This window comes from Rhinolophus sinicus, chromosome 15 (assembly GCF_057876585.1).
Source record: "Rhinolophus sinicus isolate RSI-liver-muscle chromosome 15, RSI-T2T, whole genome shotgun sequence".
Lineage (NCBI taxonomy): Eukaryota > Metazoa > Chordata > Mammalia > Chiroptera > Rhinolophidae > Rhinolophus > Rhinolophus sinicus.
In genome coordinates, this window is record NC_142515.1 from 102677974 (window position 1) to 102822152 (window position 144179).

The window sequence follows — 144179 nt, forward strand, 5'->3', positions numbered from 1 at the left end:
TCAGTAAGCCCTCCACTGATAGTGTTTAGTCCTATCTAGATGTGCTTTTTTCGTGACTCCCCCCGTTCGTGGTCGCGCTGGCTGCGGAGCATTTAAAACGCGGGCGGGCCGTTACAGTAGTCGGTTCTTTATTACCAACAGAACACAAAGCAAGAGCTTGGCCGACTCACCTGCCGCACATACCCTGCACCTGCTTCCCACACCACATGCAGCCGCGTGGGAGACGTCACCCGGCCCAGCAGTAACTCCCCTCCATCGTCGAGCTTCACATCCCACGAAACGCTTTCATGTTTCTCTGAGCGATGTCAATCACTACTCTAGAATTTCAGCTACACTCTTCGAAGTGTTTATTTTAGGCCCACCTTGTCCCCCAAAAAGGATTTGAAACTTTCCCACGACTTATATAAAGGTGACGTGGAAATTTGTATCTCACAAGCCCTAGAAAACTACTTGCTACCACAGCCCTTCACCCTAATCCATTTTAACACAGCAACCAGCTATCCTTCCAAATTTGTCAGATCACTGCCTAAAACCCTACAATCTCTCCGGCCAAAGTCCCTACAAGAGTCTACAAGTTCTGCGTGATTAGCCCTGCACCCCCATTACCTCTGTTCTATTTCCCTCCTCTTTCTGACCTTTGGGCATTTTTATCTAGTAGGTGTTCACTCTCCCTCAAGTCTTGGCCGATACCTCACCTCATGTAGGCCACCCTTATCATCCTATGTTATACTGCAGCTTGCCCCATCACCACCACTCATCCTCCATCCTACTCTTTTTTCCCCACAGTATTTATCACATTCTAATATAATAATTTATTTTTGATGTTTAGTGGCTGTTTCCCTTTGCTAGAATGTAAGCTCAATGACAGCAGATCTGTTTTGTTCACTAACTTACCCGCAAGCATCTAGAATTGTACTGGCACATGCTGGATGCACAATGAATACTTACTGAATCGAGCTGCATCTAGGACACCTCCTCTTTGATGTCCCCCAAACTGTGCAAACTTAGCATGTCCATAATTGAAATCTCTCTTTTATTGACCATGCTTCTCCGGTGACTGGCACTAACAGCCTCCCAGTTGCCAATTATAAAAGCCAGGCATCAGCATCTATCAGACAAATCGCTATCTTCTACGTGCCAGAGGCTGTGGCAACAGAAGTGAAATCCACCTCTGCTTCACCTGATCTCCTGCCAGTGCAGTGCCCTGCAGGGCAGAAGAGCAGCTGTGTGCTTACCCCCTCCCCCTGCCCTGCTCCTTTCAAGTGGATCTATCAAGCCACCTCAACAAGCCCAACACAGCCACCTTCATAAAGAGATCAGTTATTTATAGTGTAAGAACCATTATTGCCAAATACATGACAACAGAAAATAACAAAGAGTTTTATTTTCATGTCCTAGCTTCTTCCAGCTGTTGCTAACTGGACACTGTGTCTCTACAGTCTGTGATTCTTGCATTGTTCCATATATCAACGATCACAAATGTCAAATACATCCTTGAGGAGGAAAGAAGTAGCTTTTTTCTAAAGCCCACTGGGCACACCAGGGAGGTGGCCAGCTCCCTGACCCCCTTGTTCCCCCACCCCTTCTCCTGGTGTCTCCATCTCACAGGAAAGGACCCAGGCAGGAGGCTGAGTCCCAGCAAAACCCTCATGCTACGCCATCCTCATCCGTGGATCCCTCCACAGGAATGAAGGAAGACAATTCCGTGCTCCTGTTTCTCAAATGGAGGGCCTTCAAGCCAACCAATGTTTCAAAAACAAAACAAAACCAAACAGAGCAATGTTGGGGCACAGCTGTCTTCCAGAAGCTTTCATTTTCATCACCCCACTGTCGTTCCAGGGGGCTTTTCCCTTAACTGTCCTCGTGACTTTTCCCATCTTTCCCGATGACAGAACTAGATAGGAAGAATTAACCAACCGTTGGGGCAGGGGGGAAACTAACCTTGTGGAAATTATACCTTAGACGTAACTCCAGTGATGAATATCAACAGGACTGACAGCCTTCTGACACACGGTCCCCTCTAATTCCTGTACCCAATTCCAACCCCTGCCCACACCCCCTTTCTCGACACTCAGGCATCACGGTCCCTAAAGGGCAAGATTCTGTGAAGGAGGGGCCTGAACACCTTAGGAGAGCTGGCCCTGCTCTGGCTTGTCGGGCGGCACCTTGGGCTGGCACTGGGGGCACCACCACGTGAGCCTCTGGAACCCACCTGGAGGCCCAAAGGCCTCCTTCATGACCCGATGCCCGGCAGGGCACTGCTCTTTCTGGTAGATCTGCTGGTGCTGCTGTCTGCCCTGGAGCTTGCCCTGAAGCCAGTCAGCACTGAACTCCACCACATGATCCACGAGGACATCAAGCTGCAGGGGACTGAGGAGCGAACCGAGAGAAAGGGGATGGATCCCAGCTCTGTACAAGGCTTCATTCTTAATGATGTTCCCTAAAAGAAAGCAGAAAGATGATGAGGGAAGAATAAAGGACACATCCATAATGAAACTAGTCCACCAAGTGAGTAAGGCAAACTGAAGCTACTGTGATGGCAGCAGGGCAGAGCCTCAGGAAGACCTGGGGCCAGCTCTGCTGTGTACCAGGGGCTCTTGGGCAGGTCACGTAATCCTTGAATCAGTTTCCCTGTCTGTGAAACTGGTTTGGTAATACCTTTAGGTTGTTGTGAATATGAAATAAAACTCATGCATGGCCCTTGTTACAGCAAAGTGGTTACCAAAACAGGCTCTAGGACCTGACTACCTGGATTTAAATCCCGGCTCAACCAGATCCCAGCTATGTAACTCTGGCAAGTTCCTTAGCTTCTTTAGGCTTCAGTTTCCTATCTGTAAGATGGGGATAAGTTACCTGGTTTTTGTAAGCAGTAAGTGAGAATTCAGAGACACACACGCACACAAATGCTGGGCCCAGTGACTGGTACACAGAGTAGTCAGTATTAGCTGTTACTCTTATTTGAAATGTCAAGCATAATGCCTGAAATACAACAGTGTTTAGGAGGTATTATTGCATTATCTTTCTGCTCCTGCCTCATTCTCTGTAAAGCCAGGCTTGATCCCGCCTTCCAGAATCAATAACTCTCCAAAATGTTCCAACAATGTACTTTCCTTTAATCTCTACTAGGCATTTATTACAGTCTAACTCAAGTTACCTATTAAACAATAATCTCCTCATGGAGAGCAGGCTGGGCTTGGCAGAAGGCTAGCATTCAGCACGTGTGGCGTGAACGGCTGAGTAAAATGACCGCTTTCTAAGAGCTTCATAATCACATTCACCGCTACACACAAAATCTCGCTCTAAAATTCACTGCAGACGACCTAGATTCCTATCTCAGCTGTACTCCCCACTAGCAATATATCTTTTGGTTTAGTTTCTTCATCTGAATAAAGGGAAAATAAGTAAGTAACTACCCTACAGAATAGAAGTTAAGGATGAACCCATGTGCCTGGCATGTCAGAGTCCCTTGAAAAACGTTGGCTGTTACTATTGTTAATAATGATACGTTCATAGGGCATTAGCTCTTGCTACACATACCCTAAAGCCCACTTCTGGAAGACCCGTTGGTTCTCAAGTCACAGGGACTCCCTTGGTCCTAACATGAAAATGCAAGGCCACTGCCTGTTGAGCCACTGGTTTTCATCCCCCCTCACAAGGTGAGCTATGCCTGCAGCAGACATCATGCCTTGGATACGGAGGGGACTGTCACATCACCAGCTCACCTGACTGCCTCAGCAGCCAATCACAGGTGCATGTACTGCCCCACTGTGGGAAATAAGAATGGTGTGTTCTTGTAGTCCAGGTAATTTGCTGTCCTAGTTTTCATACTGCTCAGCTTTTCCCCACCTCAAAATGTTCAGTTTCACTGCTCAGCACACCTGGACAGAGAGCAGAAACCTGCTTCTTCACTCATGTCTTGTAAGATCCTCATGTAGACCTAAGACTTCTCTGGTTTCACCAGCAGGCAGCTCCATCCGCCTGTCGGCCCCGTTAGCAAATGCACGGCTCTCCGTTAGCAAATCCCATGGCTTTGGTTCCTACCAGACACCAATCAAGTGCCTCCTGTGTGCCAGGCACTCTGCTATGTACTGGAGGATTCAAGGATGTGAGACATGATCCTTGCCCCTTAGGTCACAAACTAATGCAGCTGTCAGGCAGACTACAATGGGTAACAGAATTAGGGTGTGAATTCTGAAGCCAGGAGGCGTTAGAAATCACATCATCTAACTCCCCAGTTTAAAAATGAGCAAGTGAAGCTAAAGAGATTAAGTGATCACCTCAAGACCAGCAGTGCTCACACTTGGGTGGGTCTCGGTTTTGTGCCACCCAGACGAGTACCTTTTCTATTAAATAACGCTGAGGGGGCCCATCCCTGTCCCATCAGTCGTACCTACGCCTGAGAAGTATCTTTGATCCAACAGTGTATAGCAGACAGGCTGTTCCTGGCCCAGAGCTTCTAAGGCTTGTCCTCGATGGAACTTTTCAGACAAGATGTCAGAGCTGGGTTTCACCACTGAGGAAGAGCTCCAAGACATCTGACAATTATAAAATGCCAGGAAGCCACCACTGTCAAAGTATAGGACCAACCTGGGAAGGAAGAAAAGATCGTAAGTGCAAGAGAAAAGGAATGGCTCTGCCAGAATCATAAGAATTTCAGGGCTAAACAGAATAATTAAAAGAAAACACATATGGGCAGCCGGATGGCTCAGTTGGTTGGAGCTCGAGCTCTGAGCAGCAAGGTTGCCGGTTCATTTCCCGCATGGGATGGTAGGCTGTGCCCCCCACAACTAAGATTGAAAACAGCAACTGGACTTGGAGCTGAGCTGCTCCCTCCACAACTAGATTAAAGGACACCGACTTGACTTGCAGGTGATGGGTCCTGGAAAAATACACTGTTCCCCACCCAATACAAATTTTAAAAAACCCACATATATAGCTCTTCATCTTTCTGATCATAACAATACATGTTCACTGAAGACAACTTGGGACATACAGAAAGGTCTAAAGTTGAGGTGTGGCTACCTGCACAAAAACAGGGCTTATCAGGAAGGAGGACAGAGAGACAGGGCTAAAGAGGCACCACTCCCAGGCCCAGGCAAGATTTACCCAGAAAGACATATCCGCACATACTCCCATGGGCTTTCTGAACTCCAAGGACAGAGGAGAAACCTAATGAACTTTGACAAAGAAATATAGCGTTTCCCCTGTCAGGGAAGATAATCAGGCTGGAACTGGACTCCACATCAGAAGCAGAGCACGCTCCACGTTATCTGACCTAGATGGTATTCTTATGCAAAAGTAAAAGGGTGACTTTAGAGGAACAGAACTCAGGAAAACATCTATGCCTGGTATCCGAGGTAATTACTTACTCAAGGTAAAAATACATATCCAATATAAATCAGCAAAGATCTCAAGATAGGAGGAGATGAAAAGGACAGCGCATAATGAGCAGCACTGGATTTTGTAGTATTTATTGTGAAACCTAAATGGATTGTAATTATGATAACGCAACTGACAACTACAACACAAATGTTAGGAAAGAATTCTTGAAACAAAAGATAACTATTTTAATGTTTTTAATATTAATTAGTTTAATTATACATAATTAATAACATAGTTCATGAACAGTCTGGAACTAAAATTCTAAACTATCTCAGCAAATGCAGATGGGATGGATATAACAGAAAATAAGTAGTGAAGTAGAAATATTTTAAATTTTTGTAAGAGTTTATTTGAGCCAAACTGATGACATATGCTGAAGAGCAAGATCTCAAATGCTCTGAAGTAGAAATATTTGAAAGGTCTCATCTCAGAGGGGTGAAAGAGAGTAAGCAAAAAACCATAATGAGGGAGAAGAATTATTAATTTAATGTTATAAAAATTTGAGGTTTATTAACAAAAAAAATACAGGTATAATTTAAAGATGATTATTACCAACAGAATGAAAATAAATAGCAATACTTCCAAATTAACAAAGGTAAAGAAAAGCAGACAAGAAGCTTGATAAATCCAACAAAAGAAAAGGAACAAGGTGTAATTAAATGGCAAGTGGAAGAAAATCCAAACAACAATTACTCCATTTCAAAACAAAGGGTTTCAGTTTGAGTGTAAAGAGATACAAAAGCCTGCTTCACTGTTTCTAAGAAAAATATCTAAAATAAGTGAAAAAACATACCAACTAAGTGAAAAAAGACCAATGGATAGACCAACCAAACAGAGTGGCCCTATTAACGTCAAATAAAGCAGAATTCAAGACGCACAGCAAAGAGAGGGTCTGTTATTTAATAATGAAGCTGCCAAGAACCTATGCAAGTCAGGGGCCTTAATGCCTGGGACATCAGGGCAGCAAAACACATAAACAAAAACGCTTAGAAAGACCAGGAGAAACTTTGTAAAAGCACAACTACCCCGGGAGACTGTAATACTCCTGTTCCCCAGTTTGGCATATTAAGTAAACAAAAAATACGCAAGAGAGAGAATTGGAGTTGTCAAAGCTATAACCTGTTCTTCATATTTACAGAATGTTTTACTTTTAATGAGCATACTATCTTCAGTTATGTACACAAAATGCACACAAAGATCAATTATGTGTTTGACTACAAATCTTAACGCCGAAAGTAGAAAATTTACAGGCTTTGATCACTGATCAAAAAAATGACAACAAAACAAAACGATGACCCCAAACACTCAGACATCTGGAAAATTAGGAAATCTTCTTCATATAGAGTATATAGAACTAATTATTACTGATTTGAAAGACCAACAAAATAGATAAAACTCTGACAAGCCTAATTAAGAAAAAAAATGGGAGAGACAAAGCAATATATAAAACATGAAAAATGAGACGTAACTTGACAAGAAGAGATTTAAAAAAGAAGAGAATATGTGTTAACTCTGGCAATACATTTGGCACTCTCAGGGTGAGCCCTGCTGGTGGAAGAGTACTTCACCTCCTCTAGCTGGAGGCTAGTTCAGGAATCAGCCCAGGCGCCAGCGTCAGGCAACGAGAGGTTTGCTGGGGGTTTCTGAGGAACTCTCCTTGCTCATCTGAATGTCTAGAATTGACCCTCTCTCTTCCTCTTTTTTCTTTCCTTATGTGGACCTAACGCCTGGAACCGCATGAGGTTCTAAGGACAAAACCAACATGTGGGAAAGTGCCAAGACAGGAGAATCACAAGAACACCAAGCCAACAGCTGGGAACTGAGTCAACGCCAAAGCCCACCCTCCCTCTGAACTTCCAATTACTACGTGAACCAAAAAAAATCTCCTCCCCATTTAAGCCAGCCTGAGTTATTTTTACAGCCCAAAGCATTCTACTGGCCCTACGTCATACTATAAATATAAATAAAGACTATAGTTCCGAGCATAAAAAAAGACATAATTATGAGACTTTAGGAAACAGAAGAGTAGTGACTTTTGGGTAGAAGAGGTCTTCTTTAGCAAGAGGGGAACACTTAAGAGCCATCAAGAAAAATACCAACCACTGACTACACAAAAATTAAAAATCCTGAACGCCAACTGGCAGACACTGCCAAAGGGCACGGACTGGAAACGATACTGGCACCGCACATCACAAAGGCTAACGCAATATCCAAAAGCCCCTACAAATTGATTTACAAAGTACACAAACAACCCAGTGCTATGAGAACTCAGCTAAGCAAGCCCTTCTGCAAAGTCATGAGAACGTTCCTTCTCTTGGACCAGCAATGACTCCTCTGGGAATGTAGTACAGTAAGGAAATAACCCTGCACAGCATAGAGTAAACCCCTGGATAGTTTTACGCACTAAGACATTCTCAGTATGAATAGATTAAAAATTGGGACAATTCCATCCCTAAATTCAGAGTGCACTCGGCAAGCCATGCAGTGTCCTTCAGAGACCTCCCACCCTCCAGGGCCACGTTTGTGGGGACAGTTCTCCCCCTTGTCTAAGCTGCCCCAGCATGTGACCGTCCGTCTCTGGGCACAGACCACAGTCTACGTTTTCTGACAGGTACACAGAGAAATGTCTCCCCTCCCAGGAAGTGGGCTGCTGCAGAGCAAGTTGGACAGCTACCCGAGTGCACCCACAGTGTGCCACACCGGGGCGCCGTGTTGAACACTGCACACCCTGCAGTGATGCAGACACAGCCCTCGGCCCTGTCCACCACATTACCTTGGAATGGGGTCCCTCCAGTCACCCTTCTTGTTTGCTTTCTTCGTTCTGGAGAACTCGTTCACCCAAACGCTGCCAAACAAACCAAATCTGACCTCCAGCCACCTCTCAGCATCTCCTGCAGGGCTGTCTCCCCCCAAACACTCCAAACCATCATCTCCACTGGGGACAGCAAGCTCTGGGGACCGGGAAGATGGGTCTGAGATTTTCTGGCTGTCAGACCCCACGGCTTGCTTTTGGTCCCCGGCCTCTTCCATCCTCTCTCCTTCGAGAGGCTCTGGCAGTGCGTTGTTACCATGGGACCTGGTTTCTTCATCTGGATCAAATCTCAGGAATAATTTCTTTCCATGGACCTAGAAAAAAATGAATGTGACCTAAACCTTTGCTTATAAACTTGTTTGTGTCCCCTCAAACTTCGTATGTTGAAACATAACCCATAACGTGATGGTATCTGGAGGGGGGGCCTCTGGGAGGTGATTAGATCACAAGGGTGGAGTCCTCATGAATGAGATCAGTGTCCTTATAAAAGAAACCCCAGAGAGCTCCCGTCCCTTCCACCACGTGAGAACACAGGGAGAAGATGGCCATCTATCTGCCAGGAAGCTCAATCTGCCAGCAACTGATCTTGACTTCCAGCCTCCAGAACTGAGATACATTTCTGTTATTTATAAGCCACCCAGGCTGTGGTGTTCTATGATAGCAGCCCAAACAGACTAAGAGAGACTGACAGACCCAGAAAGAGGAACACGAGAAGAGGTGTATGAGACATTTATCCTAATGCAAATTTCTCCCTTCTTGCCTCATATATGAAGCTTTCCCAAAGGTGAGTATTTTGGACTTGCCTTTTGCTCTTTGTTCCAGAGGTGTGGGCAGTTAGCACGTTTTCAAAGTGATTGGAATCAAGTGGAAGAATCAGATAAGCAGTAAAATAAATCCATGCCAGGCCAGATAGACAGCAGAGCCACGTTAGAAAACCTAAGGGGAAATGCTCCCAATTTTTTTTATGGGTTAGCTAAGAAATAAATACCAATTGTCATTCCTATGTTCAATTTACAATGTTTTTCCTTTGTTAGAAATAATCAGCATATACACACACTCTCCACACGTAGATTGACAGCAACTAAAGACAACACATTGTGAAATTCAGTACCCCTCACTTCCCCCTGAAATTGGATTTGACATAATTAATGGCCACAAGAGAACTCACAACTATAATCAATAAAAATTGACTATTGACACAAAAATTAATCAATGGATCAAACCATCGCTATAAAATGTATAAAAAAGAAAAAACAATTCACCTCATCCCAATGAAAACAATTTCAGTAAAAGAAAATGACAATAGGAAATGGGTGCAAAAGAATGTTCCAGCTGCATGTACTCTATTTTCATACTGCTAGCCCTAGTATGTAATGTATATAGGGCTAGATTCCAGGATGAGCCTGTTCTGCATGACCTGATATTTGGGCAATCTTTCAAAGAGTTAAAATCAAAACATCTGGCATTAATGGAAACAGGCGTTACTGCTTTGACTACCAAAGGTGCATACTTACAGATCACAGTTCTGATATGATCTCCAATTTGTCAATTATAAAAATTACGTTTGCAGCTGTCTTGTGAAAGCCTTTCGTCAAGGAGGGCTTTAGCTTTCTAAATAATTCCCAAATAACTTATTTGCAAATCTGAGCACGGCTGTTTGCTCCCACACATGAGAAATGTCTCAACTGAGCTACATTAGAAAAAAACGAGAAGTCTCTCCCATGGCCCAGAGCAGGCAGGGCAAGCTTCTCAGATGTGATGGCAAGAGCTAAATCCAGAAGAAAGACTAGGAATTACCATGGTAACAAGAGGGGACAGGAATGGGGGCAGAGTTGGGAGAAAAAGAATTCCTCAAGCAGGGAAGCAGCATGTCAAAACCATGGACGAGGACTATTAGAAGAGCTCTAGATGGTTGACTACGATCAGAAGAGAGATTTGGGACAAGGTAAGAAGCATAGTAGAGAGGGAGGCACGAGTCAGACCACAGGAACTCTGCGAGCCCCTTAAGGGGATTCTCACTTAATGCTCAGGGCAAAGGTAAGCCAGGTTGGAACCTAGATCAAAAGACATACGCTCTTTCCTTATGTCCTTCCTGGCCCAGTGGGATTAAACATGGTTTCCCAACCAAAGGTGCACATGAGAGTCAGCTAGAGTGAGCAAATCATTCCAGAATTCCCTGACTCAGAATCTCCAGTTCATGTACATTTTTTAGAGTTCTACAGGCCACTGTGACACCTGCTTCTAGCTGAGAAACTTCTGGCCAGACTGAAAGAAGGGGAGCTGCATGGAGTCCTAACATGGTTGTCTTGGGCTCAAGGAAGTGATGGCATGGAAAGTTTTGAGATGAATTCTAGGGGAGGCACAGGATGTGCTGATGGAGACTGCCCGCCTGTGTGAGGTTATGCACAAGCCCACAAGTAGACGATGAACTCACCTGGGTGTTCTGGAGCCACAACGACTGGAAACTGGCAGGGTTTAGCATCTTACTGCTGCCCCCTGTCTTGATCACCTGCTGCCCCACAAAACCGGAGACCAAATGGTGATACTTCCTCACAGATGGTCCTTCTGGCATCTCTGTAGGCAGAAATGGGGAAAAGAGGCCACTGATTTAGCTAGTTTCTCTCCAGCATTTCAGATGGGTGCCAAACTCCATGGTTTCAAGCAGCTATTTTTTACCATCAATTTTAACAGTATATATGGCAAAAAATGGAGTGTGGCTGGAGTGGGGTCAGATCAAAGAGAGGTATCAGGTGCGCCAGCTTCCCAGGAACGGTTTCCCCTTCCAGCCCCTCACCCTTCTTGATGCAGCAAATACTTATGAAGCATCAGCAGTGTGCTAGGTATTACCTCACAGGCAGGAACCCTCCACGGTGATCCTGTGGCAGCTTGAACAGGAGCAGGCCCTTGTTACTTTTTGCCTGGGCTGTGGCCCCTAAACTCATCTCCACACTTTCTCTGTCCTCCCCTCCTGCCCCACCCTCCAACCAATCGTTCCAACCTACTGTTGCTGATTTATTTCCCCTCTTTTAGGGGAGAGATGACCACCATAGACAAGGCTGTAAGGGACACAAAGACACAGATGTGGATCTGGCCCTTCTAGGACCACCCCACTAATAAAGGCGTTGTATATGTGACAACAACAGTGCAGAGCTCAGAATCATGACACCTACAGACACAGGGTCATGTTGGTTCAGAGCAGGGAGAGGCCACATCTGGCTTATCTACAAATACTTATCCCTAGAGGTAGTAACTGAGAAACAGCTGGGGTCCCATTTTAACTCTGATGTAGGGGGTATCACTACATCTCTCTCGGCCCCAAATTGCCCACGTTCACTGAGAGCTTGTGTATGAGGCATTCAAATGTTTGAGTTTGAGTGGTCTGCAGCTGGCTCCTAGACACAGGAGTCCCCCCCCACCCTTACCCAGGGCACCTGCACAAGACTCCATAAGTAATGATGAAACCCCAAAGGACTAAGTACGTCCTACCACTGGCATAGTGGTAGCTGTTGTATTTCAGCAATTCTAAAAAAAGCATTTGAAAGTCTCTGGCATGGTGATTGATGCCTCTTACAATCCATACTTTCTCGTAGGTTACTTAGCAGCACATTCGATAATATGTATTTTTAATCTGATGGTGCTTTAGAGTCTCTAAAATGTAATAATATCCCCCTAATCAAACTTCAAGACACTCGAGAGGCTATACTGACAAAACTGCTGGGCTGCAAGAGCTGCAGCAGACCTTAACCTCAACCAGCTCTCTGTTCCCAGGTCATCTCCAATAGAGGAAGCTTCTGGAAAAGCCTCCCTCTGAAATGCACCTAATCCTTAAAGTATCTCAACATACGCCATGCTTCTTGTAGGTGTATTTATGGAGATGGAAAACTGGGTAGCAAGTTGCCTCTAGCATAACCTTAAAAGATTTGAACCGGAAGGGACACAGATTTGATGGGGAAGCCATACCTGCCCTCAAGCCCCTCTCTCAAAGCTGGTTAATGGCCAGCTTAGCAGACCACACTGAAAGCTCGAGAGGAGAGGGGAGTCACCGCCGTCCTCTTTTTTTTAAGGTAAATCACTCCCGGAGGGAGAGTCTAAAATGGCTGTCTTCCCCAACTCTTTCTCGGGGCGATGGAGAGTGAGAGGTGGGCGCAGAGACATACCTGAAAGGCACTGGGGGTGCCTCCCTGGGGGAAATGCAGGGAGGCACAGTGATAAATACCTCCCTGAAAAAAAAATTCGAGCAGGGGTGCCGTACCATAAGCAACGCTTCTAAAATTTTTGGTAATTGAATTTCCCCGCCGGTAACAAGGTGACGGCAACGCGCGCAGGCGGCGGTAAAGGTTAGGAAGCCCTGCGTTAGGAATGGGGGACTCCGCGCGCCGCCGAGGAGGGAGCCTCGCCACCCTCTCTCGGCCGCGCGGGCCACGCGGAAGGGCGTGCGGCTGCACTCACCCGCTCCCGGCCCGCGGCCTCTCGGCGAGGCCCACACGGCCCCTCCGGCGCGGGGCAAGGAGGACTGGGCGTCGGGCGTCTGCGGGGTGCTCTGCCCTCAGGGTGGGCGCGGAACGTTGGCCTGGCAGCCGGAAACCCAACTCCGGCCCAAAGTGGTAAAGGGGGGTGGGGGGGTGGCGCCAGGCTCCACCCTCGCGGGTGGTCCCCCCGCAGCGTTCGGCGGGACGGTGCAGAGCGGGACTCCGCCCCCCGCGTGAGCTCAGGAGGAGGGGCTCGCCCGGGTTGGGTGGGTACAGGGCTCTGTCTGGGACTGGCCCGGGGCGCAGGGACTCCCCCTTAGCAGGGGAGGATGCGGGGCTCCCACCCAAAGTGGGTCCGGGAGGGCGGGCAGTGGCGGAGGATTGGAGGGTAAAGGACCGCAGTGGCAGTAGGGCGAAGAGAGACCGAAACTGAGCAGACCGTGGAGAACAAGCAAAGCACCCGTGGAACGTTTCTCTTAAGACAGATGCAGATGGTTACAGAGAAAAGTGGATAAATTGCTAATAGGAAAACTTTGCGTGGTTCGGGCAAAGGCAAGCCTTTAAATTGATTTTGCTGGGCTTCCTAAACCTAGTGAGGTTATTGTGAAAAGGAAACAGGCTGTCAAGAAATTCTCATGAAATTTTAAAAGGGTGGGATCTTTTACTTTATATAATTTAAATATTATTATTTGAATTTTTACCATAAGCAATTTTGCCTTGCATGTAGTATTATTCTATATTAAAGTTTCATTTCAAAGAATAAAAAACATAAAATAGTAGAGTATTTAAAAATAGGTATGTTCCATTGTTGTTAATTCTCCAAAGAGGATTGGGGAGCTGGCATGAGAGAGGAGGCACCTTAGACCCTAGCTGAGAGGTCTCTGGGGAGGACTAAAACCCAGGCTGTGTGGGGTTTCCAGCTTTGACGTGTCCACACTTTAGGAGAGGCAGGGGTGGAGTCAAATAGGCGTGGTTTGAATCCTGATTCGGCACCTACTAGTTCTGTGACCTTCAGCAAGTTACTTAAAAATCTATGGGCCGGTATCTTCTTTGTGTGCAAAACATGGTGATGATACATAAATATTTTATGTGTATATATAAAACTACTAGCATCATCTGATGTGCAGTAGTGCTCAATAAGCAGTATTGAGCAGAATTTCTGGGTTGATCTCAGATCGCTTGAAAATCAGGCTCTTAGGTTCTGAAGGGCACAGGGAAAGTAGGAGACAGCAGGCGCCCCCACGTGGTCCGTGCATTAACTGCAAGGAGAGTACCTTTATTCCAATCTCAGATCCCCCCTAATGAGGTTAGGTGTGAGAACTTGGCCTTGGACAAGTTCCCTCATAATGGTGAGACAAGAGGGCTTGGGCCAGATGGTATCTGAGACCCCTCATGATCTGTAAATCTGTCAGGCAAGGCCTCCCAATCCAAGCATCCTTTTTCCTAGCGGGGCTGTTTTGTTGCCATTCCATTGGACTCTCCCAAGCCAGTTATTGGACTCCTTAGCAATGCTAACGTCCCCCAAATCCTTAGCAGCTTGTATTCTGTAACCCCATTGTATTCCCATCAACCCCAGACCCTTACCCTCCTGTAAGGAAGGGGCTACCAGAAATTCTTCAGCCCTGTCCTTGTGTGAACAGCTACATTTTAGGCTGCAAGACCTCCCAGGAGCCTAGAGAAGCCCCAGGGGCCTTGACAGCTGCCTTGGGACTGTTCCATTGCCTGACTTCATAGCTAAACGGAAAGGTTTACTCTGGGCCAAACTTGCCCACCAAGTGCCAGGATGCCCTAGATGTTGCTGACCTGGTCAGTTTGACCAACAAAGCCCTGTAGCACTGGACTAAATCTGAGCCTGAGAGCAGGAAGGAGTTCTTAACCGGGGGTATATGGAGAAGTTTCCAGAGTTTCATTGGTGTGCAAAATCTGTTATGTGTACCTTCCTGGGAAAGTCAGCATGACTTTTGTTACATTTTCAGAGAGCTCTGTGGCCCCAGAAGTTAAAAAAACCACTGCCCCAAATTGCAGAAGTGACTTACTTCAAGCATTCTCTATACAGGATCCTGTAGGAAGCCTTGAAAGTGTGTTCCAGTTCCATAACCTGCAGTCCCTCTCAAACCTCAACACATCTGGGCAGTGAGGGAAGACACCAAGGTCGTTCGATGGATTTAGGAAAACACACCAGAACTAAAGCATAACATGCTGGGTGGCAGCCACAGAAGACCTAAAAATGTTTTGCATCACTTCTGCTTCCATCACTGGTATTAGCTATCAGAGCCTAGAGACCATTCTTCACTGATGGCAAATTTCCATATTTTAAAGGAGCATTTAGAATTAAGATTGGTGACAACAAATTAGTCAAGTGATATAATGCTGCTTGGGGCCCCAAACTAAATGTGGCTAAGAAGCAATAAGCCTGGTTCTCTTTGACTCATCTGAGCAGGTTCTGGTAGCATCTGCAGAGACTTCCAATTTTGGGCAATGGCTGCAACATTGGGATGAATAATTTCCTAGATGGCTACTTTAAGAGACAGTGCTCATTTGGAGGTACAGCTTCTGAGACATTTTTAAACGTCATTACTCGGGTCACAACAAAGCTACTGTTTTCTACTTGGAGAACATCCATCTGGAGTCTCCAAAAGGAGCATTTTCCAAATTTGTAAGACCCAGAGAGATGGGAACCACTTCCCTCCAACTCGTGATTTCAGAGCTGCTGGTCCCAAGCCCGGGATGCTAGATCTAATTCAGTGTGACTCTAATCAGAAGAGGAATGATCAATCTAATTATTTTACACCTCTAAAATTAATTTCATTTGAGCAAAACTATTTTGGAAAAGAGGCAGCCCAAGAGACCGTGGTCATTGTAAGAGAAGTCTACTAGCATTGTCTCCTAGTATTGAGCTTCTGGATTACCTCCTTGCAATCAGATTCACTGGTTAGGAATTTGGAACTGTCCATTAGTTAAAAAACCTCTTATAAACCCAGTGGGGGATCACATATTTGTTTTTCAGGTGAAGCAGTGGCCACCACAGCTGTAGGGCAGAGAGCAGAGAGCGGATGGAGTGTGTGGCCGGGAGGGAGGTCTGGAGGTCCTATTTATCACCCTTCCCTCGGGAGGAGAACCTCTTCATGTTAGGGCTGCAAGCACTTCTACAGCCTGGGCCCACGAGTGCCAGTTGACTCACAGACTTTTTCTGACTCCTCTGTTCTTGTTAACCCAGAGCACAGCTATGTGGTTACCTTTCTGCATATAACTAAACCCACAATCTCCCAGAGCGTGAGATAGCAATGGACAGACCAAAAGAAAACTGGACTTTGAAACACAAGATGTTATAATGTCATTTTTGCTTGGATTGTTTAGTTCTCCTCGTTATTGAATAGTTTTTTTGCAAATACCCTGCCACAGCTCCTAGAAGGGATATAAAAGTCACACCGGAGCCTGAGTGGCTAGAACTGCAGCACGCCCAGGAGGCTACCGGTCAGAGGCCTCAGTAAGTGAAACGAAAGCAAGTGTCCAGGGGCAGAGACCTTAGCGGGACGGATTCCTGGAGGTCCCACTTCCCAGGCTAAGCCTTGAAGATTTGAGGTCCTTTGTCAGGGGACAATGGCATTTTTGTGTTATGGCTTGAAACAGGGCAAGGATGCAAAATGAAGAGTAGTGTCCAATGTTAGAAAATGATTTCAAAACAAAAACTAACCACCTCCACTCCAAAAGTAGATCTCCAGATTTCTCATGCACTCAGTATCCTTGTCAGTATGGCAGCTTCTGGGGGCTTGGGGGTGGAGTGGCGTTCATCCAAATAACCCTCACCCCAGCTCCATTTGCTGCATGTTCAGTGAATATAAACTTATTTTCACTACTGTCGACCCAAGCCAAACATAATCGCAGCTACTTCTGCTGTTACCCCCTCAGAGGCATTCAAAAATCAAATATTAAGGATTCATGCTCTCCAACTGTTCAAATGATTTGAGCTGTGACTCAAGTTGTTGTCATAGCAAGAGGTGAGGCTGCTAGGGAACGTGAGGGGTTTCTTAATCTGGACAGATGCACACTGGCTGCTGCTCTCACATTAGGACAGACGTTTATTCTGATGACATCATCATTGCCAGCCCCCACCACCATCCCAGCACTTTTCCCCCCAGCCACTTCCCAGCCACCTAAGAATTGCATCCTTTAGAATATCAGAACGACCTCCTCTGAGGAGACATTTGATTTGGGAAAGCAACCAAGTCTGTTGAGCGAGGCAGCTGAACCAAGCTGGATTATACGACCTGGGGTGAAGCACAAGTTTAGCTATATAAGGAAAGAGGTCGGCCTTCTGGTATTGTACATCATTTTGTTCCGGAAGCCATTCCTAAAGAGCAGTGGAAAACTGTCTTCAGCACAGACAGACCTCATCATCAGAAAACATGTACTCCCCAAAGCCAACGTAAATCCTGGTAGGTTTTATTTTTGGTTTTGAAGCTCTTTTGTTACTTAGTTGCTACGTTATCTGCTACTCATCCTTCTGGATGGTCACTACATTGAATGAGTTTGGCTATTTCTTAGCAAATGTAAAAAGATTTTCTGATTTTACATAGAAGCGTGATTATAGTGTTTTCCAGACCTGCTCACACATAACAGGGGGGCTGTGAAAAGTCAAAGGCCACCAGTTGCCCAGTGGGTTTGGCGTAAGTCAGTTGAGAGAGGCAGGAAGCCACCATGAACAGTTCTGAGTCGGGGTGGGTTTGCTTGTCCGGGCCCCTTTCAACTGGTTCCAAGTCAGCGGGTGGCCTTAGGACCATTGCCCACCCCCACCCCACTTTTACTGTGAAGAAATGTAGCAGTTCTGTAGCCTAAGAAGGTTGAAGACAGATGGACAAAGGAGAAGTTTTCATCTCCTCCCCCGCTGGTGTGGATCATTAGCTGCCCCTCCAAGGGCTTGTTTGGATCAAACTGTAAAGGGCAAGTGGAAAATAGAAGGGGAAGAACACCTCAGGGTGACCCAGTGATCAACTCACGTGGGCTGCAGAAATCACTGCCCCGCAGCTCGGCCTCACGCACCTGCCCTGGTGTCCCCGAAGGGAGCTCTAAAAATGACCCCCCTTTGTTGGGCAAACTGTTGGGCATAGGAACTATAGTTAACAGCTGGTCCAACCCTCTCCTAGGAAACCAAAGCCTAGAGGTTACCTGTCAAGGTCGCAAACTAGTCGGTAGCAGGGCCAGAATGAGTGTTCCTGTCACTCGTCACCATCACTTACAGGGGAAGTCCTGGCCAACTGCCAAAGATGAATGGAGAAAATGATTTGGGATGCAGCCTGTGAGTGGATCGGCAAAGGGGCCTCCGTGGCTCAACACTGCCTTGCAAGGGGCAGCAGCGAGCCTCCCAGGAAAAACCTCTGAGGGAGGAGGAGAAGGGAAACAGGAGTACAGATAAATTTATTAGTTAAATACTGATTTTACAGCCATTTCACCTTAAGACAATGTTAACAGGTTTGTGGGTTAGGGAAGGTCCACGAGGGCGGCCTTCACGAAAGAAAACAATGTAAATGATGATTAAAACAGAATCTTGGTTTAGAGAGATTCTCTGCTACAGCCTGGAGGATTTTTCGGTGGGGGGCTGGGTGTTTTGGGGTAGGACACAGGAAGGCCCCAGGAGGACAGGTGGGAGCAGTCTTCGAGCCCCAGTGTCACGGCAGGAACAGCAATGTGGAGAGGAAAAGAAGGCCAGATCCAGAGCAGCGCAGAGCTGGAGAGCCCTCCAGGCCCACCTCAGTGTCTTCTCTCACCAGTCCTTGTCTTTCTTTCCATGAGTTTTCTTGGGTTTGTTTGCTTTGAATTTATGTTGCAAAATCCGTAGTGTTTTGCCTCATGGATAAGAGATTTTTGCTGGAGAACGGACGTGGGGGCAGGAACTCTGGATGGACTCCACCAGCTGTCTGACCAAGAGGCACATCTCCGCAGAACAAGAGTGACGTCAGCAAGATTCGAGTGCAAGCGAGTCAGAATCCACGGAAAACCCAGCCCCCCAACAGTGCCTGCCCCAGCCCCAGACAATGTCCAGCAGATAGCCTCTCCAGAAGGATCTCAAGTCTTAGATGAGTGCTAGTCAGACTTGCTTTAGCAGCAGAACCTCTTTTGTTCTTAGTCAGAACCCTCTGTGCATGATGGGGTGGAGGAAGGATTGGGGGGGCAGGCGTGAGGGGAGCTGCTGTTTGGCTAAACTGTGGAGCTCTCGTTTTGCTGAGGGAGTGACATGTTCAAGCTGAAGGCAGATCTGAATCACTCAGAGCAGTGGAAGGGGTTTTATGTTCAGAGGCCTCAGGGTGAAGAGCAGAAGCGAAGGGATGAGGCTGTGAGCCGGGAAAGGACCGTGGGGGAGGCCAAGTCGCCGAGGTGCGGTTTTGCAGAAGCCGTCCTGTGTGGCGAGTAAAGCAGCCCCTCCTCCATCTCCATCTCCCCACGGAGCACCCAGGCACACTGGAGCTACACCCAGCGTTTCTGGAGTCAAGATTCAGTATTGAGGAAGGCAGGGGTGGTGTCGAGCCAGAAGGGGAGTGTTGGGCAAGGGCAGCAGCTGCCCCAAGGGGCCTGTCACATCCAAATGCATGTCAAACAGAGGCCCTGGCTCAGGCTGGAGCAGGGCTCCCAGTGGCCTGCCCCTGCATCTGCCCCCAGATCCCTGGTGCTGGGAACACCGTGGAAGACCACCACCTTAGGCCACAGTGGTGGGACGGTAGGGGAGGACAGCTCATCTCCTGTCAGGGTGGAGTGGGCAGAAAATGAGAAAGAAGTCTCTAACTCCACAGAAGGGACTGAAGTGAGCCCCTGGAAGGGTAGGGGCTTCCAGATCGGAGTCTGGGCTCTTTCCAGCCTCCCACCTTGAAAAGCCATCTGATTAAAATCCAATACCCACGTCCCCTAACCAAATCGTCAACTTCAAGTTTCTTCCCAGTTGTTCTGGAGTTATTTCCAGACAGAGCAGGCCAGCCGCTGGGAGCCCAGAGCCTCATCTCTGCTGTTCTCCAAGTTGCAAGTCCATGCAGGAATCTGAGGAGGGAGGGAGGTGACATTACGCAGTGATTATGTCCCCGTGACTGTCAGCCAAGGCCAGGCTGTTCCAAGGGTCCTGCTTGGAGCTGGCCTGTGGTGACTGGCTGACAGAAGACGCGTAGCCTTGTGGGGACAGCTTCAGGGCTGAGAGGACAGGGTGGATGGAGGGCCCATGGCCAGACATAGCACTGACTGAGAACGTCTGAAAGCAAAAAAGTGCAAGACGAGGTCAGTGGAATCACTCCTGAGGGCTCAGGAGGGGAGGGCTGGGCTGGAGAAGGGAGTCCCATTAAGCAGATGTCCCCAGGCTGGCTCCCACCCCTAGGAGATGGAGGAGAGGAGAGGGCCAAAGGACAAGGGCAGGACAAGGGACCCCTGCAGCGCTTGTTTTCCCTACCCCTGTGCTATGGGATGCAAAGGGAGTGCATGACTCATCAGCTGCTACTGAACACTGTGACCGGTAGGTTGGTAAATATGCTAGTTTCTTGGAAGGCTCGGATAGTTCTGTGAGACATTTTCTATAACCTCATCACCATCAGACCTCGACTTCCAAACAGTAGCCATCCTTCCCACCCAGAAGGGGCTCCTGACTCTCCTGGCTTTATAGGACCAGCTTCTCTTCGCTCTGACAGGAAGAAGCTGGTTAGGACATGGCCTCCTGTACAGCGTATGGGTGGGGAAGAGATCAGAGTTAATGGAGGCTGTGACCAGGCTTGGGAGAATCATGATCCCAGATGAGGGGAACCACAGAGGGAAGGGGGTGGAGGAGCAGGGATGCCATCATATCCGAAAGAGGGGAATGCGGGGACTGCTGGCCCAGCGTCTGGACACACGGTGGAGCTGGACCTACAGCTGACCCACATTGACATGGCGTCCTGCCTGTGACCTCCTCACCAACCCCATGCCATCCACCCTGCCCTGTGCATTGCCACACCTTTGCCTACGCCAGGATGGCCATCTTCCCCTTCCCCTTCCTGCTGTTAAAATTGACCCATCCTTCAAGGCCAAGGTCAAACCACCCCTCACTTAGGAGACAGACTTGCCTAGAAAGCCCCTTGCTCTGCTTCCTGCAGCCTGCAACACTCGTACCCACCCTCTGCCCCAATGGACACAGTCGAATTCAGGTTGAGGTTTGTGTCATACTGTGGGCCAGCCCCAGACTCCTCTTTCCTTGTCTCTGAAGGTCCTGACACAGAGGAGCTGCCAAACATCTGTCTCACAGTTGTGTGTCCAAATCACGGTAGCTTGACCAGCTGTGTCAGGCAGACAGCCCCTCGCCTTGGGTGGGGCCCTGAGGACACAGGCAGCTCCCTGGGCCACGTGCTGCAAGTCCAAGCTCCCGTGCTGCACCTTGGCACCTACTTCGCCATGGACAGTCCCGTCCCCTCGCCCAGCGGCATACCTGGGACATGGAGCTGCTGTGCCCGTAGTGGGATGCCAGCCCGGGCTCTGTCTTGATGGGGCGCATCTCGTCACCACTGCTCGTGGCCACAGTGCTGGAGGTGCTGGAAGCACTGCTGGCAGGAGGGAGGCTCTCACTGCCCGCGGGACCTGGAACGAGGCAGAGTCAGGACACCGAGACCAGGAGAGGGTCAGACAGAGGGCGGTCCTCTGAGACACCCAGGTCTGTGCTCATGGCTTATGTACATTTGCTGGGGGCAGAGGCGGAGTCTTTCATTGGTGTAGGACGACAGTTCCCAAAATGAGCTTTTCAAGAGAACTTTTTCAAATGTTTCAAAGGGATGAGCTCACCACCCCTTATCTTATCCTAAATCCTTGAAGCCACATGTGTTTCAGGATTCCAACTTTTTGGATTTCAAAAAGGGGAAATACTGTACATTATAAAACAATTCCTCCAGGGAGGTCTGGGACATATTTAAGTCCATTAATAGTTCAATATTTTGTTCTTTAGATTCCATATATAAGTGAAATCATACGATATTTGTCTTTTTCTGTCTGACTTATTTCACTTATTATAATACCCTCTAAGTCCACCCATGTTGTTGCAGATGACCAGATTCCATTCTTTTTTATGGCTGAGTAATACTCCATTGTACATATGTACCTCTTCTCTATCCAGTTGTCTACTGATGGGCACTTAAGTTGCTACCATATCTTGGTTATTGTGAATAGCGCTGCAATGAACATAGGGGTGCATATATCTTTTCAAAGTAGTGTTTTCGTGGATAGTAGATTTATCGGGGGGATCACTCCATAAATTATATAAATGTCTAACCACGATGCTGTACACTTGAAACAAATATAAAATGATATTGAATGTCAACTGTAATTAAAAAATAAATACATACACACAGACATACATAGTTCTATAGCAAAACGTGAACATTGACACGTGGAGAAAATAGAGACTATAAAGAGCCTGTGTTTGTTCAGATTAGATACTGCTGCCAAATCTAGCTCCCTGGATTTTGATTTTCGGATAGGGGTTTGTACACCTGAACCAAATGCCTGCTCTCCCTGTGACTGTGACGCATAGGAGATGAGGTCACCCAGGGGGATGTGTATACTTATAAACCACGTGGCAGCAGGAGAAAGGCGGAAGACGACCAGTGTAAACACTAAAAGGTCTAGTAAGCCAAGACTGCCAGAGGGGTAGCCATTGTTGAATCTGGGAAAGGACAACTTTGGTCATGATCTCGATAGTGGAAAGAAAAAATTTATCTGACTCTGTCAAGCCTTAGAATAGAAGATAAACTTTCCATCAGATTAGCCGATTTACTTTCTCTGCAACTGCAGCATTTCGCAGTGAAATCTTTAATTTGGTAGCAGTACTGAGCAGGAAGTGCTCTTGAGAGGGAACATACATAGTCCTCAGGCTCACTCTAGAAACTGAAAAGGCAGAGTGATATATTAAACACATATGGACCCCGAAGTGTAAAAACTTAGCTGTTCATTCTGGACCTACCCATTCACAGCTGTATGACTCTGGTTAAGTCACTGCCCTCTGTGAGCCTCAGTTTGCTCATCAGTAAAATGGGGATAATTAATGGGTCTTGTGGGGGTCTTTAAGGATCAATGAGAGAATATTTGTGAAGGAGCTTTCTAAAGTACAAAGTACTACAGGATGTTAATTATACATTGGCTTACAAATCAATCTGTTGTGAACATGACGAATGGGACCCTGTCTTCCTAGACTCCAGTTCCCCCAAAGAGAACTGAAAGGAGTGGAGTTCTTGAGTGGCTGCAGCACCAAAGATGAAGGGACCAAGTCATGTTCCTTTTCCCTTCAGGCCCTTGACCCATCCAGCTGCCCACTAGAGTCTGTGCAACTGGCATTGATCAGGCATAACTTGATGTGAACCTGCTCCAAAAGCTCCAAATAGGTCCCACGATGATGTTACTTATTTACTGGGTTATTCATTTCATCCTGAAAAGCTGAGATGGACACTGCTATCATTCCACCTCAGCAGCCTGGGCCGGCCCACCTAAGAATACCTCATTCTCACCCTCCCTGAGGGCTCCAGACATATCATTACACGCAGCTCTTTTCCTCACCTGCTGCTGCCTTAGATTTATTAAGGTTCTTGGGCTTCCGTTTTCTGGTTTGAATCCCCTCTTTCCGCATCGCAAGAGGCCTGGGGACCTAAGAAATTACAAGTCATTATGTATGGTTTTCTACTTGTACAAAACAAGTATTTAAACACAGCTACAGTATTTAAACTCTCTCTCTCTCTCTCTCTCTCTCTCTCTCTCTCTCTCTATGATAAGGCAACATCTAAGCAATTCCTCTATAAACCTTGGGGCCGAGACTAAGTGATTCAGCCCCTGAACTCTTGCTGAGAAAGAAATCAATTCTATTTTTTTTAAAAAGGGTTGAGCATATATTACATGCCTGGTATTATACTAGACCTTGGAGAAACAGAGACTGAAAGACAGATACTTCCTTCTAGAGGTTCATGGTTTAGTGGGAATGACAGACAAGTAGAAAATAACCAGACTCTGAGGTGATGTGGGAGGACAAAGAAGAAACACTAAACTCTGTCCTGGGTTGGGGAGGAGGGGCAGTGGCACATGAGCACATCAAGGAGGGCTTCGCTGAGGAGGTGATGTCTGAGTTGTAGGAGGCTGTGGAGCAGACAGGGACAGGCATTTCAGGCAGCAGAAACAGTATATGCCAAAACATTTAATTTATCAGCCACATCAGGACACTATAAAAGTGAAAAGGGAGTGCTATTAATAATTATGCCAAGAAAATAGGCATGAACTGGGACAGTCCTGGTGAGTCAAAATGTAAAGTCACTCTACTTAGAGTAGCTAGCTTTTCACTACATTGAATCTGACTGGAGCAAAGGGTGGTGTTGCCATGGGTGGTGGGAAGCAGCAAGAGATTATGCTGTAGAGATTGCCCGTGGCCAGGTACTGAGAGATAAACTGTCCATGGACAATACTTGTATCCCATCTGATTCCTCATACACAAGCAGTGACTATCAGGTGTTATGTTCTTGAGCCATTCACAGAGGCCGAAAGAAGTGTCTGGGGAGCAAGCCTGCATCTTTCTAACATTGTTAAATATTGTGCCTTCTCCACATCTGGTTTCTTTGAGGCTTAGCCAACCAAATCTTTTAGCCGCTGGTCTCCCATATGGGACTAATAAATGCCAACCCTGATGATACTGAAAGAAAAACTGTCACTTCAGAGACATCAACATGGAATGGTAAAGAGAGAAGTGCACCAGCATATATGAACTTGAACTTGCCTTCTAGTCAACTGAGAGTCAGATGAGACAGCATTCCCACTTTTGGGAGAAAGTGTATTCAGGCCTTCTTAAAGCCCATCCTGACTTCAGAAGAATCTTGCCTCTTGTTTAGTCCCTACCCATCTCAATACTTTTTCAAAAAAAATTGTGGTAAAATACACGTAACATAAGATTTACCATCTTAACCATGTTAAAGCGCACAGGTCAGTAGTGTTAAGTGCATTCACACTGTTGTGCAACCATCACCTCTATCCATCTCCAGAACTCTTTTCATCTTGCAAATCTAAAACTCTGTACCCATTAAATAACTCCCCATTTCCCCCTCCCCTCAGACTCTGGCAACCAGTATTCTGGTTGCCATGAATTTGCCCCTCTTGGTCCCTAATATAAGTGGAATCATATAATATTTGATCTTTTGTCACTGCCTTCTTTCACTCAGCGTAATGACTTCAAGATTCATCCATGTGGTAGCACGTGTCAGAATGTCCTTCCTTCTAAAAGGCTGAATAATATTCGTTTGTATGTCTATACCACATTTTGCTTATCCATCCATCCATCAATGGTTTGGTTACTCCTACCTTTTAGCTATTGGGAATAATGCTGCTATGAACACGCGTGTACAAATAACTGCTGGAAACCCTGCTTTCAATTATTTTTGGATATACACCCAGAAGTAGGATTGCTGAGTCACAGGTAATTCTACTTTTAATTTTTCAAAGACACAATTTTTTTAATACCCACACGATATTCCTCTATCAGTTTCTTTTACCATTCTCCTATTAAACAACAATAGTTTCTTTAATCATTTTCCTCCTGGAGGTGTTTTCTACATTTGTCACTATTACAGTGATTCAACAAATATCTGCAGAAAGAAGTGTATATTCTTATAAATGTTCTTAACTGTATTTTTAAACTTTTTTTCTCATTATAACAAGAAAACGTGAAAAGAGGCATGAGATTAACTTAATAACAACCCTTCCCACCCCACTACCACCAATCCTGTCCCCATGAGGCAATTGGAGTAATAGCCTATGTTTCTTACATTTTATTAAATTATCAAACATGTATGCACATGTACATATCTATTACATGTATGTGTGTGAATTCATCCATCCATCCAACTGTATCTGTGTGTGTGTGTTTAATGTACCCTCACCCCCACAGTATGGGATTATTCTTATGGATATTACAGTTGACCTTTGAACAACATGGGTTTGAACTGAGCGAATCCACTTACAAGTGGATTTTTTTAAAATATATAGACGGTTGGCCTTCCATATCTCCAAGTTCCACATCTGCAGATTAAACCAACCTCAAGTGGAAAACAGTATTTTTCAATCCGTGGTTGGGAGTCTGCATATGTGGAGAGCCGACTTAAGTTATACACAGATTTTTGACTGTGTAGGATGGCCGACGCCCCTAACCCCTGAGTTGTTCAAGGGCCTACTGTATTTGCAATGTGTTTTATCATTACTCCAGGTCAAGATATATGGCTGTAACTTATTATTTTTTAACTTCTATGCAATATGCCACATTAAAGGATGTGCCATAATTTATTCAACCATTCCTTTATGAGGCTTTAAGATTGTTTCTAGTTTTTGCCAGTACAAACACTGCAGCAATAAACAGTTCAAACATGATTGTGTCCTGACTCTTTTATTGTTTTATATGCTAGTTTCCCAAAAGTAGAGCTGCTAGATCAAAAGGTATATGTGTTTTTAACCTTAAAAAGTACTACTAGGTTAATTTTCTGAAAGAATATTTGCAGTACTTCACATACAAATCAACAATATAGAGTATGAGAGTATCTATTTTCCCAAATCCATACCAGCAGCACATATTATCACACATTTTTCATTTTTGCCAAACATATGGGCAAAACAGGGGATCTCAACGTTGTTTGAATTTACACTTCCCTGATTTTTAGTGAGGTCCAGCCTCTCTGCACGTGTTCAGTGGCTATCTGAGCTGCTTCTGGGAGTTGTCTGTTCATAACTTCTGCCCATTTTGGGAAAGGGGGGGGAAGATTGTCATTTTCTTATTCTTCTATAGGATCTCTTTTTTCGTTTGTTTTGCTTGTGTTGTTGTAGTTTAACATATATTTGAAGTAAGACATGCACATGCACCATGTAAAAGGTACAAAGGGGGTACAAAATGAAAAAAGGATCCCTCCAAACCCCTGTTCCTTTTCCTAGAGGCAACCCATGCTACCAGATTCTTATATATCTTTCCAGAGGTGTTTTATGTATATATAAACAACTACATATAAATTATATTCCCCCTCTTTATAAAAATAATGCCACATTATTATTAATATACTCTTATTATTAATATAAACAACATTCTGCACTGACTTTTTTTAAAGCACTATATAATGGAGATTGTTGCAAATTAGAACATAAAGAGCTTTGTAGAAGCTCCCTGTATTCTGGAAATAGTAATCTTTTTTCCTGATATTTGTGTGTATTGGTTTTTACTTTCCTCAAGTATCTCTTTCCATACACTAACATTAAATGTTATATAATCAAATATATCTAACTCTTATCTTACGGCTTAAGAGTTTTGAAAACTTGTCTAAGAAGTTTTCCCACCCCCAAGGTTATATAAATATTCCCCCTACATTCTATTCTAGTACTTCTATTGTCTCTATTTAAAGATATTTGACATTTCATATCTTTAATTCACCCAACTTTATTTTTGTTTCTGGTAGGAGGTGGAGGTCAAACTATGCTTTTGTTTTCCAGATTATGTCAATACAATTATTCTTAAGCAAACTATCTTTTATCTATTGAATTGTTACCTTTGTCATATCATATTACCACATAAACTATTTCTGAGTTTCCTCATCTGTAAAATGGGAATTAGGCTTATGTAATGTTAAAGATGGAAGTGACCAGAAGTGTTTCTGCCATGGTCTGAATGCTTCTGTCTCCCCCAAATTCCTATGTTGGAAACCTATCTCCCAAGGTGATAGTATCAGTAGGTGGGGCTTTTGGGAGGTGATTAGGTCATGGGGGTGGAGCCCTCAAGAATGGGATTGGTTCCCTTACAAAAGAGGCCCAAGTGAGTGCCCCAGCCCCTCCCACCAGGCGAGGATACAATGAAAAGTCTGTGACCTGGAAGAGGGTCCTCATTCCACCATGTTGGCACCCTCATCTCAGGCTTCCAGGCTCTAGAACCGTGGAAATAAATTTCTGTTGTTTATAAGCCACCGAGTGGAATTTTGTGAAAGCTGTCCAAACTGATGAGTAGTCTCTAAGGTCCCTTCCAAATCCACGTATACTTTGTTAAGGAAACAATGAATTACAGTCCGAAGAGAGATAGACAAGTGAGAACTGAGTGATAGGTATGAAGGATCAAGGATGCTGGTCCAGGGGGCCGTCCCGTGTGGGGTGGGGCTACTTACGCCATGGAGCTTCATGTACAGGCCACAGGCATTGCACACGGGCTCACCCTCTGCGTTGCGGCGCCACAGCGTGGTGGTGGTGGTCTGGCAGTTGGCACAGGAGAGGCCCACTCGGCGGGAGGCGGACTACAAACAACACAGGAGACAAACCCTTCAAGTCTAAGTACAGGCAGGTGCGGCTGCTCCCATTGCACAGGGAGCGCTGCGGGGCTGGCCTCCCTATACAGGTGGCAGGGGCAGGCCATGTTAGCCCCGTGTGAGAATCTCAGACCAACCACAGCACCAGAACCTCCCTTTACCCGGCGGTGGGGCTGTCACCCTCGGCAATGAAAACAAGGACTTCTGCTGTGGGAGAAGAGTGACTCCTAATCGTAACTGCGGCATTAGTAGCAGTGTTAGTCATTCGATGTCAGATGAAAAGCCCCGTGAGCACTGGACACTGGAGGCAGAAAAGCTTCTCCCAAAAGTAGAATTAACGTGGGCTTCCGTGCCAGGTACGGGTGGTGGGTGAGGAATGATTGTATCCAAGGGTTAGCAGAGACTGGATGGGCCGTGGGACATCAAGAAAGGGAAACATCAGGGCTTATCCCCTCTGTTCTTCCTTCCTTAAGATAGTGAAAACCAGTTCGTATTGGTCAAAATCAAATTATGGTGAGAAAAGACCATAGAACCAAGAGCCAAAAACTCAGTTCCAAATTCTTCCACAGCTATAGGGCCCAACATACACTGCTTAATGTCCCGGGGCTTTGGGTTGGTCAACTGAAAAGAGGGTAGGTAAGTAACAACATATAAAGGAAGAGTTGACCTTCCTCATGGGATTGCTGTGAACACATGAGACAAACAAGAAAGCACGGGACCGGGAGCCAGGAAGTCTGGACTCTGGTTCATGTGAGACTGCAGGCAAGACCATTTGCATTTCTGAGCCTCATTTTTCACTTCTGCATAATTAAGCTTTTGGACTAGATGGTCTTGTGAAGATTCATACATAGAAATTTCATTTAAATTGGAGTTGGGAGGGCCTGTAGGGGGAGCTCTCAAGACATACCACTCATCATCCATGACCCCAAACAAGAGGAGGCCTACTTTCCATCTTCAACAGAAAGATGTTTTCCTACTCAACTGCTCCAGCAGGTAGAAATAGGCTCCTCTCCTCCCCCTGCAAGACTGTTACAACTCAGCCAATGAAAAGTCACTACATTTGGAACTCCCAGTTTCCTCCCGTAGACCCTGTGTATAACAGCCCCTCTGAACTCTCCCTTTCCTCTAGAAAAGAATATTCCTCTTCTTTGTCATTTGGACTTGGCATGGTTTACCATTAGACCACATGTCCCGAATTGAAATTCTTTGTTGTTTCAGAATAAACCCATTTTGCTGGAGAAATATCTGGCTACTTTTTTAAGGTCAACAGTCTGAAACATCCTTGTAGCTCATGCTAACTCTAAAGTGTGAGAAATTACTATGCTGCCCCCACACACCCACCCCCTCAAACTGCACCTTCTTTTAAAGGTAACTTGGAGTCCAAAATTCAAAACCAGAGAATCTCCCACCAAGGTGGGAGCCCTAAAGCCAGGTCCTGAGAGGAGACAAGTGTGCCCTGCCTCCCCCCCTCCCCCAAGGCTGTTGGACTTGAGTGGTCCGAGCACTTGCTTACCAGCCGGCGCTGGGGTTTGATGAGGGGCCGATTGATGCCATTCATCTTGTGGTACAGGCCGCAGGCGTTGCACAGGTAATGCCCCGTCCCATCCCGCCTCCACAGTGGGGTGGACATGGCTCCACAGTTGACACACTCTCTGCCTTCTGAGAAGTCATCAAACATATCTACTGGGTGGGAAATAATACAGAGGATTCATTCTTTGTTTATTCCTGTTAATCTTATGTTGGAGAATCTAAAGCTCAAAGAAATAATGTCTTTTCCTTGCAAGGAGTGAAGGGTGGATCACCTTGGAGACCTTGCTCTTCCTCACTCTGACCTCAACCTCAGGGGGATCAGCTCAGAGCACTGTTTTGGGAAGTGGACATTTTTACTCCCGGGCATCCCGGAGTAAAAAGGCTCTCTCCCTGGTCATAAGGAAAAAAAGAGAGTTTGGCAGTGACAATCAGTAGCCTGATTTTAATCCCTTCTCTCTCCTTCAGAGGCTGTAGCCCTGAGGTTCTCACCCAACACTGAGTTCCACTTATACCTTCTTTCTGGTTTGTTTGTGTTTTTTTGTTTGTTTGTTTTTTTGCCCCCTTTCAAAATTGAGACTCTTTTTCCCTTTGAATAAAAATATAATAAATATTTACTTTGGGAAAGTTAGAAAACACAGAAATGTGTAAAGAAAATCTAAATCATACATAATCCTATAACTGAAAGGTCACCAGTGTTATTAGCATTTTGTTGTAGTATAGCCTTTCCAATTCTTTATATACGTATAGACATAAATTTTTGCCCAGTTGAGGTCAAGCTATATAATTTTGATCCTATTTTTTCACTTAATGCCAAAGCATTTTCCCACCATTAGAAATTCTTCATAAACTAATTTTAGCGCAGTAAAATAAATATCCCATCATACAAATGTGCCATCCTTTAACTGTTACCATTGATCTTTTACTGAATCATTGCCCAGTTTCTGAGTTTTGTTTTGTAAACACTGCTCATTTTGTACACAAATCTTAGCATTTCTGGTTATTTCTGAGGATATTCCCCCCAACGTAGAATTAATGAGCCAAAAAGGACTACACTATTTCCAAAGTTTTTCAAATTTTCAAACTGTCCTGCAAAAAAAGGCTGTAATTCATTTTTCTCATTTCAATATATCTGTAATGATATGCTGTATCACAGTCTGGCATATTTTCTTGCTTATTGGTACATAAAATAAAGGTACATATTATAACAATGGTAGAGTTGATTACACGTCCATGGAAAAGTTGCCATTATTTGTCACTCTCGTGGACTCACTCACACACCCTGCCTTCCCGATCATCTTTATCTTCCATGCCTATAGAATTTTATAATTGATAAATTCCACTCCTCTCCTTTCAGTTGCCCTGGTGAAATCAGCTGGGCCGGTTTTCTTATCCCCATGAGCTATTAGATTGGTACAAAAATAATTGCGGTTTTTGTAATTATTTTTAACCTTTTAAACCGCAATTACTTTTGCACCAACCTTATACATAAAGGCTGGCTCAAAACTTCCATAAGTCTCTCTGACTCCATGTACACTGTTTCTTATTTTGAAAAATGTTTATATCCTCTCCAAATTTTCTGACCGTCAATACAGCTACCCTGGTGTCCAGATTGTTCTTGTCGTACTACGTGAGGCACAAGTAGATTCTTCTCTAGTAAAGGAGGGAGGCATTTCAAGGGGGAGGTTTTTAAGAGCTCTTCCTCCGTCAGGACCCAGCCCTGGGTTTTTAAGGTCACACATTCTGCTAGTTATGTGACCCAGCTACCTGCTCTAAGGGAACGTAAGCTAAAGAAGAGGATGGTGGGGCCACCCCCCCCCCCTCAACTTTCGGTACACAAACAGTCATTTGCACCTGCAAACAAGTAGCTGTGTGTCCACACACCGAGTCAACAATGTGCAGGTGTGAGCGGCTGTTTGCTCAGGCCAGGAGCTGAGCACACACCGGTCACAAGAGAGGCTATTTTTGCACCTGGGTCACAGTGAGAACCCTCCAGCAAGGTCACCCGCTTGCACAGTGGCACATGAAGTGGCTACTCCCATGCACAGCTTGCTGCCCCAAGCCTGGAGGAGGCGTGGAACGAGCAACACCCTGCACGCCACCCTCAAAATGATCACAGCCCCCTCCACCTCCAGGCCGGCATGTGCTTTCCTCGCTCAGAGCGGTCAGCCCTGCTCCCTTGGCCCAGGCCTGTCCACAAGCGAACTGGAAAGGCCAGGGGAGTTCACAGAAGTATCTGAGACCAACGTGGGGTGCGTGCAGTGTCATCATTATGTTGGGTGTTTGTAGACAACACTAGATGGCACTACAGTCTCAAAATTGAACCGAGACACTGCGTTCTAGTCTAAATCACACTTGAGGACCGAGGACATTTTTAGATCATCTGTCCTGTTCAAACTTAGCACAACCCTCTTCTTCCATATTTTTATTACTATGGAAACATTTAAACATTCAAAAGTGGATAGAATATACAAATGAACTCTTCTTCTATCCTCAGCGGCCAACAATTTGTGTCCAGTCTTGTCTTATGTATACCTACGTCCACCCACTTTCCCCTGTCCTATATAACTGAAGAAAATCCCAGACATTCTATCATTTCATTCACAAATATTTCAGTATGTGGTTCTTACAGGTAAAGAGTCACACTCTTCTTTTAGAGATAAGCAAACCAGCTTCTTTCTTGTGTTCTGGTTTATCTATAAATGGTTCCGAAGACAAAAAAAAAAAAAAACGACTCAAAATCTGTTCCTCTTTTTTGGAGGGGAGGTTGCTTTTTCTCTTCACACTTATTGTTTCATATGCAGGGACAGAATCTCATTGAAGGAGACACCCTAGCAATCTTAGGTCTCTGCTGGTGACTGGCCTTACACTGCCTTGAGAACCCAACACAAAGATTTGCCTTAGAAATGCCACACTTACCACACAGAGTGGGTTACAAAGTCAAGTAACTATTTTAATGGCCAAGGGAAGAAAGACACTGGAGGTTGGCAAATATGTAAGTATTTGTCAATAGTAAATATTTATTGAGCATCTGCTATTTAAACACTCTGACAGATGTCACAGGAGCCAAGAGGGAGTCTTACTCCCAGAACGCTAATGACCTAGTTGGGCAAATTGGGCCAGAATATCAATCATGAGTAACAACGTTACTCAATGAGTAACAACGTTACTCAATTCATTTTCAGAAGACATGTTGATGAAGTTGGGGATTTGGGTGGCAGAGACTTCTTGTCTAGGGTAGGAAGTGCAGAAGTCTGATCCGGATTGAAGGGTCAGGTATTACAACAGCAGCCAAAGGGAGGAACTGGCTGGGAGATCAAGGCCATCCTAAAGGCATCCGGTCAGATACCACCTCTCCCCACAACCCACTCCACCTCCAAATCTGCACACGTTTCCATATTTTCTACCAGAAAATCTTGCCATCCAACCTACTCAATGAACCATTACATAATTTTAAACAATGATTACAAAAGACGACATAATAGCAGAAAATGCTGACCCCATGTTAAAGAAAAAAATGCAGCACACAAAATGCCATATACACTGTGATGGTAGCTAAGACCACCAAGAGGGAATTCTGTTAGGCTAGTTAGGTTGTGTGGACTTTAAAACACACACACACACACACACACACACACACACACACACACATTTTTGATCACCTCAAGCAACTCCCAGTCCAGCATGGAGGAAGAGATTAGTTTACTCTCTTACATTTGATACATATTTTTCCTCCCTTGGACTGAAGGAAGGAGAAAAAGAAATTCAAACCTTGCTGCTTAGCACCCACTCTGGGGGAAGAGGAGGCCACAGAGCCCCAAACCAGCACTAACATCTGGCAGCGTGAGCCTTGGTGACAACCACCTCTTACTCCTTGTTAGAAATGCACAGAGTGCAACTTCCTGAGGGCAACTGGGCAGCAGCCTGAAGCCAGCTGCTAAGCTTTATTTCTAATTTGGACGGGCACAGCTATGGCCTTGACTTAAGAAAGCCCCACCCACATGGTACTGGGCATCACGGGAATTGGACCAACCACTTAGTAGAAGACAGTGGGAAGCCAGGTCTCTAGGAAGTGGGTCAGCATTACCCCACCTTCAGAGGAAAGACTCTGTAATAATAGTTGTAAAGTACTTTGCAAATAAGAGGAAAAACTCACAACAATGGCTGTAAAGTGCTTTGCAAACACCAAATGAGATAACCATGATGGATTATTGTTAGGGTTGGAGGGGTTGGAAGGGAGTGGGGAAGACCAGCGACAAACCTCGCTGCTGGGTTATGGGGGGCAGGAGGGGATAGATAAAAGAGCTAGGAGATTTGGGAATCTGACCTTTCCTCAAACCACTGGGGCCGTGCTCAGAATTGTACATTGTCTACCACTCACAGACAGGAACAAGTTTGAGACCTGTGGCTGGGAATGAACAACTGGCACAGCAGTTCACAGTACATACTCATGAGGTCACAAAGCTGCTGCTCATAGGAAATATTTGTTAATGCTTCTTTTAGCAATCAAAAGCACAAAAAGAATTGTGCCCTAATCCCAAGAATCTGGGTCTAATTCCTCACTGCCATCCATGCCCCACTAAAAAAAAAAAAAAAAAAAAAAAAAAAAAAAAAAAAAAAAATTGTTTCGCAGAGGGAAACAAACTCGGTCTGCTTTCTTAAGCATCCAATTCAGAATGGATATGCCTAGGGATTAAGGCAGACTACTCCCACTCAAGTGCCTGAAAGAAAAATGTGGGTCTGGAGGTTGAAGGGTCCCACCCCTGACTTCCCCACAGAGAACTGACGCAGTCAAAGGCAAGGACTCCGACCTCTCTCCCGACCTGCTCCATCCATCTTGGGGAACCACCCACAGGCAGAGGGGTAAGCCAGTCTGGGCTGGGAGAAGGAAAGGCGGGAGAGGAAGCGGGGGAAAGCAGGAGGAAGAAGGGAGAGGAATCAGAAGTCAGGGTCACGGTTGGCAACACCCGCTGGGCACTGCCCAAAGGCTGGATTTGTCTCCTGATGCTGGAAAGCTCAGGCTGATGGATACTGCCATGCATGTGCCAGCCCGCTGAGTTGGTGCCACAGAGCCTCTGCTGCAGAGGTGCCCTTCAGGCCTTCCCTCTTTGGAGGGTCTTCCTCTTGCGGGGGAAAGCTGGGCCTGGGGCCAGAGCCTACAGTGGAGTGACCCTCCTGTCCTTCACCCGCAGGTGCTGAGTATGTCCAGTATCAGGCCCTCTGCTGGCTCTGTGGGGGCACTGGAGCCCACACATTGGCCGTGTGTCTGCTCTACTTGCCCCAGTACAAAAGCTGGACATACAGATATATTAGACACAACTGGGGCAAAATCCCTGCCGAGTTTTTTTGGTCTGGCGGGGGATACACAACTCAAAACAAATAATTCTACTAAATACAAGAAATGGCGACGGCCCCTGGGCTGTATCACTAGCCCTCACCCTGCCGTCCCCAGCCAGACGTCTTCAGCAGGCCTGGATCACTCTGCAATCGATTTGGGAAGGCAAGACACATAAACACAATGGACAGTACCCATGCCCAGGGCAACTGTTCAATGCTACAAAATAGAGGCCAGAGGGGATCCAAGGCGTGGCAATGACAGGGGAGGGGCCTGCCCAGGGACCTCCCCCAGAGCCGAAGGGGCTTCAGGAACAAAGTCTCTAGCTCCACCCATATGTCCCTTGCTGAACCCCAGCCCCAGTCCCATCCAAAGTTCACCAGAGATTGTGCGTGGATTTCCTGACAGGCCCAGATCTGTCCCCGGGCTGGCGCCTGGCTCTGGGGCACGAGGAGCAAACAAATCTTGAGGTTTTTCTGGCAGCTTCTGAGCCTTTGGTCTTCTGGGCTTTGTCAGGCTTGGCCTGTGACAGGAGGCTGCCGAGGGGAGGGCAGAAACAGCTCAAGCAGCGTCCAGGCTGGTGGGGATTAGAGCACCTATTTTGGAAGCTCCTGTAGCCGCTGAACAGAAGCAGTTCCTGCCAGGCTGGGCCAAAGTTGCCCTGAGGAGTCTGGGGTCTCCGCCTCTGACTGCAAAAGAACAAAACGCTGGCACTTCATATATAGACTTTCCATTACATTCTGACTGTGGTTTCATGAGATACGTAACATTTTTGGAATTTTACGAACAAGAGAACTGAGAATAATCTATATGAAATACTTAGCACATTACGTTTCTGAATAGCCACTGAATAATATGACAGATCACACAGACACACACACACACACACACCCCACTGGCATTCATCTAAGAGCCTGGCTTCAGGCTTCAGGTGAGAGTTAAAGAACAGGACTCAGGATTAAAAAAAATAATAATTCAAAGAAACAAGGATATTCTGAATGAAAAAAACAAAAAGCACCAAAAACAAGAAGGGAGAGAGAGAAAAAGAAAGAAGGAGTTAAGGAACAAGTGATAGACTGGAAGAAAATATTTCTAGCACATTGCCAAGAGTTGAAACCTCCTAACATGCTAATAAAAATGAAGAGCACGATGAGATGAAGACTCCACTAGGCACCAGTCGTACCCTGTTTTTGAAGGATCTTGGCCAGAGTCAAGCATCTGTCTTTCTTTTCTGCGGACCAACTGGGAGATTTACAAGCTCCCAAATACCTACCTCCATTCCTCCCTGGTCTGTGTTCACAGCAGGGGCAGACTGAGAGGTGGGCCCAGGAGAGCAGGCGGTAGAGGAAAGTTAACATGGTTCAGGAAAGTTAGGTCTTGCTCCGTAAATAGCAGAGCTGGGATTTCAACCCGGACTGACTGACCAGTCTGTTAACTGGGGGCCTAGAGTCCCACCCGCTCCTGCCTGCAAGTAGATGAGCTGACTGTCCTGTTGGGGACCCAGTACTTTCCCTCAGCAGCAGACAGTGTCAACACAAACAGTTCAAAACTCAGTACCTGCAAGGTAGGTGAATGACTCATCTCAGCTTCTAGAACATGCTGTGACTTGGTCCTTGCCCTCGCAGCACCATGCTGCTCTCAGGCTGGATCATTTCATCCGCAGTGCTCAGCACACAACAGAAACCCCATGAACACTGACCAATCAGACTTCAATAAAATCCAGCGCCCTAAAGCGTGGAATGAGGTATCAGTAATGCCAGTAGAATGGTATAAACCCGAAGGCTCTACCCTTGGCCCACTTGACTGCCTAGCCACTGAGATGCCATGTGCCCGGACACACATGCTAACTGAGCTGAGAGAATTATCTACGCAGGGCCAGCCGTTGTCATATATACAAAATATGGGTATATATATACATATATGTAACGGATGGATGGGTGGATATAGAAAAGTGCTCCACGATGCACTAAAAACCAGCCCACTCTTGCTAATGATCAAACTGCTCTAATAATTTCTTGGATTACCTCAAAAGGACCCTATCTCCCCTCCCCCAAAAAAGAAAGAGAGAAATGTTTATTGTTAAGATGCTCATGGCAAAATACTGGAAACCACCCAAATATCCACCGATAGGGGAATAAGTAAGAAAACCAAGTTTTGGTTAAAAAAAAATAAAAATGAAAATTTGACTTGATTTTTAAAATGACAACTACATGGACTATGTTAAGATTTTCTCTTCCTGTAACATGATTTAAATTCATTAAGTAAGCAGCTGAATTAATTAAACAAGCATCTCTATCTAGGGAAGAGCGCTGGAGACAGAAGGAACGGCAGTTTAAAGGCTCTGAACTTGGGAGAAATGGACAGTTAAAAATAACAACACGCAACATGAAAGAAGCCAGTCACAAAAGACCACCGAGTGTCTTTTGTCCAGAAGGGGCAAATCCATAGAGACAGAAATTCGATTTATGGTGATCAGAGGCTGGGAGAGAGGGAAATGGGAATGATTGTTAACAGGTATCAGTTTCTTCTTGGAGTGATAAAAAATGTTCTCAAATTGATTGCGAGATGGACACACAACTCTGTGGATACACTAAAATTCACTGAATTATACACTTTAATAAAATGATTAAACTCTACAGAATGTAAATTACATAGTCAGAAGGCTGTTACAAAATAACACAAATTAAATTTTAAAAAGCATCTCTGCCCAGGAGTCGGAGAATTGGAGATGTCTACTGGGATCCTCTCCTTCCAAAAACTAACACAGTGCCTTCTCCACTTTGGGCCCAGCTGCCTCCCCTCCCATAGGAGCAGACTTTTCTGGACTCAAGTACCTGAGATGGCACTGATGATTCTTCCCATCCCACGAAGGAAAGAGAAAGGCCCTCTCCACCGGGTGCAGGTGGGGATGTATATGATGAGCTAATCAAAGCTGCCTTCCAGTCATGCTGTGGACAAAGTCCAGGGCCGGACCGGGCTCCTACTAGTCACTGGGGTGAGTCAACGTTCCTTCCTAGGCAGCCTGCCAGCCTGCCAGCCTCAGTCATCTAAATGTCCCCGAGTGGTGATGTAGGAAAACAAGTAGTCTTGGCATTGGAGAGTGTGACATGGTACAGGCCCAAGGGAGGGAAATTTGCAATATCTTAGCAAAAGTAATAATATAAATGCATGCGCTATATGATCTAGAAATTGCACTTCTGAGAATTTGTCCCACAATGCACTGGCACTTGTGTAAAAAGGTTCATATTCATTGTGGCTTTTTTTTTTCCCCAATAGCTGAGGATTGGAAAACTGCTTACACGGTTTATCAATATGGAACTGGTTAACTCCATTAGAATACACTATGTAGCCATAAAGAATGAATATCTTTTTATATACTGACATGGAATTCTTTCTAAAATATGTTGTGAAATATTAGGAGCAAGGTACAAAAGGAAAAGGAGAAGAGTCTATACACAGATTTGTTTGTATAGTCAATAAATATTTCTAAGAGGATAGACAAGAAACTGATAATATTGATTGCTTCCAGGGAGACACCCTGGTGGTTCAGGGGTGCTTTTTACTGTAAGCTCTTGTGCACCTTTTGAATACTCAACTATGTTCATTTATTTTCTAGTTGCAAGAAATAATCTTTTATATGTTAAACAAAGTAAATAAATATGCACCAGCTATCATCCCCACTGTTTCATATAGTAGTATTTTTAATTTAGAGCAGGCTCCACTAGGGACAGCTTCCATTTTCTGATTTCTCATAAGAGGATTTTATCTGCCACCATTTTCTAAGTGGGTTCTCAGTTTCCCCCACCCACTGTCACCTTTCACAGTACCCTAGTTCCTGTCCCAAGGGACCCCTAGCCCAGCCTCCAAGGCAGGCTCAGGCCCCAGCCCAGGTGGATCTGGCTTGGATTTTTTTGTTCTTTTTTTTTTTTTTTTTTTTTAAGGAGGGCGCAGCTCACAGTGGCCCATGTGGAGATCAAACTGGCAACCTTGGTGCTTGGTGTTATTAGCACCACGCTCTAACCAGCTGAGCTAACTGGCCACCCCCTGGCTTGGCTTTTAATGCTCAGTTATACACATGCACACTGCCCGTGTAGACCTTGTTCCTTTCATTAAATAGGAAGACTGAAAGGGAGCTCTGGCCACACCCTCTATCAGGGCCCGTCAAGGAGACTTAAACCAGGCCAGTCTGGGCCCATTTGACTCTGCACCCCCTCTCCAGCTGGTTACAAGCTGGCAGGATGGAAAGGAAATTCTGAACAAATTGCCAGACCAGCTCCCTCAGGGACCAAGACAATGGGTCTGGAGGGAAAAGGCCTTTCCTTCCAGTCCAGCAGCCATCGAGAGAAAACAACTTCCCTTTCACCTCCTGGAATGGCAGCAGCCAGCCAGCCAGCAGGGGAGATTTATGGAGATATAATGTGACCTCTTTATTGCCCTGAATGCTAAGGAGGCATTTCAGGGGAGATTTACGCCTTTCAGAAGGGGAGGGGAGCAAGGGTGTAGAAACATATGCAAGAGACTATTTTCCTCTCTGGGGGTTTTTGGGGATTACTTAATCAAACCAAGGTTAAGCCCCATCGCCAGCCCTTTACGTCTTCTTCTCCTGCTAATCCACCTAGTTACCCTGAAATATTTTTGCATAAACTGTGGTCCAAGGAGAGTTGGGAGGGCTCTGCTTAGCTCCCCGTTCAGTTAACACAAAACAAAACAAAAAATAAGGACGAGGACCACATGCGGCAGGGCCAGGAGACTGTGCCCCTCTTAGCGATGGATCTGCACAGTACACGTTTTACCTGCCAATGCCTAGGATCTTCTTGGCAAAATGGGCTGTTAGACCCGATGATCTAGATCTTTCCTTCTTTGAAAATGACCCACATTAATATCAGACCAAATGTATAAATTACTCTGCACCAGTGATGTTTCTATTACTTGTTTCTTTAAGCTGCAGAATCATTTCTTCAAAGAAAATCTTATTTGAGGGAGCCCGACGTAAAAAGACAGAGAAGTGCAGCTGATTGGGCAAAAGGATGTCCCAGACTCTGTTCAAATCCACCTGACATGGACCAGCACACAAGTGGGGGTCTTGAGTAAGGTCCTCCAACCGCTAGAGGGCGCAGAGGCATCGCTGCAGGAGTGTTACTTAGGACTCTCTACCAATGATGTGAATGGGGTCTTTCCACTGCTTCAATATCACAAACTACATTTATCAGACTTAAAGGCTGAGGTTAATAGGAACCAATTCCAGAAGAATCAGAGGTGGAAATGTTCACTAACAGTAATTTTACCTCTCTTGCTCTGGTCTCCACAAAACAAAACTGAAGCATTTGGAAACATGATTTTGGAAACCTCCAACTTGGCACTACATTCTGCCTCTTCTCGTATACATATTTTTTAATTTTCCCCTAATTTATGTTTAAATTGTATAATTCATAATTGCTATAAATATTCAAACAGTACAGAAGGATGTAACATAAAAAATAAGTCTCCACCATTACCATTATCTCATGCCCTGGAGGCAACAGTGGCTAACAATTTTTCTATTTTTTCCAGACATTTTCTATTTTATTAACTATAATTTTTATTTTAGAAATTTAGAAATTAGAGAAAAAAAAGTACCAAGAATAATATAACAATCTTTGTTATTGTCACCATCTCTGATCCAAACACTATTTTGAATTTAGTGTATATCCTTCCAATTCACTTTTATACTTTTATACACATATATATATAGACCTCTGAACATCATAAGTATGATTTTTGTGCTTTTTAAATTTACAGTATGCCTTCACACTGCACATCACATTTACAAATTTACTTGTAAAATATGAAATATTTCTGTAATTGAAATTAAAATGTAAAAACATTCCTGAACCCACCACCTAGCTTTGTCAAATCTCAACATTTTACCACTATTTGCTGCAGATATTTTTAAAGAAATAAAAAATTGCAGATACAGTTGATTCCCCTGTGTATTCCGTCATCCCAGTCTCCTCCTTTCCGCAGTGGAAATAACTTCTATCTTGAAGGTAATGTTTGATTCATATAAATGTTTTTACTCTTGCAATATGTGCATGTTTTTTCAAAAACAATGCATAATACTTTTGCATGTTTTAAACTTCGTAGAAATATTATGCTATATGTATCCCTCTGCAAGTTTTATTTTTTTTTGCCTATTATTTTTCTGAGTTTTAATTATGTTGATACACGTGGAGCTACGTTGAGTTACTTCATAGTCTTCTAATATATTATCATATTGTTTTCAATTTTTGCTGTAATAAATGCTGTAACAGGCATCTTTGTACATACCTGTTTATACATGAGAAAAGTTTCTTTAAGATATATTAGACATGTTCAAAACTATATCCATAAGGGGAGTTATCACTTTGTGAGGGTGTAAATGTGTAACGATTCCATTGTTTTGTACACCTGAAACTAAGAAAAAAACATTTATATATTCATTAAACATGTATGTTTGGTTTTGGTGCTGCTTAATAAAGTATCAGTCAGCTTTTGCTAGGTGATGCTATAACAAGCAATCCCCACATTTCAGTGGTTTGTTATATTAAAGATTTATTTTCTGCTGTTCATTTTACATGGTAGTTGCAAGGTGGCTTAAGTTCTGCTATATGTGTGTGCTTCACTCCAGAATTCAGGCTGAAGGTGCAACTATCTGAGTCATACCAGCCTCGTGTCAGGGGGCAAAAAGTGATGTCAGGACCACATAATGGCTCTTAAAGCCTGGACTGGGAAGTTGCACAAGTGACTTCTACTCACATGTCATTGATCACAAGTCTCATAGGCAAGACTATGCTAACAGGGTGGGGGGTATAATCCTCCCCCAGGAAAAGGCAACTGGAAAGAATAGTGCCTCTGCCCTGAACACAAATGGGACCAGACCACCCAAACTCTTCACAGCTTAGTTTCCTCGTGGAAGCACATTTATTTGGACATTTTCCAATATCAGTACAGATCTACCTCAGTCTTTTAAGAGGATTTAGTAGTTTTACATTGTAAAGGCACATAACATTTACATTTTATTCCATGATACCCACAATTGTTTAGCTGTATTTTGATATTTGAAAGGATCCAATGATTAAGTCTATTTTCTAAAGATTATCTTGGCTATTCTTGTACAGTAACTCTACCATATAAATGTTATAATCAGCTTGACAAGTTGCATTGTAAGAAATCCTGTTGGGATGTTTGCTGGGACTGCACTAAATTTATGGATTTGTTTGGGGGCATTTGGAAGAAAGACTACTACTAAACATTCCAATCCAAGAGCATAGATAGTATCTTTCCCCATTTATTCATGCCTTCTTTTATATGCTTCGGTAAAGTTTTATAGCTTTCTCCAAATAGAAAGCCTACATATTTACCAAAGTTGACCATTCTTTCATCTGCAAATAATGAAACATTGCCTTCTTTTCCAATCTCATTTATTTTATAACTAAGGAAATTTATACCTGGCTGGAGATCTGACAGGTATAGCTCAGTTTTCCCCTCAATGTGCTCTGAATTTCCATTATATTTAACAGCATTTCTGTAGTTGGGGGTATGAGTCGTTTCCCAATTTCACTAGAGATGAAATTTTTACTTTATTTGGGGAGGAGGGTTCTTTTCATCTGATGCATTGGTATTCAGGGAGGAAGGGGAGATAGCATACCTTTACTATCTTTCACAGGAAGTATCCAGCCCTTCTCAACAACAGATACATCCTTCTCAAATCCTATCAGTTGTTCTTCCTATCACTAGCTTGCCCAGCTAACCCAATGTTTCCATGGGTTTATTTGACAATAAATCACATCAATCGTGAATTACATATTTTATCGTTGTCCTCCAGTATCATTTAGATCGTTTGGTATTATTTCATCCTTTTCTCCCTAACTATGTTTTGTTCCTAAACCAAATTATATGAACATACAGATCAGGGTCTATTTCATACTTTGTTTATTGGGTTAGTTTTCTTTCTCCTTTTTTCATTCTAGGCTCAGAACTCTGTGCCAAGCAGGCATTTACAGAATATATATAAAGAAGTGGAACTTCTGTACCCTGGGGGTAGCACGGAGCCCAGCTCTCAGTCTCTTCCTCCCACCCGAAGCATCGCAGTGGAATCCCAGGACCTCTGGAGCATATTTGATGGCAAAGGTCTACTAGTTCAATCCATCCTTTTACAGCTTTCCCGTGCTTGGGAGATATTTTAGGAAAAAATGTGAAGCTGCCACAGAAAAACAATCTGATAGAACAAATTCAGGAGGGGACTAGTACTATCGACTCTTATATTAATACTGCTTGCACCTTTGGGGAGGGAAATAGAATGCAGTGTCAGGTGGGAGGATTTTTCCAGTTTACTCTCTGCTAAGCTTTTGCATTCTCTCTCTCTCTTTTAGTTTTACTTTCTATTTTTAACTGTGGTAAAATACACATAACATGAAATTACCATTTATCCATTTGTAAGTGTACAGTTTAGTAGTGTTAAGTAGATTCATATTGTTGTGCAATCCATCTCTAGAACTCTTTTTATCTTGCTAAATTGAAACTGTACCCATGAAACAACAACTTCCTTCTCCCCGAAACCCCTGGGAACCACAATTCTACTTCCTGTCTCTGAATTTGACGACTCTGGATACCTCGTTTAGGAGGAATACAGTATTTGTCCTTTTGTGACTGGCTTCTTTCACTTAGCATAATGTCCACAGGGGTCATCCATGCTGTACATATGTCATATTTTTGCCTCCTTTTAAAATGTATTTATCTATTTATATTCTATTGTTTAAAGGTCTACAATGTGATGATTTAATATACATATACATTTGTGAAATGACGGCCACAATCATCCATCACCTCACAGTTACCTTTTTTTTTTTTTTTTTTTTGGTGAGAACACTTAAGATCTCCTCTCTTAGCAACTTTTAAATATATGATACAATATTAACTATAATCACCATTATATCTCCAGGACTTATTTGCCATATAACTGAAGTCTGTGCCCTTTGACCAACATCTCCCCATTTACCCCAACCCTTGGCCCCTGGTAACCACAGATTTCCATGCTTTTTAAGGCTGAATAAATATTCTACTGTATATATTTTACCACATTCTGTTTATCTGTTCATCTGTCTGTGGACACTTGGGTTGCTTATGTAAATGTCCCCCTCTATGTAGAGGGAATTACAGACATTAAGTTGGATGTGAGGTCTATGTCCCTAAATAGAAATTAATACTGAGAAAGAAGGGAAATTCTAACCAACACAAAACCCTTTTGGCTATTGTGGCTCTCTCTGTTTAATCAATAATGTATTTATTCATCTTGACAAAAAAATAAGAGATCTGGAACAAATGTAGAGCTGTACATTGAACAGCAAAATAAATCAATCAGACCCTGACCACTATGACACCCATTTGCTAACCTAGCTGGGGACATTCCTTCCTCATGGCAGGGTCTTCTAGAAAGCAGCTCAGAGGTAGCAGGAGCTGCAGAAAAGCCAGGATGAGAGGGAAATCCCATGTCAGCAAGAGCCCCAGGGAAGGAAGACGCCCCAGCAGCCCAGCCCTGACGAGCGGTTCAGGTGCACGTATGGCAGCCTCAGCCTGCACAGTTCCCTGAAATGGGCGTATGCACCATCAGTGCGGCTGACACTCAGGAACAGGTAGGGCACTGGCTCAGGAAGTCAGGCTGACCTGAGTCCCGCCAGACTCAGCTCTTTTGTGGCCTTGGGCACCCTGTAACCTCAGTTTCTTCATCTGCCAATGGACATTGCAACTCCTGCCCGCAGGACAGTTGTTGGGAATAAAACAATGTCAGAGGAGAACAGCAAACATGGTAAGCTCTCAGAGTGTTTGCTGGGTCTCAATGCCACCATGGAATGTCACAACTTTCCTCGAAACTGCTCATCAGCTGGGAAGGCTGGACAGCCATGGATGGGGACCCAGCCTTTACCCTCCCCTTTGCTGCCTGTACCTCTGCCCAGTTGCTGCCCTCAGATCCTAAGGGAGGGCCAGACAAAGACCCCTGCTCCTGAGGGTAATAGCACCAATACGTAGCACCAATGGCACTCATCCTTCACTTGTTCCTGTTTTTCAGATGGTCAGAGCTGGACGGGCCAGTAGATACCAGAGGCATCTGGTGCCAATTCATTCATTTTTACAAAGGAATCAGAAGCCTGGGAAAGCCCATGTGGACCATGCAGTTTCCATCAATAGTCCTTAAAAGATGGCCTGCTCACTTCCTCTAAGATGGATACCGAGTCCATATCACTCCTGCAGTAGAGACGGAGGCACAAGAAAAACCTGGATCTTCATTGCATCCCATAAAATCAGTCAGAGGTAGGAATGACCAGGAAGGTGCATATATTGGGTTATTTCAAAACAAACAAACAAACAAACAAACAAAAAACCCACAAGTAAGCAATTCCTCCTTTCCCTCATCTCCTTTTCCAAACCCAAGGATCTAGGAGCTACCAAGGTTAGGTGTTCTTCCAGGCAGCAATCCACAGCACAGTTGACTTGCCCCTGCTTTTCAGCAAACACAATTTAGCCCCATGATAATACTCGCCACAGGATGTGTGGTTCGGACCCCAGGAAAGACTCTCCAGGAGCAATTCAAAGGCGGAGGGGACCTCACTCACTCATTCTCAGAGAGCCCCAGAGGCAGACTCTTTCAGGGCTTCCTCCACAGTTCCTTCATTTCTGAATGCAACCCAAGTGGCTTCTTTGGTTTTTCATTTGTTTGTTTTTCCTTTTGTTCAGCTCTTGCTGGAGGCAGACAACTGGTTCCAACACCCTTAGAAGTATTTTAAAATATCCTAAAGCTATTACAAAAGTCACTCTTCAGATATCTACACCCCAATCATCCTCTGTTTATGTAAACGTGCCCCCCTATGTAGAGGAATTATAAACATTAAGTTGGATATGGGGTCTATATCCCTAAATATAGATTAATACTGAGAAAGAAGGTGAATTCTAACACAAAAGTTTCCTTTAATCCAACTTCGCAGCCTCCTGTGCAACCTAACCCTTTATTAGTGGAACTGAAAAAATCTTATTTGAAATAATATCTCCTTTAATGATAACAGCAAACATTTATTAATGGGTGACTAATGGCTAACACATTTAACACACTTACTGCATATCAAGTGCTACGCTTTACGAGCATTATTTCCTATTACAATACTCTGTTTAGTAGCTTCTATTCAATTCTATGGACGTGAAAACTGGGAAACATCCTAAGGGGTATTTAAAATCAGCTGTCTGACTCCAGACCTGCTCTCTTAACCACAAGACTCATCTGCCACTCCTTTATCAGTTGCCAAATAGTAAAAAGTTGGAGGTCCCAACAAAGAGTATAAGCAAAAGTTCTGAAAATGATGGGGAAAAGTCTGGTTAATGGTCTCTGCCGTCACCATGCACAGCTATCTAGACGGTCCATTTGGCCAGCGCTCCCCTCCCCAGCATCTGTCCTCTTCATCCTTCTCCGCCCACTGCCCCCTGCTTTGTCCTGGGAAAAGCGTCCCCTTTATTAATCCCATTCCTAGAGATGTGTTTACACAGGGCAGGAAACTTAATATCAACATTCCCCGCAGGAGAGTGTCCTGTCACTTCTGTAAAGCACTTCAAGCCGGCAGAGACCAGCCTCCCAAATCAACAGGCACTTACGCCCTTTAAACAGTCTGATGGGAGAGTTTGTTTCTACAGAGAATCTTTGAGTTCCTGAGCCCGTTTGTTATGATGAGTTGAGAGGTGGTTACCCACATACACAAAACTCGCCCTGGTGCCTCAAGAGGCTCTCTAAGAAGGATCTCAGGGAATCTATTCAAAGTGGGGAGGAGGGAAAACAGTGCATTTAGGCACTCAAACTTGGGAAAGGACACATTTGATGAGTGAAATTCTGCAAGTCTCTATAAACTGGCAAGGAAAGATTGTACTGGATCTGCTCTGGGACCAGAGCAGTGATAGGATGTAAAGACTTGGGCGGGGGAGAGGTGGAGTGCACTTAGGAAGCCCAAGGGGTACCATCAGGCCCCGAGGCAACATCACAGGATCAAGGAATAAGCCCAGGTAAATTTTACAAGGTGAAACATGAGGGCACCCAATCATCTATTTCTTAGCTTCCTTGCTCGGCTCCTCTTGCCCAGCACCTCAGAGGCAGCTCTGCCAAGCTTGTCTGGCCCTGGCCCTCTCCCCACTACCATGGGGGCGCTCTCCTGTTCACGAGGCTTCAGAGTGATGACCCCAGACTCCAGCCCCTGCCACCAGCCTCCTGGGCCTCTCACTTGCATGCCCCTCCCCCATGCCTCAGACCCGCCACATCCAAAATGTTAGTCCCACCCCTATGTGCCCTGTTTCCTTGTTGTTACCTTTGAAAATACTACTGGAGTTTTCGAGTCTCTTCTCTCTCCCTCCTGGCCTTTTAGGTTTGGGCTGACTTTGCATGATTCTTACAGCCCCTCAATCTCCTCATGACCCCACACCCCACTCCTGTCCCACAAGGTCCCTCTCCCTGTAAAACTGATCATGGGTGGGGACATGCTCATCTTTGGACTTCTGCCCCTCGGGTCCCCGTTAGAAGGATGGAGACTCTCCTTCCAGTCAGTGTTTCAGTGGGCTCATACTGCAGGTATGAACATGGAGCCAAAGGGGCCCGCGTACTGCATGGTGAATTCCACACTACACGTTTTCAGACAATGAACATTTATTTAGTATTTACCATGTAATTGTATCACAGGCCCCAATGAATGCGGTATAATTCTTCCAGTCTAATGGAACCATGATCCAAATAAAAGGATAGCACCATAAGATGCAGTGCGAACACTAGCCATGTCTGATTCTCAGGAATTCTGCCTGGAGGAGCCTTGACCGCAGCTGCCAGCAGAGACAAGCCCACACTGAGATTCCAATGAGAGCTCTCATCCCAGCTTTCATGTATCTCTGACAAGATCCAACTTCTGCTCCTGCTCTGCCACCAAGAGGCAGTGAGACCTGTTTTCTTTAATGGTCCCTTGTTTGTTTCTAGTTCTTCCAAAGTCAGGTAAGTGAGAACAAGAGACAAACGTTGTCTGTATAAAAGGCATTATGAAATTATTAGGGTAGAGCGAAACAGTGAGACCATCAGATACCAGATGGATTGCCAAGGTCATAACGGCTAACCTCATGCAGCACTTGTGAGCCTGGGTTCCAGCGCCCTCGCCCGTCACCACCATGACAGACAGCAGCAAGTCTCTCCCTCTGGTCAACAACTGGACTCAGAAGCTCCACTTATCCTGGCCTTCCCAGCAAACACCAAGACTCACTGAGCCGAAGTGGTAAAACCCAAGGGATTCTCCAGAAATACAGTCGAATCTGCTCTTCTCTCCAAAGGAAAGCCGTCACATAAGAGCCTCCCAGTTCCTGCACGGTGCCCTCCCTGGAAGTGCCATTTATTTTCCAGGCTGCCCCAGCAATCAGAGACTGCCCGACAGAAGGGGGAAGTAATTTATCAGATTTTCCAGCCCTCAGGCAATGGAGGGGGCTGAAGAGGAAATATGGGGTGAGAAATTCTACTCAACAGATGACTCAACTCTCTATTCAAAAGTTCCTCCAGACTTTTTCAATCCAGCAAGTAAAGGTACTGGGGGGAAAGGGAGTATGAATTCCTGATGGGGAGGTAGAATCCCATGGAAGTGAAGGCCGTCGGCCTGGTCCACATGGCCGGCCTTTGATGTCAGGCCTCAAGTCCAGGACTGCTGCCTTTATCCAGTGACCCATCTGCTACCCCGTGTCCCCGCTGCCTCACCCCCATTCCCACCAGGAGATTACCAGCTAAGCAAAAGGACCACACTGTCTAAAGAGTGATTCTCCTTGACAACGTGGAAGAACAGCTTAGAATCCAAAAGAAAGGCAGCAAACTTCAATGCCATCACTGGACGGGCAACTTTGGGAGGACCCACTCCCCAGCCCATGTAAACTGGGAGGATGAGAGGTAGATCAAGTTGCCTTACACATACCACCCACAGCTCTTTCTCCTCAAATTATGGCTGAGGGGCTCAAGGGAATGATAATGACCCCTGCCTTCAGCCATGCCCTTCTTCGCCCGTTTGGCCTGCTGACTTCCCCTGGCCTTTTCTTTCGTGTCCTCTGCCATTACTTACTCCTCTCGGCTAAAGAATGCTGCTGCCAGTCTCACACGGAGTCACCTGCCTTCTGCCTCCGCGCCAGCCATCGCTCTCTCTCTCTCACTCTCACTCTTGGCCTTACTCCTTCACAGTCATGTTGGTCCTCTCTGCAGAAAGCCCCACACCCCTCTGCCTGATTTGCAAGTACCTCCACATCTGGCCCCAACTGCCTCAAGCTTGCCAGTCCCTAATGGGGGACCACGTCCGCGATACGGGTGACGAGTCCCAGGTGATCCAGTGACCATCTGGAGTGGAGCACTGCATGGGGGGGCTAGGAGCAGAGGGAGGCCACCATGAGCTGGAATGTAGGTCAGGTAGTTGAAGAGGAGTCCAAAGCCAACAACTAAGAATACTGGGTGTAAATCCAGTCACAGGCAAGGAATGACCAAACGGACAAAACTGGTTCCAGTAATCAACTGTTAGTGAAAGTGTTGGTACTGTTTTTATGAGCCTCCACGGATGCTATGGCACAAAGCAAATGAGGAATTATGTTGGGGTTGCTGAGAATGGGATTTTTGGTGGGGGTGACAAGATTTATAGAAGTAAAGATGCATGAAAGATGTAAAACAGTGAAGCTGTCATGGAAAAGAATATGATGCTTCTTCAAAACCACGCAGAATTACCATGCAATCCAGCAATTCTACTTCTGGGTATAAACCCAAAAGACCTCAAAGCAGGGATTCGAACAGACATTTGTACACTGTCAAACAGCAACATGTGGGTGGAAGAAGGGATTCTATGGAAAGTAACCTCACAGGGGGATTGACCCTAAATTCCCAACTGGACAAGTCAAGCCTCAGGCGTATAACTTCTTTAGTAAAAGGTCATCTTGGCCTTAAGCAAGCCCTGTCCCTTGTTTCTGTGCATCAAGGTTAACAAACCTTTGAAATAAGTGTGGCCAGCCTCAAGAAAAGCACATACAATCTTAAGTATCCTGCAATCCAAACCCCACCTTGCTTTCTCCCACATGCATGCTCTCTTCCTTGCGTTCCCTCCCTAATTCAAAATGCATAGAAGCTGATGCAAACTGTCATTCTGGGAAGCATTTTTCTCAGACTGTTGAGATCTTAATTCCAGGCATATCCTCTGTTTGACTCAAATACATTTTTATAAAAATTCTCTACAGGTTTGAATGTTATTACCTCAACAAGCATTACTCATCATAGCCAAAAGGCAGAAGCAACCCAAGTGTCCATGAAAAGATGAATGGATAAACAAAATGGGGTAGATACATAAATTGAGTATTATTCAGCCTTTAAAAGGAAGAAAATTCTGACACAGGGTACAACATGGACGAATCTGGAGAACATTAGACTAAGTGAAATAATGCAGACGCAAAAGAATAAATACTGTATGAGTCCACTTATATGAGGCATCTACAGTAGTTAAATTCATAGAGACAGAAAAGAGAATGGTGGTTTTCAGGGGCTGGGGAGAGTGGGGAATGGATACAGAATTTCACTTTGGGAAGATAAAAGGTTCTGGAGCTAGATGGTGGTGATGGTTACACAACAATATGGAAGCACTTAATGCCACTGAACCATATACTTAAAAATGGTTAACATGACCGATTTTATGTTGTGTATATTTTGCCACAGTTTAAAAAAGATGCATAATGGGAAGTAAAAGCCTTTTAGACCTAAATTTGAATTGAAAGTATTGATATCAACACGATATATTTTATCTTATCTTTGGGTGGGGTGGGGAATTTCCTAACTCTCTGTATCGAATGACTAACCCAATACCCAAAAGCTCAGCTAGGAGAGCCAGCTCTAAGAGTGCTGTCCATAAACCATTCCTCACAAAAAGAGCCAAGGCTTCTTGGAGAAATGACCAAATCCAGGTCTGGGTGGAGGAAATGCATAAGAAGAGTTGGGAACATTTTGTAGCATGGAAAGCAGGAAAAGTTCAAACTAAGATTTTATCAAAAAACAAAACAAAACAAGAAGACAACTCAGGAACCAATTTGAACAAGCTCCCACTGGCAAAGGTGGGACACAATCTGAGCATCAATTAGGACAACTACACATATCAAAATATATCACGCATATTTAAATCCACAAGTTCCTAATGATACCAAAAAAAATTTCATTTCATTGGTAATTTTTGAAGGATGCAAAGAGAACTAATTCATTATTTGAATACTGAAAAGTAAAGTGAAAACAATAAGCATTTATCCTGCCTTTCATATACAAGCTGTAGCTCAGAGTCACCAAATATTTGATAAACTGAATTTTTTTATTGTTATAGATGTATTCCCGCTAATAAATGAAGGAGTGAAAGCATTAGAATGTCAACATTCACAACCTCTAATGAAACAATGGCTCTAGGCAATGGCCATTAATGGCTACTAAATATGATCAAGCCTATTTTTTCCAATCACAGATTTACATGAAAAATGGGACAGAGGAGCATGTTAAATGTCATGAAGGGAACACAATTCACAAAATCCAGGCTGTGGGAAATTCTACAAGAAAAGCCCAGTATCTTTAGCAAATAAATATATTGAAAGAAAAAGAAGAAAGGGTGAAAGGGAACCTATAGATGAAAAGAAACTTGAGACTTATCAATAGAGGCAACATATGGACTTTATTTAGATTTTGATTTGAACAATCTGTTAAGGAAAATTAGACAAATGGGAAATTTGAACACTGATTGTACATTTAATGATATTAGGAGTGATAGTTAATTCGTATCAGAGTGATACTCGCACTGGGGCCATATTGTTTTTAAATGCCCTTCTATCTTTTAGAGATACACACAGAAGTATTTATAGATGAAATGATAAACTGTCTGGAATGTCCTTCCAAATAACGTAGTATGGGGGAAGGGAGGGTATAGATGAAATACAGCTGGTAATGAGTTGATATTTGTTGAAGCTGGGGGATGAATAGTTACTCTCTACTTCTGCATATGTTTGAAATTGAACATACTTAAACATTGTTTAAAATGCAAGAATTGAATTTAATGTCTTCATCTTCACCTTGAAGCCTCCTGGTGCTCTGGCTAATCCAACCTACAGGGTCTAGTGACGCATACCTGCATGAAAGTGCTTTCCTCTGTAATTATCTACATTCCTAGTCAAGGCCACTCCAGGCACCAACCTTATCTTTAGAGACAGTGCACACGGAAGGTGGGATTACAAGAGGGTGGGCCTCAGCCTCTGGGGGCAGATTAGCCACACCCCTCTTCCTTCTCAAGGCAGGGAAGGGAGGACCTGGTTTGGGAATGAGAATCGGCCTGGATTTTTGCCCTTTCTTTCCACTTCAGCCTGGACACAAACCAAACTGCCATGCGGCGTCCTACTGCTAACGCACATATACATTAACTCCTCCAAAATATCCTTGTACCATGTGGCTCCCTTTCCATCAGAGCTCCTTCTCTAAGTGGGGACAGGTACAGAAATACAGAGGAAAGGCAGGCACTACATTGCACGAGTGAGGCCGAAACAAAACAAAACTGAGAGCCCCCATTTGTAGCCTTTCTAAAGTGATTCATCCAAAATGCGACTTGAATCCCGCCACGCCACTGCTCTACTTTCAAGTTTTCTCTCATCAGGTCCAAGTCCAAAGCCTTTAGATGCCTCTGCCTGCTTTCCAGCGTCATGTCCTCCCACCCTACACTGCAGAATAGCCAGATTCAAGAGACATTCTCACCTTGGAATGTCCTTTCCCCAAGGCAGCAAACCAGCAAACTCCTAATCACCGTTTAGAACTCAACACAGGAGTCCCCTCCTTCAGGAAACCTGGTCTGCACTTCTGGTGACAAAGCCAGTTTAAGAATCCTAAGGGCTCCTGTGGAACGACCCCACTATTGCTCCCCATACACTGTCTAAGGCTATACCTTTACTTTTTATCTCCCCAATCACACTGCTAGAAATACAGAGACCAGCTTGTTCATTTTTGATCTCCAAAGCCGCACAAGTGCCTAGCTCACAGGAGGCAGGCAAAAATATGTGTTGGCTGGCTGACTGATGACGCAAATGATGTGTCTGGGACTGGTGTTTGTCACAGAGCTCCATCCTCCATGGGTCTCCATGGCCGCCTGGAACCTCAGACACTGGGTTTGGTACGGAAAACCAAAACCAAAGAAACAATAAACTCAGACCAACTCTGAGGTCACTTAACCCATGGTTTCCCAAAGTTTTTACATTTCAATAGCTAAGTATTTTATCGTGTATAAGAAAAAATTAAGTTGGGCCATCAAACCCAACTTTTCACAGATACTGTTGCTTAAAATGAGGCAGGCAGCAATGGAAACCTCCTCTCCTCAGACTGCATGAATTCAAGTTTGATGCCCCGCAAAGCTCATGAAGGTTATGTGTTACTATGGTAGCTTTGGTATGAGGAAAGATAAAGCCAACATCACCTACTATCATGGCGCAAGACTCTGGATTTTAAATTTCCCTAAAGGGCCCTGGAGCCGCCCTTCTCACCGTGCCTGCTCCTGGCCTGATTCCGTAACTTTATAAATTCAGATACTCAAGCTAAGAGAGGCATAGTAAGTGGTCTAAAGTCATCCGGCACAAAAATGAGAGCACAGGACTAAATCCCAGAGACCTTCAGTGCCAGACTGACGCATTTGCACCTCACTAATCTCACCTACAAAGTGGGTTGGAAGCTACTGCTCACATTTCCCAGCAAATCAGAGCCTCACAAATGAACACACCCTGCAACTGGTCACCTCACTTCAAGGGGCAACCATTTAAAACTTATAACTCTGCTCTAACTTTAAACTGGCTCTACATAGTATACTATAAGATTGAAGAACTATGTTTTTACCCACAACTCTCCCATTTGATTGACTATTTATTATTGGCAGTTCTTTCAGTCAATTTCCCATTTTTTGCTCTATTTGAGGGATTGTCTTCAGGAGCCAGTCTGAGTCACTAATCTTATAAAAACTGTCTTCAGTGATGAAATAACTAAACAGTAACTTTTATGATTGTTTAAATGTGTAGATACACACATACCTGTATATATACGGTAACTAAAAAGTCAAAGATTAATGCCTAACAGTGGTTATCTTTGGATGGTATGATTACCAAATATTTGTGCATTGGTTTATGAGTTTTTCATTTTTCCATAATAAACATACATGGAGTTTCATAAAAGAATAATTTTTTCTAATACTGTTTGGAAAAAAAAAAAAAGTTCGTTTTTCTGAAGCCATCTTTGACCTGGAAAACATTTTCTTTTTTCAAATAAGCAGTATTTTCCTATTAAGTATACTCCGTGAGAACCACATTCTTTCTTTAGGGTCAAGTTAAGTTCTCTCCTTATGCTAGGGAAAGGTTTTATTTGTTGTTTGTTTTCCCCGCCTACTCAATTTTGAGGGGTAACCTGTATTATTGCCTCTCTTTACCTGGTTTGATTTATGGTCTTGGAAGTCAGGTCATTCTTTGCTAGGTCGAAGAAAAAAGAGAAAAAAAGTTTCCCCACCTAATACCTGATAAAATATCTGAAAAGGTCATTGCAGACCTTGACAGAAACACATACAATTTCAACCCAATCTGATAAAACAGCAACTAGAAAACTTTTATCAGAAGCAAATGTAACTTGCCATTTCCCAGCTCAATTGACTGAACTTTATTTTTATCTGAAATGACAGACATCATAAGATAGGAAAAGCTGCAGATAAGAAACCAAATTGAGTTGTCTTGAATCAGATCCGATTGTCTGCCCCCAGTTCAAACTCCCACACCTGCTCTGTACAGGTCAATGAGCCTCTTGGCATGGTCCCTGAGGGGTTTGGAAACATTGCAAAAGTGCTGAACTTTGAGACTTCAGCGTTTATTCTGTGATTATAATTAACCTGCTCACCAGTTGCTATCGATCAATTCTGAATGAAGGTGATAAAGTTTGACTGGATTTCTAGAAGTAGAAACGGAGATTTAAACCGGGAAGAAAAAAGGAAGATTAAAAAAATAATTTAATGACCTAAGTCAATTTTAAGAAGCAAAACTGGATCTGTGATTGGCTTAATAATCCTCAAAACTGCCCACCAAATTGTGGTGGTAACCCCTCACTTTCTTATCCTCCAAAATAAGTATATCTGTGACTATTCAACACGGAGTGAAAGAGCCCCACATTGCACACTTGCAGAGGTTTCTCAATGACTTTAAACATATGGAATGGTTTACCTGCCTGAATTATATTCCTCCTTTGGGGAAAAAAAATTTAAAGATATGAAGTCAATTTGGGGGTTTCTGCAAAAGGCTGAAGGCCAGAAATCCAAATTCCCTTCATTCAGATAAGAGGCTTGAATATCCGGGCTCAATTCTGATTACAGAGCAGTAATAGATAAAACCTTAGGCCCCCTGCCAGAAACGAGAAAGCTTCCACTGGTGGCTTCTGTGTTCAGCTCAGACCGATGGAGCACTTCCGGCCTGGAGTTTCAGTCACTGTCTTGATCCATGACTCTAGTTCAGTCTTTATCAAAAACATAATTACTGTGCTTTTCTCCCCTCCTTTCTCGGCTCCTCTCACAAACACATTTGAATCTTCAGAGAAAGGGGAATATAGAGATGGTTTTGTTTTCGTTTAGGAAAGGGATTTGAGAGAGCAGCATGGTTTTGCTCTTCTGTAGCCAATAGTCTCCCCAGAGTGAGAATCCTCCAGTTTGGAGGGTCTGAATTCTGGGAAATCTCTCTTTAAATTCCCTGCACACGAGGCTGAAAAGGAAGTTTGTGCAAGGCAAGGATTCCTACTAACATTGCAAGTTCCGCAGTATTGGAATGAGATGGAAGGTTACTTGGGAAGACATTGCACCTGTAAAGACATTGGGGGGAAGCAGGAAAACACAGGAGAGAAACGACACAGGGGAGAGGGAGCAGATGGAGAGACAAGTAACAGAAAATCCTAAAGTTTAATTGAGTCCTTCCACCGCCACGTACTCTGGTTCTGAAGGGATAAGTGCACATGCAAAGTATGGTAAATAGGGGGAAACCTCAGTCCTGGAAGGGGGTCTCACCTGGGTTCTAAGCCAGAGCTGCTGTTTCCTACCAGTGGGAATTGGGGCAGATTACTTACTCTTTCTGAGCATCAATTTCCTCTCCTGCAAAATGGAGATCACAGTATCTACCTCTCAAGGACTTAAAAGTCTCTGTCACCTGACAACTTCTTCATTGAGCCTTGATAAAGGATCCAACTTACTATATATAAATCGCACATACATAATGCAAGATACAAGTATATATATATATATATATATATATATATATATATATATATATATATATATATATATATATATATATATATAGTGCAAGATACAGGCTACTAGCCCTAAAAAGTTGTTAGCTAGTTTCCAAACATTAATGTACCCAAACTTGCACTTATTTTGTATAAATTAACACAGATCCGAGGTTATTCCTATTATAACCCCACTCGTATTATCTTCCCTACCTTCTTTAGAAGGAGACAAAGGACTATTTCTATAGATAGCCAACAAAATGTTTAAATAATCCTTCATGGAATGTGTTATGTGAAACCATGGTGCGGACCACAGAAGGTCAATATAACAGAGAGATACCCATCCCCAAACCATGAGAGCTTTATTCCCTGCATCTTATTCGGGGTGTGCAAGCCAAAGAAGACACCTGCGGACAAATACCTGTATGTTTAGATGTCAAAAGGCCCCCTTAACTTCTTAAAAGCAGCAGCTTCCCAGGGCCTACAAGAATTGCCCTCTTCTAGAGCAAGGCAGTGATAAAACCAGCAGTCCTGTCTCTTTCTTATGCAAACAAAAAAGCAGCAACATTTGCAACTGGCTGCATCTCTAAATTCCATACAACTCAATTGTCTTAAAAGGACAGGCTGAAAAGAATTGGTTAAAAGACTTACCTCGCCCTGGAGGAAGGTAATTTGTTTTTCTAACACAATCCCATCACTCTGGGAGGTTAGTGGTGTGTGGGATCCAGCCCCAGTATAACGTGAGGGAGAGCTGCTCATACCAGGAAAAGTCACCAGTGTAAGTGCCCGTGAGGCAAGCATCTTACGAAGCCAGGTCAGTGTGGGAGTGGGGGCATCTGACAAGGGCTGACTGAGATCTGCTACCTGTAGACATTACTGTGAGTAGGATAAGGGTGTTTTGTTTGTTTGTTTGTTTGTTTTGTCCTCTCAGTAAAGCAATCTGTTGGATAAGCAGAAATCAAAAGCCATATTCAATAAACAAAAACTTGTCTTAAAGTACTTTTCCTGTGCATTCATAAACTAAGAGGGAGAGAGACTTTCAGGAAGTTAATTCATGAACACTGTCTCTTTAAAAACTTAATTGGTTTGATATTTTTTAAATTGGTAATATATCCACATGGTTCAAAATTCAAAAGGTTCCATTTGCACCCCCACGTTTCACAGCAGCATTATTCACAAGTCAAGAAGTGGAGACAAATCAAGTGTCCATGACGGATGGATGGATGGATGGATACAAAAAATGTGGTATATACACAAAATGGACTATTATTCAGCCTTAAAAAGAAAGGAAATTGACACATGCTACAATATAGATGAATCTTGAGGACATTATGCTCAATGAAATAGCCAGTCACTAAAAGACAAATACTGTATGATTCCACTTACAGGAGATATCTAAAGTAATCAAATTCACAGAGACAGAAAGTAGAGTGGTGATAACCAGGACCTAGGGAGAAGGAGAAATGGGGAGCTGTTTAATGGGTATTCAGTTTGTTTTGCAAGAGGAGAAAGATCTGAAAACCTGTTTCACAACAATGTGAATACACAGAGGGTGCCAAAAACATGTATACACATTTTAAGAAAGGAAAACTGTATTAAAATTGTACTACTCAATATATACTGATAACAAAAGAGAAATACAAGTCATGTTTGACTTCTGCAATTACAAGAGGTGTTCAAAGTGGTTACCATCAGCATCCAGACACTTCTGATTACGGCGAACTACTGCTTGAGCAACGTTGACCAAAGTGTCTACTTGTATCCATTTTTTTGGCACCCCCGGTACTTAATAGTATTGAACTATACACTTTAAAATGCTTAAGATGATAAAATAAAACAACTTTAATCCCCTATATTTTAAATGTATCTTCTTGGTATTTAATGGACTAATAAGTAAGCACAGAAATGACTATTAGAAAATGATTAAGATGTGTAAAAAAATTCAAAAGGTTCCAAGGCATATACGGTGAAAATCCTTTCCCACCTTTAACCCTCACCAATGCCCTTATCCTCCCCGTGGGCAATCAGGGTTACAAATTCCTTGTGAATACTACTTCCAAAGATAAGTTAAATATTTCCAAATGCATATAATCTTTTCTTCTCTTTTTACACAAATATTGTGACATTTACACATCCTGTACTTACAAATGTCTTGGTGAGGACTCCATACTATTACATAGTAAACTTCCTAATTCTTCTGCCTCCATGATATCCTATTGTTTGCACGTACCACATGTATACAAACAGTCCCCTACTAGTGCACATTTAGGTTATTTCCAATTTTTGTTATTATGAACTGTGCTACAACTAACATGTGCCAGTATATTTGTAGAATAAATTCCTAGAAGTTAAATTTCTGGGTCAAGGGTATCTACTTTGTAATTTGTGGGCTACCAGCAAGGGCTTTCCATAAAGGTTGTACCAATTTACACTCCCACCCACAGGTATCCGAGTTCCTGCTTCCCCACACCTCAGAGTATGTTTGTTTTCCTAGCTAATTTAACTAAAAAAAAAACCGGGGGTTGGGTGGAGGATACAGAAGAAAGTGTTATCTAAAACTGTCTCCTGTGCATGCATCATTTCAACCTGAGTGCTTAGAAAGTGCCTAGCAAATGTGGCCTGACCTTTTGATGAGACACACAATTGGGCAGGTGACAGGTCTCACTAGAAGCAGTGACACACCCCTGGCCACCCCCACACACCTTTCCCATCTCATTGGTTCTCAACGGAGCACCACAGACCAGCCCCAGCTCTGACTGACCTGCTCAGGGTGGTAACCGGAAAGTTAAACAACTGGTTTTCTTAAAGACTGACAAATCATTCTCTAGCCAAACACGCTACTTCAGACTTGATCTCACAAAGTTCCCTGTATAAATGAACTGGCTTTGAAAACCAACTGGCCTCATTGATAAGCAATCCCCCAAAACATTTAGAGAACACTTCAGAATTTTCCACCGACCTACACCAAAAACAAACTCTTAGAACACGGCGAATGAGGCAAAGCTTTTAAAGAAACCATCTGGGCAACACTGACAGATTTACATATGTTTCACTGTGTTGGTATTTTTTTAGTCAACCCTTAAAATGATTCAAAATTTTTAAGCTCCTTGGAAAATAGCTTGTTTCTCTATTACACAAAAGAATTGTTATTCTATAATAAAATATATTTTCATAGCTCTTCCAGTAATATCTGCCACAATACTATTAATATTTCCTTCAAGGCGTATTTATGTATCATTTCTATTGTCTCCTTTTTAGCCTTAAGAATTTACAAGCATTAATTGGTACAGAAATCAACTTTATTGTGGCATAATATACATGAAATAAAGTACTCCCGTTTTAATAGTTTATTTCCATGAGTTTTGACAAATCGCTATACCTGTGTAACCACTGTGACTGGGTCCTTTAAAAGGAGACAGCTACTATATTATCCTGCTATACCTATTTCTCATGCACACAAACAAGCAATTCCCTGCACCGCTCCACTGGCAGATGGCAATGCAGTCTCTCCTTAAGAACTTTCAGTGCCCAGAGCTTTACTATGAAGACAAGCCATATTCCATATTCCGTTTCAACAACTACAATCACGTGTGAGAAAGTGTTCTTCTCAAACCTGATACCTGCTCACCTGGAACAACATAAAGTTAGAAGGCCACAGACTTTTGCCTTTTAGATATTTGTACACAGTCACTCTCTCCCTCTCTTATCAACCCTGTGACTTCTCCAATCTAAACAGCTCCAGTGGTTTCCCAAAGTTTCCAGAACCCTCTCCTACCCTGCTCACTCTTCCCTGAGGCTCCCCAGTTGGCCTCTTAAGCTGCCATTGTGTGTGGTTTGACCGGGGCAGAGTACTAAGGCAAATGCCTCCTAGATCTCTACTCAAATATTTGCTAAGTGCCCAGCATGTGCCAGGCACTTAAATATGAGTAAGACTCTAGCTGCCCTCAGAAAGGTCACATAATTCCACTAATGTAGCCTTAGTAACAATTTCAGCAGTTGCTGTAGGGCCGAGGCTCATACTGAACTTGAAATGAATTAAAGTTCATAGACATTGTCAAGGTAGAGTAATTCCTTCCAACCCAAGTGCAGGGCTTTACAGAGGCCCCTGTTACCTTTCATTTCTTTGATTTTTGCCTATTTCCAATAACCAACAGAAGAACTCTGGCAAGATATATTACCTATCGTTAATACTAAGGCAGTTAATACTTTGTAGAAAAATGATGGTGTTCTGTTATTTCTCCTCATTGAAATTAAAAACAGTTTCTGAGTGAAAGGTGAGTTAGTCTGTGAGGCTTTACTATGGTGATATATTATTTAAGCAAAAGCCAAGCTGTATTGTATCATTTCATGGTACTATACAGTGAGACGGTAAATGAGGGCATAACTTTTTTTTTTTAATTGCAGGTATTTTTCCTGGCAAACTCCTATTCACCCTGCAAGACCAAATGCAGATGGCACTACTTAGGAGAAGACTTCCAGATTCTTACACAAAGCGAAGAACCACATCTGTCTTCTCTCCTTCTCGCTCCTCTCATTACTGTAGCATGCGCTGGGTCACTCACCATTTTCATATCTGTTTAAGGTAACCAAGCATCCCCATTTGTTGGGAATGGTCCCAGGTTTAGCACTAAAATTCCCAAGTCCTGGGAAACCCCTCAGTCCTGAGCAAATCAGAAAAATTGATCACTCTACATGATGACGTGTGACTGCTTAATAACATAGCCACCATTTAGGAAGAGCCAACGACAAGTATTTCACAAAAATTACTTTATTTTTCCAATTTAAGACAATACTAAAAGTAGTTATGATTAACCCACTTAATAGAAAAAGAGAGGAGACTGAAAGAGGTAAATAACTTACCCAAGATCACAGGGGCCCCTCAAATTGAATCAAGGCTTGCCTGTCATACCACCACATTGTGTTGCCATCTGAGGGCCTGGTGGCAACCCCACACAGCAAGTTGTCAATAAATACCATGGAACCAGTAATCCCTTATCATCATCATTCTAGCATCTTTCTATCACTCAGCATCTGCTAATATGCCAGGGTTGATCCTTGAGAGAGTTACTGGGCATTTACAGGAGGATCCATGCGATGGGAGCAACATATAGAAAGCCAATTTACATGCACTGCTTTCAACTTAACTTGCTTTTATGTAAGTGCCACCTGAAGACGTGAATGCCAACAAATTCACCCTGCATCGCGTTCCCTCACAGAGATAACGGAAGCTTTCATGACTGGCCCATTTAAAGCACTTGGCTATGTGCAAAAGAGAAAACCCAGCTGTTAGGCAAGACCCAAGGGCTGTCTTCAGGTGGGACAGAGCACAGAGTACCACAAGACAGGCACCACCTTTTGGCAAGGAGGTTCTCCTAGGAGGTCAGCTTGCCATTTGTTGACGCTGTAATTTGGGAAACATTATTTACTCACACCCTCTTGCTTGGTATGGGTTACATTTTAGGATATAAAGACTCCCCGCGTTCACTCACATAGTGCATTTTTTTTCACATGGTTGTGGTTGCCATTCTGATGACCAGGAAGTATCCTCCATCATTGGCTTCTCTTTTTTTCCCCCCTAACCAAACACCAAATTCATGCTCCAGGATTAGAGGAGTTAGGAAGCAATCGCCCCACCCCCACCTCCAAGTTAAAAGAAGCAGAACTATGGGGACCTATTTTAAAACAGAAGTTCTAGCAAGAGTTCTAAGAATGCAGAGCCAAAGCGCCCCACCCCCACGACCCCACTCCCAACACACCCACCCTAAGCCGCCATTGTATGGAGATGTCACGCGCGCTATCTCTCGGAGGTCGTCCCCAAAGGCTCCGGAGGAGGTGCCCCTCCTCTCCTGGGGTGTGCCGTCTGGCTCCCCCGCAAGGGGGAGGGGGAAACTAGGAGCCACAGACTCTGCCTTGGCGCCACATCCACAGTTAATCAGTTTACCTGGGATGTGTATTTGACTGGACCCCCCTGGGGACCTTCCCTGGCCACCCAGGGTCAGAAAATAATTTAAAAGCTCTTCAAAGCCGGGACACTTCTCGGAGCCAGCCCAAGAGTGGAAACCTGCGAGGAACAGGCTTTACTCTTCAAAGTGAGAACAAATGCGAAAGGATTTAGCACTTAGTAGGTAGTCAATAAATGTTAACTTTGTTTCTTAAGTCTGGGCTTCTCCCGTACAAAAGTCATCTCCATCCACACCGATCCTGTCCCTTCCTGAAATTCCACAGGACCAGAGGTCGTTTGCATTTTTAACTAGTGGTTGCCACTTCCCTTTCCCTCCCAGACCAAAGCAACTATGCCTTTTCTTAGACTTCATTTTGTTCATGCGAGCAAGGGTGCACACGTCTGGCGTCCTCCCCAGGTACGATATTCAAAGGAAATCTTGTGCCCATTAGGATTGTTATTTTTAACCCCAGCCCTCGGGATAAGCGGAAGCTCAACAACACGTGGATGACATGACAAAGTCTCCGTTTAAATTGGGCATTATAAAGAAGCCCCTCCGGACTTCCCATCCAGGACCCTGACCAGGCATTCATTTAACGCACCCCTGGGCGCATCTGCACAATTAGACAATAGGCTCTGGCCCCGAGGCACCCACAGGGTGCCGGCCCCAGTTCAACCCATTTCCATCCCTCGGGTCCCTCCTTTGTTCCTGGTGTGAAATCTCCGACAGGAAAATCATCTGCCATCGGGAGGGATCCTCCAACTGGGCCACCAAATGGCCCAGAAGATCTTGGGCCCATCCCAATGTAATCAGATCCCTGCGGAGGACTCCGAGAGAAGGAAATGGGGGCACAAACCCGGAGATCACTAGCGCTCTCCACCGAGGGATCCCGGGCTGCTCCTCGTGGCTGTCCCGTGAGCCCGGCCGCCTCCCGCAGGCACCCACAGATGGGCGCCTGCCCAGGTGCACCGCAGGCCCAGATAGTCCCGACGTCTGGGCTCCTCGCAGGACGCGTTCAGACCCTGCCACTTTGCAGTCTTCTTTCATAAAAGAATCTAGAGGGCAGGCCTGCCCTCACTTAACAGAATCTGGGCTCCTTGGCGTTTTGACCTTCACGCCACCATCGCCCCGCTTCGCCAACTTGTCATCCAGTTTGCTTTCACCGGAAACTCACGCATCCCTCGCCCCTGTCCCTGCTCCCTTCAGCTCCCTACCCCTTGTAAAAATTAAACGCCCCAAACAGGGTTCAGAATAGTCTCTGTTCCGGTCCCCATCCCGCCCCAGTGTTCTCGCTCAGTACTCACCGAGATTGGGGTGTCGGGCGGCGGGGTTAGCGCGGCCGGGCAGGCTATGCAGGACCGGGCTGTCGAAGGGACCGGCGGAGGCAGCTGCGGCCGCGGCCCAGGAGGCTCCTACGTCGGCCATGTAGGCTGGGTAGGGGCTGGAGTAGGAGCCGGCGAAGCCTGCACGGCCGTACTGCTCGCGGCCGGTCAGACCCGCGCCCGCTGCACCCCCACCACTGCTGTAGGCCGCGGCTTCCCGGGCTGCGGCCGCAGCAGCGGCAGCTGCCAGGGACCCGGTGGTGCCCGGGAAGGAGAAGCGCGGCGACACGGGCGGTGGGGTGTAGGCTGCTCCCTCGGCTCCCGCCTGGCTCCAGCCGGGGCTGCCCTGCTGGGTCCCGGGCCCGGCACCCGACGCGGCCGCACCCGAGCTGCCGGCCGAGGTGGCTCCAGACGCAGTACCCGCGCCTCCGCCCTGGAGGTAGGACAGGCCCAGCACTGAGGAGGGCACCCGTGGCGTGGGCACGTAGACGGGCGAAGACGCAGCGCCCGCGCTGTGCATGAAAGCGCCGGGGCCGCCCGCATCGTAGGCCCCCGGAGGGGGGCCGTGGTTGGCGGCCATGGCCAGGCTCTGGTACATCGCTGCTGGGAGCTCTCAGCTTCTGAGTCCTTTTTCTCACTCGTGGGTCAAGGAGCAATGTGCGGAGAGGAAATAATAATCACACACAAAAAAAATAATGTACAGGTGAGTGGCTGTCACAAAATAAAGATCAAAAATCGAATGTTTAAAAAATATCCCTCAAGAATATGTACGTATTAAATCCATCATTGAACAGAAGATGCTAGACTCTTGTTTACTCAGGAAAATCCCAAATTGAATTTTTGGTTGTTCCAGGAGCTGGTGGAGGAGGGGCTGAATCCACCCTAGGGCCTGGAGGTCCCGAGCGCCTATGGGTGGCCGAAGATGCGGGGTAGGGTCTGGGCTCGAGTGTGCAGCACGGGCCTTCGGGTCACGCCGGGGGCTGTCGCGGCGCACCGTCTTCAGGAGACCGCGGCCTCGGGCGCAGGGCGCGGTAGGCTGGCTCCAAAGCCCAGGGTCCGGCTGGTTCTTTTCCTCTACGCAGTAGCCGCGGTCCTAATCAGGAGGAACGACAGAAGGGAGAAAAGTTCATCATGAGCTTTCAAAGCCCACTTTCCCTATGCGTGGTTGCTTATCCTGCAATGCAAACGCAACAGCTTTGGAGGCCACGCGGTTCCAAGGGAACCTGCGGTCTTTGTTTTGCGGAGGCCGTAGGGTCTGGCTGCCCCAAGAAATCCTCGGGGAGGGGTTTCTTGGAGATGCAGCGGCTTCCCGGTTATTGGACATGGAATTATTGGTTGTGATCTAGGCCTTTTTTTTTTTTTATTGCTTGTCAGGAAGGACTTTAATTGTACCTTATTTTTCAAGCATATTATTGTCCCAGTATTTTACACGTCCAAGAGTTTCGGATTCCAACGGAGTGACCGGGACCCAAGAAATCTCGATCGTCTCCTCTGTTCCCTCACCTATCTCTTAGCGCACCTGGCCATGAAAGAACTTCCGATTGCCCATGGAAGACAATAATAAACTTCATAAAAACCAGCAACCTAAGAAATTTTCATTTGTAGTATTCTCTTTTAAAACTAGACATAGAGTCGATAAATGAGTACAGGGTCTGCTACAGTTCCATGAAAATGATTGTGAAATCTCTTGCCCGTACACTATATACCATGTGGACATCAAATCAGACAAGATACGTCTTTCTGGCAAATAGTTATATTTTAGAGATTTTGCAGATTGGATATTAAGACCAGAAAAGTGAGAGGAATGTACACGGTCACTCTACTGAACTACTCACTGGACTATTACAATGCATTGAATAGGTTTTTCATATAGAATCGTTGGTTCTGGAATTAGAATACCAATGAGACTGCTTGGGGCAAAGAACAGTTTGTAGCACTTGATTATATCCTTGTATCCTGTGTTTTGATTTTTACCAGGCAATTTTTCTGATAAAATAAGAGCTCCACATTCTGAAGCACCTGCTCTGTTCCGGGGCCTTTTCTCCACACTCTACTGAGTAACAGTGTCTCTCTCCATTTTACAAAAGAGGGAACTGAAGGGAACTGAAGCATCGGAAAGTTCTGAAACTTGTCGAAGATCAAAGTACAATTAAAGGGGGTAGGGAACAGGATCTGTAGGGTTCCAAGGGTTTGAGGCTGTCCACTACATTCCCACTTTTCTCCTTATGAAGAGGCAGCTACTCCTAACAGTGGTTTCTTTTTCATTTCAATAGGAGACTTACAAAGATATTACCTGAACTATGTACTAAATCCAGGCTCTGGCACTTACTGAATGAATGACTTCAGACACTTAAGCTCTCTGTGCCTCAGTTTTCTCATTTTCAAAAATGCAAATGTTAAAGATATCTATCTTATACAGTTATGATGAGGATTATAGATTAACATATGTAAAGCACTTATAACAGGGTCTTATAAAACTGTTATAACAGGCACAAAAACTTCTATATAATTGTTGATTATTATTATTATTATTGTTGTTACAGATTTCTAATGTAAGGCACCATAAGAAAGTGCCTCAGAAGTAACATGTACTATAATAAATGGATATCTTTATTATTGTAAAATTTTTCTGGGTGTGGAATCTCTAGTACACATTATATAATGCTTTTAACCATTTTTGCAACATCACTAATAATAATGGAATTAATAGCACTGTATTATATAGTCACATGTTGACACCTAAATGGTTATTATTTACTTTCAAAGCTATACAACAAATTATTGGTTTGGTGGACATTTCCCTCCAGTTAGACATTTGGTTAGAGACAGAATACAAAAAATTTGACCTGAAATCACCAACTTTCCCCTTTGAAAATGAAGGCGAAGAAATGAATACCTCATAGGAATTTCTGGGTTTCATTAAGTAAATATATAGATTTACCTTAATAAAATGTACACAATTTAATTTTTAAATCAAATAGTTGACCTACTTCATTGTATTTTCTGTAATGCTCAACTACTGCAGTTCTAAAATATAATGTCGTTTTTTTTCTCACATAACTGCAGGAAAAGAAGATTTATAATTTTGTAATCCAACTTCTAATATACATACAAGCTTTAAAATGTAAGCGCTAAAAATGCCGTAAATCTAACAGTCTTTCTTACATTCTCTGCCTTTTTAAATGGCTGATACATTACCTCAGGATTACTGGACAACAGAAAGTAGAGAAAATACCCCTCCATAGGTTTCTGGAAAGGCAAGAAATTAACTATTCCCTTAAAACGACTCTTGCTTGTTTCTGTAATTGAGCCCCAGTCTAGGCGTCCGCTGAGGGAACCCAGCGAGCTCCTAACAATGGCAGAGTAGGTCAGGCCTTCCCGTGGGGGCCCAGGCCTGCGCCCCAGTTTTTCCTCTCCTGATCACTCATCCCAGTTCACCCCAAATTCAGAGGCCGGACCGGAAATGCTTTCCAGTTTCGTGATTTAGCCCATGGTCCCCTTTCGGATCTATTTCTGAGAGCTGGAGGATCCAGAGCGCCAGAATGTTCGCGTTCATTTACAAGTCGCTCCTGCTCTTTCCGCTCAGCTGGCGCCTTCGCTTTGCGCCTGCTGCGCAGAAAACTTACAGACGAACGCACTCAGAAGGGTAGTGGCATCACCCTGTCACCGCAACAACAACTTTCTGTCTTTAAAAGCTTGAAACCTGCTCCTGGCTGCCTGTTCCTTTTCTGAGAAACACAGGAAATACTTCCCCAAAGCGCTTCCCCAACCTTCCCCGCAGCGCCAGCCGACTCCCCCAGGCCGTGAGTCCCTCACTATCCTCTTCCCCCGACCGAAAGACCTCTCGTTCCCTCAACCTGGTGGCATTTCACCATTCGGGCATCCTCCTTTCCCTTGGGTGACCCCCCAGACCAAAGCCAAGAAACATAATATCGTGGATCCGGGCAAGCAATCCGTGGCCAGAGGAGGGACGTCACTCTCCCCTCCGGGTTCCGGCTCTCAGCTAGTGTCACCCAGAAGCAATGTGGGTGGGTGGGACTGTTAGCTTCGTAAGGGGCGTTTAGCTCCCGGGACCCCAGTGAGGAAAGCGAGGAGGCTGGCCAGAAGGGCATCGACAAAGTCCAGGCGCTCAGCAGCCTTTAGCGACTTCAGAGCGCCTCCCCGGGGCCTCTGCCTCCCATCGCCATTCTGCATCCCCGGAGTCGCCGATGGGCGACACTCCTGCGTCTGAGCCCCTCCGTGTTCGAGCTGCCGTGTGGCCTGTCCCACGTCAATTGGTCAGGGTGGTTTCGCACGGCCATCATCATCACTCAGGCCCAGGCCTGCGAGGTGCGAACAAGGGCTGGACAATCTGCATGCCGGGCCGGGATTAAAAACGTTCAAGTTCGCACAAAAATAATCCAAAAACAACTCCGAATATCCCTCTCCGCTGTCCCCCCACATCTTACTTTGATTTAAAGAAGCTGCTAAGCCAAAGCCAAACGTCGAGCAGGCTTTGGCCAATTTGGGGCAGGAGAAATGACCAACTCTCCTTTCCACCTACTAGGTAGTCATCTCTCTACTCCGCGGCAAACCAGCGCGGGGGAATTCGGAATATCGCGGATGGCGGGAAAGAGCAAAGGCAGGGAAGAAAAAGTCGTACCTGCGGAGGTTGGAGCTTCCAGGAGGGCAGGCGCGCGCTCTCCTGGGCCCTGAAGCTTAGGCGGCAGCCGAACCTCTCGCAGCCACTGTGCCGGCCACCTCCAAGTCCCCCAGCTCGCCGCCCAGGTCCCCGCGCCCCTGCGCTCCGGCTCGCTGCAGCTGACTGGCTGGTGGGAGTCACGTGCAAGGGCAGGGGGCGGGGGTGCGCCGCGGCCACAGCACCTCTGCTGGGCGCCCCGCTCCAGGGCTGTTCAAAAAACTCCCCTAGCAGGCAAAGTCCAGCCGCAGGGATCTCCACGGAAAAAGCCGAAGTGCTACCGCCACAGCGCGGGGCTTCACCCACCGCCCTGACTTAAGTCGATTTGGTTTGCAGTTTTGCCCAGAGTTCCCTTTATTAACGAGCCCGCTCTCTCCCATCTGCTCCCCACGCGCCTGTTGATAGTCCGGGTCCCGCCGCGGCCCTGGACACGGTGGGTGAGGGGCGGAGCTGATAGAGGGGAAGGTGACTTCTTCGTGGGCCCCCCGAACCGGTGTTGGGCACTCGGTCTCCAGGGTGTGCCCGGGAAGTAGTGGGTAATAGGGATCTTCCTGGTCCCGGACTCCGGATAAGTGGAAGAGACACCAAACCTGGGACTGGCTCCCTCACATAGGAGCGCGGAGACGGAAGCCTCCTTTTCTCCTTCCCAGCAGCCCCAGGAGTCGTCAAGGCGCCTGCTCGAGCCCTCGGTTTTATGTATTTATGCAAAATGTGCACCCCTGCCTGGTGACGCTTCCCATCTCTTGCGGTTTCTCCTTTCAGATCCTTCCGTTTTCAATGCAGCCTGCGCGCCGCTGCGCTAATCCCAGGGACGTGGTGGGGGCCTGGGGAGCTCCGCGGTGCAGCGGGGTGTCTCGGCCCAGAGGGCTCTGCCCTAGGCCTCAGCCCCCTCCCTCGAGCGGGGGTGGGGGAAAGTGGCAGGCCCGAGTTGGAGTCGGCGTCAGCGCCTAGAGGCCCCAGCGCCGCGGGGCTGAGAGCCGGAGAGTCCCTCAGACAGGTCTAAAGGTTAATAGAGCAATCACAGGGCCCTATTACCGCGTAAAAATAACCCATCGATTACCGCAGCCTTCAGCCCCAGATAACAGCCGGCCGGTGGCTCTCACGCTTTCGGTTAAACTTTCTTTTCCCCCTAAGGCCGTGTCTCTCTCCCGAGAGCAGGTTTCTCATACCAGATTAGAGGGGTCGGGAGGGGCGCGGGATACCACCCTGCGCGAAACCTGTGCGGCTCCAAAGGAAGGGTAGGGGTGACACCCGCTTCCGCAGTTGGTCATCGATCGTGGATACCCGGTCTGTGCAAAAGCAACTCGGGAGTTGAGGATGAGACTAGGACGCGGGGCTGATTGAAAGGAAACCCCCAAAGGGATTGTGGCCAACTCGTGGGGATTCTTAGGAAAATCCCAGAGGAAGGACTGAGCGCGGCTGCGCGGGGAATTCTTTTCCCTGAGCTAAAGGTGCGGACGTCCAAAGGGGTCCGAGAGCAGGAGAGAAAACTGAGGCTACGGGAAAAGCGGCGGAAGGTCTGAGTGCGGGCTAGACGCACCAACGCAGTCCTCCAGGTCGCTGCCCCCCTAGGTCCCTTCGTGCCCCGGAAGTTGAGGACGGCGGGCTTAGGGTCCCTTCTCCAGCTCCCCCAACTCCTCGCCAGCGCCTCTGCAAAATTTGGCCCTGCAGATCCCAGGCCTGAGAACTTAAGAAGGAGGGGTCCTGGGGATCCCCGAGGCTGGAACTGAGAAAAGGCAATTTCGTGAGGACACTGACCCCAAGCACTTTCAGGCGCAGCGGAGAAGTGTACGCGCCCCTGTGTGCTGTTTGAAAAGGGCCCACATTCCCATTGGGACGAGGGAGAAAGGCTCGAAGTCAAAGGCCTATGTCTGGGGCCCACGAGAGCTTTCTGGAGAGCTGAAATTCTGGGCTTGGACGAGCGGAGAGCTGCCCCAGCCACTCTCTTCTCTCTTCTCGGTGGGGATTTATGGCTACAGCGATACCCAAAATCTCATTGCTTCCTCCCGCGTGCGACCCTCAGAAGGCGAAAAGGGCTGAGCCTGGAAACTGGGCAGTGAATTAGCAACAAGCCAGGGGCTTGGGGCTAAGCATTTGGTGGTGTGGCGATCTGAGCGTCCTCAATAAAGCCAAGGACACAAGCTCCCACGCGGGCTTCTTCCACTAGTGTGGCGTGGGGCACGGAGAGAGATCCCGGGTGCTGAGGTTCGCATTAACTGGGTGCCCTGCGGCGAGCCCCTCCCCTCTCCACTCTTCCCCCCAGCCTCTCGGGACTTCAGTCTCCTTTGTACAGTGATGGAGGCAATACCAGGCCCTTCTCTGTAGCTGTTGTGAGACCGTTGATGGAAGAGCCTGCTTTTTCTCAGCAATTGCTTCTGAAGAAACCCGGATTCATAGGGGGGCTGCTCCTGAGCAGGCACACGACAGAGCTTTACCCACGCTCTCCACCACCCCGTTAGCACTCTCCTGGTGGGCTGAAGCCTGGGAACCTTGAAAGATTCGTTGCTCCTAAGAAGGCGCCTGGGACAGAGAAATTTGTGCCAGTTTCCTGGCTTTTTTCTCTGGGCGCAGCGCCCCGACTTTCTCTCCAAAGGGCTCTGCTCAAGGACAGTGCAGAGGGTGGTTGGCGAGTGGCCTGTTCTTTTGGGGTGTTTCGTTTTCCCTCGCTCCCTCCCTCCCTCCCTCCTTCCTTCGCTGGCCCCCTCCCTCCCTTGGGGAGGCGGGAGCCGCCTCGGCAGCCGTGCGTTGCCAGGAGCGGGGAGCATTTCAAGGCCTCGCTGGCCCGCCGGCTGGAGGAGGTTTATCGGCAGGTTCCCAGGCTTCTCCCTCTTTCAGGAGGCCGCTGGGAGGGGGTGGGGTGCTCTGAGGTTCCGAGTCTTGGCTATTTTTAAGGAGATATTCCTGGGCTGGCCTGGGATGTGGCCCAACCACACTCACGTCCTCTTTCTGCTTTTCTTTCCCATACTCCACAGGGAAAATGTAATACTGTGAAAGTCTTGGACCTCTTTTTACCAAAGCCCCGGGTCTAGTAGAGAGTCGAGTTGCGAGATTTTAGACCACATAAGAATTACTTGGAGGTACTGTAAGCTTTAAACAAAAATCTCTCCAGGACCCAAGCATAGGTTGCGTTTCCTTATTCCATTAAGGCCTCTGGGACTTGAGCCGGTCTGTACCCTAGCAGAGACGCAGCTGTAGGCTGGACATGGTATACAGAGGAATCTGAACTCTAGTTCCCTGGGGAAAAAAAGTTAAACAGTGGATGGAATTCACAGTGACACCAGCGAGGGTATGCCCGCTCGGGGTTCCCGGGATTTCCTGGAGGGATCCAAGGGCTTGTTTTAAACGCCATGTCTTGTGCTACAATCTCAAGTTCTGGCTGATGAGGCCCTGGGGCATCCTGCGGAAATCAGTCTCCGTGCCCACACTACTCGAAAACCAACGACGCCTTAAAAAAAAACACGGGGCCCCAAAAGTCTTATAATCGAGAACAAGAAGCCCCCAGAGTGAAAGCACCAGAGAGGGGACTACAGAAGTCACCCCTGGTTCTGTGTAACGAATTCCTTCCGAGATGTAGTCGATTCTCTGCGGACTTGTGCGCAAAGGCTCCAGGACAGACAAGCAAAGTGACCCGCGCTGAACGTTTGCGGGTTCCTCTGCAGGACCCAACGGCCTTCGAAGCCCCCCGCCCGGCCTTAGGGCCGCCAGCCCGATTCCTCCTCCCTCTGTGACATTCAGTGCTTGCTCATGTGGCCCTCCTTGCCCCCTTCTCAACTCCTTGCGGGCGGAGTATGGAGAGCCAAGGTGCGGAGCCCGGGGCGTCCCCTCTGGTGTTAAAACGGAGAAAGAATTAAGCTGCAAGGCTACATAGACCTTTCCCTCCTTGAGCTCCGGGCCTTGGACAGCGGAAGTTCTCTGTGGAGGTGGGGGTGGGAGGTGGAGAGGGGACCCTCCCTCGCCTCCACGCGCCAGGAGCTGAGCTCTGCACCCCAGGAAGCGATCCTCAGCCTCCTGTGGTCACACTGGAGAGAAGGCAGCAACGCTTTTTAATTGTCTTCATTTAAAAAATACTATTCAGTATTTTAAAGAAAAGCCACGCTCTCGCTCACAGACCTCCGCAAAAGCTTCCTGGTGCTTCCGGCCCTAGGACCAGAGTTTTTGGCACACTCCTTCATATTTTACAGTCATTTCCCGATTACAGAACACTCTCGAATTCCATTTTTTCTCGAGGAAACAACAACATTGTTGCTCTAGAGGGAGGGAGGGAAGGTGTTACCGTTCTCAAACAAATGGGAACTCTTGAGACCCAGAGAAGTTAAGACATGTCCCAGGTGGTACTCTACGCACTAGGTCTCTATCTAGATTCCTGAGTGAGTTTTTTCCATTCTATTTCATATCGAGTTCCTATACTAAAACACTTTGTTAAACCTTCGTTTTGTTTTTCAAATACTTCTAAATTTCCTTTAGTAAGTAGGCTGACATTTAAAATTAAAATCAATTTAAAATAAAACAGTTCGTGTCTCATAATCGAAGAGTTTGTGAGAAGGGGAGGAAAAGTGAAAAGGAGTCTCCACATTTTCATTAAGTTCGGGAAGGATGCCAGAGGCTTTTGAATGGGGAGGGTGCTCCTCAGGTCTTGCCCAGAGCAGCGGAGGCCAGAACTGAAACCCGTCCGGGAGCCCGCAAGTCCCGGTTCTGTCGCCAGCGGGTCAGCGAGCACGGAGCTCCCGGAGCGTTCGCCCCTTTTACCCCTCCAAGCCTGTTTTCCCTCTCCCCCTTCTCAATCCAAGGACCTCGAACAAACAGCAGTAAGCAGGGGCTTCGGGCACCCACTGTCCAGGATTGGAGGAGATCTGATCTGGCTGTCTGTCCCCCTGCTCATCAGGGACCAAGCTGCAACCTCGGGGATCTCTCTTGGGGACGTGGGCCCCAATTCTTTCACTTGTGGTCTTCCCTCTCTCCTCCCATATGGGACTTTTCAAATTGCTGTGCTGGGGCTCCCAGTCCAGAGCAAGGTCACGATAAATGTCCTTGGAATACATAAAATATCAATGTGTTTTATTTGCGGGCTTTATGTTCTCTACAGTTATAAATTCGTTTATCTGTGGTATGTTATACATGCCCCCTCCCCACACACCTCAGAAGGTAAGCTTTCTGAGGTTAGCGACCTCCTGCTGGCATATAGTAGATACTCAATAAATGTTTGTTAAATGATTAAAATTACAAAAGAGCTTGCAAGTAACATCTCTCAGGGTTGCAGGGAGTTGGAGAATGGAACACTCCGCTCAAAGAGGAATGTGTCCCCTGGCACATAGTACTAGATGCCAAGAGTCACCACCATTTCTCATAGTAAAGTGCTGAAGCCCAGGCCAGACAGGGAGCGTGGCCCACTCTGAGTTCCTGGGGAGCGTTTAGCAGCGTGGCTCAGCCCCACGCGGGCTGCCTGCAAATCTCCCGCCCAAATTTTGGCTGCACCTAAGGAAGCCACTGAGCCCTGGGCTCTGGAGTCTGCAGGAAGAAGGGATTTTCAGGCGCATAGTCAAGAGTTTGTAAGTCATGTTCAGCTACGGAACAGGATAGGTGCCCAGGATACAGCAATGGGTGAAGGAGGCGGCGGGGCTCCCCAGAACAAGACAAAGAACGCCAGGTGCGCGGTCTTCCGTGGCATGGACGGCCCAGACCCATAAATCCTGGAAGTGCGAAGAGACTCAGTCAGACACCAAGTCCGAGAAAAAAATGAGGGGGAGGGAACGGAGAGAGACAGAAACAAGAGAAAAGAGAGAAAGTGGGGGAGAGGTACAGGAAGACAGGCAGAGAGGAGGACAGATAAAAGACTGGGGAGGAACTGAGAGTGAGACACGCCTGAGAAAGTCAGAGAGGGACGGGATTCATTCATTCGTTCCCTCATTTATTCTATATTTATTGAACACCTACTTTGTGCCTGGAACTTCCAAGGCGCCAGGATTCAACGTGGAGGAAAAATAGGGAAAAAAATCTGCCATGGGAGCTTATATTCTATAAAAGGAAGAGGGACAATAAATAAGTCAAATATAGAGAGATTTAAATGGTGGCGTGTTGTTGAAAAAAAAAAAAGAGCAGGAATGGACAGGCAGGGAGAGCAGAGAGGGATAGAGACAGGGATAGAGAGAGGAGTCGCGAGACCTGGCGACAGAAATAGAGAATCTAGACCGGGAGGGAGAGGAGAAAGCAAACAAGAGAAATGGAAGTAAAGGGCCGGGGCCGGATCCGAGGAGAGAGCATCAGACAAGGACGAGGTCAGTCTGGAGTCGAGGGCTCTGCAGCCCCGCTCCCGGGAGGGCAGTGATGGCGCCGGGGACACCAGCGGCTGGAGCGTTGCCAATCGCCAGACCTGACGCGCATATCGGGGGACTTGTGGGGCCCCAGAGACATGGTGTTCCCAGCGCCAGCTCGGGTGGTTTCCGCACAAGCCGCCACCTCCTCCACCGGCCCCGGCACCCTTCCCCTAGCCATGGAGCCGAGGTGACCCGGAGTTGGGGAAGACGCCCAGGCAGGCGCCGAGACCTGGCGCGGCCAACCGAGAGACAGGAAAGTGTCAAAGGAAGCGCGAAGCCCTAGTGCGAAAACAGCGTCTCTCTCCCAAAGCCTCGCCCGCCAGGGGTGGGGAAGAGTGAAGGGGGGTGGACGACAGTAGGACGAAGGCTGGGGGCAGGGAGGAGGATGCTGGCCTCTGGAGGCCCTGCGGGCCTTCACGCGGTTGAGCACCCACTCCAGGCAGGCCTGGGCTTTCCTGTAATGGCCAGTAACGTCGCCTCACATGCCACTGCCCCACAGTTGCAGCAGGTGACAGAAGAGAGTGGGCTGCTCTCTCCCTAACACCCCTTGGTGCTTGGAAGTATTTATTAATCATTTGGAAATAACTGGTTTCTTGCAACAGCAGAAGGAGGAAAGGAGAGGTGTGGAGCTTCCAATAGCTAGACTCACCTATTTCTGTCAAATGGGTATGTACTGTGTATTCTAACCGGAGTAAATAAAAGGATTGAAAGATCCCTGGAATTCCATTTCTTTATACCTCTTCAATTTTTCACCACATTCACCATGGATGTGTCTGTTTGACTGAAAGACAAGGGAATGATACCTTTAAAGTTTGCTTTCTTCCATAGCCCCAAGTGCCTTTTCAGCAGAGGTGCTAATGAACAGCAAATTGTCAAAGGGCAAGGAACTACAGGAAGGAAAACCAAGAAGCAAAGGGTCTGAGTGAGATGGAATAATCCACACCTAGATAAAGGGGAGCTGGCAGGATTTCACTTAGGGAGGGGCAGAACTAACCCCAGGAGTCTCGGCTAACCTTATCCTGTCCTCCCTCCCCCATCTCATGCCACCTCATCACAAGGGCTGGGCCTTTTCCTTAGGAGGGGCAGAATCTCCCCCCTCCCCATGAAGTCTCTGGAGAGTCTCAGTTCCAGTCGCTGACACTTAGCCTGAGGGTGGGATGGGGACGTGGTGGAGAGCTCAGAGCAGAGAGTATAAGACAAAGCCTTATCAGTCAAGAGTGATCGATTTCCCAACATTATGTGAGAAATTTGTCTACTCCACTTCAAAAGCCCTGAATTCTCATTCTCTCTCTCTCTCTCTCTCTCTCTCTCTCTCTCTCTCTCTCTCTCTCTCTCTCTCTCTCCACACACACACACACACACACACACACACACACACACCCATCTCCAGTCTTTTAGAGACTCCACATCCTTGGTACATGTTCGACTCCCACCTAAAATACTTCAGAAAAGTGATTTATATACAAAAGAAAGACCTGCATCACTTTTAAAACGATCCAGTTTCCAAGGTTGGTCTTTCCTAATGCTCATCCTTCTGCATGGTCCGCAGGAATGGCCATAGTAGTTTACTCTGCACACAGCTCCAGGGCATATTTCGTACATGTTTTACACACTTGCATTCATCTTTCACAGCGGGCTGCAGGATGGGTGATATCTAAATGAGGGTTATTCTGTTCTCTGGTCCTGAGAGTCCTGGAGCCAGGCTACAGAAGCTCAAGCCTGCTAAATCACTTTCAACAATACTGTCACTCCCCAGGCAACCGGCTGATTGAGGACAGAGAGCTGGAAGACCCAGCTGGCCAGAACCCAGTGAGTCTGGGTTCTGGCCAGCTGGTCCCATGGGTCAAGAGTAAGCCAAGGCCTGACCTTGAAGGAAGGAGTTTGCCCCTGAGAGTAGGATTATATTTCCAAATGGACTAAGGAAAAAAGCATTTGATGAAACATGGCCTCTCCTGGACACGATCTAATTCAATCTTCACAATAGTTCTGCAGGAGAAGTTGTTTTCACCCTGATTCTTACATCAATTTTCATCACACCCAGCTGCAGTTGATGACGTGCACATGGCTACCAGGTAAGTAGATGGTAACTAGAAGAAAGTGTGTGCTGTGACAGAGAAAACCACACTTTGTACCCGTATTTATAGAAATCATAGTCTAGAGGACAGCACAGGGAGCCTGAAAGCCACTGACTGAGCTACAGGATGGCTTTCTTCCTTTTCTGCTTCATAAAAATGTGTTGTGTGTATGACTATTTCTACTCCGTCCCAGAGTTGTTGGTAATATCATTGTTTCTAACTCCAGTGAAATCACTGTGGTAACGGAGGGAAAATGAATGCTAAGGTTCACAGACACCCATTGGTCATTGGCATTAGCTCATCCTCTCCACTTGAATTAAAAAACGAACAATACCAACACTAACGAAAAACCACCATTAACAACAACAAAAGGACAAAAATCCCACAAAATATTGTGTTTCCTGTTAAAAACAAAGCAAACAGTTTGATTTTGTTGATTTCCCTATAACTCTCATTCCCATCCTTGGAGAGCTTGCTAATTAAGCCATGGAAAAACCAAAAGGTGGGAAGGGAAGGAAAGAAGTGAAAAGGATGCAGGAATCCACAACTAGGAGAGCAAGGTGGCATGGCAATTTTTGGGGGTGGGGAGGAATAACCCTGGAGGCCATTACAGATGTGAATTTACCCCTGGAGGCCTTGGGTAAATCAAGGGTAGCACTGTGGGCCAGCGTCTTCCTCTTATGAAATGAAATTGGACACCATGATCTGAGAGTTCTTTCAGCCTCAATGTCCCCTGGACCTGAATTACTTGAATTCCCTTACAAGCGTTGCAATTCACATAGCAAACATTTATTGAATGCTTACTATGTGCCACGCACCATGCGCCAGGCACACTTTGGAGATATAAGGATGAACACAAGTTTCTACCTTCAAACTGTGCAGAGAAGTGAGGAAGAGTTCTGCAAACAGGCATCAGAAGAAAGGGCTGGAACAGATAAGTACATGGAGAGAAACCATGTTAACTCCTAGGGGTAAAGGGTAGATAGAAGGAGGAAGTAAATGAATTCAAGGAACTGTATTATTTTTATGTGTAGGTGTCTTCCTCCCCACTCGGCCCAGATTTTGGCCTCGTTGACTGTTCTTTTTCCGGACCCTGTAGCGAGGACACACACACACACACACACACACACACACACACGCGCGCGGTGACCTGACTTGGGTGACTTGGGGGTAGGAATTGTGCACAGTCTGTGCACTGACAGGCACACCTGGAACCTACAACATGCATGACTTGGCCCATTTCACACATTTGATGCCACACATGTATATCGGTCATGCGTCCTGCAAAGTGCCAGTGTGGCAGACACATTGGCTGGAAGTCAGGAGATATGGGCTCTACTTCCCATCACCACCTGGTTGTGTGACCTCAGGCATGTCCAGCCCCCTACTCTGTCTCTCAGTTACCTCATCTATGCGAAGATCTAAGCTCCCTTACAGCTGTTTAAAAACAAATAAACACATCCTTAAAAGACACCACGACCAAAAGGTGGAATTAAATAAAATATTTGTTCATTGATAGAAAAATGCTGCCTCGGAGCCACGCGGGTCTATCTCGGGCTCACATCGAGTCGGCCCGGCTCCCTTGTGCACATGGGCCTGTCCCGGGTCCCGCTCTCCTGCGGGGGTCGCGGGTTCCCGGGCCCTGCGCGCTCGTCCCCCTCGCACGGTGCCCTGCGCTGCCGCCCGCGCCCGCCCGCGTGATGGATGGCCGCGGAGCCGGCTGCCTGTCAGGCCTTATTGATGAGGTGTGTGCTGACAGCCGCCGCGTAACCCTAGGCGGCAGGAGGCGAGCGCGGGGCGGCGGGCGGGCGCAGACTCAGCGGCGCTCGGGGTCAGCCCCCGGCCGGCAGCCCCCGCCCCTCCGGTGCTACCCCGCCAGGCTCCGCGGAGGGGGTGGCGGGCGCGGAAGCGCATCCCGGGCCTGGCGCCCGTGCTCAAGCCCCGCTTCCTCCCCGCGGTCGCCTGGCTTCCCTCCGGGCTGCGGACTCAGCCTTGTCCGGGAGCCCACACCTCTCCTGCCGAGCCCCCTCTCCCGCTTCACCCTGGCCCCGTCCTCCGCTCTTACCGGGGTGACCCAGAGCTGTGCAGGCGTCCGAGGCCGCGGCGACAGCCCGCGCTTCCCCGGGAGAGCAGTGCCTTTCCCCAGCGACGCGGCCGCGCCCTTGAGGCGGGTCGCCGCCGCCCCAGAAGTATCACAGGCAGCGCAGTTCAGACGGAGAATAGTCGGTTCCTCCGGAATCATTCCCGCCAGGCGCGAGAGGAGAAAAATCAGGGCCGCGGTGAATACTCATTGCAGTTGAGATCATTAGAATTTTTATATAGCGATAAATAAGAGGATAGGTAGATAAATAAAAGTAAATACACCTGAATATAAAGACGGTAAGGTTCCAGCGTGGTATTCGCCCCCCTCCCATTTTTTGTACGGTTGTAATTTTCCCATTGAACCAGTATTCTTTTATAACAGCAAAAACACTCGTTCTGCTTGGAAAGGTACGATCGAGCTTACTTCAACTCGACCTCCCCGCTTGATTTTTCCCAGTGTCACCTTACTCGATCTTCTTTTTTGGCCTCGTTTTTCCTTCCCATTGGCCCTTTCAGAAGGAGAAGAAGAAAGCATGCCCGGCTATTATCTGAGCGCCAGACAGACTGCAGAACAAGGGCAGGTTGCCTTAGCTCCTCTGCCTTTCTAGTGAAAGCCACCATGGCCACCTCTGTTGGTGACAATAATGCAAGGATCATGAACGTAGTACTACCTGCAAAACACTTTCAGTTCATGAGAATTAAAGGACTAAGTCAACCCTGGAGACAACAAGGATCGCTAAGGGGCTCAAGTTTTGGGTTCCTTCCCCCCCACCCCCCAGTCGAAAGTGAGTCCTGAGAGATAAAGGGCCCTAATTCCACGTTTGATGTGACCTAAGAACTGGAAAACAGGTAGTCTTCTCCCTGGGGCACAGTAGAGAGAGTGGCAGGCGGGATCCTTGGTTGGTGTGGCCCAAGACACTCCTTGTAGAATGCAGCTTAGGTCAGGAGGCTCAGGGTCCAGGCAGCCGCTCAGGGTGGTGAAAGCTCATTGATCTGGGATTCAGGAGTCTTGGGTTCTAATCTTCAAACTGCCATCACAGGCAAATCACTTAACTTTTCTGAGCTTTAGTTTCCTGTCTGTAAGATGAAGAGACTGGATCCCTCCGCACATCAACGTTTTGTGACGTTAAGGCTCCCCAAATAGATGTCACCAAATCGTGCCCGTCTATGTCTCAGATGGTTCTGGACCAAGGGGTACATTCCCGGTCCCAGGCAGTGGAAGCCCAAGAACATCAGGCCTCTATGTCTGAACTCAATCTTAGCCACAGGGTGTTCAGTGAAGAACCCAAAATGTTAGGCCTGTCCGACTGTGTACGATAAAAGACTTAGACTGCAGATGAAAATTTCAATCCATTTCCTAGGCAAACGTTGATTGATAACAGCTAAGTAACCCTGGGAACTTACAATATGCCAGGCATGATGCCAAGTATGTTGCATGGATTGAGTATCTCATTTAGCTACACAATTACTGTGTCTCTCATTTTACAGATGAAGAAACTGAGGCACGAAGCTATTACATAACTTGTCTGGCTTAATAGGTGGCAGATCCAAGATTTAAAGGCAAGTAGTTTGAATCCAGAACCCAAAGGCTGCCACTATGAGCAAGGCATTGGTACTGGGAGGGATATACAAGGGGAAAAGCAGTGGCTTTCTTCTCACATACCCTCCTTTTAAAAAATTCGTTTTGTCTTTTCAACTTCCATTTCCAGAATCAATCCCTCTGCTTCCACAGCCTTTAGAACATTGTTGTTCAGTATAATCTCCACATGTCTGCCTATCTGCATACCGCTCTCTCCCAAATTTCAATCTTCTTAAGGGCACAAACCTTGTGTGTGCTATCTCTGTATTTTCCATACTTTCTAACATGTAATAGATGTTTTTAAAAGTTTGTTGAATTGAATTCAGAAAATTGGCGTTTCCAACTTGTCCTTACAGTGTAAATGTCTGTCCTTTATGACTGAACATGCAGTGTCAGGGATGTGGCAGAAACTCACGTGCTATGGTCCCTTCCACTGTGTGCAAACATGGAGAAGCTCACGTGCGGAAGATGCCACGTGGTGCCGCACCAGCTCCTTATCCTGGGTGTCCCTGTGGGTGGGGTGACCATGGCCCCAGGTACCTTTGGCCAACTTACCAGTCACAGGACAACCTCTCTGACACCAACACTGGTGTGGAGCACTGGAGTTGCAAGGAACCTGAAAGTCTGGTCCAATCCACTCATTTAATAGATGAAGCAATTAGGACCTGGAAAAGGCTACAGACTTATCCAGGGTCACACAGCTATTCAATGTCAGGGCCAGGAGTAGGTGCCCTGGGACACTGGTGGCTATACCTTGTCTCCCATTTCAACATGCTGCTATAGGAACCGATATCTCCTGTCTATAAATCTGAATCTCAAGGCCGAGCTTCCCTCACCCTGATGTAATTATACCGGGGGAGAGAATTAGTGATAAGGCAGCACTGAGCTCTGGGGTAGTCTGGGAACCTGGTTACGGCTGCTGCTGCCCCAGCCCTCTGCAGGAAGGTGGAAATAGAAACCCTGGCTCAGCCCTGGGGTGGGGGTGGGGTGGGGGCATGAGGATGCAGTAAAGAGTTTCAAGGAGCCATAAACATTCAAAACTACAGTCATTCTATGCCCCTTTTAGACTGAGGATTAACCATCCAAAAGGGACACTCAGTAAATACTACATTCTAGATTGAATGTCTATCTTTCAAATATCCCGTGGACTGATAAATATTACTGCCTTCAAAATAAAGAAAATAAGGCAGCAAAGTGTGGGGTCTCTCATTGTTTCATAGGGGGATCCTATGATCCCCTTTATGCCCGCTGTCCTGTGTAATTATTAATACACACATTCGCTCATAGTTTCACATAAATTAAATGGTTGCTCTCTGTCACTTGAACTCTCTGAGATTTGGTTTCCTCATCTACCAAGTAAAAAGCTTTGAGTAAATATCTGTCAAGTTCTCTTTTTACTGAAAAATGCTTCGGTGTTATGAATGTGGGGCTCCAGGAGGAATTTCTTTTGTCTGGGCAGCTGAGAGCGTAGTCATTTATGGATTTGTGACTGCTCATTGACATTGAACTTTGGGCCTCAGGTTCACCACGGGCAAACTGGGACTGATTTAAAAAAATAATAAAATAAACTCGTTCTTCTGAATAACATATGAGAATTCATTAGAACTCATCTCCCAAATAAACAAGTCAACTGTTCATTTTATTCATTTTTGGCATATGTTACAAATATTATAGTCCCTATTGGCACCCTATCAGTCCTGCCATCTCTCTACCAGTTTATATTTAACGTAGAGCTATGTGACGGAAACGGGATTTGGGGATTTGGTTCTTAATTGGAGACATCAATTCACTGCCTAGGTTTTTTTTTTTTTCTTTTTCTGCCTGTGACGTTTGCCAACCCCATGCTCATGATAAAGAAATGTTGTTGAGTACAAGGTTGTGGCAAGGCCACCTCTGCAGTGTGCTTCTTGTTGTGACTACCCCAGCAGTCAGGAGTCTCCCCTTTCCTCCTATTCCCATGCACACATTGCCTTCACCCCACTGACTTTGCGAGGTTCAAGTGTGTGTGTGTGCACGTGCGTGCTTTATTTTATCACTTTGTTAAGCTTAAAAATTCCTTGATGCCTGGAATGGTATTTAATACTTTTGCATATTCCTCACAGGGCTCCCTGCACACAGTAGGTGCTCAATACATACTTAAAAGAATGAATTAACGATTGGATACCTCTGGAGGCTAAATATGGAATTCTAAGAACTGTGCCTATGTGTGAAATGCAAGTAATTTTCCTAAATTTCTTTTTTGCATATCTCAGAAGACCTCAGGAATAGCCACATTGTAAACGTATGGCTTTGTAAACTACTTTATTTTCACTGTTTTGATCTCACATATGTGGGGGCTCTTAAACTGCTATTTGCCTCACTTTATAACTTGCACCTTGGAGAGGCTGGATGATAAATGCGAGATGAATAATTCCTTATTGCTACTTATCTGCCAAATCTATAAACTAGTGTCAGCATTTACTCAGTTAGGTTTAAAGCTATGCCTGGTATACTTATTAACCTGCTTAAAATAAGCCATAAAAATGGGCTTGGTAGGCAGTTGTTTCAACTAATTTTTAAAAATGACATTGGTCATTTCCCACTAACTCATGGGGTGACCTTTGGAAAATCACTTAACCTTCCTGAGCCTCACCTGAAAAATGTGAAAGGGTGGGGCGGGGCTAGATCAGCTTTAACAGGCTTGCAGCGCTGTCATTCCTTGATCGCATGATTTTTGTACGAATAAATATAGGATCCTGATAATACCTATTAGAGCAATGACAAATTAGTTGGTATAGACTATCTCACGAGTTCTTGGCACATCTCTGGATGGTGAGAGGAGGCAGCATGTGGTAGTCAGAACAGAGAATTTTGAGTTTTACTCTGTTACTTACTAGTGGTGTGACCTTTGGCAATACAACATGCCTCAGTCTCAGTTTCCTCATCTATAAAATGGACTTAATACTCTAATAATACTTATACTGATTACCCCAGAGAGCAATCAAATGTGAGGATCAAATGTGATATATGTGGAGAAGCACTTTGAGAAAAGTTATTCATTGTCCCCAATTTACAGATGAGGGCATTGATCGAAGTACTCTGGTTTATCAGTTTGTGGCAGGACCAAGGGTAGGCTTGTTTGACTTCTCTCATTCTAGCTTGATTATATGTGGAAATTATTTAAAAACTATATAAATATCAAGCACTTGGGATGTTTCTCTGGGGTCTATGGGCGTTCATGAAAAACCTGTGCCTGATGAGACATTTCTGGGCATTCTAAATAGCACAGTGATAAGAAAATTAGTTAATATCTTACTGGCCCACAGACCTAGGAACTCCTACCTAGTAGAAAGTGAGGCATTTTTTGAAGGCTTTGGAAATATGTACCCTTCCCAGCTCCTGTTTTCCTCACTTCTCATACCCCCGGGCTTTGGGACACATCCTGGCCAAGCCAAGGGTACCTATGGTATGCTCAAGGCTTTGGGTTACAGTCCCTTCAGAGATAAGTGCAGAGAAGCTGGTTGTTGTTGAGAATTTTCGTTGTAGAGAATTTAGTCAGCAAAGGTGTCTGGAATGTCCCCTGTGAGAATCATTCTTCATGACAGTGCCTACCCCCATGCCTGTACATGCAGGGGGCTGGCAGATGTGGCGTGAAGATCAGTACGATACCTGACTGGACCTTGCTTGCCTTGTAGATGGAGAAGGGCAGAGATGAACTCACTCAAGTCTACAAAATACTAAAACTCTGTAGTTCTACCAAAATTCTATTCATATTTCTTTACCAACAACCAACCAACCAACCAAACAACCAACCAACCACCAAACAAACAAAGACTTGACCTTTAGTTAAGCAACCACAAAAGTATAGAGCTGAGAGAAAGAGGGCAGGATGGTATATTAAGTTCACATCCCCTACTGTGCCCAGACTACACGTTTTTTTTATTTGCTAAATGTTTATTTACTAATTAACAACAATGAAACTGGCCTTTGGCTCAATGTTACTTTTATCTTCTGTTGGCTGAATGTATCACATTAAATTAAGACTCTCATTACAAGATCTTCTGAAGGTTCCCTAAATTCATGATGGGATTTTGTTTCAATATTTTTTTGTTACTATTCCCTGCTCCAACCCCATCCCACACTTGGCTCATACAGTGGGAGGAAGGCAGTCTTCATCTTTATAAATTGCTACTAACTTCTCTACAAATTAAAACTATTTCAGTTTCAAAAATGGCACCTGACATTAATACTTATAATTCATTCATTTGATTTTCAGTTGAGTTCTTAGTAGTTAACTTTCTTGCTTTCACAATGGTCTTCCCCTCTGAACACCCTCTCCAGCTTTTTTGGCCACCACTAAAAGTCTGTCTTCCCTCCCCTGCCCGAGTTCCCTCCTCTTCTCCTAGAGTCTGAATAATCAGCTTTTAGTTGCAGCTGGACCAGCACCTGGCCTTACATTCCACCACATCCTTCTGCCAGCAAAGGGAGTTTTGAGAAGAGGAAAAAGTTACAAGTACTTAGACTAGTGTTTTCAATTTCAGAAACACTCAAGGTTGCAAGTGAAATTCTGAAACAATCTGGATGGTTGTAAAAATGTTTTCTAAAGGGGGAAGGAGAACCTCTTTGTAGAAAAATCACTCCCACCAATTATAAATGTCTCTATCCGGGAATCAAGAGACTGGGACTATTCTTGGAGTTTGAGTCCATGGAGTTTTGAGAATTCTAAAGCTAAATTCTCTAAAATGGATGTTTGTCATAAACACAATAGTCATAAAATCTTAGGAAGCAAGATATGTCTTGGATATAATCAATCCTCCCCACTCTTCTCAAAATATTTCTTTTTCTCTAATTTCAAATAAACAGGAACTCATTGTAGTTCATTTGGAAAGCACGGGAAAGTATAAATGAGGAAAACAAAATCCATCTTTAACCACACCACCCAGAAAAAAAAATTATTGAAAATACTAATGTTCTCTCTCCTATCTCTCTCTTTCTACCAGTTTCACACTGTATAGAGTATTTTGCACTCTTTTTTTATTTTTAGAAAACATATTATAAGACATTTCCATGTCATTAAGTTTTAAGGAAACAGTTTCATAGCAACTTTATGGATTTTGCAGAGTTTATGTAAGTCAACTCATATTGTTCAGAGTTTATAATATTTTCTATTTTTCGCTACAATAAATAAATGTTTGATGTGTCCTTGTCAAATTCACACACAATTTGGTAAATATAGCATCTTGTAAACATCTCTGATTATTTCTTTGGGGTCAATTTCTATTACTGGAGAAAGTGGGTCAAAGAATATGAACATTCACAGTGTTTTGGATATAAAATCACCAAAGACTGCATCCAAAATTCCCACTACTACCATGAGTACTCAGTTTTGAGTAAGATAATTTAAAAATATTTTATACATTTGTCAAGTAAATCCACCTCTCATTAGACAAATTTAATTTGTGAAGCATTTTAAAGTCACAGATTAAGAAACAAAACAAAATCAAATAAAATAAAGAAGGACATTGATGCCCAGCCAAAGGAATGATTTGTGGAGATTATTTCAGAGACTGGATAGATGTCCTGTTTGCCCTCTAAGGTTGTGAGGATTTCAAAACGTAGGAAACCGAAGCACAGAAATGTAAAATAATTTGCCCAGGACATAGCCATTAAGTAGTGGAGATGGGATTCAAATCACATTATTCTAACACCAGAGTCTAAAATCTTACACTGATCCAGGGACAAAGTATACTTAATATCTCATCAAATCTAAAGTTTCCAGAATGTTCTTTGTGATGAGTTTATTGTTCAGAAGTTGCCTTTTGTAGGTTTTAAGTTTTTAACCGGCAAGTGAGAATAATCTCAGATTATTTCTGAGGGGAAACTTTATCTTTCAAAAGGTGACATCCTCAACTATTGAGAAGCACACTCATACATCTTATTTCTAGAATATGCCAGAGATAGAAGTGAAATAACTTGTTGGAGGTCACCCCGCTTGTAGGTGGGACTAGAATGCAGGCTGTGGGGATATTTGACTTCTGCCTGTGTGTTTCCTCAGACCTGGCAGCAAATAATCCCCTATGGCCAGGGGAGACAGGCCAGCTTGATTAAGACCCATAGTGCCTTAAAGTTTCCTGGGGTTTAGTGTCCAGTACCTGGGGAGCTCCATCCCCAGTGGGAGGCTGAAGGAGAAGTGACACAGCCGGTTAGTGGGACACCTGCGGGGGAAAGCAGCATGAGTAGCTCAGCACCCTCAAAGAGCATCTTCTCCCAGGGAAAGACCTTCCAGTCTGCCAGCCACTTTCAAGCGGGAAGACCACAGGAGGGTGGGTAGAGGGCAAAGCCTGGGGCCTCTCACTGCCTGCCTTCTGGGGAGGGGATTCCTGCATTGAATGGAAGGCTGGTCCAGATAACCTCTGGGGCCCTTCCAACTCCAAATGTCTCTGATTTGTATGTCTTGGGGGAAAGAAGTGAGTAGTCATGGGATTGGAATAGTTGATTTAGGGTCCCGCCCCAGTCGCCGGCCTATCCTCATCTTGGACAAATAATTTAACCTGTCAGTACAAGGCACAATGCCTGGCGCAGAGGAAAGCTTTGTAAATGTTTGCTGAATGAATGAATGAATGAGTGAAAGAATGGGTGGATGGATTTAAGTCTCCCAAGTAATATCTGTAAAAATTGGAATCTTACAGAGCCTTTATGGTTGGTGTGGAGTTCAAATGTGACAATGTAAAGTATATTGAACTTAAGAAAAAAATTGTAATCCTCCAGGCACAAAAGGACTCTAATTCATCCTTACATTCACAATAGGTAGAATCATGATTTATCAGCGTCGGTAAGCGTTCTACGTAGTGGTGAGTTTTGAGTCCACACAAAACTGTTTCATTAATACCCCCCTATCCCCCGCGCCGCCAATGGGGCAGATCAGCGCCACCCAGGGCCGGGTGGGGCGCGCCAGCCCCTGTCCCTCCCTCCTCCCTCGCCCCGGATAAATGCCGAGGTCTAATGGATTGTTCATGCTGCTGTCCAGATTAGATAGCGAGCCCCTCCGTTATCGCGGCTGGAGCAAACCCGAGCGGCCACCATGCTGAGAGCTTTCTAAGGCAGCCCGCGTGAAGACTGGGGAGTCTAGAGGGCAAGAGGAGATTGCTGCTGACAAATCCAGGGGCCCCAGGCTGCTTCCGCTTAGCTCATCTTTGCAGGACTTGCCCGGAACCCTAAATCTTCTCCCCCCCACTCCCATAGCATTTAACGAAGCAGGTGTCAGATGTGATAGGTAGCTACTATCGGCTGAATTCTAGGGAGTGGTTCTAAGGCAGGACCTGGTAGATTCTGCTTGTCAACCTTCCAAAAGCTAGGAACACTTTGAGACCCCTCTCTGCCCCCAATAGCAGACAGATGCTTTTGCACAAACAGGGGCGACTACATCCGACCAGTAGGGCAGTACTTTCCTAGTTTTTGTTGTTTTAGAATCATTGCAGAGGAAACGTAGCTGACTTTCTGACCTTCGTTTGAATTCCCCATGGTCAAGTTTTTGCCTGTTAATGATCGTATTTCTCAAAGGAAAGTTTCTTTAAAGTTTTCTGCAAGTTTCTTAAAGAAACAAACCATAACAAGTGTTTTTTCTTATGAGTTTTTTTTTGTCTCCAGTCATTTTTTGAAAGCAAAAAGGATCTACTAGCTGTCAGCACTATTACAGAAAATGAAATGTCGTGTATGCTCTAACAACAAATTCTACATAAAACAAATAAATGCCCTAAATCATTATTTATCTACAAGGAGAGACTAATTGTTCTATTGTTATTATGATAGAACTACTGTGGTATAATAGAAAACAAATCAAATCTTAGCTGGTGAACAAGGAAAAGTTATCTGTTTATATCCTACCAATTTCCTGTTAAATCTTTGGAGTTAGTGGAAAGCCATAATAAATGGTGTGGCAGGACAAATCATCTGACTCAGTATTAAAAATTTCCACAATATTAAAAAATAAACCCTCTGCATCCTGATTTTGAGTGACTCAGTCTTGTTAGACATATACCTAGCTGTTGGAAAATGATTTTGTAGTGCGCTACTTATTTAGAGGTGAAAAGTTAAGAAATTCCTTATGGGCAAATAAAACAGCTACTGCGTAGTTTAATATCCAGAAATTAAAATAATTGGCTAACAGGAAGGCTTCTGAGTCATCCAACAAGACGTCTTTATCAGGTCACTTCTGCATGCAAGCAGCACACCGGAATTACTAGCAACGAAATTATTATGAGAGGTGAGGGTCTTGGTTTGGGATGAGAAAAGACCAAAACAGGCTCGGGAAATTTTAATGGCGGAGTGTGGTTCTGGGCGCATCCTGCAGTCACTAAAACGAGCCGGGGCTGCAGTCGTCCAAGAACCGGGGTACAAGAGAAAGGCATACAGGTAGAAAGGAGAGCAAATTCTATAGATAAGGCACAAAGTAACGGGGAGAAGTTTTGAATAAGCAAGAAAAGGAACCTCTGGAACTAGAGAGGAGACTGAGAGGAATTAGAGAGGAGACCGAGAAACGGGGTTGGAGTGAGCGAGAGAGAAAGGAAAGGAGAAAACAAGGAAGTTAAGACACTAAACGAATAATAACAATAATAACAACAAATCCTAAGAACGGCGGGTAGGGTGGATGAGGGAGAAACAGCACATCTCAGCATCTCGCCCAACGCCGACCCCCCACGAACACCGCACCCCCAACTTGGACACTGCCCCCCTGGTGTGGGCATCTGCGCAGGGATTGCAGCTACTGCCCCCGCGTTTAGCAACGAGCGATATTGGAAGGGTCTGCCAGGAAATCTTCCAAGACCAGGAGGAAGCGTGCTGGGGAATCGCCGCGTTTGGGGCGCGGGCCGAGAAGTGATTACAGGACAGTGCCCTTCCCCCAGAACGCCAGCGTGCCCAGGCCTGGGAATCCAGTTGCTCCTCCACAAGCCCAAGTCCAGAAGCTGCGCGAAATCTCTACCTCCAGCCCCCACGCCAGCCAGGGACCAACTGTGCACGAAACACGAAGGCTCTTCGAACCCGGCTGAGGGAGACTCCCTGAACCCGGTGTCCACGGCCACTAAGCCTGAGAGCCTGGGGCGCCATCCATGTCCCTCAGTCCTCCAAACCCGACCCAAGAAAGGATTGATACAGTGCCTTTCGGACAGGAGTCTGGGGTTCGTTGCGACCCTCGACACGGGGTGGGTGGAGGATGTCTCTCCGCACTGAAACACTGAGATGCAGAGCAGCCCGATTGGGAGGTGGTGTGTGTGTGTAAGGATAACCGTTTTGATGAAACTCCTGTCATTCTTGGCTTGTTTAGGGACCTCACATGGGCGGGCGACTGGAAAGACACTAGGGGGCCCGGGCATAGCCACGCGGCTGGCTGCCCACATCGTGGGGGCAGGGCTTTGGGGAGAGCAGGTCCAGGGTCCCGGTAGCTCCTTACACGTGGAGAGGGGCGCGCAGAGCCTTGCCCACCTTCACTTCGGTGCTCGGGACGTGGTGCTCCCGACATCCCGCCGGCTCTGAGCTCCCCAAAGGGATCTCCCATGCAGAGAGCTACTCGGGGCCGTATTATCACCAGCGCCAGGCCCAGGCCCAAGGTCACAAGGTGGACGGCGGCCCGGACCCTACTGCTTGTGGCCTGGGCTTTCTCACCCACCATCCCTGCACTCGGGATGCTGAGTCTCGCCCGGTTACTGAAGCGGGAGACACGACCCTGGAGACCGCGAACGAACGCGAAAGCTATCCGAGGTGATCGAGCTGGCCCAGGTGGAGCCATAATGGTGAAATGCGTTCAAACCAATCCAGCCTTGGCCTCGCCGAGAGTAGAGATGATGAGAGGGAGCTCTCTGGGTTCATGGGCCCAGTGCGGGGGTGGGGGGTACGGCACAGAACCCGAGGGGTCTGGTTGTTTATTTGCAAAGATCGGCTGGTTATCCCGTGCGTGGTCCGGCACTTTCGGGGCCATCCTCCGAGCCCCCAGTTGCTGAAGGAGCCCTCCCCCCCCACCTTATCCCCCCACTGGGCCACCCGGCTTTGCACTGACAGCTCCGCTGGAGGGACAGGACATTCGAGACATAAATCGGCCCCAAAGCATCATATGCGACAGCAGCGTGGGTTCAGGCTCCCATTGCCCAGTGTTTCGAGCCGCCTGCGTGCTTCTGATGGGGTTCTGTCTTGGGGAGATCGCTGATGAGCAGTCATTTAGCAACTAGTTTGAGCCCCGTTGCAGGAAACTCCGGCCATAGAACTTTGGGTAGAGTAACCTCCAATCTTTCTTTCTTCCCGTCATGCGAGGACTGGGAGAAACAATATCCCGATGGCAAAGGAATTTGTAAACTTTTAAGCATCATACAAAAGGGAATAAAATTGATTACTGCTTATTAACACTACCATCCTTGTCCTAATTTTACTTATTTTGGGACAATTCTCTGCCTCTTTGAGGGACCCCTGAAACTTTATTGAGTGTTCCCATTATTTGGGAGTCTCCACCTTCCTCCTCCGCCCCTTAAAAAAATATTACTTTTCACGTCCTTCTCCAAACTCTCGAAGAGTTAGGACTATTCGCCCAGGATCCAGGTCAATGAGGCCTCCTGGGACATTTTTAAGGTCACCGTTACTCCCGCTGGGCCGCGCCGCGGGGACCCCACGCAGCCCGCCAGCACGACTCGCTCTCCCGGGCTGTCCTCCCGGCACCGCCGCCCTGGGCTGTGGCCCTAGGCTACCGCCCCCGCGCCGGAGGCTGACGCCCGGATTTGATCCCAGGTCTTTTTCATTTCGCCGACAGCCTTAAGACTGCTCTCTTCTCTTCCCTCCCCTGTCCTTTCCGACCCTCCACCGGAGCTTGACGCCGCCAGGTTTATTGACGTTAGATCGGCTTTGGGACTTTATCAGAATCGGCCTGGCGTCCCGCAGCGCACGGGCCCCCTCCCACTAGTGGCAGGCGGCGGGAGACCCTTTTATGCTTTTCTAGAAACCTCTCCTTCTCGCCCCCTCCAGACTCCACTCTGAGAACATTCGGAAAAATCTCCAGAATTCGTATGATCGCGGACAACCGAGGCAGGGCCTTCCCTGTGTTGCCGCTTTATCTAGATAATGCAGGTGAAAGTGTCTCCCTCCCCCCAGTTATTCGGATAATACTCTCAACTCTCCACTTGGTGCTGGTGTTTAGACAGTGGGAGATTGATCGCTTGAATTTCTTCAGTCTCTGTGTTGCCCCAGCCCCAAACTCCCTCCTCTCTCCTGTCCCCAGCCCTAAAACGTCTCTGGCCTCACACACGCAAACTATAATTTTCCATCCTATAAATCACTTGGCAAATATAACAAGGCATTAGAAAGTAATTTGAAATGGATATTTTATTGGGTTTGAGAAGTAGAACCGGGATAAAGAGCAATTTATTAACATTTCCTCAACACTAACCACACAAAACTGTCTTTAAGATTTCCTCCACCCCACTGAACTCAAACTGCAAAATCACCTTCAGAGACAAACGTTTTAGGAGAAAGAGGAAATGTCTATTTGGCTAAAAATGAACTCTAATGCATTCTGTTAAAGTTCATAAAGTGAGACTTTCAAATATCCTTTTACTCTAGGCCAATTTATCCAAATACGTCTAGCAGAAACAAAACACTTACTACCACCACCACCACTGCTACTAACAAAAAACCAAACCCATTTTGTGATGGTTAATCATGGGCTTCTAGCAGCCTTCTAGAGCAAGGTTTTCCTGCCAGTCAGAGTGGCACTTCCCTGATTTTACCCAGCGAAAAACCTTTCAATTTCCCTTAATTTTGGAGAACATGCTGAGGAGTGAGACTATCAGCGCTGGGGGAAAATGAGGCGGGGGAAGGAAACCAGAGTTGGGCAGGGGAAAGATAAGTAAAGCAGATGAGTCTAAGTTTTGAGACAGCTTTTGAATTCACCCGACTGGGAGCTGGCTGGGCGGAGGGAGAGGGAACAGTACCAGGAGGAATCGTTTTCCATTCTCTGCTTTGCAGAGCTAATATTTGTTGTAGGTGCACAGACGCGAAGAGACGTTGCATTAAATCCTACCCAATTCCAGAAGAGCAGTTGCTTCGTCTTTCTAAGGCTACAGAGTGACAAGATGCCACTGACTATTTTCAACCTTTGGTAATGTGGAGGGAGCTCAGACAACCAGGCTGGTTTCAAACTCTCCCAGAGCCTTCGTTAGGCAAGACTTCGCGCTGAACTCAGGGTCTCCTTATTCTCCACCCTCAAATTTTCCCTCTGTCTTTACCTTTGTTTTTCATTTTCTTTTGGACTCAGCTTTTTTTTTTTCTCAGTTACAAACAAGATACAAAGCTCATTAGCTCAAACTCTGGAGTTACAGGTAGCGGAGGTACTTTTGATTTGCATGCAAAAGCATAAATGTAACCAAGCTCTTCAAAGCACACCGTGGGCTGGGGAAGAAAATTACAATCACCCGGGTACCTCTGCAGGACTCACTTCCACCCCTCCTTTCCATCACAGCTCTTGATCCAGAATAAATGGAAAAATTAAACCCTGTACCAAGTCTGGCTAACTAGGCAAAGAAAAGTATCAGATCCTGAAGGTCTTGAGTCCTACTCATTAACTCACCAGTGAAGTCAACAGGAATCACCAGTGAGACTTTCTGCCTTGAAAACACACCAGGCAGGTCTGACATGGGTCAGGAAGGGTTCCCCTAACCTTTCCAAGGGGTTCTCAAGACAGCACCAGCCGCGGAGACCCTAGGGGAAAGCCATGCTAACTGGCTGTGTGGGAGGGGAAAAGGGAAGAGGGTCTAGAGCACCCAGCCAAACCCGTTTGATTTTTTTGTGTCGTGTGTATTTATTTATTTTTTCTTGAGAGACTAACCACCTCATTGATTTCTGATTGTTGGGGTGGGAAGCAGAACCGGGAAGTAGAGAAACTAAAATGCCATCCATTGTAAGAAACAGAAAGAGAGAAAAGGAACCAGAGAGAGAAACTGGGAAAGGAAGCCTTGCCTCTGTGGCTTGGCCTGCAAAGAATCTCATCCTTTCTTCCTGTCCCCAAAGGTCTGAGGGCTTCCTGCACGTCCTCAGTCACACACTGGCCAGTCCTTTCCCTCCCCTCTTTCCTCTGCCTCATCTCTCCCCACAGTTTGATATCCAGCACACTCCCCACCAAGCTTCTGTTTCTCCAGCCCTGCTGTTCCTGGCCCTCCTGGCCTTCCTCCCGGCTCCCTCGTGCATCTCCCTCTCTGCTCTGACAGAGGGGGTCACAGGAGGGGCTGGAGGGGACTCACCCACAGTGGGAACCGTGGCTCTGTGGCTCCTCTCGGCCTGGTGCGAGGCGCACTCGGGGAGAAGTCTCAGTCCCTTAGTCCTGGGGATTCCAGGCTGTTCTCAGCCGGGTGGGAGGGAGGTGGTGTGATCTGCGTCTCCCAGTTCCCTCAGAGCTCCCAGCTTTTCCCTCAGAATTAGATAACAGAAAAAATAGATAAGAGAAGTGGTTCATTAATTCAGCAAGCCTTTTCTTTTTTTTTTTTTTTTTTTTGGTATGTGTACGTACAAGTGGAAGGAAACTCTGCTAGAGAATAAAGCCCTGGTTAAATATATATATTTAAATGTCAGTGTTCACAGGGTTCCGGAGATGCTTCCGAAAGGTCACTCAGAAGGATCCAAGAATGACCGGAAATAAAACTAAGGAATCAGCAGTGGTGGGGAGAAATGCTGATTTCACAGCGTGTGGCTTCCCCACTCCAAGTCTCTCTTAGATGCTGGTCCTGCCTTTAGGGTGAGCGGGGAGGGCTGCTTTGTGGTATTTGCTTAGGTCACGTGATCATCCTCTGAAGGTACAGATAGTAATGACAGCAGTCCAACTCTTCCTGGTATAATAATGCAAAACAACAGATTTTGAAAGCACTTGCTCATGTGGTATGTCCTGGGCTCCTCACAACAGGAGCAGATAGGCAGATTACCTAATAATAAGAGATAATTGAGACAATTGAGCTCAGAGAGGTTAAGAACATGCCTTTGGAGGACACAGCAAGGAAGGGCTCCCATACTGGATTCCAGATCAATTGATTCCTGATCTAGCAATAACGAAATCAATGGGTTCTTGGAATTGGAAGAGACCTTGGAATTCCAATCTCTGGCCCAAAGCAGGAATTCCCTGTGAGGTGATTATTTGTACTCTATTTGAATACTCCTGGTGATGGGGAGCTCATTGCTCTACATTGCATGAATGTGCAGCTTTACTCGCCACCACACTTTCCTGTCCCCCTTCCCCAAATGACCTAGGATTGCAGGTTTGTGACAGGCACACAGAAAGAAACAGAGTGGCAGCCAGGGCCTGATTTGAGGCTCCAGGCAAGCCAGATGTCTCTTGACAGGCCTGCTGCAGAATTCTCTTCTCTCATGCCTCACATTACTTAGGGTAAGTCTCGCCCATGAAGTCAATGTTTCCCAAAGGCAATTCTTAAAAAATAATAAGAATAAACATAATGCCTTTATATTTTAACATATTTCCCACATCCCAGTGTCCTGGAATATTTACAACAATCTCTTTAAGGCAAGAAGAGAATGTACAAGTTTACTCCTCATTTCCAAATATAGACCAGGAAACTGAAACTGAAAAGGTAAGTAAACTGCCAGAAATCAAAGAGCAGAAGTGTGGTGGAAAAGAAACTAGAGAGATGAAGGCCTGGGAAAAAAGGGAAAACATAAGGGGAAAATGAATATTTTCTCTTCCAAGAATTCTTAGTTATGAATATTTTTCGAAGTGATGAATAAGGTGTCTATTATTATTATCTGTCTTTACGCTCTTTCCCTGCCAGATAACCTGTAGAAACTATGCCACAGGCAGATTTTAGTGTTAAACTCCCTGTAGTGTCAGATCATTAAAATTCCTCAAGAGTGAGCTGAACAGTGTAAGACATAAATGCAGAAGCATGGGCCGTGCCTTCTTTTTCCAGGAGGGTCTGTTATTTTCACCAGAGAATATCCCTGTTCTCATGTCTCTTCCCTTTATGGAGTTTTAAAAAATCATGATGGTAAAATAAAATTTAACACCTAGTGGCATTAAGCACATTCACATTGTTGTTCAACCATCACCACCATCCATCTGCAGAAGTTTTTCATCTTTCCAAACTGAAACTCTGTACCCAGTAAACACTAACTCCCATTCTCTCCTCCCCTCAGCTCCTGGCCACCACCATTCTATTTTCTGTCTATGAATTTGACTGCTCTAAGAGGAATCCTACATAATTTGGGACCGGCTGATTTCATTTAGCATAATGTCCTCAAGGTTCAGCTGTGTTGTAGCATGTGTCAGAATTTCCTTCCTCTTTAAGGTTGAATAATATTTCATTGTATGAATATGTTGATGTATTTTGTTGATCCGTTCATCTGTGGTGGACATTTTGGCTATTGTGAATAATGCTGCTGAACATGGGTGTATATACATCTGTTGTTGTTCCTGCTTTCAATTCTTTTGAGTATACACCCAGAAGTGGGATTGCTGGATGATATGGATGAGTCTATGTTTAAATTTCTGAGGAACTGCCGTACTGTTTTCCACCCCTTATGGAGTTCTGATCTAAATTTTGGAGAGGAGGTGTCTCCATCCTCCTAAGTAGCAAAGAGCTGGGAGCAGCAACATCCACTTATCCCAGTTGGGGTTCTATCCAGGGGCGGATTGCCTTGCTTGCTTGGAAGTTTTATAAAAGAGAATGACTTAGCAATAGGGAAGAAGGTGGAACATGAGGTTCTCTTCAGTATTAGATCGGAGCAGAGAGAACACTCACTTCTTTATTAAAAGATTAGGAGGGATAACTGCTGGCATCAAAGTGCAATACCAAGAGCACTTGTGTTTGACACAGTGTGAGGGATATAAATGATAAACGTCTAAGTTTTGCTTTGTCTTGTGCACCTGAAACTAATAAAATTATATTAAAAAAAAAAAAGAGCACTTGTGTTTGAATTCCAGCTCTGACAGCTTCTTGCCTCAGTCTCCTACATGTGACCACAGGAATCTGGGGATCTCATAGCATCACTGTTGGGGCCACCAAACACAAATCAGAGATAGGACATTTTTGTGTTCATAAATTAAGAAAATAAAAGTAATCATGGGAGCATAATGAAACTTCACATATTTTCATTTCACCCTACATTTCTGATTTTTTTTGTGTGTGTGTGAGGTGAAGGGAAACCCATTTTTGTCCCTATGGTTACAAACTTTCTAGAGATTGCAGACATTTTGGGGAACCGGAAACTCCATTGTCCCGAGGCCTAGACTGGGGCTTTATTGATTCAGCCCAGGCCAGTGCAAGCCTTTCTTGGGAGGGATGGCAGCCCTTGGGCCATCACTGCCAGGTGGTGGAGGGTGGGGGGGTTGGATGCACCCAGGGAACCCAGGCGCACTTTGGGCATAGTTAGCAAGGCCACCTGTCAGCTACTTCTTGACGTACTTGTCCAGCAAAGGCCGATTGCAGTAGCATATGCCCCTGTACTTCTCCTCTTCAGTCAGAGGATAAATCCCATGGGTAACAGTGATGCTGAAGATGATGTAACCACTGATAAAACCAGCCAGGACTCTCTAAAAATCAGTCAAAACCCAGGGAGAGGGCTAGAGAGAGACTTTCAGAGGAACGCTTGTTTTAGGTCTGCTCTGCCAATTCCTTAAAAACACACAGCATTTCTATTAGTTCTTATTATCGAAGTGTTACATATTCACTGCTAAAATTAAAAGTACTGTAGAAGGTAGAACATGACAGTCTCCCTCCTCACCTGCCCCTCTTTCCTCACCAGGTAGCTCTTAAATTCTGACCTCCCTTCTGAAGACTGCCTTTTTTCTGGGATGTATAGTATTGAACATGTGATTAAGAGACAGCCTCCAGATATTATATTTCTACATCTTGTATGAACTAATTAATTAATCTCTTTAAGCCTTAATTTTCAAATCTTTTAAATGGGTGTAATCATAATTTTTATCTCATAGGTTGCCTGCTAAAGTTAAATGAGGTGACTATATGGGAATCACTTAATGTGATACCTGGTATATATATATATATATATATACACACACACACACATATATACATATATTTTGTGTATATATATATACACACACACATATACACACATATAATATATAATATATAAAATATGCTATTATATATTATATATGCTATTATTAATATTATTATCTGTAGGCAGGAGAGAAGGCTTGCATTCAGCCCAGTGACCCTGCTCTGGCTTCCTATGACACTTTGAATCAGATAAACTGAATCTCTTCTCTTCTTATGTTCTGACAAACAATTTATATCAAATTCTAAACAGTCAAGCCTTTCTTTGACATTACATGTTTTAAAAGAAAGAAGATGCAATCATTTTCTCATCCCTGACCATCATCCCTATTTCATTAAAAGAGATATGTGCTATTAAAATGTGAGGAAAAGACTTTCACTACAGCCCAAATGCTCCTCTCTTTACAGGCTTTATTCGTAAAAAAGTCCCTTGACTGCTAATTCACTATATATATATATACACAAACATGTACACAGGAAGATGCAAAGACAGTACAGAGATCGTCCATGTACTCTGTACCCAGTTTCCCTCAATGACTACATCCTACATAATTACAGTACAGTATCAAGACCAGGAAACTGACATGGTACAGTGGACGTACGGTTCTATGTCATTTTAGCACATGTAGATTCATGTAACCACCATGCAATTAGGATACAGAACTATCCCATCACCACAAAGACCCCCTCGTGCTATTCCTTTATAGCCACACCCATTCCCCTCCTTCCCAGCATCCCTAATCCCTGGCAACCACCAATTTTCTCCATCTCTGTAATTTAGTTATTTTGAGAATGTTATATAAATAGAACCAAGCAGTATGTGACCTTGTGAGATTGGCTTTTTAAAATCAGCATAATGTCCTTGAGATCTAGCCAAGTTGTTGCATGTATCATTAGTTCATTTCTTTTCATTGCTGAGTAAAATCTCAGGGTATGGATACCTCGTTGTTTATTTAACCATTAACCTATTGAGGGACATTTAAATTTTTCCAGTTTTGGTCCATTACCAGTGAAACCACTAAAAGTAATTGCTCAGGTTTTTGTGTGGACACTTTCCATATTACTTTACAATACTGGATTTTATTTAAAGCTTCTGTTACAGCAGGTCTCTGACACTACAGGGAGTCCAGCCTGCCCACTGACTCTCTACTCGATGCCATCTTGTTGAGGGAGAAAAAAAGAAATGAAATAAATGGAAAAACGTACTGTTCTCTAAGACAGGAAAACTCAATATTGAAAGGTACATTGATATTTTAGAACTTCACAAATTTACTCTAAAATTTATTTGAAACAATAAATGGGTGAAAATAACCATGAAAGAAAAGTAATACTCATAGAGGACGTGAGCACCAAATATTAAAATGTATTATAAAGCTATAATCAAAGCAATCTGACATTGACTTAATCAGATGTAGAGAGATCAATGAAACAGGAATAGGTAGTCGGAAATATGTATGGGCGTTTACTACATTATAAATGTGATGTTTTAGAAAACAGAATAATATAATAGAATTTATTATATTATTATTAAATATAATAAAGGTGTTTGGACAACTAGCTACCCATTTGTAAACAAAGTATAGTGACAAACGTTATCTCATACTGTATACATAAATAAGTTTTAGTTGGATCAAATATATAATTTAAAAAATTTAACCATAAAAGTTGTAGAAAAACATATACTGAACATTTACATAATTTCAGGGTAGGAAAGACCATTCTGTGCTTGACATTGAAGGTAGAAACTATAAAGAAAAATACTATAAAGAATTAACTAGATAAAAATTTTAAACTCTGTATGGCAAAAAATTATTATGAGACACTGGAAAAAGTTATTTGTAACTTACATGTCAGATAAGGGTAAATATTTAAATATAAACATATTAAAAGCTCTTACAAACCAATAAGAACAAAGCAAGCTTCCAAAAGAAAATTAGATGAAGGATATGAATAGACATTTCACACACACAAAAACATGAAAATTGCTAATTAATGTGGTAAAATTAAATTTCACTAATTTATATAAATGTGAATTAAAACATAAATGATATATTAGTTTTGTTAATTGGATTAACAAAGATGAAAGATGGTTAATGTGACTGGAAAGCAAAGCTGGGAGGGGATTGGATCAAGATGGGGCTAGAGAGATAGTCTTGGGACGGCTCATGGCTGTGACAGTCACGGTAAGGATTTTGGATTTTATCTCCAGAAAAATGGGAAGTCTGAAGAGTTTTAATCCAGAGAAGTACATGATCAGATAGATGTTTTGAAAAGCTCATTAGCCAAGGTGTGGTGAATATGTATTTGTAGAGTGTGCAGAAAGACCAGTTATATATATCTACCTATGTTATCTATTTGAGTTGGGAAATGTCTGGAAGGAGAAACAGTTAATTCTTACATTTTAACGGTGGTTGTTTTGGCTGATGACACATCTGGTGATTTACATTTTTTCTTTTTCCTAATCCATACTTTCCAATTTTTCTGCAAATATTATATATTACTAACCTACCTTTTATTTTTTAATCAGTGTTATGGAAATGAAAAAGCACAAGATTTAGAATCAGAAAACCTTGGTTTAAGACCTGGTTTTCTCACTTACTCACTGTACTGCTACTGAGCAGATACCTAATTCCTCTGAAACCTTCCTGTTAGGTAAAGTGTCCGTATGAATATAAATAAAACAACAAAGTTTTCCCATTTAAAAACGGTGATGATAGTAAATGCTCACCTGACAAGATTTTTATGACGATTGCATTCAGTTGTACAATACAATTAGACAGTTTTTTATAAACTACAAACTATATAAATGTTATTGAAATGATGATGGTTAATATTATCAGCTCTTATACAATACATGGTCGAGATATTTAAACAGAAATATCTGTTAAGATATCTATGTAATTTATTTCAAGGACTAAATGAGGTCCCATTGTGCCTTTCTGACTACCTGTGCAAAGGAATCATTTTGAGCTTGTACATTTTGACAGGGATTTATTGGATGCTTTGGGAGAAGTTGAGTAATGTCAAGATTATAACAAATTTTGGAGGTTTCAAGAAAGACTGTCATTTGTAGTAAACAGTCCTAAGAAAGCTTTCAGTTCTGAGTTGGTGCCACCCATTCTTTAGACTATGGTTTTTAGACAAATAAAATTATCAGATAATCGGGCCAGTGGAAAGTATATCATTTGGATAGAGTTGCCAGGTAAAATTCAGCATGCCCAGTTAAATTGGAGTTTCAGATAAACAATAAATCATATTTTAGTCTAAGTATATCTCAAATATTGTATGGGATGAAATTAGACTCCCATGCAATTTATTGTTTATCTGAAATTCCAATTTAACTGGGTATGCTGTGGTTTTATTTGTTAAATGTGGCTACTCTAAATATGGAAAACCTGCTACAAGTGTTTTGGGGTTGATGGATGGGGGTGTGTGTTGATGGGAATGCTGTGTGAATGGGGGGGCTCTTATATTTGGGGTGGTGCTTGGAGCACCTTATCATGAAAGTACCCTGTTCAAAGTTTGGATTATTGCATATGAGAACCCAGAGTCGAGAATAAATGAATATTTTATGAAGATGGTGTTTGAATTGAGTCATGAAGGTGGTTTTGTCAGGAATATTATTCATACGCATAACATAATATGTTGCACATAACGCCTGTCTGCTCCACCTACTGTCTCCATAATTCTTGTTTTATGATTTGTGTTTCTCAAGTCCCTCATGCACACTGACTCACTGATTGTCTCAGGGCCTCCCTCCATCAAGCTCGTCTCTGACTAAGCCGGTGGTGGCTGAGTCCACAGGCCAACACACTTGGTGCTTTCAGGCTGAAGGGGAAGGAGCTGGGTCATGAGGAGTCCGGCTGAGTCAGTGTTTTCCTGGGAGTAAAGTCCCCCCGTAGGAAGGTGAATGAACTCTGTTCTCAACACCCCCCACAAGTCACATTTTCCTGATCTCTTGGTGGAGCATGCATCCTCCCCATTCAGTGGCTTGTTGTCATAGAACGGTTTGTTCCTGGTGCTTAAATAGTGATACCTGAGAGTCACCACACTGCCCCCTTTTCAATTAAAAAAACTCATAGATACGAATATTTAGATTTAGGTTTGCGTTTAAGAAAAGTCTAGAAAGACATCGCAATCTTAAAGCAAATTATCCTGGGTGAATGAGAGGGAGGGAAGCACTTCTACTTTTTATACTTTATATACTTCTGCGTTGCTTGCAAAAACAAAACAAAAAAGAAACCTTTTACAAAGAGAATGTGATAATTTTATGTTAGACCAGTAACAAAGCAGTAACGTTGGAGACCAAATTTTAAACTAAAACTCACTCCCAAACACAACTATTTTCCATTCATTTTGAAATATTGCTTTTCCCGTGCAGACATATGGCACAGTTACCATCACAAGACAGGCACTATTTTGTATTCTGGTATGTTCCTTAACATTTTATCACAGCTGTTTTTCTGCATTGCTAAAAATTCGAAGGACCACTTTTCAGGGCTAGAAGGGTAAACTTTGAATTACCAGTGACTCGCAGCGTGAACTTGTCTTCCCTGAGCACTGAGTTGAACTGCTGAGGAAGGTGGGGGTGGGGGTCTTTGTTTGTTTTCTTTTTGTTTTTTTCCATCTGGAATATGAGGCGCTGGAAGTTAAGTTCTCTCTGGAGTCCCTTCCAGGTATTATCTGTTACCTTCATGAAGCACATCATAAATAACGATCATTTGGACATAACTCTTTGTAAACCTTTATTTAATCCACCAGACTTCCTGTTTTAAGATCACTTGGCGTAATGCAGCTCATTTATCCTCATGATAGTTACATGGTGGTGGATATAATTTTCCCGTTCATAGATGGAGAAACTGAGGCCAGAGGTGTGGGATGATTTACCGCAGCATTGGCCTCTTATCAGGGCAGCCCCAGGTTTCGGCTGCCCCGCGTTATGGCTGATGGATAGCAGACGAGATCCCCCAAGAGCAGACAATAGGAGGCAGCTTTGGTATGATTATTAAAAGATCCATCATTTTCCTGCCACCTCCCTTTTTTCTTCTTTGGATTCCAAGTCACTATTTCTCTGAGACATTTGGGACATATTCCTGAATGGACCCTTGGAACACACACACACACACACACACACACACACACACACACGACAATTTGGTCACACCTACGATGCAGATAAACTGGAGGGAGCCTGCAAAAGGATCTGTAGATAAAAAGTCCGGTATCTGGGCAGGTAACACCCAATTACAACAGAGCAGTGTTGACTTACACTTTTTCTTATCGAGGGATCAGGTATTCATGTAAATCAGAAAAGGGTTTGATGGATGCTACTTCACTGGAGTTTCTAGCCGAAGGACAGGTCTGGTTAAACAAAATATATATACTCCTTATCTACAGCGGCAACTATCATGCAACTGCCCGCCTCCCTTCTACTCACCAAGCTCTATAAAAAAGAGGGCCTTATCTAGAGTTTGTAAGAGCCTAATGTCTAGCAGGGTCTGTGCTAAAATCACTCTGACAACGCCACAACTCAGGCCCAGCCCCAACCATTTGGGCAGACAGATGATCTTTCCTTATCTCCAATTGTCTTGGCAATAAATGTCTCTTTCTTAAAATGCATGTTTAGACTACCCCAGGGGAAAAGAACAGGTACCCATCTCGCTTGATGGGAGAAGGCTTTAAGATTTGGAGACCTGAAACCTGCTCCACTTGCTGTGTGAGGTTCAAGGGCCGTGGTGGCAAGGAATGCAGACTCCGAGGAACAGGCTGTTTGGTCACGTGGGCAGCAAACTTGTCCAGAAAAGAGATCGCCTGTAATGATGTGAGAGATGGGCGGCCTCGGGCAGAGCAGGAAGTCTGAGTTTTGGGGGAAACAAAGGAAGGGGATTGACACAGAGAAGTGAAGAGGGGGTTGAAAGAGGGAGAGTGGCTTACATTAGACATGAAGAAGTTGCTGAGATTTTGGTGCCACTTCTTGAAATGGGTGGTTGCCTCTCAGGATTGTTGGTGCCAGGCAGAGGCCAGCTGGGTGTGGTGACAGGACACAGTGCAGTGGAGTCAGAGACCTGGGCGGGGCTCTGCCTCTAACCTGCTGGGCGCCTTGAACCATCTCCTCTCCATCTCCGGGCTCCAGAGCTGATGTTCTGAGAGTGTGCTCCGTGATGCCCGGTGCCCACAGGTGCAGGGGACCAGCAACAAGTGCCTGCTTTGCTGGTGCTAGAGGTGCATGGTCCTGGAACTCACACGGGGTGAGCAGGGAGCTGTGTGAGCACTAATCCGCCCTGAGCCTTTTCCATGCACCTACCATGAATTTGTCTTTCCTCTGGCCCTAGGTGCACTTGACTTTTAGGTATAGGTAATGCACTGGTCAGAGTGACAATCCTGGGGATGGCTTCCAACTCACCCAGTTCAGTATCCTGGGAGAATTTACATGTCATCTCCTACTTCTTCCCCTAAGTGTCTAATCTTGCACTTCAAATGTCCCAGTGAAGGTGTGTCACTCTTCCTGTGTACACTGCTGCAGAATCGCACAGGCCTCTCCACATCTTTCCTCCAGCTATGTAGCCTCAATTCACTTCCCTTTCTTAGTTTTGATTTGCATTTCCCTAATAAATAGGGACGTTGAGCTTCTTTTCTTGTGGATGTCATCTTTGGAGAAATGTCTGTTCAAATCTTTTGCCCACTTTTTAATGGGGTTATTTATTTATTGTTGTTGTTAAGTTGTAGGAATTCTTGATATATGCTCGATATCAACTTTTTAGCAGATATAGGATTTGCAAATATTTTCTCCCATTCTGCAGGATGCCTCTTCACTCTGCTGATTATGTCTTTGGATGCACAGAAAAGTTTAAGTTTGGTGTAGTCCAATTTATCTATTTTTTATTTTGTTTTGTTGCCCATGCTTTTGGTGTCATCCTGTCTTAGTTTTAACCCATTCTTTTTGGTGTGTAAGGCAACCGGGGCTCAGAACCTTAGTCCAGCATAGTCTGTAACATTTACTGCCCTGCAGTGTACGTGGAGGGACCAGATGACAACAACTTCCAAGTCCCAGAACTGTTCTCTCTCAGCAGCCATGGGCAAAATTTGAGATTCATTCTTGGTGTTTATTCCCTCTCTGCTCAGCCAGCCCAGCCTTATTTCAATGATATGCGGTCGTCTTTATTCCCAGGGCCACAGTTTCCTAGATTGTGTGACCTCTTGCCTTCCTGAGAGGCACACACAATAGAGCACACTGGTGTACAACTTCAGGGTCCTTATGGTGTCAACTGGACAGACTATGAGGTATGGGATGGTCTTGGAGAGCCAGGGACATGGGACGTCCACGAACACGGGGCCCAGAAAGTGTGAGGAGCAGAGCAATAGAGCAGTATAGCCTGGTTCTCTCCCTGGTCCCACATCTCCTGGAGAGAGAGAGAGAGAGAGAGAGAGAGAGAGAGAGAGAGAGAGAGAGAGAGATTGAGCTAAGCTACCTACTCTCTTCCTCCATGGAAGACACAAACTCTTCTGTTCCTTCTATTCCTATTTGGGTCAGAATCTGCCTTTTCCCCTTTAAGGGTGACTCTGGTTTGAGACTCCCCTACCTCTTTTCTAAAGCGACCATTCTATTCTACTTCAGATACCAGCCTTTAATATATTTGATTTTTATTATAAAAAATTCTATTTTAACTTTGAAATTAATTCATACCCACTGAACACATTTTGGAAAATATAAACATATAAAAGAAAGAAAACGAGAGCCACTTGTAAAACCTTTGTTCAGATATAGCCTCAGAGTACATTCAGATGTATTTTTCTCCAGGCTTGGTTGAGGGACAGAAGGGCTGGTATGTAGACAGAGAGTTAGATAGACAGACAGTGTAGATATATATTTTCATAGTTGATACCATCCTGTATTTCATTCCTTCTCTCTTCCCAAACCTCCAACACCTCTTCTTCTTCCTCTTTCTCAGCTTCTGGTCTCACTGAGAAAACAGAAGCCTTCCATTTGCTCCCACCCCTCGTGCACCCACCTACCTCAGGGCCTGTCTGCCCTCTTCCCACCACTCATAGCTGCATTGTCTTTGCTCCTTCTCTCCTTGTGGACTGGACCCCATTCCTCCTGATGTTCAGGATGTGGCTCCAGCAATCCTCCCCTGTCTCCTGTGACTCATTCATCCTTTCTGTCCTTCTGGATCGTTCCCACCACCATCAGGCACAGCAGCATGGCTTCCTTTTTAAAAAACTAAATTCTTCCTTATTTAATTCCACATTCCCCTGAGAGGAGGAAAGAGACCATACACATTCTACAAAGGATGAGTAGGCGTGTTCAGCTGTAAAGTGCTTATACAGAGGTGAGGGAGGTGATTCTGGAAGGGGAGGCTGGGGGCAGAGTGCTCAGGGCTTTGAGCATTTACTCTGTAGGAGATATGGAATCCTTCAAGGCTTTTGAGGAAGGAAACTGGAGGATTCTGGTGCTGTCTTGCAGAGGTTTTTCTGGCAGTGGTGAACAGGATGGGAAAAGCCACTGGGAAGTCAGTGTCTCAACACAGGCGGGAGGGGATTATGTCCCCAGCGATGGAAGTAGCCGTGGAATGGAGAGAAAGGGCTCTGCAAGACATTTGGTCTAGCACAAATTTTTAAGTCACAGAAGTAGATTGGATATGGGTGGTGAAGGAGGAAGTAAAAGATGCCTCCAGCAGTGGCACTAAATGTCTATGAAAATGGGGTTCCCTCTCTTTTAAAAAATTGGAACTTAGAACAAGAAAAGGCAGGTGGTTTCTAAAATGTGGAGGTAAGGAGCTTGTTCTGGAAGTGAGGCTTCCACCTCAGAGACAGGTGATGAGGGCTTTGTTACCTGCGTCTTTCAGAGAGTAGACCATGATAACTGATGGCTAGCAGCCAGGTCGGAAAGGCTCCCTGGGAACCAAAGGGCAGGCTGGCGCTGCCTGTCCCCACAGCGGGCCCCTCTGGGCAGCAGCAGGGTTGGGTGGCCCCTGGTGTCACGTGGTACTTGAGAGGAAGTCAGCAGAAGGCTAATGGGGAAGGTCCTTAGTTTTATTCTCCTTCCTTTACAAGTGAGGTGAGAGAGGCCCAGAGAGAGGATTTCTTGGCGAAGCAGGAAGAAGATTTTGGTGAAGGAAGAAGGACTTCACCAGTCTGGGATTCCAGGAAGACAAGCAGGGGTGATATGAAGGATTACGGTGGGGACCAGGGGCGGCGCTGGACAGTTATAAGTGACAAGACAGCTGGGAGTTAGAAGGTGGGAGATGGAATGGCAGATGGGATGAGGTGGGAGCTGGGGAGGAAGTCGTTTTGGAAGCGGATGAGACAGGGCTGGGAAGAGAGCCTGTCGAGCTCTGAAAGGCCCGTTGGGTTCCTCTCCTTCTTTAGGTGAAAGGTGATCTTTTCACTTCTGAACTTAGAAAGTAAGACCCCTCCCAACCTCTCCCCTGAAAAGGGAGCGCCAACTGCCAATTGCTTATTTATTTCTTTCCAATCCTGTAGTTTTATGGGGCCGTAAATGAGGACAGCAGGGAATCAATGAAAAAGGTGTAGCCAAGACAAACAGCAGAGTCCTTGCCCATGTGGCACTTGCAGTCTAAAGGTGTGCATGATGCAATCCCACGGCTGTGTGTTCCCAGGAGGGCAGGGTGGAGCTGCCCTGGGCAGCCTGGGGCACCAGGAGGTGGTTGGGAGGGACAGGTAGCCTTGACCTCCAAGGAATGACTGAAGGAAGGTCTCCCAGAGCAGTGAAAGGACAAAGGGCAGGGTGGTGCAGGTGGGCACAGGCAGGATGTTGGAGCAGCTGGAGTGAAGCAGAATGGGGAGGGTCCCAGAGGTCATCTTTATTTTGGAGACGTAAAGAGAGGGATTTGGGGTTGAGTAGAGGGAGCGAGTAAGCAGGAGCCTAGGAGAAGGCTAGCAAGGCCCACCTCAATGGCAGAAGTTACCCCCAGATCCGATCCAGGACCCAGATGCTGAATCCAAGATGCCTTTTATGAGGGAACCACCTGGGTGTGTTGGGGGATGTGTTTAATCCTGGTGAGATCAAGGGGCCTGTGCCACTCTCACTGAGCAGCATGCCCTAAAACAAGTGGGTGATAGGTCATCCGGACATTTGAGGACTTTAGCAAAGTCTGGAAGTATGCAGAAATGAAGAGGGCTGTTCCTGTAACTCAGCTTTATTGGAGGTATGGTCCATAGGGAGAGAGGCCTGCGTGGGTTTATTGGTAGGTATCTAGTGCACGTGAGTTCGCATTCAATTCTCAGTAGAGGGGGGTGAGTCACCAGGACACAACACTTCGTGCAAAGGAGTCTTAAAATCCCTCAATTCAACCTTGAAGACATTATACTCATTGAAAGAAGCCAGACACAAAAGGACAAATACTGTAAGATGCCACTTACATGAATTGCCTAGCGTAGTCAAACACATAGAGATGGAAACTAGAGTGGTGGTTGCCAGGGGCTGGGAGAAGGAGGAGAAAATGGGGAGTTAGTGTTTAATGGGTACAGAGTTTCAGTTTGGAAAGATGAAAAGCTCTGGAGATGGATGGTGGTGATGGTTGAACAACAATGTGAATGTACTTAGTGCCACTGAACTATACACTGAAAAATGGTTAAGATGGTCTATCTTATATTAAGTGTATTTTACCACAATAAAAATGCATCCAAAAAATCCTAAATTCACTTTGCATGGACGTTCTTCATATCAAGCTGGCTCTGACCTTGGTTTGTCTTCCTGAGCCAGTAGGTGGTGGCTGACTGGGAGCCAGTCACCCTGTCACTGTCTGGTCATACTACATGGCTAAACACTACTCTGTTTTCAAATTTCCTCTGAGTGGTCAAACTTCCAGAGCCTATTCACCTGTTGGGGAAAGTACAGCCCTGAGTGAGCAAAGTAGAGGCCCAGGTGTGAAGCCACAGCACTCCAGCACCCCTTCCCCTTTTTCCTGTTGCAGCAAAGAGGCCGGGAACCAGAAGTAGATGGTGGTAGTATTGGTCAGCAGCAGCTGGCCATTGGGAAGAAGCGTTGGGAAGAAGCTTGGAGGCTGACACATCTGGGTTTGCATCACCATCGTTAATGGGCAAGCTGCTTATCCCCTGTAAGCCTTAGTTTCCTAATCTGTAAAATGGGCTCAAAATTACTTATCCTTCAGAGTTGCAAGAGTTCTATAATATGAGGTATATAAGACAGAGAGCACGCTGCTTGCACAGAGTAGCCATTCAACCAACGCTACTCACCTTCCCTAACTTCCCATCTCCCCCATTTTTTTTAATGGCACATGTCTTAGTATGTTCAGGCTGCTATAACAGAATACCACAAATTGGGTAGCTTAAACAAGAGACACTTATTTCTCACAGTCCTGGAGGCAGGAAGTCCAAGATCAAGGCACCAGCAGATTTGGTGTCTGGTGAGAGCCCAATTCCTCATCGATGGCCAACTTTGGGCTGCAGCCTCCCATGGCCAAAGGGGTTTGGAAGCTCTGTGGGGTCTCTTTTATCAAGGCGCTAATCCCATTCATCACCTCCCAAAGACCCCACATCCAAATGCCATCACTTTGCGGGTTTCAATATATGAGTTTTGAGGGGGTCACAAATGTTCACAGTGTAGTAGTATAATTTTAAAAATACACAGAAAGCTCTATTCTTTCCCTTGAGATTTCTAAGAAGAGAAGAGGGCAGATGTCTTCTGCCATGGAGTTTTGGAGGCAGGGTGGACACGGAATGTCTTCTGACGTTCCCATAACTCTAAAATCTCAATTATTATAGGGGTGGCCTTTTTATGTGCGGGGCTTCATTTGAACTGTCTTTTTTGATTAAGCTTATGACTATGTCTGTGGAAAACCCCATGTTCCACCACTGAGCAGAGTGTTTTTCCGCCAATCAGCAGTAGAGGTAAAGACCTCTAAAGAGCCTTTGGCTCACAGCCAGCCCTTTGCAGAAGAGAGGTCCAGGGTCTGTAGCCATCAGGACAGGGGCCTGACCCACCTGCATGCGGGTCAAAGTAACCACCAAACAGCTCTGGGCCAGAGCCAAACAAGATGAGGCAGGGCGTATTAAGTCATCTGGATTTTATTTTATATGATGTAAAACATCTGAGCACTAGGGACCATACAAAAATAGGGAGTTCTGGAGGAAACCTACTTTGGAAGATTGAACATTTCCACTTTTCACTAGCATAAGTAGAGAGGAATGAGGAGCTATAGTAAGGTAAACATTGCTGAGGAAACAGAAAATAACAAGTGTTGAGGAGGAGGAGAAGAAATTTGAACCTGTGTCCTGCTGGTGGGAATATAAAATGGGCCAGCCACTGTGGAAAACAGCATGGCAGTGCCTCAAAAAATTAAATATAGAATTGCCATATGATCCAGCAATTCTAATTTTCGGTGTATGTATACCCAAAAGAATTCAAAGCAAGGTCATGAAGAAATATCTGTACGCCCATGTTCCCAGCAGCATTATTCATAATACTCAAAGGTGGAAGCAACTCAAATGTCCATAAATGAATGAATGAATAAACAAAATGTGGTATATGCACAAAGTGGGATGTTATCATTTAGTCTTAAAAAGGAAGAAAATTCTGGTCCATGATATAACATGGATGAACTTTGAGGATGTTATGGTAAGTGAAGAATAAAAGACAAATATTGTACGATTACACTTACATAAGGTACCTAGAGTTGTCCAATTCACAGAGACAGAAAGTAGAATGATGGCTGCCAGGGGCTGGGGGAGGGGAGGATGGAGGGCTATAGTTTAATGGGTATAGAGTTTTAGTTTGGGAAGATGAAAAATTTCTGGAGGTGGATGGTGGTGATGGTCGCACAACGAGAATGTACTTAATGCCACTGAACTGTACACTTAAGTGTGGTTGAGATGGTAAATTTTATGTTATGTGTATTTTATCAAACTTAAAAAAAGAGAGGAAAAGAAAGTCCTAGGTTTTATTATACTTTGCTCATTTCTAAAGTTGGGAAAAGCCTCTCCTGTCTCTGAGGTTGTAATGGTTGAACGTGCGAACACACGGACACCTGAGAAAAGTAGCTGGTCCAGGACGAGGGGACGGCAATGCTGACAGTTGTGTGGTCGTCAATGCCATTCGCTGGCCAGTGCTTGGGGATGGTCAGCCCTTTTGTGGGTAGCCTTGGGCACACCCCTGCCCCTCTCTGGGCGTCAGTTACCTCACACAGAAAAGAGAGACTGGGATCATTGCCAAGGTCCCTTTCGTCCACTAACAGTGATACTCTGTGTGGCTGCCCTTTGGGATCACTCTCCCAGATCTTGGAAGCTACATCTAGGGGACAGCCCTGTCACCTTTATGCAATTGGCAGCAAGGGCTGAGTGTGCCCTGCTGAGACTGTCAATGCTGGGGTGGTGTGGGGGAAACCGGGGTTTGTGACCCTCGCTTCTCCATCTGGAGAAGCCTAACTGTGGCGTTTGATGGACCATTCTCCTACAGGCTTATGAAAAACGGTCCCAGTGTGTGCATGCGTGTGCAGGCATGTGCCTGTGTGTGGGTGTCCACGGGGGAATGTGTTCTGTCTGTCCGGGGTGCAGCTGAAGGTGGGAATGTGGAGCGGAGGGACACTGTGCTGAATGTCACACCCCTTGGGGATGAGGGACTAGAAAGAGTTTTGACCATGTTTAAAGATGGTAGTGTTTTTGCACTGCACACTCTGCTGCATACTGCAATAATGTTGGTGCCCAAGTCCCACCCCTGAGGCTTTGATTTCATGGGTCTAGGGGTGGGCTGGGCTCTGGGATTTTTCAAAGCTCCCTGGGGGGTTTACTCTGCAGCCAGGTTGGGAGGCACTGTTCCCTGGGCCTGAGAAGAGGAGTCCCCAACCCAGACTTGCTGGGGCTGAGCCCTGTCTAGGGCTGAGGAAGCTTGTGTGGTGTGTGAAGGAGGCTACCTGTAAGCTGTTTATTGCCTGCTTGAATTACTGGGCAAATATTGACCCGAGGCTCTGGTGTCCCAGGAGCTACCTGTTGTTTCCACGGGCACATACATCTCTGGCGCATCCCACACCTTTGTCTAGTTTGGGCTCTGCCAGCCAAGAGATGGGCAACACAGAGGCAAAGCGTCCTCCCGAGGGCAAGGTGCCAGGTCCTTAGTGGAGACTCCGCTTTGTGGGTGGACACGTTGCTATGTGGGAGGAGGCCGGGCTGTGGAGTGGGGCTAATTTTTGCTCATATGAATCATGAGAACTTTGGCAAGTGTTCTAAGCTCTCTGAACCTCAGTCTCCTAATTTGCACAGCGAGGGTAACCGTAGCTGCCTGCAGGGTAACTGTGAGGATGAAATGCATACCGCAAGCACTGTACCCTTCACATAGTAGTTGTTCAATAAATGGCTTTCTTTTTTTCTGGATTAGACAACCAGCAGGCTGCCCAGTCTGTGGGAAGTTGCGTCAGTCTTCGTGCCATCAAGTTTGTGTGTATTAACCAGTGAGAATCTGATGGCTCGTGAACAAATGCTGGGTGAGACAGAGCTCATTCTCTTCTTGTCACGGGCTGAACTGTGGGCCCCCAACTTCAAATTCCTATGCTGAAGTCCTAATGCCCAGGCTGAATGTGACTGTATTTGGAGATAGGGTCTTTAAAGAGGCAATTAAATTAAAATGAGGTACTTGGGGTGGGCTCTTATCCAACATGACCAGTGTCTTTTTTTTTTTTTTTTTTTTTAAAGGAGGGTGCAGCTCACAGCAGCCCGTGTGGGGACTGAACAGGCAACCTTGGTGTTATCAGCACCACGCTCTAACCAACTGAGCTAACCGGCCACCCCACCAGTGGCTTTTTAAGAAGAGGAAATTAAGATACTCGGTCATCTGCAAGCCAGGGAGAGAGGCCTCAGAAGACACCAGCCCTCCTGACGCCTTGCTCTCAGAATTCCAGCCTTTAGAACCAAGAAAAAATAAATTTCTGTTGTTTAAGTGCACCAGTCTGTGTTACTCTGTTGTGGTAGCCCAAGCAGACTAATACAAGTCCCCACAGCAAACCTGATTCAGACCCCTCTCCACATCAACCTTCACCCACTGCCGGCAATTTCTAAATCCTTGACCTCCCCCTCTGTCCCCCATAGAATCAGTCCTAAAATCTCCCAGCTATTCCCACCATTGTTATAACCCCTCAGCCATCTTCACCCTCGGCATTAATGCCGCTGCATCTTTTCTTGCTCAGTTCCTTGCTCCAGACCATCCTCCATACACAGTTAATTTTTCAAGTCAAAAGTAATTACCTGACGGGGCCCATTCTCACCTGCCCAGCCCCATCCCTCTCCTTCACTGCAGGCTATGTATGCTCTGTCTGCATGGGACCCTTCATGTTTTCTGGAACGTGCTATGTTACTCTTACACCCCTGGGCCTCTGAGCCTCTGGGCCCACTGCCTGAGTACTCTTCCCTCATTTCCTGCCATCAAACTCCTATTCAATATCCACAGCCCTTTTTCAACGTTCCCTTCCTGGAAGCCTTGCTAGACCTTCTAGGAGCAGTATTGCCCCTTCCTGTCCTCTCTGTCCTCCTAACCTTGTGCACAGCCCCTATTACACAGTTTGGAGATGCTTTGTGTGCGTGTCTTCCTTCCTGCCCAGAGTGTGAGCTGATGAGATCAAGGACCAAGGTCTTATTTATCTCACGTTCCAAGCATCTAGCCCAATGAGATATCTGGCGTGGTTGGTGCTCATTAGCTGCTTCTCAAATGAAGGGATTAAATGAATAGTTCAGGTCAGTGTTTCAGGCCAGATACTTCCTTGTTGGGGGTGCTATCTCCTGCATTGTAGGATGTTTAGCAACATCCCTGGGCTCAACCCACAGGAGGTTGTAACAATCCAAGTTGTAACAATCCAAAATATCTCCAGACATCTTTCAATGTCCACAGGGGACAAATTTGCCCCAGGTGAGAACTACTGCTAGGCTTGCAGGCATCTCTGAACTTCTTGAGAAAAATACTGTTGGCACATCCAAGATTAGAATGACACTGATGTTGATTTTGTCAGATCATAAAACAGAGATAAACACCAATTTTGGAGGCTGTATGCTGAAGTGGGTCCTATGAGAAAATGGAGGCAGGCATCCTTTTCTAGTAGTAAGGTTGAGGAGATTTTTTCCCCCTGAAATTTTGGCTTCAGTTTCCTATTAAATTGGGTGCAAGTACAATGGGAGAGGATACACTTTTACCAAGCAGAGGCTCTGACATCAGTCAGGGTGACGATTTTCAGAAATCAGATTAGCAGCCATTCCACCTCCCTCTCTTCTTTTACTGACTTTCTCCAAAAATACTTTGGCCCTGAAACTCCAAAAATCAACTACCCCAGTAATCACCAGTGAGTACACTCAGAGCACATTTCATAGACCTCATTTTATTGGACTTAACACTAAGCATCCCAGTAGGATTGCAACAAAAAATACAGGATACCCAATTAAATTTGAATTTCAGAGAAACAACGAATAACTTTCAGCATAAGTATGTTCCAAATACTGCACGGGACATGCTTATACTAAAAATTATTCATTGCTCAGGTGAAATTCAAATTTAACTGGGCATGCTGTATTTTTACGTGCTAAATCTGACAACCCTACTTACCAGCCATTGGTGTCTTTGGTAAATACATTTGTTAGATGCTTTTCAGAGAGCTGGTTTGGATGAGAAGAGAATGTGAAGCTCACGGAACTACCCCGATGGTAACAAGTGACAAAGAGTCTTTGCTTGACCAAACTTCAGTCAGGTCCCTGAAACTTCTCCTAGGCCCATCTGTGTACTTCCTTGTGAAATCCAGTTTTAGCAAAAACCCTGCTAAGTCAGTTTAACTAGAACAATCCCCCAGGACCTCCCATATCTGATCACCCTTGATATTCGATCAGGTTCCTCATCCCCAACCCTCTCCCAGGTAATGTCTCATCACCCTGGCCTGTCTTCAGCGAGAATCCTGTTAAGTTGGTTTAGCCAGAATCTCCTCACCCCTGAAATACCATGTTTCCCCAAAAATAAGACCGGGTCTTATATTAATTTTTGCTCTAAAAGATGCATTAGGGCGTATTTTCAGGGGATGTCTTATTTTTTCATGTACAACAATCTACATTTATTCAAATACAGTCATATCATCTTCTTCAGGAACATCGTCATAATGTACTATTTGCGTCCATCTGGCTGACGATCTTAACTGGGCATATTTTCAGGGTAGGTCTTATTTTTGGGGAAACACGGTATTTTCTGAGTAATTTTCCATTCACTGATCCCCACAGGCTTCTTGGCTATGAATTCCCACTTGCCCCTGCTATATTCAGAGTTAAGCCCAACCTCCCTCTCCCACTGTAAAATCCCATTGCCGTGTCCCTTCACCTATCTTGATGTTCCTGAATGAAGTCTGCCATACTATCTTTAACAAGTGCCATTAATTTTTCTTTAACACCAATATGGTAGCCCTGCTGGGTCATTTTGTATGGACTGGTTCACCAGCTGAGTTTTATCTGTCATGAAACAGCTAAAAAAAAAAAATTAAAAAAAAAAAAAAGTAAGCCTATTTCCCACTGCCCCTGTGGCGCTTACATGAAACATGCATGTAAGGCTTCTGTGCTGGCCCCCTTCCTCAAAATTTTTGGCAAAGATGACCAAAAAATAGCTTCTGTGGAAATTATTTATTTAGTATTAATGGGGCAAAGTTAGATCTTGGCCAGACATTTCAAGTAAACAGGATCACTCCACATAGAGTTGTTTGAAACCAGAGATTTCCTGTGACCGCCCCCCCCCCACCCTGAGTTTTAACAAGAGCCAGAGAAGTTATATTTATAGAAACCCCCTTAATTTTACCCTCCACCCCCACACTTAATCCCAAATACAACAAATCCCAGAACGTCTGCAGACAGTGGCCTATTTGATGGATGATGCCAGAAGGCCATCCTTGATGCAATTGTGTTGATAAATGGAAGGCGGGGTTGAGGTTGTTACAGTGCGACTGGGGGCAGATGCCAGTGGGTATATAATATTTTTAGGGAGCTGCAAACACAATCAATTAATAAAAACATTAACCCCCAGCACGCGGTGTCTTTTGGTTAGGTTTCTTGGAGGGCTTTGCAAATTGCTCTTGACCTCAGCCACTTAAAAGAATTCTTAAAAGAGTTGGAAGCACAGTGGCTTTTTCATATTTCTTTTTGAGCAATCCACTGTCTCTGTCTAAACCCTAAACATTTGCTCACATACCTTGTGGAAGTTGACTTGGGTAGAAGCCCCTATTGAAGGGGCTATCGGCTTGACAGACTGCTGTACAATGATTATTAGAAATTTCTCCTATGCAAGGACCTTCCTAGTCCAGGCAGAGCTGGAGAACAAAAGGAGATTTCCCATGGTGGAGAGACAGAAGGACTGTTTCCAGAATTAGAGGATTCCTCCAATCCTAACAAGGGTCATCAAAACGCTGGGGTGGGGGTTGAGGGCGAGTCGTGGCAGAAAGAGCATCGGAAGACCCAGGTCTCAGTCCTGGTCACAGGTGACTTTGGGCAAGTCCCTTAGATAGTTGGACCTTTACTTTTCTCGTCTGTTACATAAGGGAATAGCTTACCTATTCTGCTAGGTTATTTCTAGCGAGATAATGCACGTAAGTGAAGAATAAATCATTGTTCTTATTGATAAAAGCGATATGGGGATGGCAACTGAGGCATGTCCGTTGAACCCAGTGCTGTGAGATGAACTCGCCGAGGATATGGGGACCTCATCGGGTCTTTATACCAGTTTTCTCGGAAAGGCCTGATGATGACTTCCAGCCGCATCTGAGAGTACAGCCTCTCTAGTGACCTTCCATCTCTTCTGGGACCCCTTTACGGCCAGGAGGTACCCCAGGTCACCACAGTCTTTCCTTGAACCAATGTTTGTTCGATTATAAGCAGCATTTCTTTTCAATGATAGAGAAGAGGTGGGAAGAGAAAATACTAGGGTGCATTGCAAATAGTCAGGGCAAGTATCAGTTTGTGCAACTTTTGTTTCAGATATTTTATACACATACATGTTGAACTGTAATTGAAAAGATATTTCTTACTGTGAGTTGTGCTTTAAAAATATCGAAAGTGCTCTTTAAGCAAAGACAGATATGTTTTCATCACTTGGGCAGTTTTGAATTCAAAATCCAGCCAAGGAAGTGAGTGCTGACAGAGTCATGGAGGCAAGGAGCCCAGAAATGCCTTCTTGATTTGAGTCACATTTGGTGTCATAACACCAATGTTGTGCCATCAGACAGGTTCTAACCCCAGCTCTTAGTGGCTATGAGCTTCACTGAGCCATTGCCTAGCCCTCCACACAGTGGGCTGGCTTCCGTGAGCTCCAAGGCCTTTCCAGCCTAGCATTACCTCTTTGTTCTTAGGGAAGCAGTGTGGGAAGGCGCTGAGCCCAAGGCCAGGCTTGTCTTCTCACACTTCAGGGCCACTGCTCTGGGGATGACCACCCCAACATCACCACTTTCCATTCCCTCCTTTGGGGGCTCCCAAACATTCTCAAACATCCTTGAAGTGCGTGGAAATAGAGATGTTTTCCAGGCATTTCCTTTTGCTTCTGAGAGAAATAAGATTCTTTCTCTGTGCTGACAATTTTCACCCCTTTGGATAACGTGGGGGACATTTTGGACAGTTTTGGCTGGGACTTTCGTTAGCAGCAGGATTGATAAACTCAGCAGTCTCCTGGCTTGGTCCTCAGAAGGGGCTCTCCAGCCCCAATGTCAACGGTCCTTCCAGCACCCAGATGTGAGCCATTTAATGTACAGAGCTGACCAGAGGCTCTCCCCTCATTCGCTGTCTTCATCGCTCACTTCCCTGCCTACTCTTCCCTTTATTTTCCGTCTGAATCATGCTGTTTCTGAAGAGGCTTCCTACTTTGTAAATAAACTTAGCTTGTACATTCTTATGTTGGAGAAAACATTTGCAGAGATGTAAGTGAAACCAATTTGCAAAACTATCGCTTTGACAATTGCATATTGTAAATATTATGAAATCGTTGAAATAGGAGTTACGTTAACCTGATGTGCTCACTCTTCATGACCCCTGAATCTGACGCTTATTCATGTAGGATAGTTTCTCACTGTGTGTGTGTGTGGGGGGGAGGGGTGGGTGATGATGATTTCCTTATAAATTGCCTTTAGTAATTGTCTAACAAAACATAGACATAGCCACTAAATTGTACAAAAGTATAACCACCTCAGCTAGTAGTAATCAGAGATCAGCAGTTTGATGGGTGTTTTTTCTAGAGTGAATACTTTATTATCCTTTCTCATAATCCCAGGGAAAAGTATATCCCTGAAATTTTATACTTTTAACTATTAATACACTGGTATTAACATATTTTCCTCCCCAGAGCCTTGTTTCACCTTGTCCCCTCCCCTCCTTCTGTATTGGGTGGGTGGTGGCATCTCAGAGGGAAGGCATTCATGAGGCCCAGCAGGATGTGCCAAAGCTGCCTGGGTTAGCACTGATCCTTTGATATTCCAACAAAAAAATGGGATTAATGCCTGTGGGAGAGAAAAATGGGAGGGAGCCTGGAGACCTGTCTGTCTGCAGAGCAAGTCTCAATGGAATGAAGGAGAGAGGGAGAGAAGTGAGGTGGGAGTTTCTAGACTAATATGCAGTCAAAGGCAAGTTTGGGAAAGCTCATATTGGTCATCAGAGGAGTTGCTGAGGGTCCCAGGAATACTGCCTTGTGTCTGCTGCACTTGGCCATTGGCTGGGAGCAGACCCTGGAAGTAGAAAGCGTGGCTTCCTATAAACATTGCTGTGGATTTCAGAGCATAGATGCTGGGGCCCCTGGTCAGTTAAACCCTCTGAAGCTGAGGGTCTCTAAGGCAGAGTCTCATGACACACTCCCCGATCTGGCCATTTTTTGTACCTATCTGCTAAGGATCTTCTGCCCTCTTCACACCTTCTCTTCTTAAGGCTACCTTTGCAGTGGGCAGGATCTTTCTGTTTTATTATTAGTTATTAACTGCTGATAATCCACAGATCAATTGTGTTGCTTACCACATAGTAAATGGACTTCCTCCAGAGCTTGGTTAACAGGTTCCAATAGGTGGAGAAAGCAAAGAGCACAGGGAGTGGCTGTGTGTGACCAGGGCATTATTGGGTGCTGATGGGGTGACTTTCCTGGTGCCCTATCCTGATGTCAGTCTGGGCTGCATGTTCTCAAGGGAGCAGATTGGGGTCCCCTCCTTTGCAAGACAGTAACACACATGTTGTGCTCCATAGCGCCTGAAAGGGTCACGTAGCACTTGGGACCTAACTCATCCTTGGCGATTTAGGTGAAGTTGGCTCCAATCCTATTCCCAGCCCGGGTAAGCCGCACCGCCTCCTGAGATTTCTGTGACTGGCCGCCCTTGGTTCCTTACGACCCTCGCCTCTGCCTCGCATCCATGTAGTGCCTGGTCCATGTAGCCTCCTGCCGGTTGGCACTTCTTCGTTTCTTAAACAAGAAATCTAACCTTATGAAATTGTGTTTCATAAGGTTAGTAAATTTACTCCAGTTTAGGTTTTGTGGGTAGGGATGGCCACCAGGGACATTCTTCTACCACCTTGCTTCTCCCTCCTTCCTCACGCCATGTCCTTTCCAAACACGTGTGTTCTCTGGAGTATCTGGGTCCCTCAGCTCACACTCTGGCCCTCTGGGGAGCATAAGCTCTGCTCTAAGTGGTCCTCTCCCCTATGCCCCTCTATCCTGGAGACGCCTTCCCCAGGCCCTGGAATTCTGGGAGGAAGACTCTCCGTCTCCTCATGATTGTTTTTTGTAATCCTGTATTTTTCAAAGGAATTTCAAACTTACAAAAAAGTTGCAAAAATTGTACAAAGAATTCCTGTGGCCCCAGATTCCCCAAATGTTAACATCTTCCAGAACAACAGTACAATGATCAAAATGAAGAAATTGACATTGATATGCTTTATCATCTAATCGGAAGGTCTTATTCAAACTTTGCCAATTGTTCCACTGTTGCCCTTTTTCTGGTCCAGGATCCAATTCAAGACAATCTCATATGTTGTATTTAGTGGCCATGTCACCTCAATCTGTTTTAATCTAGATTCTAGGCCAGGAGTCAGCAAACCTTTTCTGTAAAGGACTAAATCGTAAAAATTTTAGGCTTTGCAAGCCATGCCATCTCTCTTAACAATTATTTTTATTTGTTCTAACTGAATAGCTGCCAAATCCAAGACAATGGATTCTGTAGATGAAATAAATGGTCCCCAACAGTATCTCCCCAAACTGCCTGACAACCATCTGTAGTTATTCAGTATATTTTAAGCAAACTTTTCTGGTGAATGACGAACTGAGACATGTCCATGGGGCTGTGGCTCAGTGCTCTCTATCCTTGTTTTGGGACAGGAGGAGCAAGTATCTTCTGAGACTGATGGCCTAGGCAGTGGGGCAGATGCTGAGTCTGGGATGTCTGCTCCCCACCATTACTTAGGTATGAAGCTGCAAAGGCTCTGTACCCACCTGCCCAGCTTTCCCCCAACACCCTCAATCAGAATGCCTGGGGAATGGGCCCTCCTTTAGATTTCCTCTTCCCCAAAGTGAGACCCTTGGAATCCCAGACAGGCGGAGTCAGCTGAGGATGGTGGGAGAGGCCAAGGGGAGGAGGAGGGGAGGGATGGAGAGGCAGCCTTGTGCCTCTTTAGCAATCAAAGCCAGTATTGTTCGCAAAGAGTTAACCTGCATACCAGGATTGCAATTAGCAAGGAATAATGGGGTGTGATGGGTGTAGAACAACGGCTGGAACTGATTTTCAGCCTTACAGTGAGAAACTGCCCTGCTGATTCCCCTTCCTTATTTCCTGGTAACTTGCAGGCAGCAGGCTCAGTAGAGCAGAAATCCTTGGGGGAAGGGGAGGGGAGCGCAGGGGAGCAATCTGTCTTTGAATAATTTAAACAATGCAGCACAGCCAAGCTAAATGGAGCTTATCAAATGTTACACCTCTTAAAGCTGCAATCAGAGGCGGCAGGATATTAACTGTAAAGCCCTCATTCTGCTCAGAGGGAAACCAAGGAACAGACCTGCTACTTACTGGAAAGAAAGGGGAGTTGGGGAGGTGGCAGGAGAGAGAATTGGATCCATTTTGTAGGCCAGATGAAGAGCACCAAGGAAGAAGCAGATATCTGAGAACAGGACAGAGTGGCAGCCTCTCCTGAGCACCTAAGGTGTATAGGATGACAGGCCCTTTTATAACAGGATATATTCTTTAACCTTTGCCCCAGTTTTAAAAAGCACGTGCTATTATTCATATGTACTTTTCAACAGAGAAACAAGTTGCTAAGGCTTGTTCACTTCAAATGCCAGAAAACCCTGACCCCAACTGGCCTGAGCAAAGGGATTTTCTCTTCTCATGTAGGTAAGATGTCTAATGCACCAGTTTGATTCAGGGCTCAAACGATGTCACCAGGACCTCATTTCTCTCCATCTCTTGGCTCTACCTTCCACTGTGCTGGCTTTGGGCTCAGGCTCCTTGAAGAGGTACAATGGCAGCAGCAGCACCAATCCCTGTGTCCTCCAATGTTCATACTCAATGAGGAAGAAGAACTCTCTTCTCTAAAAGGTGAAGCAGGACTTCCATTTCCAGACCAGATGGAGTGACAGGGACCAGATGCAACTCCAATGTAAACAATTAAAAAATAGGACACATGTATGACACCATGGTGTTTAGACAATGAAGAGCATGCAGTGTAGGACAGCAGTCCATGGGAGAAGGGAAACAGGAGAGAATTTCTAGCCTGTAGCACAGGGAGGGGAGACCCAGGTAGAGCCTGGCAGTCTCCATGGGGAGGACAAAGCAGCTAGAGTTCACAGGAGAGCACTGGAGAGGAGAGAGCGAGCTTTGGAGACCTACAGAGGGTTCCCCTCAAGTACTCAGCAGAGCACTAGTGCTGCACTCATGCAAGGAAGCCACTGGAGGCTGGGGAAAGAACCCCTTAAAGGAAAAGGCATGACCATTCCCAGAGCTCACACAGATCAGGAATAATTCATGTTCCCACCAGCCAGAATGGAAAAACCTAGCAATACCTGGGGCGTTGGGTAGAGTCCTTATGGCTTCTGTAGTGGCAATAAGTCTGATTAGCTCTAGACTTAATGCTAATCTGATCCTTACTAACAAATCTTACGTACACGCCTTGAGAGAAGTTGTTTCCAAGCAACTTAACTGAATCCCAGAACGAAACGCAAGAACATTGAAAGGAATACAAAAATATCCAGCACCCGAGAAGGTAAGTTTCACAAAGTCTCTCAGCCAATGAAAAATTACCAAGCATGCAAAGAAGCAGCAAAATACGATCCATAATGAAGAGAACTATCAATCAATATAAATAGACACAGAGATGACAGGTGATAGAATTAGTAGACAAGGACGGCTAAAATAGTTATTATAAGTATATTCTCTACATTAAAGAAGATAGAGAAAAGTGTGAACATGACATGGAAGATACAGAAAGAGATTCAAATAGAACATCTAGAAATGGGGGGGGGAAAAAACCCCTCAATATCTGAAATAAAAACTAGACTGGATGATTAGAAGAAAATAATAGTGAACTGGAAGAAACAGCAATTGAAACGATTTAATATGAAACACAGAGAAAAAGAGTGGAAAAACCCCAGAACATCAGCGAGCTGCGGGACAACTTCAAGTGGCCTAATAGACATATGGAGTCCCTGAGGAGGGCAGGTGGACAGGGACTTGTGCATGGAAGATGCTCAGGGGTTGAATAAATGGATGACCCTGTCGCTTTGTAGACTTGCATCTCTTCCACTCTGTGAAGTTGGGTCTCATAATAACAATTTTAATACTGATGGTGATGATGATAATTTAATGCTTTATCATATATAGTGTGAAAATTTGTATAATCTGTCATGTTACACTCTCAATAACCCTGTGAAATCGGTCATTATCCTCACATTACAGATGAGGAAACAAACATATGAAGCCATGAAGGTATGACTGGGACAAATATCTTGGTGGACCCCATTTGACTGTATAAATTCACATAGTTTTGTGAGAAGCTGAGATCTTGAACCCCAGACATCATTTGAGCTAGAAGAGTGGGAATCAGGGAACATCCCTGGTTTTATTTCTCAATTAACTTGTCAATGCATGACAAATCATTTCCCATCTCTGGTCATCATGTTTCCCTCCTATAATATGAGAATCTTAGAGCAAATTATTCTCCAAGAGCACCCCCAATGTGAACAGTTACATTGTTTGTATTAGTTCTTGTCACTTGTGTGTTCCTTTCCCCCATGGCTCATACCACTGGGATGAGAGGTATTTCTTGGGTGGTGTGGCAATCTAGAGACCAGCTCACTTTCCCTAACTGGAAACACATGAGAATAATCATTATGTTGGAAACATTTAATTTTGTCAAGTACCTACAAATACCTACACTGTCAATCAACGAGGCACTGGGTAATGGTTCTGTTGGATAACTGTCAGGATGAGGTGAGAACACACAGCCAGGTCAAGCAATAAATGATTGAAGAATTTTTGGCAGAAGATTCAAAGGAGACATAACCCTGGACTTGGGGTATTTAAAGGACCGCTATAAAGAAGGAGGGTTAGACTATGTAGGGGCAACTGTAAGTTCTGCAAGATGGGAGTCTGTTTTTCTGTATATCTGGAGCTGTGACCTTGGGAACGTGGACATCCATCTTTCCCATCCCATGCTTCTTTGGGACACTGTAGCCCAGAAAAAAACGCTTTCCTGAGAAACATAATTGAATTAATCCAGGAAAGCTGGGCGGTGAGATGGAGAGCCCCCAAAGCCTTTCTTATACTTGGCTTTGTTTTTCTGCATCTCTGCCCTGAGATTCCAGGAGAGACCCAGCACTTTTATTATAAATTCTCCTTGTGGTATAAGCTAACTTGAACTGATTTCTGTAATGTGCAACATAGAGTCCTAACTTTCTCAGGAGTCCAGCTAGGATTACAAGAGGATGTCTGGGGAAATGTATTGCTCCATAATGTAGAGAAGAAGTGTTGAAGACAGCTTCACAAATCTGGAAAGGACTGCTTTCGGCGGGGGTGAGTCCCTCATCCTGGGCTGCATCAGGAATTGGGGATGGCAGGATGGACAAAGAAGCTCATTCAGTAAAATGGGATAGATGGCATCCCATCCCCCCCACTCCTTATTCTAACAATAGTGCAGATAACACACACATGTTCTCTGCAAGAAAAATGTACTTTAGTCCACACGTACAAGTTAGTTTTCAAATGTGTCTTTTAGTGGGCTCTTGGATGCTGACTAAATACACCACTAAGGACTTGAATAGTCATTAATAATTTTTGATAAGGATACAGAATATTTCTTCATGCTGACCCAAGAATTGCCGAGTTATGAAAATGTAAAAAAAATTAAAAGTATGTATTTTTTTAAAAAAAGCTTTGACTCACTCTGGGAATAAACTCATTCAGACTATTCTATTATAGTCACCTTTTGTTACGTGGCATTTGTTTATACATGAGATCTTTGTAGCACTAATATTCTGATAAAGGATACTCCTTGAAAACACAACATTAAAAAATTTTATAATGTTTGATGACCATGAAACTGGCACATTGTTCCCTGGTTCCCTAAATAAACGATACTCTATAGCTTTTTCTCGATGATAGAGCGTCCTCATGATAAGCATCATTTCTTGTACTTTGCAGTAATGCTGGGATGTCCTCTAAGATCACTGAGAAGCATGCAGTTATTTGCCCTTAACTAAATTACCACATTGATCTGCTTGTCATGGGTTAAGTTTTAGTAAACTCGCTTTTAGGCTGTCTGCTCTCAGTTTCCACTAATAATAGTGTGCTCATCTTTCCAAGGACCCACTGACATATGGACACATGCACACACACACGTGGCATATGCATATACACTGACATACAGACACACATATATTGACATACTGACACCTGCATCGATAGGCACGTGTGCACATGCGCAGGTAACACTGACATCTGCAGCCTATGGCTGCAGAACTGCTGCCCTGCACCTTTCTTTCATGTCTTTGCCTAGAGTTTATAGCACTTAGAAAATGGCAGGTGTGGGAGGCCTTCTAGTCTTGGGTTAGGTTAAAACTCCCTCTACATATTTGGAGGGCGTCCAGGCCCTGTGAGCTTGCTCGTTCATGGAGCAGATAACAGTGACCTTGCTGGTGAGGGAGGACAGACCAGCTGAGGCCAAGGAGCCACGCTGGCTGAGCTGAGGTCACTTCGCCTCCCCCACCGCACCTGGGCTGGCTCTGATGTCAAAGAGCCTGGTCCCAGCGTTGGGCTGGAACACAAGGCTCGGCTCTCAAGGGGGAGGGTGAGAGCAGAGCGCTGGCCTGCAAGTTTGGGTGTATGAGTGTCCATCTCTTCCTTGGGGGCTCTCAGGCTGGTGGCCACACTTTAGCTCCAAGGTGCAAAGCACATCTCTCCAGAAGGGTGACAGATTTCCTGTCCTAACTGGGCCTGCGTCCTGGTTCTCAGCACACTAAGGCCCAGTCTGGTGAAACCCTGCCTGGGAAAGCTGAAGTCTGCACCACGATGTATTTGTATATGTGGAGGGGGCCCTAAAGTAGAATTAACTCTTAGAGTCCTGAGCTAGAAGACCTTGGAGGTCATCTCATCCAAACAGAATCCCTTCTATTGCCACCCCCTTTAAGGGGCCATCCCGTCCATTCAGTGATCACAGGTGATAGGGAACTTGCCACCTCCGGGACATCCTATGTTCTAGGTGAACCCCACAAGGTTCCTGCCTCGCTGTCGCTTCCATTCCCCGTCTTGATTGTGCCTCTTAAGCCACTCAGGTTAGGATTAACTCTTCTCTCACATGACAGCCTTTCAAATATTTGAAAATAGCTGGCGTTCATACATTTGGCAAATATTGATAGGGTGCCGGCCAGGCGCCAGGCCCAGTGCTGGGAGCTGGGGGTCTAGTGGAGGCAGCAGGCAGGAAAGGAGAGCAGGCCCTGTAGGGTGATGAGCCTGTGGGGCTGGGGGAACATAAGAAGGCTGCACTGCCCAGAGGAGAGAACAGCAAGCCACACACTGGAGGTCATGCAGGGGTTACTGAGATAAGTGCTCCAGACAGAGGGAGCAGGACATGCAAAGGCCGGAGGCACAGCATAAGCACTTCTGAACTTCAGGTAATTCAGAATGCGTGGTTCACAGACAGCTGCGGGTCGCGCAGGGCATGTGTTGGACCTTATCCTGAGGCCATGGCAGGGGGAGTGTGTGGGAGCGCACAGCAGAGTTGTAAGGTGGGAAAGGCAGGATCAAGTATGGATTTTAGAAAGGCCACTCTGACTTCGAGGCAGAGAAGGCATTTCCGGGCCATCCTCTGGCTTGGGCAGAGTCCAGGAGGGGCAGCTGGAGGTATCTAGGCCAGAAGTGCTGAGTGCCTGAGCTCAGGTGGCAGCCACGGGGTGGAGGGCAGTGGGTGGAGTTGAGAGATGGTAACATATGCTCCAAGGGGAGCCAGTTCTCTTCACTTTCCTGGAAGGCCCAGGCTGGGCTTCGGACTGCCTCTTCAATAGGCCCATGGTAAACTAGGGAAAGAAGCAGCTTCTGAGCCAGCGTGCTCTCCTGCAATCCCTCCAATGGGGCCTGGCCCAGCGGCCGGCTAGGCTTGGATCTCCAAAGACCATATAAAAGTATAGTGGGAGTGCATGTGGAGAGTGAGTGAGTGTGTGTGTGTGTGTGTGTGTGTGTGTGTGTGTGTGTGTGGAGTGGGGGTCAGCTTATTAGGGGTGGAGGGAAGGGAACTGTTTGATTAATGGGTGTCCTGTGAACCTGCACATTTGCCCAAGGTTGCATTCCTGGGCTTTCAAACCCAGGGCAGTTTGATAAGCTGAGACCAAAGTCCTCTTGCCTCCCAACAAGAAGAGCAAACAGGGCCACTCGCTAATCCCAGCCCTGGCCTCTGGGGCCGTCTCTCGGCAACAAGCCCGCCAAGTGGTCTTTCACAGGCCAATCAATGGGGCAGCCCCAGGACCTGTAGGAGGCCTGACAACCAGCTTGCCTGAGCAGACTGGGAAGGACGCCATGGCTTCCCCGGCCGTGCAGCACGCAGTCTGAAGGCCCATGCTTGGCCAACGAGGGCCTCCATAATTACAGCACCTGCTGAGCTGGCCTCCTCTGCCTCTCCTTCCCTCCACCCTATTCCCCTGAGCAGCTTATCAGTAGGGCTTTCTCCATTCCTCCAGTGCCTGCCCAGAATGTTCTTCCCAACCCCCACAGCCTTCAAGCTCCTGCCCTGGTTCCTCCTCCTCCAGGAAGCTTTCCCTGATCACTCCATCCTACATGGGACTCTCCCTTCTCTGGATGCCTACTGCCCTCAGTCATGGCTCATGGCTCAGTATTGGATGCTTCTACAATCAATTTGTGTGTTTTGGGTTGACATCACCAACTAGATTGTCAGCACCCTGAGAGTAGGGCTAACACTTGGGACACCTTCCCACTCCCAGTGGAGCTTTAAGAAAATCATACAGGTGGAGAGGGCTTGAGAGAACAGAGGACAGATGAGGGGTGGAGGTGGGCAGCTCTGAGGCTGAAACACTCAATCCCAGGAAGATGTGCAGTGCAGGCTCTTTGAGAGAAAGGCAGCCATGGGGTTAGGTCTGGGAGGATGTTTATTTCTGGGGAGTCATAGTAGGTACCTGGGGGTATCTGCCCAGCCTGTACCATGCCCCACCTTCTCTCTGGGAACTGTTTCTTTTCTTGGTGGGGGTGAGACAATGGACCTGCATTGTGTTTGTATGACTGGATCCCTCCTTCCTGACTGGGAAGGGTTAGGGTGATGGACCCCTCAGGGCACTGCAGATTCTCTTCTCTGGAGACTTGGGGTTAGGACTGAGAGAGACACGCTGCATCTCTGGGGTGTTTGCCTCTGAGGAGATGTGAATTAGCTATGAGTTGGCTCTATGCAGGGAGAATCTGTGGAAGCCATGCTGACAGAGAAAAGGATGCAGCCATGCAGAGCCTGGGACTGGAGCACACAGTCCCCAGGTAAGCCCACCTTACCTTGCCGTAGCTGTCTGGGCTATCTAAGTCACTGTGCACTGTGCTCCTGAGAGCAGGGCCTGTCATTACCTTCTTTACCGATGGGAATGTCGGTCTCTGAGAGATTCAGTAACTCACCCCAGCACACTCAGCAAGTAAGGGGTAGACTTGACTCTATCCTGCCAGATTACTGAGTCCAAGTATAACCCTCCTTCTGCCTTTGCTCTTGATGGCTTCGTAGATCCAGGCCCTATCTTTTGTGAGACTCTGCTCTACCCCACCTTTCAGTTCCAGGAGATGCCAGAAGAAATGTGACCAAAACTGCAATAAGGTTTTGCTCTATTATCTGTCTATCTATCAATCATCTATCTATCTAATCTTCCTATATCTCTATTTATCCATCCATCATCTATAAATTATCTATCTATCTATCTATCTATCTATCTATCTATCTATCTACCTATCTATCTAATCTATCTATCATCTATCAACAGCCATTTATTGAGCCCTGCAAAGTACTGCCATGTATTTCAGTTCTGCCAACTTGGCACAGATCATAAGGGACAGTAGATGGCCAGGTGTCAAGCTGTGTGTGTCTCTTCATTCCTCTGCAGGATCATTACAAATGCAGATTTCTGGGCTCCATCTTAGGGATTCTAATTCAGAACGGGGGAGGGGCTCACAAACCTGATTTTGCAAGTTCCCCAGGGAAATCTGATGCAGGTGACCCTCAGATCGCACTCTGAACAACAGGTGTCTGAAGAATGTTGTTCAGAGGAGGGGAGGGTCAGTGAGGCCTGAGACGGTCATGGAAGGCCACCTGGGGTCCAGGCCAGGCACTCTGACACCCCTGTGAGGGCCTGGGGAGGCTGAGGAGAACGTGGTGTGGTAAGGGGGTGGTGGGCAGCCTAAGCAAAGGCTGGCACCTTCCGTGATCGTGAGCCTAGGGGCAGAGGGCATTTTATAGGAAGTAAGTGCCTGGAAAAGGCCACAGTTAACTTTTGCTCAATAACAATGATGTCGCCAGCAGCCACAACAAAAAAGTTTCACATGTGTTGCTTCAGTGGAAGTAAGGAACCTCCTGCATTCATTTCTAGAGGCTACATGGACATTCTGTGGTGAGGGGGGAGGACATGGGACTTAAGACCTGATCTCGGACCAAAGAAACAAAGAAAAGCAAGGGCAGTTAGGAGTGGGATGGAGCCCAGAACGGTTGGGAACCCTGGAGGAGTCTTGGGCTGAATGAGGACTGAGACACGATGGGCATCATTATTATTAACATTATCTGCTGTTCACGTGCCATGTGCCTTCCTCACAGTGCCTTAGTCAATCCTCAAGCACCCCCAAGTTACAGAGGAGAAGCCGAAACAGTGCTAGCCAGCCAAGACCTGTTCAGACGGCAGTTAGTGGAGCACACACTGCTCTTAGTCTGCACCTGGGTTTGGCTTCTCCTTACACATGGGGCTGCCTCAGAACACCCCAGAGGGTAAACATTTGTCCTCTTCTCAGCCTCTCTCACGGCACATTGTATCCCTAAGACTGCCATGAGGGACCAGGCCCTGAGCTCTCCCTCTTGCACGCAGCTTCGGGCCCTGACACGCTGTTTCTAGCTTTCCTGCTAAGCAGCCTCCAACCAGACAGTGTCTCTGTACCCACCCCCACCCCAGCCCACCCCACCCCGTTTCCCAATTCCAGAGTGAGCAGTTCACTCCCGTGCGGCCCCTCCTGATCCTGCATCCCCTGGCCTCCCTCAGTCTTCAGCAAAAACCCAACAGCTCTGCCTCTGCCTCCCCAGCCTGCCCTTCAGGGGCCCACTTTCTCCCACTCCTTCCTTATTAGCGTGTGTGAAAAGAAAAGGAATTTCTTTTGCCATTTATCCTCGGAACAGCCTCCAAAAGGAGTTGAAGGACATGCTGCAAAGTGTGAAAAAAACAAGGCCTGAGCTTGCCAAGAGGGCCCAAGCGGTTATTTTAATCATGTGGAACAGCCCCCTTTTCATGGAAAATTTTCTACTCCAACACCTGTGGCCATTAAAGGAACCCTCACTCTTTTCTACCCTGGGGTCCCAGGGGTCACCCTCTAGCTGGGGCTGGCTGCCAGCTCGAGTAATTATTCCTGCTGCCCTTCCTCAACCCTTCCCAGCCCAGCCCTGCCTTCCCTCAGGCTGGCAGTGAATGCAAGGGAGCTGTTCTTCCTGGCCTCCCTCCTCCTTTGAATAAACCAGGATCCCCTCCCCCAGCATTAATGGCCTCTTGGGACTTCTTGGATCAGGTCTATTTCTATCTCTCTCTTGCCCCCATCCTCCGCCCTTCCTGACCCTTCCTTACGCAGACTCACGCCCCACTTGACCCTTCAGTGCTTTCTATTACCTAAAGTGCTCTGTGCCCCTCTTAACTCAAAAGAAAATGGAGGGTGGTTCCTAGAGAAATGATACCACCCAACCCTCTTTTGATCCATTGTCCTTGTAAGTATCCACCTTTCTGTTTCAGATTGTATATGCTGATTTTGGTTTGCAATAGAGAATCCATGCAGTTAGAGATTTAGTATAGCCCCCGTCCCCTGGCCTCTTTGAGGAGTAACAGACCCAAAGAGGTGGAGAGATTTACTTAAAATTACACAGGGCTCAGTGAAGATGGGAAGGACTGGGGCTAGACTAGGTTTGGAAGCCAAACCTCTCAAAGGAGTTGCCTTAATCTCCTCCATTTCCTCACTTGCTCCACAGCTCACTTCAATCTGGCCTCCTCCCATCACACCCTGAAACGGCTCTTAAGGTCACCAATGACCTCAATGTCACTAAGTCTGGTGGACATGTTCTCTCTTTAGACCTCTTAGTGGCATTTGACACCGTTGACAATTCCCTCCTCCACTCTGAAGCACTCTCCTCTTTTGCTTCTGTGCTTCCCCATGTTCTTTGTTTTCCTCGGACTCCTCTGATCACTTCGTGGCCTCTGTTGCAGGAAATTTTCCTTCCAGCGCCGATAAAGTTGGCCCTCCTTGAGGCTCAGGTCGTGGTTCTCTTCCTATTCTACACGCTCTCCCTTTGCAGTCTTGTCCAGACCCAGTGTTTTTACCACCTCCCACGTGTCTCCAGTCCTGACCTCTTCTCTTCTTTGTGTCGATCTGCCTCTGCTGATGTCATTTGGATGCCTCAAAAACACTTCTAACCTAACTTTTCTAAGACGGAACCTGTGTCTCTTGTCTTGTACACATTTGTCGGGTACTGTTGAGTAAAGTGGTGTCCTGTTCTCCCCAAACCTCATCCTCTCTATGCTCCTGAACTCACAGAAACCAAGCAAACAGTACTTACTGCAGGCCAGAAATCTAGGAGTCATTCTTGATTTCTCTTTCTCTCTCCCACCATGTGCAACCCATCACCACCCGTATGCAATCTACTATTATCTCTGCAGTAGCTTGCTAATGATCTACCCACATTCCAACAATAGAACATGAGCTACAGGGCAGTTAAAGTACAAATGGGGACAGGAGACAGATGTAGATTGACTATGGAGATGATGGTATTCTCTCACACATTCCAGAATTTGGACTATATCCCTGCAGGAAAATCTATAAAATTTCATCAAGTTAAGAAAGCCAACACATGGTACCAAGAGCACTCTGATTTTAGCGTATAACACAGACCGTACTAAATTGCTTGGCATGGAGTAATTAACCTTTTATACCCAGAGCTTTGATTTCCTATCAGGCCATTGACATGTGCAGTAGCAGTTCAAAAAATTAACTCATGAAAAAAGTAGGGACTTCAAAAATAATTAAAATTCCCCTTGATATTTTTCAAATGTGAAACTGACTACCAGAAGATGAGGCGCATAGCTAATTTATCTTTGTATTGCTATAATGCCTAGCACAAGCTAGTGCCACATATATGAACGAGACTTCACTCTTTATTCATTAGTCAGGTTCTAGAAAATATCAAGAATAATTCAGTGGCAATTAGAGGAAGAACTAAAGGTGATCCAATCTCTAACTTTCTCCCTGGCCCAGACTTCTCTCCCCTTTGCCAATTTAGTGTTTGCTGGAGCAACACCTCTACAGATGACCTAGGAAGGAGCAGGCAGAAGCCTCGTAGCTATAGATGTGGGGTTTGAGGGAGGGGCGCTGTCTGACAGTCACTTGGAATCCCCCTCAATTGGAGAATTCCAAGCATTTTTCAGGGTGAGCTTATTAAAAAGCTTCAGGTCCCACTCCAAGCAGAAAATGTAAATTTGAGCCCCCTCGTTTCCACTTTTTTCCCCCCTAGGACCCATTTATTTCCCCCTAGGTATTTGTTTCAACCCCTCATCTTCATTTTGCTGAAGAGTAAAGCAAGACCTAAAGTAGAGATGTGGTTTGCAAAGGACACTTAGAGAGTTGGTGGCAAAGCCAGAACCACAACCCAGGTCTCCTCATCTCTCTCCAAGGATTCTTCTACTATAACAAGTTGCCTCCTCGGATGACTTGTGTGAGTCTCACCAATCACAAGAATTTTCTTGTAATTAAAATGAGTTAATTCACCAAAACAATGTTGAAACAGAAGAACAGAGTTGGAGGGCTCACATTTCCCAATTACTCCAAACCCACAGCAAACAAAAGAATGTGTTACTGGTATAAAGATAAACATATAGACCAATGGAATAGACTTAAACTAAAATAAACCAGAAATAAGCTCACACATTCATGGCCAGTTGATTTTCAACAAGACCATTCAATGGCGGAAAGAATAGTCTCTTCAACAAATGGTGCTGGGACAACTGGATATCTACATGCCAGAGAAGGAAGTTGGACTGCTTCCTTACATCATATATAATAACTCAAAATGGATCAACGACCCATATATAACAATTAAAACTATAAATCTATTAGAAGAGAGAACTCTATTATCATGAACATGGATTTGACAATGTTTTCTTAAATATGACACCAAAGAGCACAAGCAGCAAAAAAATTAAAAAAAAAAAAAAGAATTAAAATAAAAAATAAAGTTGGATTTATCAAAATTAAAAGCTTTTATGCATTAAGAGAGTGAAAAGATAACTTACAAAATGGTAAAAAATATTTGCAAATCACATGTCTGAAAAAATATCTAATATTCAGAATATATAAAGAACTCTTTCAACTCAACAACAAAGAGACAACAAAATGCCACAATTTGAAAATGGGCAAAGGACTTGGATAGACATATACACCAACAAGCACATGAAAAGATACTTAGGAAAATGCAAATTAAAACCATAGTGAGGAGGGATCCAAAATGGCGGAGTAGGTAAACATTGTGCCTGCATTCTTCCATGAACACATTCAAATTACATCTAAATTACAGAACAATCAACCTGGACAACCATCTGAAGTCTAGCCAAACAGACGTCCTATAACTGAAAATATAAAGAAGAGGCCACTGCAACACTGGTAGGAGAGGTGGAGACACGGAACGGGCCCCACACCTGCATGTGGCAGTTGAGAATCAGGAGAGATATTTCAGCTGCCTTGATTCCCCACAGAGGAGCGACGAACCCCAGCCCCACACAATGCTCCCCAGCCCAGAGTACTGGTACCAAGAAAAGGATCTCCACAACATCTAGCTGTGAAAAACAGTGGGAATGTTGACTTTTGTGGTGGGCTGCAAGCCTGCGGGAAACCCAGACATCCTCTTAAATGGCCTACACACAGACTCACTTGCTCACAGACACTCACCTTGGGCTCCAGTGGAGGGACGGTGAGTCCGGGGGACCTCGGAGACACACTGGGTGGGGGCAGACTGAGGTGTGTAGCTTTGTGGGGAGGACTAGAGGACAGTCAGCATTTTCTTGATGAGGAGTTCACCTTCGTGCAACCATCAAACAGGAGCCATCTTTCCGGTGTTGAGCCCGCCTCCTTTGGCCAAATCTGAATCTGATAGGCCTGTTGAGCTCCTCTGCTCTGCTCTGCTGACTCACTGGGACCCCGCCCCAACCAAATCGCGCACTGCTGGAGGCACTTTATCCGAGAGCCAGCCCCACCTGCGTTGCACTCTTTTTTGGATAACTATTGGACAAACCCCAAGCGGGTGGCAGCTGGCTTGGGTGTGCTCTGAGACTTTTGCTGCATTGCTCCAGGCTCAGCACTGGCACCAAACCAGAATTTACATTAACCTGGTGACCACAATTCTTCCCATTCTAGTGACTCCTTGAGACCCTGCCTCACCCAACTCGTGTACCGCATGAGGCGTTATCAGTGGCTGAAACTTAAGGGAGCTGGCAGGTGGCAGCAGGCCTCAGGTGTCCTGGCTTTTTGCAGAGCTACACCAGACCCAGTACAGGTGGCAGCCATCCTCAGTTCACAGAAGGGCCTCTCCCACATGCCTTCAGCACAGGCAGTGAACAACTGCGAATCACTTTGTAGCTCCTACCAGGTAGTCCCTGGCCGGTCACAGGCAGTGGGTGACCTGAGCCTGCACGGGAGCCCCTCCCAAGAGGCCCCAGAACCAACATACTTGGAGGCTGGCTTCAGACCACAGCAGAGCACTGCCCAATTAGCCCTATAAGTGGCACAAAGTGTGGTCTGAAAAAACACCGGAGCCCACTGGGGCAAATCTCACTCAGTGGGGTAAGCCTCCTGCGCAGGAGCCCATAAGCTGTGGACATGGCCAAACCTCACAGCCAGTCAGCCTTAGGGTCAATTCTACCCACTGATGTACCAAGAGCAACTAAGGCTCAACTGTAACAGGAAGGAGGGCACATGCAAACCACACCTGGAGCACCTGGGTCAGGTGACCAAGGAGACTGTGCCACTGGGCCCCACAGGGCACTACTACATAAGGCCACCCAGCCAAGACTGGGAGACACAGCAGATCTACCTAATACATAAAAACAAACACAGAGAGGCAGCCAAAATGAGGAAACAAAGAAATGTATCCCAAATGAAAGAACAGGAGAAAAACCCAGAAAAATAACTAAACAAATGGAGGCAAGCAACCTACCAGAGACAGAGTTCAAAACAATTATTATAAGAATGCTCAAGAAACTTACTGAGAACTTCAACAAAGAGATAGAAAGCATAATAAAAGAAGAAGTCAGAAGTGAAGAATACAATAATTGAAGTGAAGAATATACTAGAAGGAATCACCAGCAGACTAGATGAAGCAGAGTATCAAATCAGCAATTTGGAAGACAAGGTAGCAGAAAACACCCAATTGTAAAAAAATAAAAAAAAGAATGAAAAAAATAAATAAATGAGGGACCTCTGGAACAACATCAAGCATAACAACATTCTGATAATAGGAGTACCAGAAGGATAAGGGAGAAAGCAAGAGATTGAGAACCTATTTGAAGAAATAATGACTGAAAACTTTCCTAACCTGGTGAAGGAAATAGACATACAAGTCCAGGAAGTGCAGAGAGTCCCAAACACAATGAACCCAAACAGGCCCACACCTAGACACATTATAATTAAAATGGCAAAGGTTAAAGACAAAGAGAGAATCTTAAAAGCAGCAAGAGAAAAGTAGTTAGTTACTTACAAGGGAGCTTCCATAAGACTATCAGCTGATTTCTCAACAGAAACATTGCATGCCAGAAGGGATTGGCATGAAATAGTGAATGTAATGAAAAGCAAGGACCTACAACCAAAACTATTCTACCTAGCAAGGCTGTCATTTAAAATCAAAGGACAAATAAAGAGCTTCCCAGAGAAGAAAAAGCTAAAGAACTCTATCACCACCAAACCAGTATTACGAGGACTGTTAGAAAGGCTTTTTTAAGATGGAAAAAAAATCAAAATTATGAATAATAAAATGGTAATAGCTACATATCTAGTAACAATTACTTTCAATGTAAATGAATTAAATGCTCTGTTAAAAGACATAGGAGCATAAGAGAGATGAATGGATAAGAAAACAAAACACTTACATATGTCTACAAGAGACTCACTTCAGATTGAAAGACACACACAGAAAGAAAATAAAGGGATGGAAAAAGATGTTTCATGAAAATGAAAAAAAAAGAAAAAGCTGGGATAACAATATTTATACCAGACAAAACAGACTTTCAAACAAAGGCTATAAGAGAGACAATGAAGGACCCAGTAATCCCACTTCAGGGTATTTGTCGAAAGAAACACAAAATGCTACTTTGAGGGGACATGTGCATCCAATATGATCATTGTTTACAATGGTCAAGAGTGGAGGCAGCCTGGGTGTCTGTCGATGGATGAATGGGTAAAGAAGAGGTGGGACATATATACAATGGAATATTGCTTGGCCAGGGAAGGGAATGGATTCTTGCCATCTGCAGTGGCATGGATGGACCTGGAGGGTGTTGTGCTGAGTGGAGTAGGTCAGACAGTGAAAGACAGATGCAATGTGATTTTACTTATATGTAGAATCTAAGAACAAAATTCACAAACAAAACAGAAACAAGCTCATAGATACAGAAAACATTTTGATGGCGGCCAGATGGGAGGGGTGTTGAGGGTGTGGGTGAAAAGGGGGGAAGGGATTACGAAGTAGAAATTGGTTGTTACAAAGTAGTCATGGTGATGTAGGATATAGCATAAGGAATATAGTCAATAATATTGTAATAACTGTCTATGGTGTTAGTTGGGTACTAGATTTGTTTGGGGTGATAGATTGGAGGGGGTTGGGGCCAGGGCGAAAAAGGTGAAGGGACTAAAAAGTACAAATGGGTAGTTACAAAACAGTCATGGGGATGTAAAGTAAAGCATAGGGAATATAATCAATGATATGGTAATAACTATGCATAGTGCCAGGTGGGTACTAGACAAGTCAGGGGGATCACTTCTTAAATTATATAAATGTCTAACCACTATGCTGTACACCTGAAATTAATATAAAATAATATTGAATGCCAACTATAACTGATAAATTTAAAAAGGTGGGAACAGGAGAAGGGGAATAAGAGGTCCAAATTTTCAGATATGAAACAAATAAGTCCTGGGGATGTAATGTACAGCATGGGGCGTGTAGTCAATAATATTGTGATAACGTGGTACGGTGTCAGGTGGTTGCTGGACTTACAGTGATCACTTCTTCAGGTACACAAATGTTGAATAACTATGGTGTACCTCTGAAACTAATATAATAAAGTATGTTAGCTATATTTTTAATAAAAATCTTAAAAAAATAATCTCAGTGAGATACCATTTCACACCCACCAGGATGGTAATAATAATAATAATAGTAAACAATAATAATAAAATTAACAAGTGTTGGAGAGAATGTAGAGACAATGGATGCATGGCACATTGCTGGTGGGAATACAAAATGGTTCAGCTGCTGTGCAAGAGAGTGTGTCGATTCCTCAAAAAAATTAAACAAAGAATTACCATGTGATCCAGAAATTCTACTTTTAGGTGTATACCCCAAATAATAGAAAACAGGTATGCAAACAAATCCTTACACATGAATGTGTATAGCAGCACTACTCACAATAGCTAAAAGGTGGGAACAACTCAAATGTCCATCAACAGACAAATGAATAAGCAAAACCTGGTTATACACAGAATTGAATATTATCCAGTCATAAACAGGAATGAAGTACGGATACATGATGCAACGTGGATGAACCTTGAAAACGTTATGCTACGTTATACAAACCAGACACAAAAGATCGTATTATATGATTCCATTTATATGAAATACTATCCAGAATAGAGACACAAAACTGGTTGGTGGTTGCCAGCGTCTTCGGCAAGGGGGAAAGGGAAAGGAGAGTGGTGGCTTAATGAGTACGGGGGTTTCTTTTAGGGTGATGAAAATGTTTTGGAACTTGATAATGGTGATAGTCTTTATTTTGCAACATTGTGAATGCACTAAATGTTACTGAGTATACATACACCTTAACATGGTTAATTTTATGTTATGCAAATTTCACCTCAATTTAAAAAAAAAGAGTTAAATCACTCAGAGAGTCATTAATGTGTGCTTCTTATGGAGCAAATAACTATTTGACTGACAACTTCTCACATGCCAACCAGTGTGGGGAAAAAAAAACACACATCTATTTTTTTGGAACTTGCAGAGTTGTGAAACACATGTACTGAATGAACTGAAATTATGAACTGATTGAACCCAAGAGGCCAATGTAGCTAGCCAGCTGAGATTTTTCCTTTCTAACCAGATGTATCCCTGCTTCCAAGTAACATTGTTTCTATCCATCTAGTAGCATCTACTTTCCCTCTTTTAACAGACTGCAATCTTCGCATGGAACCTTGGGCTGTGGGGTATGCTAAAAAGAAAAGGAAGGGATATCCAGGAGACTGAGCTTCCACAAGCACAGGACCTTTTGACTGAGGACCAGTTAGAAGTCCAGGGGTGAGAGCCAAAAGAATTTCGTAGAAGAAGACCTCAGAACAAAGCCAAATTTGGCCTAAAAACCATCACCGCCAAACTACTTAATGGAGCTCAGGAATCAGTAGCAGGAAGTAGGTGGCCATTGGATGGACCAGCCTGATAGATTATAAAGGGCATAATTAAGGGCCTTATGAGAGCTGCGTGATTCAGGACAGGACGGTAAATTAAAGAAGAATGGAGGTTGATCCTGAAAGAAAACAGCATCATGAAAGGCTGGAAGGACCTCAGGAAGTCGTGCTCAGGCATCTAGCCGGCTCTGGGTAAACAGGATTGATGTGCTTTCACCCTTAACCACCATCCAATTAACTACCAAGTTTATTGACTTATTCTTCTGCACTGGTTTCCACAGGTGACACCTCAGATATCTCTCTTCCATCTGTGAGCACTCTGCCTGTGCCTTTAGGGCACAAGTGCATTCTACTATAGATATTTATGTACAAAACAAAATCTCTTAGGGATTCTGAACCCCTGCTGGCCAGGATGAGTCTGACTAATCTCTGTTTTCCTTCACAAAGCCTAATACAGTGCTTTGTCTGACAGGTTGCTTGTGAGATGTCCCTCTATTGTGTGGATGACTATAGGGACAGGTTTTGTCTGCCAGCAGGTTTTCATTGGGGAGACACAATATGACCGTCATATGGTTCTGATGGGTATTAAACACAGAGGCCTCAGGGATGGAGTATGACCTAGGCTGGTCCAATTCTAATTGTTTGGCCCCCTTCCCTGTAGTGATTGGTTGAGATGTGGGCATGTGACCTGAGCAAAACCAATCAGAAGCCTTCCATGAACTTTGACACATGGACTCCAGAAGAGTCTTTCTTCTTTTTGTATCATAAGCTGTGTGGAGACGGGCCCAGAGGGAATTTCCCACAGACATGTTGAGAGTCTTTTGTGAGAATCAGGACCTCTGTATGAGGCCAACAAAGGTTCGATATGGAGAGAGAGGCACACAGAGCTTGGTGATGTTTGATATTTCAGCTGTGCTTAAAGTCATTGTGGCTTAGACTGCCCAATTATAGGGCTGATAGTTTCCCTCTTTCTCCATTCACATCGGTTTGAGTTGGGATTTTGTTCTTTGTACTCAACAGTCCTAACATCATGGCTGGATCATTAGTGAGAGAGCACTCTATTCTGAACCTCACTCGGCAGTAGAATCTCAGGTAGAATTTAGGGAGAACAGTAAGAATCTGGTATGATATACACGTAGTCCTGTGGTCTGCCATACTCTAAGAGGTTAACGCAAAGCTAGGCCACAACTCAAGAACAAAAAGACAAAAAATGCAATCTGAAAATGGGCAAGGGACTTGAATAGACAAGAAAGCCAAGAAAAGCTTAGGAGCGTGGTGTCACGGATAAGCAAAATGCCTAGAGGATAGTGATGAACTTAGCCCCGGCCATTGGGAGGGGGACCTGAGGCAGAGATGGAGGGAATGAGAAGACAGAACAGGGCAGGAAGATAAAGTCTCCACATACATGGGAAATCAGACTAGTGTGGGCAGCAGAACCAAGTAAAACACAGCCAAAATGAGTAGATTGTCAATGAGTAGTGACTAGACCAGATGCCAGGATGTCATCTGTCTCTCCCACCCACCATCCATTCGTTTTGTATGCCAGGCTCTGTGTCACCTGCTGAAGTTATAATAGTGAATGTAAAGACATTACCCCAGCTCTCATATAGTTCATGTCTAGTAGAGTAGATATTAAAGAAGTAATTACAGAAGAGTTCATTGTATGGAGCAGGAGAAAAACGGTACCTTACCTAGTCAGAGGGTAGAAGGGAACTTTCATTGAAAAAGTCTACCTTCAATCTATTTAAATTCATGTAGATATGAAATGCATGGATGTGGGAACCATATTTTAATCTATTTCTTTAAAAAAGAGGGTGTGTGCTATAACCATAGTTTGGGGTCATTATTAGATATATGTGCCTGGCATAGAAAAGACACTGAGTAAATCATAGCCATTGCCACTACCCATGATTTCTGGATTAAATAGATGTCAATTCCCATTCATTTCCATGTCAATAATATTACCTGCGAGTCTGCTTGACAAGGATTGAAGTGTTGGGAATGTGATTAGCAGATGGCGAAAAAGAGGGTGTCCTTCGTTTGGTTGGGAGGGTCTCTGGTTCTGCAGCTGTTCAGTGAGCAGGCATGGACTGAGCGGCCACCCACCCTTGCTACTGATAAATTATTTTAAAAGCAACATCTTTGTCTCGGTCTTTGGAAGCATATCTTTGATTCTGTGTAAACAGTTCTCTGACCACTTTTTAAAAATAGTAAACCATACTTGGTCAGGGGCTACATATCTTCAGTCTAATTAAACAAATTCGATAAACATTTAATAGGTGCCAACTATGTGCCAAGGCTGGGTTAGGCACTAAAGATAGACGAAAGACATCATGTTGCCATGAGAAGATTATGGAAGGAGAGAGCCGATGTGATCATTATAGTACTGGGTCGTTTATAGGGAGAGTAGATACTTTTCAAGAGGTGTAGAAACACAGAAAGGAGCAATTAATTCTTCCAGGAGAAGGGATAAGGAACAGCAACAAGGGGGACGTGACATTTAAGGATGTGAACATCGCCAACAGGGTGAGGGCATTGCAAGCCAGGGAGCACTGTGGGCATGTCTGGAGACTGACGTGGTACCTGTGGCTTCCGCTTGGGCTTTGTGGGGGGTGAGGCGGATGAAAATGCAGGAGAGGCAAGTAAGGTGTGAAAACTTTGTTAGGAGTCTGGGCTCTGGCAGGAAGGGGACCCTGAGAGGTTCTAAGTAGGATCTCAGGGGACCAGAGTTGTTCTGGAAAGATCACTCAGGCAACAGGATGAGTGATGGGCTGCAGTCAGGCCCGTTGGGACTGAAGACCAGCTGGGGGTGACTGACATGAGACGCAGTGGTGGCCTGTACCAGGCAGTAGCTATGGGAAATACAGGGAGGCTTTGGATGTAAAATTGACAGCGTGTGGCAAAAGTCTGGATGTGAGGCTGGAGGCTCACAGGCTTTTGGCTTAGTGACCTGGAGACCACGGTCAGGATATTGTGGGGAGTGCAGGAATAGGGTGGGGTTAGGAAGAAGCCAGGCTGCCTTTCCTGATCTGACCCCACCTCACCCCGATTCCCTGGGTGCAGAAACAGAGCACAAGGGGGTAGGGGACTTGTGGTCACAGGAGTGTGGGTGGTCCCGACAGGCAGTGAGTGGTCTCAGCAGGGAAGCCCCTCTCCTGAAACAGCACCAAGGGTCATACTTTGAGGGAAGCAAACCGTCCAGGGACCAGGAGGAGTGAACAGAGCCTTGCACATATGTGCTGGGGAAGCATATGAACTTTCCAACCGGTAAGTACTTTCTCTGTGGCCTAGTGTGTGGGCCAGTGTGGGCCCAGCTGCTGACCTGGGGTGGGAGGTGGGGCTGCAAATGCTGATCCTGGATGCATGTTCAGGGTATGAGGAGAGACAGTCCCATCGTCTTATACTCTTTCTCTCTCCAAGTAAGTCAAGGAAAACAAATAACTCAAAAACAAACTACAGTTTCAAACATGCAAATTGAAACATTAGATTTATATATTGTAAAGGGATTATATTCCCTGAGATCTAAAAAAAGATTATGAACTCTCCAATTACACCTTCTTCTCTAATTGGGCTGTTTTCCTTTAAAACTGACCACCACCAGCCAGGTTAATTCAACATGCTTGGGCTCAAAGCCTAAGACTGGCCTAAACCCTTGGGTTTTCTTGCTGCTGTGGGTCCAAGGTTTGTGAGCAGTAGGTTCCACTTGAGTGTTGCAGGCATCTAGGAACCCAGGGAGGGCGAGAGAAGGAATCACTTGAACCAAAGAACTTGGCAGGGGTAAGGGGGGGGTCCTCCTCTATGTGCCACTCCTGGTGGCTGCGCAGACCCTGGAGCAACCTCTGGGTCTTGGAGCCAGCGCCTGCATTCTGCACGCTCTCCCCTCCCCTCCCGGCACCTCCCCTCCCCCGCTGCACCTACCCCTCCCCCCTGCACCCTGCCCGACCCCCGTCTCCAGGGCCTCTCCCGCCGTTGCCTGTGGCCACTGGAATCCCTGTCGCCCTGGGACTCAGCTGACAGCGGACAGACAATGGTATTTCCCATCAGCCTGAGTATCAGGAGCCGGCCTTATCCAGCGGTGTTTTTCTATTAGTCTCACACTCCATTGTCCAGCCCTTATCACTGAAATGTTGATGTCATGCCTGGCTTGGAAGTGGTTTCTGCATCTCTGCGCTCGGACAGCTTCGTTTTAATTGGGGGAGGGGGAGGGGTGGAGGAGCCCCTTTATCAGAATTCTCATGAGAATTCACCACTTGCCTCCTTCCAATGGGGCCGCTGAGGGCGCCAGGGTGGGGTGGGTACCCAGCCCCAACTCCTGGCCTTTCTCTCTGTCCCTGGGTCTCCCTCGACCCCGCTGAAATGCTGAGGGCTGTGGTGAAGATGCTGTGGGCCGCTTTTGTCCTCCTGTGTTTTGGCTCTGGGTTTTTGGAGACCTGTGGTGTCCCTCTGGCGACCTCTGGGTGCAGCGGGGCCAGAGTGCTTCCTTCACTGAACCTCCTGTAGCTGCTGAAGTCCCCACCAGAGCCCGTTGTTCCGGGAGCTCAGTAAACATATGCAGGATTGCACCAAAGGGCCGCCAGCTGGGAAGGTCCAGTCTGATAGCAGATAGAAAACTGGAGACCCAGCTTCATTTCTACTACGTCTCCCCCCACCCCCAGTGACTCCCCCCACCCCAATTGTGCCAGCTTCTAAGGAAAGCCTTCCAAATATGGTCTGTGCTTTCCCGATGATACTGCTTCGTCCTTCTCTGATCCTGTTTGTCGTAGTGGAGTACGGGAGACTGTGTGTGTGTGTGTGCGTACCGTTGTTTTAAAGCCCCTCAGAGAATCTGGTTCAGACAGGAAGTGGTGGTAAGCTCTGGGAGGGGGTGGCCCTGCTGCAGTTTGCTTGGGCAAATTACTTAACCTTTGCTAGACTCATCCATGAAACAGGGATAGTAAGGTAGCTTCTTAAAGGACTGTCCTGAGGCCGGAATTGACACAGATCAAGTGGTTAGTGGGTGTCTGGCATATAGTCTGTACTCCGTGAATGGTGGCTGTTACTAGTGGAGCTATTTCTGGTTTGAGGACTGGTGAGCAGGGCAGAGGAGAGGTGCTAGTGGAGGACAGAGGCCGCCATTCTCCTGGCCCCCTGCTTGGATTGGTGGGCAGAGAGGAGTAGGTGGGTCCCATGGGTTAGACCGGCTTTCGTAGGGCTGCCAGAGAGAAAAGGAGCCCAGCGGGCCTCAAATTTTTGCCTTCACTTTACAAAGAAAATAAACGTCTACTGTAAGCATTTAGAAACTTCTGTTCTCTGTAGAGTCAAAATTTGTATGTAGGGGGTCTGTTCTGAAGAGCTCCTGAGGAAATTTAATTTGGAACGTGGTTGGCTAGCTCCATTGGCAAGGGTGTGAGAGGCTCAGGGACTTCCAGCTGACACCCAGAACGTAGCAGGGCTGTTGGGCCACTGAGAATCTAGTGCCCTCACCGCAGCTCATGGTGGAGCTGCTTAATACAACTATTGAAACCTTTCCCATCTACCCACCTCTGCTTCCCAGAGCTCCTGACCCCCCAGGCTGATAACAAGCACAGCCCCTAAGGGTTAGGGGTCCATGTGGGAATCCCACCCCAGTTGGTTGCCACCAGGCCCTGTGAGGCAGAATAGGGGTGAATCTCTACACCTATGTTATACTAAGGAGCCAGACCCCCAGAGAGCTGGAAGTCAAACCCGGGTCGCTGGAGTCCACATCCAGGCCTTATTCCATGACAGCAAGTGACAGCAGATAGAGCACTTGCCTTGGTTTCTTAAAAACACATTCTTGGGACAAAAGAGGCTTATAAAATTGGGGTAGGGTCTGTTCGCTTTGTCCTTGTGTTACAGTATGATCTTCACTCTTCAAGGGCTTGTCAGATTCCCCTGAGCACAGTCATGCTTGGGGATCTTAGCCCAGAGATCAGACTGAGGGGACCAGAAACCCAGGAAAGGGGTGTACTTCCTTGGCCCCACATTGCAGACCACATGGCTTCCACCTTATCCTTCCTGATAAGACTCTGTTTTGGAAGTTCCAAAGGTTGAAGGCTGAGACAGAGAGGGAGGCAGAAATAATGGGCCATGTGGATAGGCGAGGCCATTTTCAAAGGCGGCTTTAAGCAAAGTAAATTCTCTTACCCTGAGGAATTTGCAGGGCGCCTGCAGGTCTCTAATCTCTCATTCATGGATTCGGTAAAATTCCACCAATGAACCTTCCATTGTCTCATTTTAAGGTGTACGTATTTCCTGGTGGGCCAGCACACAAAATTGTGAACACCTGAGTGTGAATGAGTAACTCACACGCTCTCTTCTTGAGAGTGCTAGATGCCAACTCAAAATACTGAGTGAGGGCCACTAACAAGAGGGAAGGGGTTTAGAAAACACAAGCCAAGCCATCTACTTGACAGTTTGTCCAGACTTGTCACTATTATTTTTTTTTTTTGCATGGGATGGGTTATCTTTTCCTTTCCAGTTTCATGACTAGAACATGTGTTCCTTTTGTTCCTTTGGTTCAGGCAGCAGTTTCTGGGTGTCCCTTTTGCTCAGTCATACACTTCTGCAACTTAAGCTTTGATGATCTCAGTGTTAAAGGATCTAATTGGGTTTCTTGGAAAATTCTTACATAC

General features: G+C 45.5%; 2 protein-coding genes across 5 annotated transcripts; both read right to left on the minus strand.

Annotated features, from left to right (window-relative positions):
- Nucleotides 1-1352: 1352 nt before the first annotated feature.
- Nucleotides 1353-12884, minus strand: NEIL2 (nei like DNA glycosylase 2). Its single transcript, XM_019733108.3, has 5 exons — nucleotides 12644-12884; nucleotides 10629-10768; nucleotides 8156-8508; nucleotides 4391-4587; nucleotides 1353-2440 (listed from the first exon to the last, which is right to left on the minus strand). Exons 2-5 carry the CDS (start codon nucleotides 10764-10766, stop codon nucleotides 2127-2129), a joined length of 1002 nt encoding a protein of 333 aa, XP_019588667.3. The 5' UTR covers nucleotides 10767-10768; nucleotides 12644-12884; the 3' UTR covers nucleotides 1353-2126.
- A 5175-nt stretch (nucleotides 12885-18059) lies between these two features.
- Nucleotides 18060-93549, minus strand: GATA4 (GATA binding protein 4). 4 transcript variants are annotated; one of them, XM_019733256.3, is made up of 7 exons: nucleotides 93401-93549; nucleotides 63405-64515; nucleotides 29467-29636; nucleotides 27816-27941; nucleotides 23209-23296; nucleotides 21095-21243; nucleotides 18060-19894 (listed from the first exon to the last, which is right to left on the minus strand). In XM_019733256.3, exons 2-7 carry the CDS (start codon nucleotides 64018-64020, stop codon nucleotides 19712-19714), a joined length of 1332 nt encoding a protein of 443 aa, XP_019588815.1. In that variant the 5' UTR covers nucleotides 64021-64515; nucleotides 93401-93549; the 3' UTR covers nucleotides 18060-19711. The 4 variants fall into 4 exon arrangements, with proteins under 4 accessions (XP_019588815.1, XP_019588817.1, XP_019588814.1 ...); XM_019733258.3 differs by lacking the exon at nucleotides 93401-93549 and adding an exon at nucleotides 68065-68205 and having other exon boundaries at nucleotides 29467-29633; XM_019733255.3 differs by lacking the exon at nucleotides 93401-93549 and adding an exon at nucleotides 68065-68205.
- Nucleotides 93550-144179: the final 50630 nt, after the last annotated feature.

Bases quoted from the DNA above. Each gene is read 5' to 3' on its own strand.
- GATA4 (XM_019733256.3), bottom strand. From the start codon at position 64,020: ATGTACCAGAGCCTGGCCATGGCCGCCAACCACGGCCCCCCTCCGGGG. The intron at 29,637-63,404 runs GTGAGTACTGAG...TTTCCCACCCAG, and splicing joins CGCCCGACACCCCAATCTCG to TAGATATGTTTGATGACTTC. The intron at 23,297-27,815 runs GTAAGTAGCCCC...GTAATTTCTTAG, and splicing joins TGTACATGAAGCTCCATGGC to GTCCCCAGGCCTCTTGCGAT.
- NEIL2 (XM_019733108.3), bottom strand. From the start codon at position 10,766: ATGCCAGAAGGACCATCTGTGAGGAAGTATCACCATTTGGTCTCCGGT. The intron at 8,509-10,628 runs GTGAGTTCATCG...ATTTTTTTCTAG, and splicing joins TGTGGCTCCAGAACACCCAG to GTCCATGGAAAGAAATTATT. The intron at 2,441-4,390 runs GTACGACTGATG...GCTTTCTTTTAG, and splicing joins AAGATACTTCTCAGGCGTAG to GGAACATCATTAAGAATGAA.